We start from the raw sequence: 144,179 nt of genomic DNA on the forward strand, positions 1-144,179 counted from the left end.
AAGGTTTTGCATCTGGATATAACAAAGATGGCCTGGAAATGCAGGGAACCAAACCTGCTGCATTAAGCTATATGTGGTGGCATATGCCCGGAACCCCAGTGCCAGGGAAGCTGTAGCGGGGGGATGGTAAGTGTGATGGCAGGCTCAGCTATATCAGTTAATCAGGCCACAGCATTAGCATCAGGATACACACTTAAAAGCAGCACACAAGCAGTTGTCAAGATGACTCAGTGGGTAAAGGTGCTTGCTGCCAAACCTAATAACCAGGATTGGTTCCTGGGATCCATATGGTGAGAGAATCGACTCCTGTAAGTTGTCACCTGATGGATACACATGTTCCACACTATGTATACTGTCCCCTCCAATTAGATAAATGTAATAAAATGGGGAGGGGGGCAGCACATAAAAGGATATTCTGGGCTGGTGAGATGGTAGGAATTCCAACAGGGAGGTGTGCAAACGATGACAAAGTTCCACAATGTACCTTTCTTAAAAACTGTTCAAGCTGGGCATTGGTGTCGGACGCCTTTAACCCCAGCACTCGGGAGGTAGAGGCAGGTGGATCCCTTGAGAGTTTGAGGCCAGCTTGGTCTACAGAGTGAGTTCTAGGCCATCCAAGGCTACATACACCACACAGTAAAACCCTGTCTCCAAAAAACAAAAAAACAAATCGAAACCCAAACCAGAAAAACGTGTTCTGCTACCAGAAAGCTTCAAAGATCATTCTTGGAGGTTGGGTGTGGCATGTGTTTTTAATCCCAGTACTTGGAAGGCAGAGGTAAGCAGACCTCTGTGAGTTTGAGAACAGCCTGGTCTATACAGCAAGTTCCAGCTAAGAGCTACATAGCAGGACTCCGTCTCAAGAAATACTCTCCCATGCAAAACTGGTATTTATCTGATTATTGTTTTAAGATGGATCTTTAGATGGTAGAACACTAACAGGGGGGCCAGTGAGGTCTTAGTGGTAAAAGTGCTTGCAGAGCAATTGGACAGGCTAATTTTGATCCCCAGAAGTTGTGGTTTAGAGAGGACTGACTCCTAAAAGTTGTTCTCTCTGACCTCCTCCTGCACGTGCGCACAAGCACATATGCAGATAAAATTAAAAAAGGAAAAAAAAAAAAAAAAGAACAGGGTATCTGTTAGGAGGGAAACTGCTTGCCCACCAAAGCTGTGTGCTTCGGAGGCATCATCAATCCACACTGGTACTTTTCCTTTGGCACTTTCAGTCTCATGAATAAAACAGGCAACAGGATGGCAAACTATCTTGTCTGAGGCCAAACACCTCATAAAATATCCATCAAACCTAGGAATCAGACACTTGCCAATTGATTTCACAGCTCATTTTCTTTCCTTGATACCATTATAATGCCCCCACCCCCATTTTTTTTCTGTACTTTTGAAATAAATGCTCCATGGTGGTGGTGGTGGTGAATATGAAGTTGAAAGCCATAGTGTGGGGGTGAGGAAACTTAAAAAGCACAGGAAGTCTTATGCAGAGGAATTCACAAACCCAGCAAACAGTGTTAGGTAGAGTGTTTTAGCCAATGAGTATTTATTAAAAGCCAGTGCACCAGGCACAGTTACCCAGTAGGCTGACAAATACAAACGACGTAACCAATCCACTTATTAGCTTCTCTGATTAAACAAAATACATTTCATAGAAATGATTATAAAACGCATTTGCAGATAGAATGTTTTATACTTACAGATCTTACGGTACCCTAGATAATTATTAATAAAAAACATCCAATCCATACTGTAAGTAAAGTTAGCCAACCACCACTTACTGCTTTATTGTAGGAGAAAGAACATCCGGTTACCATGCTGAGATGGGACTTAGGGTCCAACACAGACATCTGGTTACAGAACGGCTACCGTAGTCCACTTACAATCTTAGAAACAGTACTTTCCATCGCATATTAAATCACAATTACAGCTTTTGGCCTGAAGATTAGTTTTGGTTTCAGAGTGAATCTAGTTTAGTATTTGAGCTTCCCACCTCTAAGATTCCTGGTCAGAGGAGGGGCAGAATCACTCCAATTAAGTACTAGTCATGGGGAACAAAATGGTGTAACATAAATGGAATACTTAATTCACTTTACTAGACATGCTTTCAAAACTGAATTGAGAAATTAAATCGCATAGATGAAAGAAGTCAGAACATAGAGCAGACAGAAAAAAAAAAATAGAGACAAAAACGCGGATGTTTGAAGTAAGCCTGTTCATCTGGAGATATTCGCTGCCTTGTTGGAGGCTCACGGCTAATTCTTTAAAGGACCATATTGAGTTTGTTGGTATATGGCGTACTCTTTAGGTCAGAAGGTTGGTTGGGATGGGTGTAGGGAGCGAAGAGGAGGCTGGGAAAGGCTGAAAAGCATGGAGTGCAGTGTTTACTGACCATCACCATAACCCTTGAGCTACAGGCGTCCTCTGGGACCTTGCACACCTCCCGAGATGGGTCTGTTTCTTTCAGGCAGCAGCAGAGTCAAGGTCAACTTATATTGCACAAAAGCAAAATCATTCCCTTTCCCCTCTTCCTGAGCTGGAGACCTCCAAGCGCAAACACATCTGGATTCTCAGCCTCTTGCGCCTCTGGCCAGCAGGGGGCGCATAACAGATTCTCTCGGGAAGCACCTTCTTCGAGGGAAAACATGAGGTATTATGTTGGCCCCAGCATCTTGTCACTCAGTCACCATTCTCAAGCAGCTTTTGTAAGTTGTTTTGTATCTTGAAACAACAAAAGAGAAGCCATTGTTATACAATATGTATCCTAAGAGTATATTTGCTACGGCCAGGGAAATGCTGGACATAATTCTACCAAGAATAAAAAGCTATGTAGAGGTTAAATTTAAATAAAGCTCTGGCCTGTGGCTTTAACTAGTAACATAATGTTTAACAGTTCTGTTACACATTACTATGCATAACATCCACAGAAGACCTACTTCCAGAGAGACCAACTACTTTGTGTTTGGACCTCAAGACTACAGTCTGTAGTTGGGCATTAAAATATTCTCAGGAAACACAGAATAGGTAAGTTTTAAATAATTCAGAGCAAGGGATTCTGAACAACCAATATTATAGAAGCAGTAGAGAACCCCGTGGATCAAAAACAACAGCAGCAACAACAACAAAAAAAACATATTCTTTTTCTACAGCCTGGTATTGCGTCCACCCACAAAACTCATGTTGAAACGAAACCCCAAATGCCGATGGTATTTTAAGGTGGGGCTTCACTAACAATCGCATTAGAGGTTAGCTAAGACACACCTAAGGTAGCACACTCCCTCTGTCCCATCATGGAGTCCCCATCACCAGGAAGTCCTTCACAGCCTCTAGAACTGAGAGCTTCACAAACCCCTTCCCTTTATAAATTACCCAATTTGTGGCATTCGGTGACAGCATTGAATAACAAACTAAGACACTGTTTGGAGGAAGTCTACCGTATCACGCTCAGTGTGAGCAAAAAGAAAGGGGATCCAGTATTTGTGTGTAGGTACTTAGGTATTCTCACCCTGACCATGCCATCCCATACACAGGCTAGGCTGACATATGAAAATATGACTCAAATGTATGTTCTTCCTACTATATCATTTTACCAATAATGTCCCTTCTAGTCCCAAGAAAATAATTACTTCTTTACCATAAAAAGCATTCCCGAGGAGAGGGGATGCTGGAGACATGGTTCAGCATGTAAGAGAACTTTTTACAAAAAAAAATATTTATTTATTTATTTGTATTTAATGTGTCATTGCTGTTTTGCCTGCATGCATGTCTGGGTGAGGGTTTCAGAGCCCCTGGAACAGGAGTTACAGACAGCTGTGAGCTACCACGTGGGTGCTCGGAATGGAACCCTGGTTCTCTGGAAGAGCAGCCAGTGCTCTTAACCACTGAGTCATCTCTCCAGCCCCCCATAAGGGAACTTTTTGCTCTTGCAGAGAACCCTGGTTTGGTTCCCAGCACCCATATCAGGTGGCTTACAACTGCCTCTAACTCCAATTCCAGGTGATGTGATGCCATCTTCTACCCTCAAGGGGCATTTGCACTTTTGTGGTATGCACATTCATGCATGCAAACACTGGTACACTAAAATAAAAAATTTTAAATCATTCTGAGCTGATGTGATGGCTTAGTAGGTGTCACAGCTAGCTTTACCTTCACCTTGTCACTATTTAGAGGCATCTGGGAAAAGGAAACTTCAGTTGGGAATTGCCTCTAAGGCCCAACTTAGAGGTCAACGCCATTCCTAGGCAGGTGGGCCTGGGGTACATAAGAGAAATAACTAAGACCTGAGTTCCCAGAATCCAAATGGTAGCTCACTACTGTCTGTAGTTCCAGTTTTGAGGTGTGTTTGTGTGTGTGTGTGTGTGTGTGTGTGTGTGTGTGTGTGTGTGTGTGTGTCCAACTCCCTCTTCTGGCTTGTACATGCATTGCATACATGAGGTGCAAATACGCATACAGGCACTCAAAACAATCAGATACATAAAATAATTTTTTTTAAAGTCTAAAAAAAAATTGGGGGTGGGAAGAAATGGCTCAGTGGGTCAGAGAACTTGATGTTTTTGCAGAGAACCTAGTTTCAGTTTCCAGCATCACATAGTGCCTTACAACTGTCTGTAACTTAGGTTACAGGGGGTCCGATACTCTCTCTTCTGTTCTCTTTGGGCACCAGGCCCATACATGATGCTCATATATACATGCAGGCAAAATACTCAAACATATAAGATAAAAGTCTTAAAAGAGAGAGAGAGAAAAAAAGGAAACTGAGAAAGCCCATAGGCAGCATTCCTTCCTCCATGGTCTCTGCTTCAGCTCCTGCCTTGGCTTCCCTGGATAATGGATTGTAAGCTTAAATAAGTCCATTGCTCCCCAAGATGCTATTGGTCAGTGTTTTATCATGGTGGCAGAGAAGCAAAACAGGACAGTGGATCTATACCATTTTGCCTGTGACCAGCACAAAGGCCCTGTAGTAACTCTCAACTCTAGGTTAGATATTTAGGGGACAGTTCTGGCTGTCAAGCCTGACAACCTGAGCCTGATCCCTAGAAGCCATGATGACTCCCACAAATTGTCCTGACTTCCACATGTGCTAAGTGGTATTGTGTGTGAATGTGTGTGTGAACACACACACAAATAAATGTGTAAAAAAAAGCAAACTGCCAAACAGTGGTGACGCATGCTTTTAATCCCAGTAACCAGGAGGCAGAAATAGTTAGATCTCTGAGTTTGAGGCCAGCTTGGTCTACAGAGTGAGTTCCATAACAGCTAGGGCTATACAAAGAAACTCTGTCTCGAAAAACAAAACAAAACAAACCAAAAAAAAAAAAAAAAAGTGAACATACTCAGAAAGACAAACAAACAAACAAAAACCCAAAATCCAGACAAAAGAGATAAATAAGCAACCAATAGCCAAAAACTCAGTGGCTAATAAATATATCAAATGCTGACTTTCAGGAGTATTAGAAAATATAAATGGGAGCCATGGAGATGGCTTGATGGGTAAAAACACAGGTGCAAGTTTACTGATCTCAGTTCTGTTCCTGGAATCCACCAAAGAACATCCCAAAAGTTATCCTCTGGCCCCTACATGTGTTCAGGGGCACATGTGTACATACTCCTTATACTCCCCGCACACTGAGTAATAGTAAATAGAAAATATAAAGAAAACCCATAATGGGATTCAATTTCACAGCGTCAGATGAGGAGAGAATGTGGACACATCTGAGGACAGACTTCATGGGGCTGGAAGGGGAGCATCGGGGAGTGGGGGTTACCCTTGGGTTTCCTGTGAAGGTGACTGAAGGGGCAGTGACAACCATGAACAGAAACAGGGGAGTAGAGCTGAGGAATGATCAAGAGGCTTTGATATGATCGGTCTCTGATAGCAGAAAGGAATTGCTGCAAAGAGCTGAGTCATGCCTCAGGATTTCCCCCAGCTTAACTCAGTCCGCCTGTTCATTCCCAGGCTGTGCCAGGCAACGGCTCAACTGCCTCTGGGAACATTTTGGCCCAAATCTACTTTTTACAGACTCTGCTTTGGGATGCAAGTGATCTCCTTTCATTTCTAGCAATCTCCCTCGCTGCCCAGCTGGGCTGTGTTTGAGCCCCACACAGACATGCCAACTGCGACTGGTGAACAAATTCTGTGGCATCCTGGCAGGGACTGGCACAGGAGGAGGGAGAAAGGCAAGGGAAGGGGAAAGGATTCTGTGTGCTTCTGAACCAAAGAACATCATTTACAAATCAGAATGAGGAAAACTGAAAAACAACACTGCCCCACCCTGGGAGCAGCAGGTCAAGGCTTAGGGCAAAACCAAAGGAGTTACCAGACACAAAAGGACGGAAATGTTTGAAAAGAGAAATAAACCCTGATAATCAGGTGTATCTCTAGGATGGTTATGAATGATTATCCTCTCCTCATTCATTCTCTCACCATCTTAAATCTAAGACTGAAGCTAAGGACAGAGTTGACCCAAGGAAGATACTTTGGAGACAGAAGCCTATGAGCACTAAATCAGAAGGCAAATTTATTTATTGTGAGGATTGAACCCATGAACCCACACCCTCTTGAGGGCTAAAGACACTTTCTCTCACTGAGTCAGTCCTAAGCACAGGACAACAACTCCGCTCCCTCCCCCCCCTCAGTCCCCAACCCCAGACAGGGTTTCTCTGTGTAGCCTTGGCTGTCCTGAAACTCACTTTGTCAGCCAAGCTGGCTAGAACTCAGAGATTTGCCTGCCCCCTGCCTCCTAAGAGCTAGGATTAAAGGTATGTGTCATCATCACACATAGCTTTTTTTGTTTGTTTTAGTGATTTTATTCATCATTTTATGTTTATGCTGTTTTGTTTGCATATACGTATGTGTTAGGGTGTTGGATTCCTTGGAACTTGACTAACAGACAATTGTGAGCTGTCATGTGGGTGTTGGGAATTGAACCCATGTCCTCTGTTAGAATAGTCAGTGTTCTTAACTGCTAGGCTGTCTCTGCAGCCCCTAAAGCAAGCAGGAGACTTCTAACTACAACTTAGCCAGTGGCTCAAATTCTAGGTCTCCAGGTAACAGCCTTCTACCTCTGCCATTGGGAGCAAGGCAACTTAAATATTTATTCCTAATGAGCCAAGGTAGTAACAGGGATTCTGGTTGATTTCCAAATGCAACCCTCCATAAACCCCAGTGTCACTGATCACTTATCAGTGGTCCCATGTCCAGGCAGGGACACAAATGATAGACCAACCAAATCGTTATTTTGCTGAGGCTAAGTTCTGTTTCTTTACAGAAATAAAAAGGTTCAGTGGCAATTGGAAGGAACGACCAGATTGCTCCTATACTTGGGAAAAAAACAACTTACCTTTTCTAATTTCACTATGTTAGCTGTAAGTTCTTGGCAGAGGGCTTCCACATTTAGCTGGACTTGTGATCCCAGGCCCGATGGGACTGTCTGCCTGTTAGAAAAAAGAGAAACATTAAGAGCAACCACGGCAAAGAAAGACACAGAATGTTAAGTTTGAACAGAAAACACTAGGCTAGAAGAGAAGACTGTCATTTTGCCTGTAACCCTCAACTCGAGGGTAGATGTGTAGGAGCCAGTTCTGAGTTTGGCATGAAATCACTTAAGCTAATTTTTTCCCAAGTGCCTTGTTGTGGGTTGGCTTGAATGTAAAAACACAGACAACTGCTCTCAAGAATATGGTTTGTTCAGATTCTAATATTCTAGTATCCTTGCCATCCCCACGACAGCTACATACATGTACATGAAGGACTGTTGGCCTCAGACAAGACAAATTTTCTAATGGTAGAAAGGGCCATTTACACTAGATTGAAAAGCTGGGGAGTTAATTTAAGTTGTAAAAGCTAATGGGACAAGCTTCTATAATTAAAAAGAAGTCTCTGTGTCGTTATTTGGGGCTGGCATCGGAAAAGGAAGTCTGTCTACATTAGAAAGTATAGATTCCAGACAAGTGCCATCAGTATCATCTGGGAAGCCCATTCCAGCCTTATTCCCTCAGGAGCTCTGGGATGGGTCCCATGATCTGCTTTGACAAGCCCTTTAGTGGGTTCTGATGCACACTGAGGTATGAGAATTCCTAGTGAACTGGGAGCCCAGGGTCTCCGTAGTTTACAGATCTATATTTGAACCCTGGTGTCATCATAAACTATAAGACATTAAGTATTCCTCCGACTCTCAACTTTCTAACTGTAAGATGGGAGTAATAGGAGCTGGAGAGATGGCTCAGCAGTACAGGACACGAGGCCCTGGGTTTGGTTCCCAGCACCCATATGGTGGCTCAATTTATCTGTAAATCCAATTCCAGGAAATCTGATCTCCCCTTTCTGACCTCTGTGGGTTTCAGGCATGCATGTGGTAGACATACACACATACATACATACATACATACATACATACATACATACATATATGAAGACAAAACACACACATAAAATAAATCTATTTTTTTTTTCTGAAAAAATGGAGTACTAGTTCTCTCATAAAACTGTGGTGAAACATAATGAAGGAAAATTTGAATTATATACATATGTACTCATTATATTTTTATTATTTATTTATACATATTTATTTTTTAACACAGGGCTTCTCTATAGAGTTCTGGTTGTCCTGGAACTCACTATGTAGACCAGACTGGCCTCAAACTCACAGAGATCCACTTGCTTCTGCCTCCTGAGTACTGGGATTACACCCAGCACTACACCCAGCACTACACCCAGCTCTTATTTTTAATTTTTATTTTTATTTTATATGTAGGAGTATATGCATATACACTATGGTACAGCCCATAGTGGTCAAAGAGGGTGCTGGATCCTTGGAACTAGAGTATAGACAGTTGTGAGCTGCAATGTGGGTGGTGGAAGAGAACCCAGGACCTTTGGAAGAACATCCAGTGCTCCTAACTGCTGAGCCATCTCTCCACCCTTTGTAACCATTTTAATAGGGTCTCTAGCAAGTGGTAGATAGTCTTTAAAAGTGATTTTAGTCAATGTTATCAAAATCCTTATACAAATAGATTTAAAGAAAAGAATGAATAGGTTGGATAGATCTATTAGTTAGGCATGTTGAAAGTGTTGGATGAGACTGAGTGTGGTGGCCCTTGCTTTTAATCCCAGAACTCGGGAGGCGGAGGCAGATGGATCTCTGCAAGTTTGAGGCCAGCCTGATCTACATAGTGAATTCTGGGACATTGAGGGCTATGTAGAGAGACCCTGTCTCAAATATATATATGTATGTTTGTTTGTATGTATGTATGTATGTATGTATGTATGCATGCATGTATGCGTGTGTGTGTGTGTGTGTGTGTGTGTGTGTGTGTGTGTGTGTTAGATGAAAAATCACAGATACATTTAACTAGTTAGTAACCATGAATATGGGCAAGGGTTCTGTAAATAAATTAGTTAATATAAACAATTACATATGATGGCATGTACTGACTTGCTTGAATCACTTTTTTTTGTTTTTTAAACCAATGTTTTGACTCACTGCCATTTTCTAAAGATAAATGTGAAGAGTTTAAGGCCAAGGTCACAGCCATCATCTTAGGATAATTAGCACAATATTCGGCATGTTTCTTGAGGCACTGCTGGAGACGTGACAGCAGCATGGGAATCATGCAGGGTGAAGTCACTCATTTCCAGGACCCTTCTACCTCTTTCCATCCCAGACGCACACTTAACTGAGTCCTTCACACAGAACGGATTTTCGGTGTTTGCTAAGGAGGACTCCAAACCAAAGATGGTCATTACACTAATCTGAAGAGTAAGCACTGGAAAGCCATCTTACTCAGTACTGTATGGATCCACAACGGACGTCAGGGACCCCAGCCGCTCCTCCAGAGTGTTAATTCTGTATCTCATGTAGAAGGTTGAGACGATCAATGCACAGACACTAGAGAGGGGCAATGAGAAATTTCCAAATGTTAATGGCCAGGAACTGATTTTTAAAAAACAATGACCTCAGAGCATTTTCAAAATGAACCAGACTTTATAAGGTCTAAGTTGAGCGTCTGGAGAGAAGGCTAGGCAGTTAAGACCATTTGCTGCTCTTCCAGAGGACCTGAGTTTGATTCCTGGTACCCCTAGAGAGGCTCACAGCCATCTGCATCTCCAGTTCTAGAGGATCAAATGCCTTCTGGCCTCCAAGAACACCAGGTATGTATGTGGTATACAGACATATATGCAGGCAAAACATTTAAATGAAATAAAAAGTAGAAAAATAATAACAAAAAGGAAAACAAAAGAGAAAAAACAGGTTGATACTTATTATAAAACTTTGCAGCAAGGGGACTTAAAATCCTGTCACCCAAGTCCTCAAAGTGCAAAAATGGCCATTCTTATAGGATTGTTCAAGGCCAGACCCAAGCGGGATGGCTAAGCCGAAGCTCTCATCCTTTTTGGCACTCTCTCCCTCTGGTCCAGGAGGCTGAGCAGAGAGCAGCAAACTTGGTTCCCCAGAGAATCACACATTCTTTACTTTAGTGGGGTCCAGAAGAGTATATTTATCCCCCTCTGGTATGAGAGACACTCTAGAACTGAACTGGCTCCTCTCAGCCTGAAGGGGGGAGAACCATCCAAGAAGGAAACAGAAATTGCCAAGAAAAATATGTGGGCTGTGTCAGCACCAGTGGGATTTACAAAGACTCTTGGCAATGTGAAGAGATTATTCATCTGCAAAGCCAGATCATTTGCATAAACCACTTACAGTAAACACATCTACTTACACAACTGCATAGAATATAAGAATATGGCGGAGAGTTGGACATTTCTGAGACTTGACGTTATGCAAAATCCCGACAGTTTCTGACTGGCCTGTTGAGTGGAAACCAAAATAGCAATAATTTAGCACCCCAGTATACTTCTTTCATTTAACAATATTTCAACATGGAAGAGGTACTTGAGATAGGTTCATTCCCAGATGGAATGGAAAGTATTAGTGGAAAACTCCTCCTTGGTATTTTAACCAGTAGGTTCTTTTTTTTTTCTCCCTAAGTCATTTCATCTAATAATATATTTGAGAGGCTCATTTCTGCAAAGTATTATATTGGGGGGGGGTCAATGGAACAATGTAAAACGATTATTATTATTATTATTATTATTATTATTATTATTACTATAGTTAATAAGTAAGAAGCAAGTCAGTAACGAGTTTTACCACTAACTTTTGGTTCATAATCTCAAAGTATGGAGAACAATGCGGCAACTTCCACTGTGACCCCTGGTAAAGCCCAGAAGCGGGAATTGGATAAGTAAGTGGGGATTTGACATGCAGAGACAAACAAGAGGAAGGAAGGGGGGGGACCATGAGAGGCAGTCATGATGTGAAACACTGGGCTCTTTACAAGTTACCAATCGCTTTCCCACCAGGACTCTGCTCCTCACCATGCACAGGCAGGCTCTTGGCTTTCCCATCCGGCGCTCTGTTCCCGTGGGCATCGGTCCGAGGTGGTTTTGTTTCTCCCTTGGTGACATTCAGAACTGTCTGAGACTCGGTCACATGGAAGTCTGTCAAGAAATTGAGGCCAGCTCAATTTGCTGCCCAATATATTTAAAAATCATAGGATCAGCTACAAAACCCATGACTCCTTCACCTACATAATGGCTGTGTTGTGGCTCTCTCAGCAGTGGGATGTGGTGCCTGGAGACTGAAACCCAAAGTTCACCAGAAAACAAAATGACGCAAGGACACTGGGTTGGCATCCATAGACCCACAGTATTAACGTCTCTTACTATTACAGATATAAGTGAGAAATCTCATGCTGATCTCTCTCAGCCATCCTAGCATATCAGTGTAAGAGATGTCTGTTAAATATGGACAAAGGAGATGGATTTTGCTATAGAGGCAATTCCCTTTCCTAGGAACCCTTTCCCAAGATTTCCTTTGCAACTGTTAATCTGGGAGGAGAATGGGAGGAGAAGGGTGGGCCTTGTTTTGTGTTTTGAAGACGGTGAGGGGGGGTGTTGTGTGGGGCATGAAACTTGAATCGGGACAAGATCTCCTCAGACCTCGGGAGTTCTCAGATTCTGGAGTCTGGGAGCCGGAGCTGCTGTATCCTTCCATGTCTTGCCTTCGTTGTCGAACCACTCCGTCCAGGTCTGAGAATTCATCATTGAAATCCTATGGGGAGACAGTGACGTGAGGAGATAGGCAGGCCTCTGTAAACCTTAGCCACTTTGCTTAGGCCTGACCCACAAAATATGGAAATGAAGCACGGGTTACCACACGCCTCGGGATTTTCCTAACCTGGGAGTATCTGGTTACGGAACCGAGATTCCTCTGCATGGTTAGAATTCTATTCATAAACAGCACATGGCTGGTTTGAAACAAGTATCTAGAGAAAGCACTGGACGGCTGGCGAGAGAGAAACTGCTAGTGGGAGGCTGAGAATCTCAGCAGCACTGTGCCCCGAAATATCTAACTGCTGCCAGACAGACAGCTCAAAGCCACTCGAATTATGTAGACAAAAGTATTGTAAATTATAATGAAAAAAAGATGCTAGTGGGCACAGAAAAGAAAAAAAAAAAAAACACTGCAGGCAAAGCAGCCTTTTAAGTTAGATTCTATCAGGGTCAGCTACGGAACCAGGAGAGAAGACCACGAGCAGAGGCATTTCAATTTGTATTCCACTGGCTTCCCTGAAGTGTTCAAGACCTAAGGGGATACACAGTATTTCCAGCTGGCCCTGGCAAAGGCCGAATTAGGCTGAGCTCTTAACAGTTTAGCTGCCGACTGAGGAAACACTAGTAAGCAAATGAGCAACATTTGTGTTTGACTTTGCTGTCTTTGTGTCATCTCAGCATCCATTAGACTCCTTACAATGATGGATAGGGGAAAGAAAGGTGAACATTCGATGGATTGATTTATACCTGATTTAACTGTTTGAGACAGAGTCTCCTCTATCTATCTCAGGCTATCTTAAACTCTCAATGTAACTGAGGATGACCTTTATCTTGGAACCTCCTGCCTCTACCTCTACAGGCGTGAGCCACCATGCCTGCTTTGTTTGGTGCTAGGGACAACCCATGGCTTTGTTTAGGTCATGCTAGTACTCTACCAACTGAGCTACAATTCAGTTTGAAAAGTGGAAAAACTTTAGTCTCTTCAACTTAATCGTGACTAACTGAAGGTTGATCCTGTATGGGGCAGTGTGCAAACCGCCTTACACACATGGATCCATTGGCTTTCCCCACCCATATGGTGAGGTTAGGATTTCACTGGATGAAAGAAGTGGGTCAGAGGGGAAGGAACTTCCCTGAGGAGCGACTCCAACTGGGAGAGCTCACACTGGAAACCATGTTTGCTGAATTCTAAGTCATCACATGTGTATTTTGTACTGCCCACACCCTTTCCCTCCCAGTGCTATGGATCATTATGACGGTCTATGAAGATGGAAACCCATTCTAACTTGGGAAGCATCAGTAAATGCAATCATGCAATACATAGCCATTTGTTTTTGTTTGTTATATTGATTTTAAGGTCCATCTATGTGGTAACATGTATCAGTCTTCAATTCCTTTTCAAGAGTGGGTAATACTACACTGTATACTATATTAAATACATCCCATTCATTAAAGAACATCAGAGTTTTATCCTACTTTGGGCTATTATGCAAAATACTGCTATAAACATTCCTTTTTGCTTTTGAGACAAAGTTTTGCTATATATTTCTATCGTGGTCTGTGTAGCATAGTCTGGCCTCAAACTCATAGTAATCCTCCTGTCTTAGCTCCCTACCCCCAAGTACTGGGGATTACAGGTGCATGCCATTACTCCCAGATAAACTTTCTTGTTCGAGTTTTTATGTGAACATGCTTTAATTACATTAGTTTTCAAAATGCAAAAGAAGATTCCTAGATGTTGAAACTACTTCCCCTATTCACCCCACCCCAATGATAGGGTTTCTCTGTGTAGCCCTGACTGTTCTGGAACTCACTCTGTGGACTAGGCTGGCCTCTCTACTATAGGTAGACATCATGTACACATAGAGATACCACTGGAGGTTTTCACTGTGGTCTACAAAGTCCAAGGGAACATAATAGTTCTACCTGCCACCTGAGCATAATAGCTTTGCCTAGTCATTTCTGAGTCTGCCCATCTTTCCTAAGCTGAAGTCTCTGAAGGTGAGAATTAGTTTTAATTTTCCATGGTTTCCCAGTATAGTACCCTGAACCTTTGTGAACTGAGCCTGCCTCAAAGAGATTTGTGAATCTCTTTAAAGGAGCACTGTGTCTGGAATGTAGCTTAGTGGAGAGTGCTTGGCTGGCATGCATGAGGCCCTGGGTTTGACTGCCAGCACCACACACAACAAAACTGACAAGCAAATGAAGTGAGGTCTTATATACCTCCAGCCTTACTATCATATTTCTTCTCCATGTAGAACAACCTGTAGATTACTAGAAAAAGTTAGTGGCTCCCTTTGGTCCCTCTGCTTCTGGAGAGACAAGCTGTGCTCTGCAGCTGTCCCCAACTACACTGGTCCTGAGTTCCTCCCAAGCCTTGGCTGTAGTGTGAGCACAGGGTAGCCATGGCTCCATCCTTTGCTTGTGCACTTACGTCATTATCTGGGCAGCTTACCAGAGGCAGAGATGAAGGGCGATCTGCCCGGAAACTATTTTCAGGAGAAGATGGGTTGGAATTGTTACCGACACTTGTGTTCTGAAATCATAGGAATAAAATGAAAACCCAGGTCAACTTCAGACCTTAAGGCATACCGAAGAAAGACAGCATAGAATTTGAATGTCATACGCACCTCCAAGTGTCCACACACAGATTTTAGCAGTTTGTATGTTGAATCTCTGGAAAGTAGGGAAACGAATATGTACTGGAAAATAAAGTGCAATCAAAAGTTTAGAGTTCCAAAAATACTTGTTACTTAGGTTTTGTATTTTTTTTTATAAATTTTAAAATTACATTGTGTGTGTGTGTGTGTGCGCGCGCGCGTGCGTGCCATGGTGTCCCTGTGGAAATCAGAGACAACTCTTCCTACTACGTGGGTCTTGAGGATTGAACGCAGGTCATTAGGCTTTATGGTACAGACATCCAGATGAGCCATCTTTTTGGCCCCTAGCTTTTGTATTTCCAAATGGCAAAGACCATCACTTTAACTATAACCTTATTTTTTTCACCAGAACATTCAATTTTTATTTTCTTTCTTGAATAAGACAAGTACATTCCTTCATGTGTTCCTTCCTTCCTTCCTTCCTTCCTTCCTTCCTTCCTTCCTTCCTTCCTTCCTTCCTTCCTTCCTTTCTTTTGAGGCAGGGTCTCATGTGGCCCAGACTGGCAACAAACTCATTATAAAGCCAAAGGTGATCTTGAACTCTTGATAGTACTGCCTCCACCCCACAAGTGCAGAGATTACAGGTGTGTACCACCACTCCAGTGAATTCAGCGTTTCATGCTGCCTCGCAAGCACTCTACAGATGCAACCACATCTCCATCTCCTTACATCCCTCTCCATCTCCAGCTCCTTATATCCCCTTATTATAGTAATAAAACCCCCAGATTCAATTTAAACATAATAAAAAATGGAGCAAAATGAAGGCTGCCAAAGGATGGCATGGGTGTCCCCTAAAAGCATAGATGGGAAGTTAGGGCACTAAGGCAAGGCTGGTGATACAGGCTGGGTCCTCCAAAGTCCCCTCCCCTCCCAGGTATTTTGTTTTTAAAGGTATTTTGTGATTCCTGGAGCAGGCCTGCTTTCTTTGCTCTGACATAAATTTCTGTAGGAAACTTCTCAGCAGTTCTAAAGTGTTGCTTTTTTTCATGTCACTTCCAGGCTCTTCCTTGTACTAATATGGAGATTCCCCACTCCCCCAACTGGATGCTTGTGAGTTACGGGGGGGGGGGATAAAAATTAAAGCTAGCCAGAGGACATGGAAATGGTACATCAACAAGATTTGAAAAGCTGTGGCTTTCTCTGTGTGTGTGATGTGGCTTTCTCTGGATGGTGAAGGAAGCATTGTTAGTACACAGTAGGTTCCATGCACTTGACATACTTTTTGGAGTTGTCCTACCCACAATACATGTTTAATGTTGTTTGCTTTCTCTGCTGCTCCTGTAAATTTGCTATTAAAATGCACTAAATTATGACAGCAACAATAACAACAACACCTCAGAAGAACAAGAGTAACAATGACGGAGAAGAAAGCAACAACAGATAAAGCAAGGGTGGTCCTGCGGTGCTGTACTCACCCTGTCCGTGACTGTCGCTATGATCAGGGCATTTGGCACCAGAAGGGCAGTTTTGGTTTTCTTTATCAGGGTGACTGAGAAAGCGGGGATAGAGATCTGAAACAGAACCATCCAGTTAGTGCCAGCTCAGACGTGAGACACAGCACTTCAGATCTACACTTGCCTAAAGACACCACCAGACAGCTCTGTGAATCTGGGAATGGTGGGAAGACATCACTGAGCTGTTCAGACTGGGGTTTCTAAAGCCACAGGATACAGCTGGGAAGTTCTAGACATGTAACAGAACACAGCAATTACCCTGACATGCATGCATCCGGGCTCAAGGCTCCACGGAGGCCTAGTGCTTATCGAATCTGCTGTGAACTCCGTTTTTGTGTTGAGCACTTGTAGGTGGGGAAAACATGCTGGACAGAAAGTCTTGAACCCGAATCCAAATTTAGTCCCATTACTATTTACATGACTTCAGCCTGACAAGCCATCCATGCAAAGCGTCTGCCTCCTGATTTACAAGTACAGACAGCCTTTCTTTTTTTAAAAAAGATTTATTTGTTTGTTTATTTATTTACTGATTTATTTATTTATTTATTTATTATGTATACAGGGTTCTCCCTGCATATATGCCTGCAAACCAGAAGAGGGCACTAGATCTCATTATAGATGGCTGTGAGCCACCATGGATTTCTGGGAATTGAACTCAGGACCTCTGGAAGAGCAGTCAGTGCTCTTAACCTCTGAGCCATCTCTCCAGTCCCAGTCAGTCTTTCTTTATACTCAGATTTTTTTCTGGATTAAAAGATAAGGGTCACAGGGCATTCAATGCTGAATAAAATTTTTTACCAAGTTCCTCATTTGTCTCTTGAATATCAGAATGTACAACATAAAAAAACCCATTATGCTCATTTCTGGCTCAAATGGGAAACAACAATTTTTGCTTATCAGGTGAGACTGTCATTTAGTTATGCCAATCATGTAAGGCTTAGATATCAGATCATGAAATCTGTTTGGAGAGATACATGGCTCATTCAAGGTCCTGTACATCAGAACTTAATAAATGTTGGAATCTGAACTGATCTGATCCCAAATGGTCATTTCCTCCCATATGATATGCTATAAGAATATATCAGGTGACACAGAGAACAGTGACCGCCACTGTTTGGTTTCAACTAAAAATGATCATATCACTGTAACCCCCAGTGTCACATACAGGCAGGGTGAAAAAAAAAAAAAAACAAACCAAAAAGCAACAATGACAAAAAATGATCTGAAGTCGGGCCGTGGCACACGCCTTTAATCCCAGCACTCAGGAGGCAGAGGCAGGCGGATCTCTGTGAGTTCAAGATCACCCTGGTCTACAAGAGCTAGTTCCAGGACAGCCTCCAAAGCCACAGAGAAACCCTGTCTCGAAAAACAAAACAAAACAAAAACAACACCCCCCCCCCAAAAAAAAAGCCAATTCGAGTCCATGCCTAGGTACAGAGGCTTACTTGAATGTATATTTTATAAAAAAGCCCGTGCACTCTGAAAGAGGTCAGAGGGTCAGTGGGGAACAGGAGGGTGCTAGTTCTGCCAGTTTGAGGGAATGAAAACAAACTCTTAATTTTGAGTATCTGTGTTCACATTTGGGTCTCTGAGATGGGCTATCTTCTGCTCCGAGGAGTTCTAGGAAGGAAGAATGAGGGATGGATGCTACTCAGATTCTTTTACAGAAGCTATTACTTTAAAGATTTCTACCCACAAACATTCTTAAGGTCAGGGGACAATTCTGGTTGGGATATCTTTGGAAAAAAGAGCTGCAGATCTGCTAAGATAACAATGATAGCAGAATTTTCCAATTTGGTTTCTGAGCAGGTGACACAAGCACTCAGGGACAATGGAGCCAGAAGTCAGGCTTTTCTGAGGCAGAAAAGACCCAGAAGGAATTTGACTCCTCTGTTCCATGACTATAAAATTATAACCAAATAGCTTATGAAATGAAGACGAAGTGAGCTTTCAGTGAGACTGGATGGAACGTGATACAGGCATGTTAATTTTATCGGCATCTGAAAGAACCTAACTAGTAACACGTGTTTCAGTGTAGGTGTTTAGAAATGTCCCCTCTGAGAGCAAACTGGAAGCCTTTAATCTTATTAGATCATGTTGGACTGAGGCCTTGTTGACTCATGAGGGAATTCTGCAAGACCTCTGAAGCCCAACCCTCTTCGACAGCATCTTTGGGGTGGGAAGAAACAGACAAACCACTGTCCTTGTTCTCACTCTGTCCCCTGCTAATTCTGCCTCCTCTCTCTGAGGAGTAAATGTAGGTCATACAGAAGAAGGCCAATTCATCCAAGTATTAAAAAACCAGGGACACTCCTTTCAGCCTCTTTCTGGCATTGAAGCAGAAATTTCAAACCCCTGCTAAATCACCTCAGCTTGAAGCTCACTCACTGCCTTTGTGAACTCAGATGTTCTTTAAAAAAGAAAAACCCTGTGTCCAGAATGTCTTTAGTTCCTGCGACTCTGCTTAGAGCCACAGACTGGCTCTGAATTCAGACCCATGTTTATCCCACTGAGAAGCAGGGCTGGACCCCCTCCAGACCCCACAACCAACTTCTTATAATCCTGAAATCTAGAGTTATGGTGGAATACTACTTTGCATTGTATTAATTCAGAGAATGCCTCAATTCCAAACATGCCTAAGCACAGCATTCAATAAGCATCTATAAAAAGCAACATGAAGTATGCTGCCCTCCACAGCTAACATCAGCAAATAAGGAACATCCATCATATTTGTTGAGTGGTCCTTATAGGATAACCAGTGACTATAGGGAGAATGTTTAGATACAGTATATTTATTGCAAAGAGTTCATAACTGGCTACCTCATGGCTATGAAACAGCTTATTCGTAATCTTGTGGCACAGTCACTGAAAAATCACTGAGGTCATGCAGAGCAGGAAGGCGTTCTGATCTCTGGCTGCCTGAACTGTGCCATATATGAAGCCATAGTTCACAGGCACGGATTGCCTTTTCCTTCTTTGTGGGACAGTTTCAGAGAGCAGTGCCTCAGGAAACTGTCATTTCCTTCGTCATTGACGCTGTTCTCAAGCTCTGGATGTCCTACATCTCAGCTCAAATTTGTGTTTAGCCGAGAAATAAAGGCAGCCACACCAGAGCATATTTGAGGTCATGGGGCTCTACAGACAAAGCCTTATACACTTGAGTTCCAGGTCCCTTGATTTACAAACCTGTTTTCCTTGTAACTGCTATGGCCATAGCAAAGATGGATAATTTGTAAAAGCTTTTGGGGGAGGGTAGTTGTTTGAGGCAGAGTCATATATAGTAGGTTAGGCTCGCCTGCAACTCACTTATTATAGCCCATCCTGTCATCAAACTCATGGAAGCCCTCCTGCTAGGATTATAGAGCTGAGCTACCACACCCAGCTACATCCTTTGGTTTTTAATGAATGCCTTTGAGATAGATTAGAGCTTATTTCCTAGAAACGCACAGGAACAACTTCTGTGTCTCTGATGGCATGTGGGTAAAAGGGATGCAGGGCAAAGGGTGGGAGACGTACAAGGTGATGTGTGTAAGGAAAGGATAAAGCAAGCGATGCTGGGGGTGGGGGTGGGGAGGAAGGAAGTTGGAGTCATCCGGAGCCATTTAGAGCCATAAAATTTGGAAGCACAACAAAGGAAATTGGAAATAAAGTTAGGCTCACGACGGAAATATTTAAATACAGCCAAATTTAAAGTAGTTTCTATTTAAGCATGTAATGAATACCGTGTTAACTTTTTCTTCTAAACACACCAACCTTAGTATCTTTTCCAAAGACTTTGGAATGAAAACAAATCCAGTTTTCCGACACAAAGAGCTTTCCTTGGTATAGAATTTCTTTCTGGAGAGCACAGGTAAAGCCTAAGAGACAGACAGGTGGAACAGCGCCATTTAGAATCTCACCAAACTACTATTACTATGATTTCTTTTTCAGATATTGATGTGTCTATATTTCAGTGATGAAATACACACTCACACTCCAAAGTTCCATTGCTAGCCACTATGAAAGGGCCTCTTCAGGGCCAACACCTCATGTAATGCAACTTCAAAACAGACTGTCTTGTTTTGCTGCTGTTGTTTTGTTTGTTTTACACACACACACACACACACACACACACACACACACACACACACACACACACACACACACACACACACACACACTTCTGGAGAGAGCTGAGCATGACCAGGGGTGCTCCTGTCCACCATCTTTGTGACCCTGACTGAGTATGCCCCCAGACATTCAGGTCAGCCTTTCATGCATGTGCTGTGTGAATCTGGGTTTAAGCATGTCCTTTCCTTCTTGAACTACGACCTTAAAATGAGCATGCTCAGCAGCATGCCCACCCCAAAATGATTTCCTTCTTGTAGAGTTTCCCAAGGTGTCCTTTCTTTGAGGAGGACATTGCTTTGGGAATAACTCCTGTGCTCTTCATTCACTGCAGATAATAGATTGTTTCCCAGTTTTCAATTTCTTGCTGTCCATATTTTCATGCTTACACACAGTAAGTGAATGTACTACATTTAGCTGCACTATCACTTCCTTATGAGTTTCTTTTCTTTTAAGATAAGGTGTTGCTGTGTGGTTCCAGGCTAGCCTGGAGTTCAAATTTAGACCTGGTTGGATTCAACCTTGAAACCCTCCTGCTGTAGTCTTGAGTGCTGGATTACAGGCCCACACTAGTGTGCCTAGCTCCTCAATCATCTTAGCGGAATAAAGCTGTAATAGCTAGAATGTGCTTTTCAATTCAAAACATCAGAGGCATTCTAAGAGTAGGGATGGGAGGAGGGCAAGTCTACCTCTAGAAACCAGTAACGTTTTAGAAACCTCTTCTATCTGCAATCTCGTGCATGCTAATTAAGCACCCCTGGTCCTCTCTTGCCAAGATCCTAATGACTCACTGATGAAATATATGGTCTCATCAGGGAAAGAGCACATGACCACACCACACCTTCTGCCAGTTGATCATGGCAGGAACCTAGCCTCTTGACTTAAGGAGTACACACCGAGAGAGGCTAGAGTTGAATTGTGGGTCCTGTGATGAGCCACATGCTGACCTGGCATGCTTCGAGGCTGCCTGGGTGTGACCCACTACGCTCCTCACAGCACAGGTGTGACTGTTTCTGTACACCAGGGACGATGCTTCCTTTTAGCTGCTCGTGGCAGTCTTTCCTGTCCTGGGATTATTATCCCTAATCTGAAGATGACTTATGTTCCAAGGTACTAGTGAAATGTGAGTGCAGCTGGCTTTACTGTCATGACATGACCTATAACTTTCAGGAACTTTTCCCCTGGTGACTGAGTCACTGAAATGTGCACTCTTTCTCCCAATACTTCTTAGACAACTCAAAAAAAAGTATTATTTTTATTTTAAGTGTATGCATGATTTGCCTACATGTATGTCTATGTACCATGTTCATGCCTAGCGCCCTTGGAGGCCAGAAGAGGGCACTGATGCCCTGGGACTGGAATTACAGATAGTTGTGAGCTGCCTTGTGGGTGCTAGGAACTGAACCCAGGTCCTCTAGAAGTGCTGAGCCATGTCTCTAGCTCCCTTAGACAGACTTTTAAACATGGAACTTAAACCAGTAACAGGTGGGACTTACTTTGCCTCAGTGGCTCTTCAGTTGGGACATCAAGAAATAACTTGTGAAAGTGCATGTTCGCCTTGTACTGCAGGAGGACAAAACGTAGGTATCAACATCATCACTATAGTTTTTGCAACCATCACACATTTTAAACCTAGTTTAACTGACTAATTTTCTAGTTCAATCCTTCAGTGAGACACAGGGGACACAGGGTCACATAGGTTCATGTTTCATCATAATGAACACCTTGCTGGGTGGCCAGCCAAGTACCAGAGCAGGGCAAAGGTATTCCTGATAAGACAGGAGATGGCATTCTAAGAAATCTCACCAGAGAAGGTGCTAGAGTCATACACCCAAGTGCCCTGGGGAAAGTTCAGAGCTTAGAAACTGCACTCAGATAACCCTGAACTTGAAGTCTTTGGCTCTACTTCTGCCTTGGTTTGTGGTCTTGCCCTCATCATTTAGCTCCCCTGGGCCTCAGTTTCTTTTTTCTCTAACTGACATAAAAAGAATTCCCTGCCTTAGAGGGCTACTTACATGGAGTAACACACTGGGAGAGCTCACCACTCGAGACAATATTTGGCCACTAGTACTATGTGGCCACAAAGGCACACGAGGCCATCGACAGACGAGCAGGACCTAACACTCTAGGGCAGTACAAGGCCCAAGAGTCTGGGGCACTGCAGATGGCTTCCTTGCAAATTGCACTTGTCTCCACAACAATGGAGATAATATACAGCCAGCAATTTATAACTAGTGAAATGTCTACCACAAGCCATTGTCTGTACCCAACCCCAAGTAGGTGGCATCCCATTCCAGGGTTAGGACTCAGGGATACTGAGGAACATGGCCACACAGTGACCAAGACACAGATCTAGGTCCTTTAGTGACAGGTTGCTCTGCTTCTAGAATGCTCCTGAGAAAATACGTGGTAAGACAGTGGCTCTCAACCTTCCAAATGCTGTTCACCTTTAATTCAGTTCATCATGTGGTTACCCCACCATGAAATTATTTCATTGCCATTTTATAACTTTGCTACTGTTACTAACCATAATATAAATATCTGATATTCAGGATATCTGATATGTGACCCCTATGAAAGGGTCGTTTAACCCCCAAAGGGGTCACTACCCATAGGTTGAGAAGCCCTGTGACAAGAAAGCAGGTCTTTTGATGGTGTGCTCTCCTAACCAGGGAGATCTCAACTGCAAAACTAGTCTATTGGCATAAAGAAAAGCTCTAGGTAAGGTCATTAAGATGGCAGATGGCCCCAACATGTCAGCGGTCTAATAGACAAACATCTTATGTAAAGTACACTAATACATTCTGCCTCCCACGTATTCATTTTGCATCAGAGTTCTGGAATTTCTTCCTATGATGATTCCCAATCTGGTTCTCCATCCTAGGAGACTTGAATTTGCACATTTTCAAGCCTGTGATGAAAGCTATATGTCCTATGAGTGGTTCACAGAGTTTTTCTTTTTAATGGTTACAGACAGCATTGATAAATACTTGATTTCAAATATCTCCAAACAGTTGTGCATGGTGACACACACTTGTAATGCAGGCTATTAGGGAACCCGAGGCAATAGGATCCCATGTTTAAGGCCTGCTTGGGCTATATTGGGTAGACATGTCTCAAAAAAAAAAAAAAGTAAGAAAAAAGGTTGGAGATATTCTATTATAGCACTTGGGAGACTAAAACATGAGCATCCTCATGAGTTCAAGGGCAGCCTAGGCAGTAGAGTATTGTTGGGTGGGGGTGTGGAGAAGAAAGAAAAGAGGGAAAAAAAATCAATATAGCAACTCAGCACATAATCATACTATCGACTGACCCCATAGGGGAGGGCAAAAAACAGCCTTTAAATAGGACACACCTTGGTAGGACAGCTGTGGCAATTAAAAATACTTACTTAAATTTCATGTATGTGCCAACTATTTTGTTTACTTCTTAGAAGGCACATGCCCACACATTTAGGGGAGTTATGTAGGGGAGTTAGGGAAGTGTAACAACAAACCCCAAGAAACTGGGATCGGGGTCTTGCTCAGTAGTGGAGATTGTCCTTGGCACTCAGGACTTGGGTTCAACTCCCAGAACCAAAACCCCAAATAAAACCCAAACTCCCTCAAGCTGGCCCCAGTAAAGGTGGATTTTGCACCTCTCTGGGTATATTTAGCACAGAGTTGTCACCTGTGTGTTCATAGGTCTTGCTTCTCTGTGCAGTGGGTATCTGATGAGACTGTATTATAAGGTGTGGATGTAGCACTCCCCCTGCTCTGTGAGATGTCACACTAGCGCCGGACGGTCAGGCTCGGTCCCATAGCCTTGCTCTCTTCTCCATGTGTGCCGATGGGTCAGCTATGGAATCACTCTGGACGAGCAGCGCCCATCTGTCTTTCATGTTTTCTAAATCCTGTGCCTGATTTGGCCCTGGTTAGTAGAACACCGCATTTCTGGATTCTTACTCGCCCTCGGAGCCAACACACACTGCAGTCCTCATTACCTGGCTGGAAGACGAAGACTTTTTTCTTTCAGTCTTAGGGTCAGTCTTGCTTTCGGCTTTACTCTCATTCTTATCACCCGACAGAGTGGAACCATCAAAACTGGATTTTGACCTGGGGAAATAAAAGCCACAGAGATTACACAAGGAACTGTTTATGTTACTTATTATAAATCCTCACCATTGTACCATGTCACGAAAAAGACCGACATTTGTTTTTTTCTTCCTTCTAGATATAGATCAGAACTTGCTACAGTCTGAGGGCATCCACACATCACGTGACCGTGATGATCTCAGCAGGCTGCTGTGATGAACTCCAGAAAGGGCATTGGAGATGTGAAAACAATTATACCGGTTCAAACGTGTTTTAATCAATAGAAAGAGGAGTCCTTGAGGCCCATTGGCAAACAAAATTACAGCTGAAGCTCAATCAAACAATATTTTTGTTTCACAATTCATTAATATTTAATAAGAATTAACTAAGTAGAGCATTGTGCTGAAGGCCTTAGGCACACAAGACAGTCTATACTTAGAGAGCTTGTGAGCACATGCATCAAACATGTGCCGGGCATGGCAGTGCATGTCTGCAATCCTAGCACATGGAAGGCTAAGGCATGAGGCCTTGTATAAGGTGCCCGATGGTTTCATTTCACATTTGTGTTCTGGTCCTGCTCACAACACCTGTAGGGAGTGAGACTACCTTGAGAAGATTCAGAAAGCAATACTGTGTAAGGAAATGCTCCACCCACAGAGGGTGGTGCTCCACCCACGGAGGGCAGTGCTCCACAGAGGAGCCCCTGTACTGCAGTGTCTTTCCAGATCATCAAAGGTACCATTGTCTGTCCCATTTGTCCACAGTCCACATCTCTTCAAAAGATCTGACTGTTTCTACAATTTGGTTGACAGGAATGAATGCACTGGAGGCTACCCTGGGCTACACAGAATCTTCAAAAAACAAGAGTGGGGTTTGGGAAGATGGTTTAGTGGGTAAAGAGTGAGTGCTACTCAAGCACAAGAGGACCCCAGTACCCATGTAAAAAGCCAGGCACATCTGTGTGTGTCTGTAACCTCAGCACTGGGTTGGTAGAGATTGGGGGTGGGGAGGATTTGCTGGGTTTGTTGCCACCGGCCTTGCTGAAAATGGTGAGAGACTTTGTTTAAAAGAATAGGATGAAGAGAGAGAGAGAGAACAGGATACTTGAATTCCTCCTCTGGTCTCTCAATGTGTATACACAGGCTAGTATAACCCTCCCTGCCATTTGAATACAAGGCAGGCCAGACAGACAGACACGTCCATAAAATCCAAATTTTCCCTTATCTGTTACAGGCAGAGGCCAGAACTTTGGAATTTTGGGTGCAGGTGATTTTTAGCCTGGCTCTCCACTTTGAGCAGATGTGTACATTTGTACATTATCTTCCGTCCTGTAGCTGAGAGCAATCATTTCAAGGAGCAGAGTGTGTATGAGCTCCAGAATTGATGCATGAATGTGTCTTATAACTATGCAGTTGCTTGATTGCTAATGGCTGGAACTAGTGTACAGAATGTCCATAATTTTATACAGCTTCTTAAACTGAAAGCACTTATTTGGTTCAAAGTAGATCTGGGAGGAATCTGAATGGATTCAAATGCCACAGGGGACAGACAAGATGGAAGCTGGGCAGACAGTAGACGCTGGTTTTCTCTGCTATGAGAACATAGGCTGTATGATGTTTAGGCTTCTTCTAGCAGTTTCTGATCTATAAATCCCAGGAAAAGGACTTCATAGCAACTCTCAGTAGATGGACTTGACCAGCTCTGGGCTAGCTAATGTGTTCCCTGGAAATTCTGGGATTTAGTATTAATTTTTAAACTATGAGTTTGCCAATACTTGACCTGAAAAGATAACAATTTTTACAAATGTCAAAAATAACAGTGTCATTTAGATAGGTACAACAGTGCCCAACTGCAATCCTAGTATTTGGGAGACTGAGGCAGGAAGATCATGAATTTAAGGCTACTCTGGGGAATGTAGTGAGTTAGGAGCATGCTTTAGCTACACAGCACCTCACTAAACAATAACAACAAAACAATGCTGGGTGTGGTGGTGTACACCTTTAACCCTAGCACTCGTGAGGCAGAGGCAAATGGATCTCTGTGAGTTCAAGGCTAGCCTGGTCTACAGAGTGAGACCCATCAAAACAAACAAACATCAAGAAAACAAAATGACAACAAATAAAAACCCCAAGCAGATAAAATAAGAATGGAATGTATCACTTGTGTTGGCTCAATACATGTTAATGGAATTAGAAGGCAGCAGGCAGAGGTTTTGAAGGACTATGCATGGTAGGCAAATGCAGTAAGAAGGGCAGTTCTCTCTTTGAGGGCTTGAAAGGCACGGTGGCACGGAGGCTGCTCTGTGGAGCGAACGGGCAACTTCTTTGTATAGCACTGATTTTGCTGCATTTTCTCTGCCATGTTATTCTCACTTCCTACAGCTGCCCACAAGCAAGACCAAAGCCCATCGCAAAGCGAAAGTGCACGAAAAACGATTAAGAATTTCCAGCCATCATAAGCAGAGCATCAACATGGGGCCCTCTGCACCACTGCAAACCCTCGTGGTTTGCAGTGATGCACGCACAGTTCTCATTTGAAGCCCGGGGAAGTCAGAATGAGCCCAAGTATTTGCAAGGTGACTCCCCAGACAGTCACAGTGAAAGACCTGTCAGAGTACACACACACACACACACACACACACACACACATACACACACACACACACTGTGCTCTTGTGGGGGGAGTCACATGGTGAGTGGGGGCAGGATGCTCTGCTGGGAAACAGCTATGCAAAAACCACAAACGGTGTGTAGGGAGGACAGAAATAATTGCAAATGGTACCTGAAAAAGAAAGTCTGGGTATTAGTTTAGAAAGGACATACAGGTGGAGAGCCAGGGATGAAGGGAAATGTAGAACTTGGTTAATTGTCTCCTGGCAGAGGTCAAAGATGGGAGAAGGCAGTGGTTCTAACAGTTCTAGTAATGGGGAGGAGAGAACGCTCCCTTAGTGGAGAGTTCTAAAAACCACATTTAGGCCTGGGGATGTAGCTCAGTGGGAGAACAGCTCATATGTTCAGCCTCAGGTTTGATCCTCAGTACCAAAAAAAAAAAAAAAAAAAAAAAACCAAAAACAAAATTAAAAACAACAACAACAACAACAACAACAACAACAAAACTTCTCACACTGGCCTCTGGCCACAGATGTCTCTAAGCTCTCCCTTGGCAGTTTTCGCTCCTGAGAGCCATGGAGCCTACAGCTCTGTATTAAAACTCCTCCTACCTCACAGTCAAACCAGGTCTCCTTAGCCCCAGTCACAGAACAAGGGTAGCTCAGCAGATCCCTGTGGTGTGATCTCCTCTGCTCTTTTCTGTGGCTCCCAGGAAAGGGAGAGCCAGGTGTGCCTAAGTGGAGGCTGAACAGACACTGGGTGCCCTCTGCACTGAGAGCAGACCCGCTGGCTTCCTGGGTCAGCAAATCCGTGTTCTCCCAGAAAGAGGCAGCCCTTCTGCAGAGGCTGGGGAGCAGGAGCAAAAGGTCCTGCTAGGAAGACATGAGAGTTCAGGGCAAAGATCAGGGCCAAGCTTTCCTAGGCCATGATTTACCTATGGTTGGCCACACTCTCAACCACAACCATGAAACTAAAAATAGCAGTGCTCTCCACCAGCCCAGGAAGAAAGGGTCCACTGCAGACTCACCACAGGCCAATGCTTCTCTTCTGGTCTGGGGACTCAGCCTCCACTGATGACGTAGGAGATTGGGCTGTTGGCGACTTGCTGGTCTTCCTTCTGTCCTCCACACCATTCTCAGCCTCCGAGCTGGAGAAGAGAGAGAACCGCTTCACTTTAGGCATCCAGAGGGAGGCAGAAGGAGAAATGATGAAGTGAGTTCTGGGGAGAGGAATAATCTTCATTCCTCCCTGGCAGCCTTGTCAACTCTAACAGCTGTGGTCCTTCCCAGGTTCCATTCTAAAGCCACTGTGGGAGCCTTAATGGCAGTAGCGGCAGGTGTCACCTGCTTCACTTGTAAATGTCTGACTGCCCAGGACTTGCTCAGCTCTGGGTCTGTGCCTGTGGCCCCAAGCTGCTCAGCTCTGCCCAGCCAAGGCGGGTGCTGGGCAGCAGATCACCTGGAGGCTGGGAGAGGCCCTGTGCGCAAGCGCATGGCTCACACACATGGGTGGCCTCCTGCAGGTGCTGGGAACCCCCACCCTCTTTGTTTGCACTTCTCTTATGTCACTTATCACCTTTTGTTGTACTTATGACGGTCCCACTTGGGTTGTTGTTTTAACTACGCACTTCCCTAAGCAATTTCCAGACTCTAATCTTTACAGCTACCCAGGCTAAGTAGGAATTACAACCTTCATTTTATAGGTAGGAAATCTGAGGCCCTCACTGAATATCTTGCCCACAGAGCTCAAATCTACTTTAGTTCTGTTCCTTCACAAGGTATTTGTATATACATTCCTTTTCTAATTCCATCCATCCATCCATCCATCCATCCATCCATCCATCCATCCATCCATCCCTTTCTTGCACCCCTAACTCACCTACTTATTCAGCTTATTTAATGTGGGAGTTCTAAGGTGGGCAAGAATTGCACTGATCTTTATATATATTAACCCTCTCCACACAGAGTCTAGCATAGCAGTGGGCTATGAACATACTTGATAGAAAAACTAAGCCCGACCTTGATAAAAGGGACAGGAAGAGAGAAGAAGGCAAATTAGGAGGGTTTGCTCACTGAACCACCAAATGGATGACTGCCAGAGTGGTGGCTGAAACAGGCACACCAGTTGGTGGATGAAGACTGCTGTGGGATGACTGTCAATGTGGGAAGTTGGAAAGAAGGAAAACTGGAGGAGAACAAAGGTGGTATTCAGGGCCCAGACTGTCTTTGATCTTAGCCTATGCCATAAAAATTCAGAGGACATACTTCTGAGCTTCCAAGCACTCCACTGAAGGTGAGCATAAAGTCAGGTGCAATAAAATGGCATCGCTGTGACGCATTAGCCGATTTTCATCCTAATTTATCACCTATTTGGTATTTGTGCTTGCATGTGGTCAGAAGGTTAACATGCAGGTGGGCTAAGCTCGGTGTGTGCTCACTAACCACGTTTCACAGCACACAGATACTGCAGGCCACACCCAGTGGGAATTATATCCTGGCATTGAAATAAAGACACTGTATCTGACAAGCAAAATCAACTAGTAATCCCAGAAATGGCTGGTACTCTCATTTTGTAGTTAGTAGCTCTCTTTTTTCCAAGAAGATAAATACTGAAGGACAGAGACCAACCCTCTCCTCCTTCAGTTTTTCTCAAGGTGTATTAAAAGGACTGAGTCCACACCACATTGCTTTACATGACAAGAGGTACATTGGAAGCCTTTGAACTAAGATTGGGCCAGGTGTGGAGGCACACTTTTTTAATCCCACCACTTGGGATATAGAAGTAGGCGTACCTCTTTGAGTTTGAGGCCAGCCTGATCTACATAGTAGAAAAAAATGCTTTGCTTTAAAATTTTAGAAAAGAAAACTACTTTATTAAACTTCAGGGCCAATTTAATTTGTAGTCTTGAAGAGTTGAGGACGTGTTAGGAGGCTTTGAGGCCATGCAGTGGTTTGAAAGAAAATGGCTCCCTAAGTGGTACTGTTAGGAGATGTGGCTTTGTTGGAGTAGATATGGCCTTGTTGGAGGAAGTGTGACACTGTGATGGTGGGCTTTGAGTTCTCTTATGCTCAAGCTACTCCCAGTGTCACACAGTTCACTTCCTGTTGCCTTCTGATCAAGATTTAGAATGCTCAGCTCCTACTCCAGCACCATGTCTGCCTGCATGCTGCCATTCTCCCCACCATGTAATAATGGACTAAACCTCTGAACTATAAGCCAACCCCAATTAAATCTTTTCCTTTCTAAGAGTTGCTGTGGTCATGGTGTCTCTTCACAGCAATAGAAACCCTAACTAAGACGGGTCGTCTTTGCCTGAACTCTCTATTCATGTATTTTATGTGTATGAGTGGTCTGTCTTCATGCACTTCAGAACAGGGATTCAGATCTTATTACAGATATTTGGAAGCTACCATGTGGGTGCTGGGAATTGAACTTGGGACCTCTGGGAGAGCCCTTAAGTGCTCCTAACCACTGAGCCATCTTTCCAGCCTCCATGCCTATTATTTTTAACTCCTAATACACACACACACACACACACACACACACACACACACACACACACACACACACACACACACACACACACCCCTCTACACCTTTTCAAGCTCACCAGGCAGAAATACCATTGGGAACCCTTGTTTCAGAAGGGAGATTGACTTCTTTTATGTGGGAGATGACTTCATTTCACCAGGCAGAGGCATGGCTGTCTTGTATAGAAAGAGCTGCTACTCCTAAAAACCACTCAGAAGGTGGCTCTCCTGACAATCTGGCTCGGCAGAGATAGATGCACTCTTCTCTGAGCACAGACAGCCTAGCAAGAAGCTACAGGGGAGCCAAATTGGGCTGAATTTCAGCCCCCCCTGGACCCCACCTTACTTGGGAAGGCACATTTGTACAGGGCAGGGTTCTGAGGGTCTTATCACATGGTGGTTCTGTTTCTGGGACTCTAGATTAGCACAAGAGTCTTAAGCACATATCTCTAAACATCCTATCCAAACAGTGACTTCAACGCAAGACACATTTCCACTCTCCTTGAACATGTGCCAATCTTCAGTGCCGCTTCTCCCTTTAACAGCCCTTCTGGGTGCACATTGGCTTCAAGGCCTTTTGTACCTGGTCCCCGTCATGTTCCTGCTCGTTTCTTTTTTTCCAAGGGATTTATTTTATTTTCACTTATATGTGTGTGTCTGTGAGTGGATATGTGCATGTGAGTGCAGGTGCCCCCAGAGGTCAGAGGCATTGGTTCTCTGGAGCTGCAGTTATAGGCATTGAGTCAGCCAATCAGTGCAGGTGTTAGGAACTGAATTCTGATCCTCTGCAAGAGGAGTACATGATCCTAACTTCCGAGTCATCTCTCTAGCCCCTCTTGGTGGTTTCTTAACTCTCCAGGTGCCAACTCAATGCCTTGTGCTATTCACTTTTCTCCCAAATGCCTTCCTTATTGAATTACTACTTGAAGTTCCTTAATTCAGGCACTTTCTGTTTTTTTCCATGGCACCCAGCTTAGCATTTTATTCTACTGGTCATCTGAAAATTGACTGATGTGGGGATTAATTATGCATTGTCTCAAAGAGGAAGTGAATTCCTTCCATGGGCCAATCCCGTTTCAGGGTGTTGTTTATTGAAAGGTGCTAGGGGCTTAAGGGAGTTAATTCCCAACGAGCAATCTGCCTGCAGGTGCCCCTCACCTCGGAGGCCTTGTCAGCAGAAGGCTAAAAGCCCATAGTATCCAGACAGTGGATGCTGCCCTGCTGTGCTTGAGGGAGCACTGCTTGGGAGGACACCCAATGCTTCCTTTAGGCTCTCAGGAACCAGGGAATTATTGAAAATGAAGCCAAGTGGGCTTAACTTGACCATGAACACAAAATCAGGGTTTGTTGTTGTTTCTAAACAAGAAGACAAACCTTTTCATGGACAAAGACTGAAAGAATCAGTTGGGAAATGCAATCAATGAGTAGTTCTTGGAAAGGTGTTTCTTAGGCTCAGAGCTGCCTCAGTGAGTAATACTGGAATGAGGACATATCTGAGTACTAACAGAAGGAACAGAAATCACCAAAAACACAGAACTTATTTTCAGCTGCCTTGGCACGTTATTTCTTCTCCCACCTTAGGTACCCAAGTTAAATATCAGTTATAGGCCTGAAAAGCTGCTCATAGGGACTTGAGAACAATGAGATGACTAGCTTACACAAATAAACCTGTCCTGGCCTATCAAGAGCCTGTGTTTCATACTGGCTAGGACAAGCTGACTTTAATATAACACTGCCACATACTATTACACAATCCACAAATAAAAACAGGTTGGACCACCCTTATCAAAAGGTTGATGTTTGTTGTTTCCCAGACCTCAGTAATCTGAGGATGACTTAAATTCAGATTTCACAATTTTTCAGATTTAGATTTCTTAGGTAGAGGCTAGTATCATTTCTTCTGGTGATTGTCCTGCGGGTTTAAAGGACATTCAACATTCCTTTCTCTGGTGAGCATATTGCCAATAGGCAGAAGCCACGATTAAAGTGCTTCTCAGACAAATGACATCAACTGCCTTGCTGTGGTTTAGTCTGGGGAGCTGGAATCCTTTCCAGTTATAGTGACAATTCCGTGTTGTTAGTCTAAGTGAAGGCAGTACAGTAATATGTCACTAAACTTTCTCAGTCTAGTAAAGGTTGGGGTAATTTTCCAGCCACCTCTATACCCTCTACCATCAGAAAGGATCTATGTAGGAAAAATTTCTGGAAATGGGACTCTAGAGATCAAGGCCAGGTCAAAAGCAGCCCTGCTGATGAAGACTGAGCCGCTGGACTGGAGTCCTCGCAGACCCTTGTCTGGTGTGCTGCCTGCTAGCTAGGTGGCTCCATGGAGAGCAGGTAAAGCTGCGATATTTGAGAAGCAGATTTATCCTCCAGTGATGGAGGGTTCTGGGAATTGCTGGGTGACACCCTCTGTAAAAATACAGACAGCTGGTGTAGCCACCCTAAGGAGGAAGTAGAGTAGGTGTAACAGTCCAGGCAGAAGGAAGATACTCTGAAAGAGACTTTACTGTTTTTATTGCCGACAGACTAGTGAAAAGACATTCCTGGTCCCTACAGAGCTGGAATGGCCCCAGAAATCTCATGCTGGAAGGAGAAGGCTGGAATCTGTCCCAGTCAGGGGAAGTGCTTGTCTCCTAGAAACAGATCTACATAGTCCTAACATCTTATCAGGCAGTCCTGCTGGAGAGACTGGAATGAGACAGTGGTGGGTGGGACCACAGCTTGACCAACACTGCCTGGTTATGCATACTTCTTGTCTTCTGTTTAATGCTAGACCTCCAACCAGGACCTCAAAGATGGATGAGTCTAGGTGAGGGGGAGGTATATACCAGAACTTTCTATTTGCTCTTTTTCCCAATGTAGCCACACCGAACAAATCTCTTTTCTCTGCTTTTCACCATTATGCATCTCTTTAATTGGAGTACTGAAGACAGGTGGCTGAGCCTATCTGGCTAGGGAGGCTGTGGCCCACTCTTTGACCTTAACAACTGCAGTGACATGAGGTATGAAAGTGAAGAAGCTGATAGTAGATGTAAGGATGGCTGGAAGACCATTCAGCTTCTCTGATTTAGTAAGGGCAGAATATCCAGAGGCTTCTAGAAACAGTAGATTAATTCAGGGTGTGCCTGTGAAAGATCTTCCACAGCCTATGCTCAAGCCGCCGAGAGCATAGCGCAAGAGGAAAAGACATCAGAAAGATAGTGACTGAAAGATGATAAACCTTGAAGTACAAGAAACAAGGGCAGTTAGGACTGGCACAGGGCCCAAAGACATCCTCATCCTGCCAGGGTTAGGCTTGTCCTCAAGGAGGGGACACTCTCCACCCATGAACAACAAAGATCTGGGACAGATGTGTTCAGGGCCCTTCTTTTATTTATTTCCCTTCTGACCAGTACTAGAGATGAAGCCAGGGCTTAAGCATGCTACATATGTGTTGAGTCATGTCCTCAACTCCTCTTCATTCTGAGGCAGGGGCTTGCCAAGTTACAAAGGCTGGCCTTGAATTGTGATCCTCCTGCCTCATCCTCTAGGGTGGCTGGGTTTACAGGCCCATGCTACTTGACTGAGTCTCATCATTGTTTTTATAGATCTATTTTATTTTTAATGATGTGTCTATTATGTGTGCATGCACAAGTTCAAGTGTGCATATGTTAATGCATGAATGTGCACATATGACTGCAGGTGCCCGTGGAGTTCAGAAGAAGGGGCTGGAGTTACACTCAGTTGTAGGCCACCTGAGCTGGGTACAGGAATTGAATTCAGGACCTCTGGAAGATTAGGACTTTAACTATTGCACCAGCTCTCTGGCCCTCATTCTTAAATAAGAAAGGCAAATGACATCCAGAGATAGCCAGATTTTGTGTGAGGAAACCTAAAGTCTGAAAGAAAAAAAAGGATAAGCCAAAAAGTAATGGTGCAAGGAAACCAACTCCAGAGCACAGACAAAAAAAGACTCAAAGGCTTCACAAGTGAATCCTTACAGAAAGAAGACAGAACCCTTGTGGAATATTTAATTGTATTTATAAATATTTAATTTTGTTTATGCTGCATTTGTTTAACAATGTAAGGATATGTTACATTCGGTTCACCTTGCCTGCCTAAGGCACCTGATTGGTCTAATAAAAAGTTGACCAGCCAATAGTTAGGCAGGAGATGGACAGGCGGAGCTGCCAGGTAGAGAGAATAAATAGGAGTGAGAAGAGAGAAAAAAGAACAAGAGAAAGAAGAACAAGAGGAAAGAATGAGTGAGTGAGACCTTGCTCTGGGGCGAGGAGCCAGGCAGCCACCAACCAGCCAGACATGAGAAGCAATGAAAGTAAGATATACAGGAGGAAAGAAAAGGAAAAAGCCCTGAGGCAAAAGGTAGGTAAAGAGAAACAGGTTAATTTAAGTTAAAACCAGTCTAAGCTAGGCTGAGCATTCATACACAACTAATAAGAAGTCTCCATGTCATGATTTGGAATCTGGTTGGTGGCCTAAAAGAAAAAGCCTGGTACAAAACTCTGCCCCCACCAAACAATGACAACAAAACAATAAAAAACTAACAGATTTGTGGAGTTTGTCTGTCTGTCTCTTAACTTAGTTCAAATCCTGGCCATAGATTGTAAGACACTTCAGGACCAGTTTATCTACCTTCCCGGGTCTCCCTGATGCTCACACACTCCAGCCAGCCACCCTGCTAGTTCCCAGGAGGATAAGTTGCCTGGGTTTCTCCTTCAGCTGGACACTCTCATCTTCAAGTCTTTACTAGTCACCTTCTCAGTGAAGCCATATCTTTACAAGTGCTGGAAGACAGTATCAAGACAGAAAAATAAAAAGGAGAAAAAGCAAGAAAATTAAGATGTGTAAGCCAGGTATGTCTGCATTAAATGAAAAGGATTCCAAATAGAAGACAAAATCAACAACAATAACAACCAGAAAAAAAGAAACAGAAAAAAAGTGGGTAAGGATCATAAACAAAGAAAATGGGAAGCTTAAGGGCTATGGCTTTAGCTAGGAGCTGTGTGCCAATAAAACAAAACAAAAACAGAAGAAGAGGGGGAGGGAAATCTTTATTAATATAGAGAAGTTATAAAATACAGAGTACACATTAAAAATAAGTGGGTTTCTTCTTAATCTGTGTAAGAGCTAATGCTAGACTCTGTTCTTTCAAGTGACACTCTCAGGTCTTGAGGGGTTAGCCTTTGTTGGGAATAAGTTTAATTTAGCACACTGTAAGTGACAGTGTGAGACCAAAAACAGGAACAAAAACAATAGACCTTGCACGTTAATGGGAGGCCAACTGGGAAAAATACACTGCAGCTTAAGGGTTCTGTTTGCAGTTAAGACAGTCTAAGAATAAGTTCCCATTGGTCCTATGTTTGTTTGACCCATTTGATTACATGTGGGCAGGAGACACACGGGCAGGAAATATGTCAGGATGTATGCTTGCCCCTGATTGGATGTAAGTGGGAGGTACATAGGCAGGAAATATGTCAGGATGTATGCTTGCCCCTGATTGGATGTAAGTGGGAGGTACATAGGCAGGAAATATGTCAGGATGTATGCTTGCCCCTGATTGGACCTGACAGGAAATGTGGGGGATTGTGGGGTTTGTCTTTTTAAGTTTCTGCAAAACATGACTTGTGGCCATTTCCTGGGAACCCTGGGATGATCCTGGCCAGAGTCCATCCTCCTGGTCAGTATTTAATTAAAGCATGCTTCAAATTTGGCTTAAAACTGTGGTATCGGTTTTCTTCTCTCCTGGTGGGATTAACAATAGCGGCTATGAAGAGTGCCTAGGGAGTCGGAGTGCCTTCTAATTGTGAGGAGGAGAATCAGGGAAGCGCTGGAGTGCAGCGTTGGGTGGAGGTGGAGGCAGTTTGACTTTTTAAAGCCTGGACAGGACAGGTGGCAGGAAGCTGCAGAGCTGAGAGGCAGTGAAGCCTGATTTAGCTAAACACTCAGAGGGGGATGTCTCAGACTTCATTTGATTGACTGTGGGGATAAATGAGGATAAATTAATGAGGACTAAGTAGGAGGAATGAGATGGGATGTTGAGTGCCTGCAGTTCCTCACCTGGGACTTGAGGACATGCACGTCTCTGGGGCATTATATTTCCATCAGTGGGCAATGATGGCACATGTGGAGGTCGGAGAGAAAAAACTGGAAACGTGGATGGGGGATGAATTTGAGGGCAAGAAATAGATTGCACAAGGGATGTAATCCGGAGATAATATTGAGATGAATGGGAAGAGAAGCAATGAGAGAAACATCAGGGCAAGCCAAGGCCATTCTGGCATTGCCAGAAACAGTCCTAGGATCACAAGAGGAAACAACCTGCTAAGAAGGGTTTTGTGTATCTTGTTTTAGATATGATAGACAGGTGTGGGCAACGGGCAGAAAACTGAACCTAAAAATCAAATCAAATCAAGAAAGGCTAAGAGAAACCAATAAGAAGAAGAGTACATGATGCTTCGTGGGGGGCGGGAGGTAGGGGTGGTTTGCTGGTTTGGAACACTGGGTTGAGTCTAGCACACAGCCACAGCAGTCTCTCTGCAATCGTACAGAACTCTCTCTGTTCCTACTGATGTGGGTGACGCACTGCCCCTTCCCACCCCACCTTCATTCCCGATCCTGTCTTCCCAATTACTGCATGTCTCTCAAAGCCTCAGGCAACTAACAAACTACTCCGCAGTGTTTGCTTTTCAAGATTCCCACTGTGAAGTGACTGAAAAAGCAGCTCACAATTAGCATTAGCTCTTACACAGATTAAGAAAAAGCAGACAAATGGACAGCCAGCCCCTAGGAGCACTGCACCGTCTGTGCTTTGTGGAGTTAGACAGTGAGAAACAGCCACAGCTGCAGTTCCCTCCACCCTAGGAGGCACGCAGCACTGATGCCCACAGTCGCTCTCTTTGAGCCTTCTAGGACATCAGGGCCTGATTCATTCTCCTCAGCCTCTACGTCCACGTGTCACACCACAGCTCCAGAGCTAACAATGGCCTTTCATTGAGCCCTGGATGTCACCCAAGCCTCTCCAGGGTCCTCCAGTCTCCATGTACTTTCCATTCTGGCCCTTCTTGCCATGGCCTCTTTTATAGTCCATTCCATCTCCTTGTGCATGCACTCTGCTTCCTCTCATGGCCTCAGGACAGGTCCAGTTACTTCCCTTTCCAATATCTGGATGTAAGAAATGGCAACTAATACTAGTTGATTGGACAATGAGTATAATAACCCAAGGACAAGACTCTGCACTATAAAGCAAGCTTATCCTGGAATTTTGTTTCAAATCTACATGGTAATTTCCTTTTCAAACGTGGGTGACAAGTCCCATTGGAAGAGGGCCCCATGGAGGACTGAGGTGAGAGGAGAAAAAGGCCAGTTTCTAGGTTTTCCTCTGTTTAATGAGTATTAGCAGTATGCAAAGTTCTTTTTCAAACAGAAGTGAGCAATAATTTGAAACCATATGGAAACTATTAGTAGACACCACAGCAAGAAAAACCAAAATCAAGGGGAAGGATTTCTCAGCAGTGGCATTTTGAGGCTGATCACAGTTGGAAACAACACAGGAAAATAATAAGATGCTCCATCCAGGAGGCACCCGCTGATGTGCCTGATCCCCAGCTAAGGTAGACTGATGCTGCCGATGGAGTTTTCTTGCTATTTACACCCTCTGCATGGGAAGGTCAGCTTGCATTGCTCGGTACAAAGAAAATATACTGATTATATTTCAATTGTAAACCAGAATATAATCTCCTGAAGTGCAAAGAGTTGTTTGTTTGTTTTTGAGAGGAGTCTCATGGACCTAAACAAGCTAGGTAGAGCAGGCTGGCCTTAAATTTGTGCCTCTGCCTCCCACACCTAGGTATTTTTCACATTTTTGTCTCCATCATGTTTGTTTGTTTGTTTGGTTGGTTTTTTTTTTGAGGCTGTTCCCATTTACTAGTGATTGCTGAATATCAGAATAAATCACTTTTCACATACTTATAACATATATTGGGGGACATTTATTTGATTAAGCTATGTTTAGGGAGGAATTGGCTTTTAAATAGGATAGGCACCATGCTTAAAAAAAAAAGAGTACATAAAGTGCAAGGAAAATGAGACAAAATATAATATTAACAAATAAATACTATAAACATCAGAAATATCAAACAAGATGGAAGAGTTGGTTAGATATTTCGGAAATAGCTAAAAACTGGAGCTTAAATTCTGTAAAGCAATGTGGTCATTGGGAATATTGTGGGGGAAGTAACTTAGGAAAGGAGTATGACACGCGATTAAATCAAAATAGCCACTTGGAATTAAACACAATCTTGAATGGTAAAACTCAGCAAAACCCTCTTATTGAAATACAAAACCGGGAAGTTCGGGCTTCAGGCAAAAGTCATAACAGGCAGAAAGTATGCAAGGGTGGACAAGGAAAGAGCAAGCAGCTAGTGGACCAGGAGTGCTAAGTTGCTCTTGAACTCATCATGCCCCTGCCTCAGCCTCTCCAGTGTTGGTTATAGATGAGGACCACAATGCTCTGTTCTACATAAAATTCTTTTGTTGAAATACAAATCTTCCAATGTGAAAAGTGAAGAGGTACGTACGGTCTTTGGGAGGCGACTAGTCAAGAAAGTGCAACCCTCCCAGATGGAATGACTGTCCTTCTAGAGGTGACAGTAAAGGAAAGTGGACTTGAACTAGCAGCTGGCCCTGCCACTAGAGATACAGATTTCAACTGTTATTTTGTTACAGCAGTCCAAATGCTGTAATAAGACACAGGCTTTTTTCTTCCAGGAAAAGAATGAATGAGGACCAGGTAGGAATTCAGAGAGAAAAAGGAAGGAGTCAGAAACACCAGAGAGAGCCATTAAAATACACTTTATGGACAGAACATTCCTTCAGGTTAAAATAAATGGTTTTTGAATTAAGTTTCAATCCTCTTGTTGAGACCTCATTGAAATCAAACTCATGACCACATTTGAACCGGGGCATAGAGTGGGTGATGGTGCAGAATGTGCAGTAGTAGAAAAACACGTATTTGGGCAGAAGGGAATGTTTCACCTATTAACACTGCAATAGCATTTAAAGTTTAAACAGACAAACTAAAGCCAGGACCACTGGATAGGACGAGGCAGACTATGACGGGACAAATGTTTGCTTTTGTTCTGAGGACAGCCCTCTCCCCATGGAGCCCAGCTCCCCTGCTCTGATCCTACCCTGTGGGATTGGACATTTGGACCTGAAGCACAGGAGAGGAAGGCTGTCCTCTACACTGTCGCTGGCATTTCTGGAAACGAAAGCCCTTCCTCCATCCTCTGCCCCTTATTTCCTATGTCCACTCTGTCATTCTGTCCTATGTAGGAAAATAAAGTAAATAAACACAGAGGTCAAAAGTTAGAGGGAGCTAATGACCAAAATACATGGTCACTGCAGCTGAACTGAAGGGCACCAAGTCCAAAACAGCCCCAGAGTGTTCTGGAAGCTCCCTGGGCTTTGCTTCTCTCCAACTCAAACCTGCTGTTACTATTTCCTGTCTCCTCTGACCTCCCACTTCAGGCTTCCCGTATCTGAGGAGAGCATAGGGTGTTCACCACACAGGAGTTTCCCAGAGGCAGGCTCATCACATGCCACATGACACCAGGTAATGAACACAGCACGGGAGGGGACAATGCCATGAGGAAATGTACTGTGGATAAATACTATGCATTATTAAATTCAGGATGCCGTTTCTAACAATCAGTCAGGCGTGGAAGCACCTGCTTGCTTGTAGTCCCAGCTATTTGGTAGTTTGAAGGAGGAAGATCACTTGAGCCTGAACAATGCAGTGAGACTGACTTAAAAAAAAATAATAAAAGAAACCAAAACCTAACCAGAGTCAACTTCTAGAGAAGTGACTGCCAGTTCTTCAAAACAAGATAGCTATACATCAGATAAAACAGTTTTCCATGAAAGGTTTTGTCTAACCCAAACACTCCTGAACTAGATACATTTACTTAAGGAAAAACGAAAGCAGCCCATCTACAACTCTGAGAAATAAGCAAGCACTGGGGAGGCAGAGGCAGGCGGATCTCTGTGAGTTTGAGGCCAGCCTCATCTACAAAGGGAGTTCCAGGACAGCCAGGGCTACATGGTGAGACCCTGTGTCAAAAATAAAAAACAAAGAAACAAAAACAAATAAAAAGAAAAGAAAAACAAATCAAAGACACTATAGTTGTAAGGGAAGCTTTAAAAGTGTTAATTACATTTTTTAAAAATTATATAAGAAAGTAAATCTCTCATTTGCATTTGTCTTCCCAGGAATTTATCGCCATATGCCATACACATTAATGTCAACAATAATTCCATATTTTATTAAAACAGTAATATTTAAATACTATGTTAACATAGTGTTATAAATTCTGCATGTATGAAGACATGGAAAATTACAAATGATAGCGCCTTATTGCTGTGGGAAAACAAGTGTCTGCCCATGTACCTTAAATACAACTTGTTTATATTTATTTTAATTTGTGTGTATGTGTATCTGTCTCTATGCGTGTTTGATAGGTGTATGTGGCTGCCCCCAGAATCCAGCACAAGGCATCAGATTCCCTAAAGCTAAAATTACAGCCAGTTGCTAGGGGCCCATTGTTGATGCTGGAAACCAAACTTGGGTTCTCTGCAACAGTAGTATGTACTCTTAAATGCCAAGCCATCCATCCAACCCCTAAAGACTTAGATTTAATGTGATTTACATGAGACAATTACCACCCCTTTTGGGTTTTCAAGACAAGGGTTTCTCTGAATAACAGCCATGGCTGTCCTGGAACTCACTCTGTAGACCAGGCTGACCTCAAACTCACAGAGATCTGTCTGCCTCTGCTTCCCAAGTTTTGGGATTAAAGGCATGTGACATGCTTATTCTTTATCTGCAGCAAATGTGGTCTTGGAAAACACATGTCTCTTCCAGGAGACTTCGAAGTTTGCACTGGGCTTTGCTGTCCTTAATCGTTATTTGTATCATGGCCATCAATCTGTCACACAACCCTCCTACCAGCCCTTTCAGTGAGGATGTAAGACAGGTTCTATCCATTCTCCACAGACATGGAGACAATGATGAGTCTTGAGGAAACACACAAGGTGACCTCTGAAGGCAGCCCCGTCATGCTCAAGTTTGATGACCTTTCTCTCACCACAGCCAATCAGACGCCTACCTCCTTAGTATTTTCTAGCCCAGTTCCTTCCTTTCGTCTTCTAGTTTGGTTGGCTTAGCCAGGGTTCAAAATGCCTCCTGCTTGGATTTGAGTTTATATATGACACCACCTTTCATGTTTATTGATTGGAAAATAACGTAGCCATTGGAGGGACCAGCCCCCTGTTTAGCAGCCATGACGGGATGCAGAAAAGATATACAGGCCTCTGACTCAGCACATGTCTGCTCTTGCTTGGCCTGCTCTAGTCAAATACCCTCCTCGTGACAAGGAACCAATCAGTGACATGCAGAGCATAGCAACTGCCTTGGGAGGACCTACAGGCCATAACAACCAGTTGACCAATCAACACAGGACAGGTCGTCCAAGCCCGGAAAAGCACCAATCCTGAGATTGTTGCATACCCCTAGACACTCCCCTTAAGCTGCCCAGTAAGTTCCCAGCCTCATGGTTCGCCTGGGTCCTTCTCCCGCCATCAGCCACGATGAATGGATGAAGGCCGAGTTAATGCAGTTAGCTCATTAAACAACAATAAAAGACTCTTTGCTTTTGCATCGGAACAGGTCTCTTGGTGATTTGGGGATTCAGAATCGAGATCTCTGAAAACAGCAAACAGAATCATGCTGTCTGGGGGAGAGGGGTATAGCTCAGTGAGTAGAGTGCGCACCTAGTATACATGAAGTCCTGGGTTCAAACCCCAGCACCAAAGAAAACCAGGTGTGGGGGCAAGTGCATATACTTCCAGTTTCTGGGGGTGAAACAAGCAGAAGGCCAGCCTGGGGTACATCATGAGATTCTGCCTCAGAAACAAAAAAGTTAAAACAAACTCCTCAAAACTTAGGTTCACATTATCCCTCTGCCTCCAAAGCCCTTGTAGTTCTCCATTGCCAATAGAATGAAGTTGAAGTTAGTACATCGAATAGGTCCTTTGCAAAGGACACTTGGATTTCTGGCTCTGAAGCCTAAATACCTGAGATTGGGCTGCCTGTGCTTCAGGGTCTCCTGTGGGATCTGTACTTAAAAAAAAGTATTTATTATGTATACAGTGTTCTGTCTGCATGTTTGCTTGCATGCCAGAAAAGGGCATCCGATGTCATTACAGATGGCTGTGAGCTGCCATGTAGTTGCTGGGAATTGAACTCAGGACCTCTAGAAAAGCAGTCAATGCTTTTAACCTCTGAGCCACATCTCTCTAGCCCTGTACTTTTTTTTTTTTTTTTTTTTTTTTTTAAAGATTTGGCTCTGGTTGGGGTCACACCCTAAGTGAAGTTTGTCCCAACTTCTCAACCTTTCTGGATCCTAAGACTGACCCTTCTGTCATTGTCTTTCCTCCTCATACCCTATGAGGTATGGCTGCCATGGCAATGTTATCCCTTTAGTATTTGAATTAAAAGTTACAAGTGGGCTACTGTTTGTTGTTTGTCTTTTCCTGCTTGAGCCATCCATTAGCCCCTAAAAGGGTAGTGTCCTGGTCCTGCCACATCTGTGTAAACCACAAAAGTGTAAAGTCATTTGTCTCAAGAGTTGCATGTCCCCTAAAGTCTAGGCTATCTGATTTCTATTTCTTTGTCACTCACTGTCATCAACAGCAGCAGGCAGGGATGAATTTCACTTGGAATTTCCTGGGCTTAGGAATACCAGCACAAGAAGGCCAGCAACATTTTCTCCTGGGTATGGATCTTGATCTGAGCACTAGACTAGTGAGGGCCAGTCACCAGGAGGCAACCGCTGCCCTCCAGGAAGTGATCAGACACAAGGATCCTGCAAAGGTAAGGAAGTTCATCTTCACTGAGGAAGCTTCCCCAGTCTTTCTCAATAACTGGGTGAAAGGTGGTAGAATTGGTCTGGTGACTGAAGCCAGATGATCTTACCACTCTGCTGGGAGTGGCCTTCAGGCTACAGTGTGGACTTTGTCTGAGTTGAAAGGGCAATGTTGAGAGACTGAAGGCTACAGGGAACTGAAAGAAAACAGGATGGTTTTTCTCCATTTATTCCTTCTTGGTTATGGAGAAGGCAACAGAAGAGTCTCCTCCATCATCTGTGGCCGTCTAGGGAGCCTGAGGCAGAGCCTTCACAAGGGAAACAATCATATTTCACTGTATGAAGAGGTGGGGATTTCCTGTGACCAAGCCCACAGACTGTGTCACATCTGCATGGCATGCACTTTGTTAAGTTTTCCTCCAAGTTAGAAAACAGACATCTAAGAAGGCGTTTGGGAGTTCATGAACTGTCCACCTGATTGAAGAAGCCAGGTGCCACGGATGAAAGAAATGGTGGTGATGGATTTCATTAGAAAAATCTAGACTGGCCTACTTTTTGAGATGACTAATAGTTTTACATCATAATGAGGTATTAGGCAATCATTCAAGAAGGAGGGAAAGCTATAGACTCTAAAGCTGATCCTATTTCATCTGTATCCCTGCCAACTACACCCACTTCCTATTTATTTTTAATCAAATCCCCCACGTTATCTTTTTATCTGTGGCTACTACAGCATGTAGCTGGAGAAGATGGTTTCTCAATAGCCAACCACAGAGCTGGGGAGATAGCACCATGGATAAAGTGCTTGCTGTGCAACACAAGACCAGAGTTTGGATCCCCAGAACCCAAGTAAATCATGTGTGGGTATGGCTAGCCAGTGCTCAGAAAGCAGAGAAAGGAGATCCCCAGAGCAAGCTGGAGGCCTAGATTTGCTATATCTGTGGGGGCTGGGTTAATAAAGCAGAGAACAATTGAGGAAGATTGCCAGGCCTGCGCACATAGCAGCACACACACACATATGCATGCACCCTCCACACGTACACATGCAAAACAAGTAAACAATGGCAAGTCTGAAAAAGGATTAGGAACTGCTGCTGCTATTTCTAACGGGAGTTAAATACAGATGCTTTTTTCAGGATGGTACTAATGCTGTGCAGGATGAGGTGGGAGTCCGTGAACTAGAGCATCTCTAGACACACTGCTAGGCACTGGGTACCAGTATGAAATTGGAGGGCCACATTTCCTATCTAGTCCATAGAGCTACTGTCAGGAGACAGGGATCCTACCTGCTCTGGCTATTCTGGGGAGAGAAAAAAAAACATAAATGCCACTGCCTAATCTAACATCTGGGCCAGATTCGGTTTTTTGGAGACAGAGGAAGAGATCCCAATTACATGGGTCAACATGACTTGAGTCATAACTGTAACAGATTGTATCAAGCAAGCACATGGATGATCACTAGGCTAGGCTGGAAGGTGGAGCCATACATAATGCTACAGCTCTTCATTTCCTGGAGCCCTTGTCCTATGCTGAAGGGACAGTTGTGAGAGAAACCCAAGCAGTAGTAGACATGGCAATCCATCAACACCTTATGTCCCCCCTTGCCCATGGAGTCTAAGTTTTGAAACCACCAACAGATGTTTGAAACAGCCAATACAAACTGCAGACTGTACTGGGTCCTACATGTACTATGTTTTTCCTGTGCATACATACTTGTGATATAGTTTAATTCATGAATTAGGCACAACAGAAGCTGAAATTACTACTACTAAAAATAGACCGTATCGAAACACCAGTATCATTATTCTTATAGTTTGGGACCCAGTATTAAGTCAAATAAGAGTCACTTGTACTACTATTATAATACCATCACAGAAGCTGCAAGGCTAGCTATGTGACCAACAGGTAGATGGCGTATACCACCACCTGGATACACTAGAAACTGTGTCTGGGTGGGAAGGAGTGGACAAATGTAAGACTTCATGTTATTACTCAGAACAGAATGCAGCTAAAATCTTACACATTGTTTAGTTCTGGAATTTTCCATTTAATATTTCAGATTGTAAATGAAACTTTGGAAAAGGAAGATTATCATACTGTATAGGAAAGTTACCATCTCCAAGGGGTGAGCAGTGGGTGCTTGTGCCAGAGTCTTCGAAGAGAGGGAAAGAAAACTAAGAGGGAGTATGTGGGAGGATTCTAAGAGTATAGGCTTTTCAAAGGTGGTACCTGTTTGTTTTTATCTAGTTAAGAGAACTCTAGTACAGAAAAAAATTGCAAATTGAAACAATACTTAGTAAAACCAGAACTGAAAATATAAATAAGGCTGAACCATTTTTTCCCTCTTCTCTTAGGTGTCATTTCATGTGTGCTTGGGCCATACAGTAAACGGGCTCTGAACTCAAAGGACATTTGGTGCCAGGGGGTCTGTAAAAACATACTTCTTAGTTCTAGTCACACCTCTGCATATCTCATACCAGCTAAGATCTTGGCATCATGGGGCCAAGCGGGGAAGGTGTTACTGTGTTTCTGTCATGCAGAAACCTCTTAAGGAGGCTGGGGACAATGGTAAATACATCACTACAAACCAGCATTACTGGAAAAACAATCCCCATCTTGTTGAATCAGTAACGCTGTCTTCAGGAGTGGAGTTTCTGTATTTATTATAGATACACTACAAATGTTCTAAATATGGACCTCATCTGGGTTTAATTTTCACTATGATCTCTGGTTGCCAAAGTTTAATAGAAGGTAATGTCTTGAAAATACTCTTTGAAAAAGAGGAATAAGAACAAAATGATCAGGCAGGCAGTGGTGTCAAATGCCTTTAATCCCAGCACTAGGGAGGCAGAGACAGGCGGATCTCTGTGAGTTCAAAGCCAGCCTGGTCTACAAAGCAAGTTCCATGACAGTCAGGGCTGTTATACAGAGAAACTCTATCTTCAAAAACAAAAATTAAAGAGAGGGAGAGAGGGAGAGAGGGAGAGAGAGAGGACACAATGATTTTGATACCTGCTTTGTACCATATCTTACACCAGAGCAAATTTCAAGTAAGTTTTTAGGGTGTGTTTGGGAGCAATAGAGTCACAGGAAAATAAAAATAAAAACAAAACAACAACAACAACAAAAAACCAACAAGTCTTATAACACACAAATGTGACTGAACACTGAGAAATGCATCTTAAATTGGGTTTTGTGTAAGTTTCTTTTAAAGTTCTAACTAATGTAAAAACTTACGTGAAAGAATGAGATTAGGAGACAGTGGGTTCATACACTACATTTAAATTCTGTCTGGTTTTGTTTTATTAGGTATTTGGTGGGGCGGATAATCTTATTAAAGTATTTTATACGCATGGCAAAAATAGTTCTTGGGATAGTAGGAAAAATTATACATATTTGTGTACAGAAATACACAAAATTTTTTACTTCAGCCAAATAAAAAGTATCTGCAATTGATTTGAAAACTAATATAACCCTATGACCACGGTTACTGATATTAGTTGCTGATGTTTAGCATTGGAGCATACAGGAGTACGTTTTATTAGGAGCCTGTAACAAACTGGCTAACACACTTCTAAGCTGACTCTCATCTTGGGAACACTGATAGAATAAGAGGACACAGCTTGTTTTCAAAAAACCGCCTCATATCAAGATTGTCCATCACTATGGTACGGGGCATCAACATCCGATCTGTGTGTCTCTATCATGGAGTGATCAGATGACTTAACCAGGTGAGGAGTAGAGGGGGAAGGGAAAGGCTGGGAGTTTTCCATAGGTTGTTATCAGAATGCTTGTATACAATGGTATAACTGTAGAAGACTAGGAACACACATGCAGTAGTGCCAAGGGCAACACAGTAGGAGAGGGGTGGCCATGACTCAACCCCTCACGAAGTCTCCTCAGCACCCAGAGGCGAGCCTGCAGCTTTGGCAATCTACACCCCACAGCTGTGATGTGTAGCTTGGTTGCAGGGTCAGTGGTCCTCAGCATTACAGAACTTCATCCTGTAATGCAATTATAGTCTTCAGGCTGTTACATCTCCACTAAGTTCAGCCAACCGTATCTTAGTGTTGAAAAGGATTTGATGGCTTCTGTGGAGGAGGCAGCCAAGTTTTAAAGGCAAAGAGTATGCTAAATCATACCCCATCATAACGGTTTTTTCTCTTGCTGTGATAATAGATGTTCATTTTAGGAAAACCCAAAAGATAGCAATGTGTAAAAAGTAACTGGCAACAACACAAGAAAGCACAATTTACATGGAACTCTCCTAGAGAGGAAAGATCTTAGCGACCTTGTATGTTGAGAAAGTCTGACAGCTCACACATGACTCTTTTTTTTCCCCTCCCACTCCCCACACATGACTCTTGACCTAGCTGCCTTTACTTTTCCTTATTGCCCTTATCCTCTGACACACTTTCTTGTGAACTCTGACACCTTCAGCATCCATTTGGGTGGCAGCTCATCACCTCGTGGCTTCTACCAACACATCACAGATATCACCTCCTGTCACTAAGGCTCAGATTGCTCCTTGTGGTCATCCTCCATCAACATGGTGTCTCTAATGCCTCAACTGCTTGCCCGTGATCACATATTTTACCAGTTCCCAGCCCCTTGATACAATCGCCTATGCTTTAAGCCTCAGGCAGACAGCTACCCTTGACGAGTCCAAGTGCTTCTAGTCCATGCCACCTTCTGAAGTTGGCTCACTTTCTAAGGCAGCTTGAATTACCTATGGGGTCAAGTCATGCCATCATCTGATACACCCACTAAGCACACTGAACTCCTGCTGACTAGCTCAAGCCAATCTTACACGTCATAATCCCTGGGTTCTACGAAGGGAGGAGAAACAACTCAGTCCTTACCGTGGATTGAGGTCTCCTGCCAGACAAGCACTCAGACATCTTCTCCTTCCATTCTCCATGCTTAAGTTCCAGCCATGCATCACACTTCTGAAGCCCCAACCCAAACATGGCTCCTGTCTCTAGACCCACTGGTTCTCCACCACTCTGAGGTTGGAGAGAATTGGGAAGGGACAGGGATGGAGAAGACTAATGAACCATCGGTATGAATTTACAGTTAGATGGACAAGGAGTTCTGATGTGCTAATGAAATAGCAGAGTGAGAACAGATAATAATAATAAGATACATATTTCAAAATGCTAGCAGAAAATGCATAAGGATATAGCTATCTTTTAAAGATTTACTTACTTTTTATTTGTATGAGTGTGTGCCTGCCTGTATGTCTGAGTACCACGCAGGCATGGTGCCCAAGGAGGCCAGAGAGGGTGTCAGATTCCTCGGAGCTAAAGTTACAGATGGTTATGAGCCACGACGTGGGTGCTGAGAATCACACTGAGCTGTTTCTCCAGCCCCAGAGATCACCCTGTTTGACCTGATTTTAATATTATACAAAGTATATGTATATTGAAGTATCACGTGGCATCCTGCTGATAGAGATGTTTCATGTATGTTAAAAAATAAATTTTTCTTGAAGACAGTGTATGACAGATACTCCTCCCCAATGCTAACAATGTAGGTACCTTAAAAATGTCCCTTAAATTCAATTACCCTGCAAATACACGTGTTTTCAAGACACAAAGGACACTACAAACACGAGTGCAATTACTGAGTGGAAAGCTGCAACCCCTTCACATGTTCCTAATTTCACTTCTGAAGAAAGAACTTTTTCATCTTGCTTTGTATTCGTCAGACTCAATGAATGATTATCGTCAGACTCTAAGTGGGCCAGAGCAGCTTGCAGCACTACTGAGGAGGAACTTGGCCCTCATTTGTGTCACAGGCCTAAGTGAAGTTACTCACTGAGGCATTGCCACCGTGACACCATGGCAACATGGGGTCACCGGAATGCAGCTGAACACTGATATGGAACTATAGTTGTAAAGGGTAGTCTAGCTTTGTTCCAGTGGTAGCCCCACCTTACACAGCTGTGAATTTACTTAAGGGAGGAAATTAAAGAATTAATAAAGATGTCAAATTGTGCAGGAAGGCAAGGATCCTCTTCATATTTAAAAGGCTGTCTCCAGTTTGTTCAGGCTAATAGAATTCTCTACACAAAGGCACCAAAGAGCGCTTGAGAAGTAGGGCAGTTTCTTCCAAGGACTACTCCTTACGTTGGCAAGGCTCTAACAAGCCAGGTCATTCCTCTATAAAGGAGGGCACTGAAGGCCCAAGGAGAATGGTTCTCCCTAAGTGTCCAAGTGTTGGTTGCAGAGCCAAAGCTGGAAGCAAAGCAAAGTCAAAACAGGGAAGGGATGTTGGCTCACAGGGCTTCAGGTCCTCCTCTTCCCATTCTCTCTATTCAGGACACTCCTAAGTTCACATCAAAAACAAGCAAGGGGCAAAATGGCTCGGTGGGCCAAGGTACTTGTTGCTAAGCCTGTGTGTGGTAGGATATTATTTTCAGGTGTGTGACTTTTGTTTATGCTGCATTTCTTTAACTCTGTGAAGCTGAGTTACTATGCCTGTCTAAAACACCTGATGGGTCTAATAAAGAGCTGAATGGCCAATATCGAGGCAAAAGCAAGGATAGGTGGGGCTGGCAGGCAAAGAGTATAAATAGGAGGAGAAACTAGGAAGAAGGGAGAACAAGAGAACAAGGAGACGAGGACATCAGGGGCCAGCCACCCAGCCACCCAGCCACCCAGCCACCCAGCCACCCAGGCAGCCACAGAGTAAGTAGAAAGTAAGATATACAAAAGAAAGATAAAAGTCCAGAGGAAAAAGGTAGATGGGATAATTTAAAGATAGGAAACGCTGGCTAGACACAAGTCAAGTTAAGGCCGGAGACTCAAAACTAAGAATAGTTCATGTATAGTTATTTGGGAGCTGGGTGGGCGGGTCCCTCAAAAAGGCCAAAAAGCCAAAGGGTAAAAGGTAACACTACTCCTGTATGACCTGAGCTCAAATCCCAAGGATCCGCATACTGGAAAGAGAGAACTGACTCTCACAAGTTTCCTTCTGACATACACAAGCATACTGTAGCATGTGTGCACCTACCCACATGCCCTTGAGTACGTGCTCACACACACACACTACAATAATTTTTAAAAAATGCCCTTGAACATAGAAGGATAGTTTTTTTTTTTTTTTTTTGGTTCATTTATTTCATGTGAGTGTTCTTCTTGCATGTATGTCTGGGCATCATATGCCTGCCTGGTGCCTGCGAAGGTCAGAAGTGGGTGTCAAATCCCCCAGAACTGGAGAACTAGAACTAGAACCAAATGATGTTTTGGTCAATGAAACACCACATATATACCAGTGGTCCACACACTGCAAAGGATCTAGAGGGCTGACAAGACGTCTCAGTGATTAAAGCACTTGAGTCCAAGCACAAGGACTGGAGTTCAGATCCTCAGAATCCACAGAAATGCTAAGAAAGTGTGGTGGGCAGCCTGTATTTCCCACCTCGAAGGGAAGAGACAGGATCCTTAGAGAAAGCTGGCCAGAGAGACTAGCAGTATTAGCAAGCTCTGGTTTGATAGAGACCCCCTATTAAATAAGATGGGAAGAATGATTGAGGATGATTCCAGACATCAACCTTGGGCCTCCACATACATGGGCACCCATATAAATGTGCACCCACAGGTGTGTTCATACACCTGCAAATTTGCACACACACACACACACACCACATACACATGACAATGGAATGCTATAATGAATTAAAATAATTCCTGTGACATCACAGCATTATAACATGGTATCATGATGTGCTATGTGTATTGTTTATGGTGATATTGGAACAAAGGAACTTGTTGTAGGACCAACTGTATAAAAGCACAGTAATACTATTATAGGGTACATACTGTGAAAACTTTTAAAAAATATTTACTGCTATGCTTTTTATTCTCTCCAAATTTACTCTTATAAAAAAAAAAGATTAGTCAGTATGGCAGGTTACACCCTATGTTTAACAAGTCTCTTGATTGCATCACTTTTTCTTGTGCTGAATTTAATCTTTTTGTGTCTCCTTCACTAAGGCCTGGGGTGCAACAGATTAGACCATCATGAGAACAAGTAAAAGGCCCAGGTGTGCAGCAGTCTGGTCTGAGTACACTCTCTGATGTTCACACCAAGGTGGAATCAACTAACAGTGCCATTTCTCCAAATGTGTTCCCATCATCGCACAACACAAGACTGTATGTCCATTTGAAACTCAACATTGTAGGAAAATAAGAAAACACAACACAACAAAACACTTGATTATGACCTTAAATGATAATAGAATAAAAACATTTGCTTTATTCCGTTAGGAGTATGATATGCCTGAAGTTAATGCAAAAGATCAGCAAGGCATTGGAGTGCCTTTTGTTAGATTTAACACATGCAGAAAACTTGGCAGGTCAAAGCTAAGGATTCACAAGAGGAAGGCTCAGTGCCATGAGTCAGGGTTCGAGGATCAGGTGTCCTGGGTAAGAGCTCAGGGCAGTGGATGCAACAAAAACCAATTGATAATATCTGAAAGAAGCTGGGTGTCACAGAAACACGGCACATGCGCATTTCTGCATGGAAGAGAAGTGGAAAGTCATCAAAGACTCGTCAAGGTCGTATTACAGATTATTGTATGCTACTGAAAGAATTTAAACCTTTTGAATTTTGACAACTTACTTACTATGTATTACATCTTTCTCCCACCCCCCACCCCATAGTATGTCCTTAGCATATACCAACACAGCTACAGTTTATGAAGTGCTGGGAAACATCAGCCCTAGGCTGAGTACACATCTTACGGTTCCCATTTAAAGGGAGCTGATACAATACAGGTGATGAACTTGAGGCTCAGCTGCCCAATACTTTGCCAGGGCCTTTCTTGTGGAATTGGGCTTCTCAACTTCTCTGGCTTAGGACCCCAGGACAGGCTGTGATAAAGACACAGTCACTCTCACTTTGGCCAATAGACAACTGAAACAAAGGATTGCAAGAGATGAGATCTCCTGCTGGAGGAAGGTTTCTGAGTTCCCAGGACAGCCATATGGGGGCCATGTCTCCCAGAAAGAGTAGGACCACAGCTTAGTTATGCAGAACCCTGAACTTTAAGCCTAGATCCAAAAGTGGCCTGGCGGAGAGCATTCCTAGGGTCCTTTGTCTGTCTTCCCACCTTGGCAAATTTCCCTTAATACTTGTTTTCAGTATTAATTTGCCCCACCCACCCCCGTTTTTTTTCGAGACAGGGTTTCTCTGTGTAACAGCTCTGGTTGTCCTGGAACTCACTTTGCAGACCAGGCTGGCCTGGAACTCAAAGAGATCCGCCTGCCTCTGCTTCCCTAGTGCTGGTATTAAAGGAATGCTCCACCACTGCCTGGCTTAATTTGACTTTTTAAATTTAGCTTATTGAGGTGGGGTAATTGAGCCTGGCTTGTTAGCTCTACCAATCAATAAACTCTGACCCTAATTGCAGCAGCAACCCTTTGTCTTCACACTCCCAGAAAGAAATTTTTACATGACCCAGGGTACACAGGTCTATAAAATAGGCTTACAAATGAAAGTTACTGATAATAAATCAAAAAGAAATGTGTTTTAAAACAATTTTTGTTATATGTATAATTGTACTATTTCTTAGTGATGGGTGTGCTTGATTATTGTAATATCAAGAATTACATTTTGGCCGAATATTTGATACAAGTACTACAAGCCAAGGAACATCTTCCAGAGTTGACAGACATTTTGACTTGATTATTGTCAATGCTAAGAATGCTCCTTGACATAAATTCAGCAGAAGTGTATTTGGGAACATTTCATACACTGTATTATTAATCCCAGACCAAAACTTGATGAACAATTTTTAAAAAAATATTTAAAAGTAAGTGTACATCACATATATGCAGTGCCTATAGGAGCCAGAAGAGGGCGTCAGATTCCCCTTGGAACTAGAGTTACAGAAGGCTGTAAGCTACCATGTGGGTGCTGAGAATTAAACACCAGCCAGTGCTGTTGACATCTGGGCCATCTCTCCAAGTCAGCAACTTAAACCGAAATTTTAAAAGTCAAACATTCTAATGCTATAGTTCAAAGATATACTCATGTGATACAGGGCAGGGAGTGATGCTAGGAAAATATTAAAAAGTCCGTTATCCATAATTGAACCCTTACTTTCCTGTAAGAGCAGAAAACTTTGCATGTGCAGTGTAATCACCACAGCGCTCCTAACAGAGAACGGTCTGGGATCTGGGATGCTGTTTCAGGCGGGGTTTGCTCACATTCTGTGCTGAGACGGCATGCACCCCACAAAGTGTACTTGCTCTGTGCTCAGATCCAGGGCGATGCAGAAACCGACAATAGGAACACCTTAGCTTCATTATGTGTTTGATTTTGAATTAACTGTGGTCATTTCATTCAGAAACCCATGACTGTTGCCAATTTTTTCTTGACTCCCACATTCAGTAATATACCCTGTATGTGGATTGCACCCCACAGTTTAAACAACCAGGATACAGGAGCCGGGGAGACCCAAATCCCAACCCTGGTTCTCTGGAGCCCAAGGCCCTAACCACTTTCTACACTGTCTGGATAAACCAGCAGTTTCCTGTGATATTAACCCAGTCATAGAGCCGGTTTGGTTCACTACAGATATTTTCAAACTCATTTAAACCAGAACATGTGTATGGTTACCATTTCACGTCCCCACCGCTGATGACTATACTCCAATGTACTTTTTGCCTTTTTAATATACTATAATGTTTAATTCCTACTCCAAAGCTTATAACTAGCAACTGAACTAGGGGTGTCGAATTTGATGACTTAGAGATCACACACACAATTTTAAATGTAATAAAATTTTAAAGCTCAGTGAAGCTTTATAGGCAGCTTTCACTACAAGTTACTCATTTTTACTTAAATTTGAATTTTTCAAAGATTTAATTTTATTAATGTATGAGTGTCTGCACATATATGTGCATGTATGTATATATACCACATATGTGCCTGGAGCCTGCCGAGGCCAAAAGAGGACATCAGACTCCCTGGAAAAGGAGTTACAGGTGGTTGTGAGCTACTACATGGGTGCTAGGAACTGAACCCAGGTCCTCTGGAAGAGCAGCAAATACTCTTAACATTTGAGCCATCTCTCCAGGCCCTTGAATTTGAATTTAAAGGGAAAAAAAGTATGCTCCAAATAATTACTGTTAATACCAGAGAGCTTCCTTTGAAGGCAATGTTTACACCATGCACATCCGTCCTCCTGTTCTACTAACGGATGCAGTTAGACAGATTTCCAGTCTTAGTTGTCTGTCTGTCTGTCTGTTTGTCTGTCTGTCTGTCTACTTACCTACCTACCTATCTGTGGTGGAGGGGGCGTCAAACCCAGGACCTTACACATGTGAAGTAAGCCCTCTACCATTGAACTTAAATTATAATTCCTGTCTCTTTATTAAAGTTCAGATTTAAAAAGCCAAATTGCATTCAAGTGTTTATCACAAATGTAATTCATTATTTGGGATATTTGCTGAAAAATATATCTCTACTTTTAGTCATTTGCTGAAACTCATTAATAGTAACTTGACCACAGTTGGTATAATTTTAAGGAACCTGTCTTTGGTAATTTGTCAAAAAAAAAAAATGCTGAGCTATATGTGATCTGTTCATGAAATGGTGCATGAAATTCAGAATGAAAAAAATACAAAACCAAGACAATGAGATATACAGTTAAATTACCCATTTTTGTTCAGAAAAGGGGTATACTGCACTTTTAAGAATATCCTTTTTATTATTTTAATTGTGCATGTAAGTGTATGTGTGTCTGTGTGTGGGTATACTCTTACATATGAGGGTGGCTGCAGAGGCCAGAAGCATCAGATCCCACTGGAGCTGGAGTTACAGGCTGTTGTGAACTGCCCAGAGTAGTGTGCTAGAAATCCAACCTGGGGTCCTCTGGACGAGCAGTATGTGTTGTACCTACTGAGGCATCTCTCCAGACCCAGGGTACCCTGCATGCTAACATCAGATATGCAGTTGGGTGATAAAGAGTCAATTGCCACAATGACTGCATAAGTAGTAGCTATTGGGCAAGCAAATGTATCTAAAAATAGCTGACAGAAAGTCTGATTCACACAATGAAAATGTGGCATTCCCCCTGACACAGTCAAGCTGAATGTCAGTTATAAGCTGGCCAGATTTCCTAATTAGGGAGCCACGGTCTCCACCTCCCTAGCTCACCAGCAAACCATATTAAATGTGACCATTTGCAGGTCTCTTTGAATAAACTTCTGAGAAATTTATTGAGGGAAAAATGTAATCAGTTTATAACCCTTACCCACTTAGAGTAAAGACACCCAGGAGAGTCTAGGGGGATGCACATGTGGGTTGATATATGCCAACAATTTACCGCAGCACTTGGTACAAACTAAACCTTCAGTAAACAACGAATAATTATTATGACAGCAACAGCTAAATCCTATCAGTTGACTATGTATATACAAGGTGAGCCCTAGTAAGGGAGGAATGTTTGTGGCTAGTGATAGGTAGAAGGTTGTAAAAGAAGGAACATTTGAGTTGATTTCTAGAGATAAAAGAGTAAGGAGAGAAAGAAACCCTGTGGAAAGGAGCAGGGGTGAGGGGGCCAGATGTCTCCAATTCAAGTCTTTATTCCTTCTGTATATTGTCTTCTCTGATTGTTTTGTAAGAATATTTTCAAAACTTAATTTCTCTATTATTATTTCTGGTGCTGGGCTTCACATAGGTTATGCAAGCAGTCTACTGCTAACAGTGTCCCTAGTTTTTAACTCATAGTTTAAATGTATTTACTTTTATTTTCTGTGTATGGCCTGCATGTATGTAATTGTACTGTGCATGTATCTGGTGCCTGTGGAGGCCAGAAGAGGGCATCAGACCTTCTGGGACTGTAGTTATGGATGGTTGCATGCTATCATGGAGGTTCTGGGAACCAAACCTGGGTTCTCTGCAAGAGCTGATAGGGCTCTTAACCATCTCTTCAGCCCCCTTCATATTTTAAAATGACTAATCATGACTACATATATTTATGGAGCATACACACAAACACACACACACACACACACACACACACACACACACACACACACACATGGAATGGGTAAAATCATTTTTTTAGGATGAGACAGTTGGTATTTTTCTACTTTGAAACATACATTATTTTTGTCATTTTAGTTACCCAACATATCTCACATTTATTCTTGCCACCTATCTGAAATTCTGTCTTCTTTATTATAAATTATATTCATTTTGTTTGTGCATGTGGGTACCATGGCACATGTGGAGGTCAGAGGGCAACTTTTGGGAGCCAGTCATCTCTTTCTACTATGTGGGACCTTGGAATCAAACTCAGATCATCAGCTGACTTTACACTCTGAGCTATCTTGTCAGCCCCGAAACTCTGTGGTCTGATCAACAACTCCCCATTCCTTCCCACTCCATACTCTGGCTAATTATCATTCTACTTCTATGACATCACACAGTATTTGTCATTCTGAGCTTGGCTTATTTCCCTTAGCATGTCTTCTTGGTTAATTCATGTCCCAAATGACAGGATTTCCTGCCTTTTTGAAGCCAAATAGCATCCCTATCCCACATTTTCCATTGCACATATGGACTAGATTTTCTTTGTCTCTTCATTCATTAATAGATAAAGGCTGATTCTACAGCTTAACTGTCATGAACAATTCTGGGATGAACATGGCAGTGCTACGCGTTACCTCTTAAATACAGGGCTACTATTATGACTACTTCACTCTAAGGGATGTACAGGTGGCTAATATTAGGAAAGGGGTTGAGATGGTCTATTCATGTCCAGAATTAGAAGGACCTTAAAATTTTGAACGAAGGCTGTGTGTTTTAGAGTAGGCTATGTTCAGCCACTCTGGGATATAGACTCTGGAATTAAGGACCAGGGATAAATTACCATCCAGTGTTTCTATCTAGAGAGAGAAGATGTGGGCTGGAATCTGAGCCACTGTTGTATTTATCCTGCTTAGCTCCTCATAGCTACAATGCTCTTATTTGTAAAATGGAGTTACAATGATGCCTACCTCAATCTATGTGCAAATGAGTGTCAAGTGTTGAGCATCTTCCTCTCACATAGCCAGCATTCTCAGCAATGCCACTATTATTATCTAGGAGGCACAAGGTGGTGCGATTAGGGTGCCTTCCAATACTTTGCCACAAATGTTTACCGAGACACCTGGAAGCCCATGGGAGTTAGCATAAACATCTGGTAAGCTAAAATGGCTCCAAGTGACCCTATCGCAAGTACACCCACAACGACATCCCCTCTTTAACTCTTATCCTGACAACAGAGCAAGCGTTGAAGAGCTCAAAAGAAAATGTCTAAAATCTAGATGGAAACAAAAATGACACTGGCAGGCTTAGAAAATGCTACCTTGTAGGGACAGTTAAGTTAGCAAATTTTGCCACATTTTACCAAAGATGGCAAAAGGCAAATCTTAACTACATTTAAGATTGTGTTACAAGTCAAACTTTTCATGGTACCTTGTCCACTTCATCCTACTGCTCTTTTGAGTACCAGAAGGACAGATGCAAAAGCACATTTATCTTTGAACTGACCACATAACTGTACAAGTAGCTACTGCAGTACTAGTTGGCCGAAATGAATTTGTAAAATGGATTGCCCAAAGGACAGGCTATATTGGAGCTGTGACCTTCAGTGCTGTCAGGTTTACTACTTTTTATGAAAGTATGTCCCTAACATCTAAGCTGTGAGTGAACAAAACCTGTATCACTGCTATAGGTGAGTTTTCAATCAATCCGAAGCTTAGCCTTATCTGAAGATCCAGACGCCTGGGACATGGAGATTTCAAAGCTTGACAACTGTTCAGTAGATTTGAGTCATCATTCTTTGTTTAACTGGATACTGACTGCCTTGGGTGAAACTAAGAGTTTCCAGACCCAAGCTTTCTAGCCCCACTTCTGCCACTCAATGCTCCAATCACAGACAACGTCTATATCTTGGTGAAAGGACTATTCGTACTGAGTTTTCTCTAGAGGAAATTAAGTATATATAGACATGACAGAGAATGAAGGAAACAGCTGTTATTTAGTTTTTGGTGTTTGAAACAGGATTTTTCTTTGTAGCCCAGTTGTCCTGGAACTTGCTACATAAATCAGGCTGGCTTTGAATTCATGGAGATTCTCCTGCCTCTGCCTCCAGAGTACTGAGACTGAAGGTGTGTACCAGCATGCCGGTCATTGATCTGAATTATTATTATACAGTTAGGATTTTATTTGGGGGTGAGAAAAAACATATTTTATATGAGTTTTGCTTCTGTCAACCTTTTCCCTTCACCAAAATGAATAGGAAATATACTACTTCTTGACCTTTTCGGTAAGATCAAGTGCAGGAACATTAGCTTAAGCTGCTGGACACTGTACAGCAAAGAGAGGTCAGGGTAACAGAGACCTAGGAAACAGTCTGGCCACAGCCTTGAAACCACAGATCATAATGGCTAACATCTCTTCTTCCCAAATTTTCACATAAACTCAACTGATAGAATCTAGAGCAATGGTTCTCAGCCTTCCTAACACTGCAACCCTTTAATACAGTTCCTCATGTGGTGACCCCAACCATAAAATTATTTTCATCACTACTTCATAACTATAATTTTGCTACTGTTATGAACCGTAATGTAAATATCTGTATTTTCCACAACCACTGTGAATGGGTAGTTCAACCTGCAAAGGGGTCATGACCCACAGGTTGAGAAACGCTGATCTAAAGTCTGCAGTCATGTATAAGAGTCCTCATGTGGATGGAACAAGGCTGTGATTCACAAACAAAACAACAGCAACAACAAAACACCTACATGATGGTCATGGACCGAGACTTCACTATTAGAAATTATCATTGATAGTAGTATCAATAAAACATACTAGGCTCACCAGCAACTTAATAACTTGAAATAAAAGGGGGCTTATTTAGATATTGATGGTGCCATTAGTAAATGTTGCAGTGATACGTTTTGACACATTAGGGTGATAGAGCAAATCACTAATAGTGAAAGATTTCTGTTTTTCTTTTAAAAAGAGGAACAAGAATAACAATCATTTAAAAACCACACCTCTGGATTATTCAACAAGCATTCAAAGTAGCACAAGAAAGGAAAAGAGAGTGTACTTGCAGGATGTATCCTTCTGATGGAAATATTTGTTCTCAGTGTGACGAAGAATATGCAGGTCAGGTAATGTGCAAATCCAATATGCACTTAAATGCTTTAGGAGCACAGACACAGCAGTATTTTAAGTGTTTTTGTCTTAGTTCAGCATTCCTTCACAAAACTGTAAATGCTGTGTTTGTGTGTGTGTGTGTGTGTGTGTGTGTGTGTGTGTGTGTGTGTGTGTATGGGCACAGACTTGAAGGGAAAGACAAAGTATACTTGTTTCCAACTACTTCTCCCTTATGTGGAAACAGGAGCTCTGAGAGCCAGCCACGAGCTCTAAATCAAATAAAGTACGCATTATTGTGAAAGCGATCAACACATGACATCCAATAACCAGAGTCACTTGGATCTCTCCAGCTATCATTCGGAAATAGCAGGACTGAAGCAAAGTTTAGCATGGGCGCTTGACATGGCTCCAAGATTTGGGGAGTTTCCCCAGAACTCTTGGGAATTAGAAAACATCAATTATGCTTTTGGATCCAGTAATTCTCATCACCACAGGATTGCAAGATAGACAATGCATTCTTTAATGAGGGAAGGAGAAAGGGAAAGAGCTGGAGGAGGGAGGGGGAGAGGGGAGAGATGAAGGGGAGAGAGATGTGGGGGGGGGGCGTCACTACAGAAGTTTAGAAAGCCCTTTCCATCCGAACGCAGGCTAAGCTAACAATTCGGTCTGGGCGCGTCCCCCCAAAGGTCACTTACTGGGCTGGGCCAACTTTGCCTTCTCTCTTGCCGAGCACTTTGGCGGGCTTGGCGTCCTCCACCTCTTGCTGGAGCTCAGTCATCGGGGCCGCGTCCCGGGCTCACCCCAGGACTCGGCTCCCCACTCGGGGTTCCCCGCTCCCGGCCCCCTGGCACCTTAGTGCTGCGCATCCAGGCGGCCGAGCTCCGGGGCCGCCAACCTGGACACGTTGGAGCCGGCGTGATTGGTCCGAGCCAGGCTGGAAGAGCCCAGAGGGAGGGAAGGGGAGGGTCGAAGCAAAGTGACAGCCCTTTTCCCCAACCCAGGAGGCAGAGGGAGGGCAAATGGAAACCTGTTGAACTCGTCTTTCTGGGAGATGACGCTAATTGGCCAAGCAGGTGAAACATTTGCCTAACAAGACAACGCGGTAGCCGCCTGCAGCTCTGGGTTTTATCTCTCCCCCTCCCCGCCCCGCCAACCCCTGTGGGTAATATGGGGAAGGGAAGGGGGGAGGGGGGGCAGGGCGCGCGCGCGCGCCGGGGGGGGTTATACTGGGCAGGAAGTGGACCGCACTGAGTGTTGCTGATTGCTCACACCAGTGCCCTGCGGGACAGCCCTCTGCCTAGCCGAAATTTATCCACACAGGGTGTTAACCTCACGGGGGACAACCTCTCGGTGCTAACAATGGAGCCCCTCGGTTTGTCAGGTAGGAACAAAATAAGTAGTCACCTTATGAACCCCGTCTAGTTCTTCCGTGGGTAAGAGATAGGAGAGGCAGTAAAACAACCATCGAAACCCCCTCAGCAATCTTGGCGGGTGTGGTTTGGCTGAATAATATTTCATTATCCTGTATACATCTTCCATAGCAGATGTGCTTTTATGCGTATTCGGATGGTCATTTGGGGACGCCCCACCTTCCACGGTTCTGAATGATGCTGCTAGGTACCAATGATCAAGTAAGTCCCTGCTTCCATTCCTTCAGGTGCTTATTTAAAAGTTAAGACATGCTGGACCACAAGGTGCTGTGTGTTTAAGGTTCCTCAAAGCCATGGTCGGCCCGTTTTGATGCATGAATAGGGTAAGTAATCAGGCATACCCTTACAGCTGGATTAAAGAGCGCTAAAACACTCTTTAGCGGCTCAGGTTAGGACTTCAGCAGCGTGGCTGTAATCGAGGCCCAGCTAGGGGAGGTCATAGAGGTGGGGCTTGTGGGTAAAGTACCAGGAGTAAAAAACCTGCTTTGTTTTACTTGCTAAGTTTTAATTACACCACCAAACAGCTAATTGGTTTTTCTTCCAGTTGCTGTTTTTTTTAAATTTTGTAAACTTTATTATAAACATGGCAAATAGGTAATTATTTACTTATTTACACACAAAATTAACTAGAACCAAAGTCTAACTAGAACTACTTCTTCTCTACAGTTAGAATTGACATTCGGGCTTGGCAGTGGTGGTGACCTCACAGCAGAGGTAGGTGCATCTCTGAGTTCCAGGACAACCAGGGCTACACAGAGAAACCCTGTCTCCAAAAACAAACAAACAAGTTGGCTCTGGACCCTCATGTTCGGTTTTACACTTTCAGTGTCCAATATATTTTATGCACTTCTCCACCACCAAAACCAGAAAGATGCATGGCAGAAACAGAGCTAGAAAAACACCTTTATGCTTTCTTTTATAACTCAGGGTCATTGCCTGCATTCAGTCCTTCTTCAGCTCCTAGTGTTTAGACAACCCCGTTCTCTGTTCCTGTTGATCACATGCACATCTCTTTACATATTCACATGTATTATTGACTAAATTCCACATATGAGAGAGAATGTGTGTTGTTTTTTCTTTCTTCCCGAGATTTTGTGACCTTGTGTGACAGCCCACAGAATTGACTCCATTCCATTTTGACTTAAGGTCGTAGAGTTTTACCTGTCCTTGCTCTTCCAAGGTGAAACAATGAAGATGTCTGGCCTAAGATGTGGATGCAAAAGGGTGTTTGGCCTAAGGGGTGGTCGATGCATACCCTGCCTAAACAACAGAATACTTAACTCAGAATATGGTTACTTGATGTTTGGGGTGTTGAGGAGGCTATTACTCTGCTTGTTCTATGTATATTCGTAAGGAAGTCTTTTGCCTTTCCCCATTTTGATTGGGGTATATAGGAGCTTTGAGTAATAAACTTGGGGCTGATCCTAGTATTCACTGGAAGCCCTCCTGACTCTACCTCTGTCTCTAGCCTGTTTCTTTCCTCAATTCACACTCTCCTGCTCAGGTGTGAAGCTATATTAGCTGGTGCATACAGACAGATGGCCCCTCAATATGGGGCCCAGACAACCTTGCTTAATATCATACATTCTAAATCCATCCATGTTCTTACATTTTTAAAAAAGATTTATTTATTTATTATGTATACAGTGTTCTGTCTCCATGTATGCCTGCAGGCGAGAGGAGGACACCAGATCTCATTACAGATGGCTGTGAGCCACCATGTAGTTGCTGGGAATTGAACTCAGGACCTTTGAAAGAACAAGCTGTGCTATTAACCATTGAGCCATCTCTCCAGCCCCATGTTCCCACAAGTTTTTAAAACTCCATTTTCCTTTAGAACTTACTAGTACTGCAATGCACACATGTGTGCATGCACTAAATTTTCATGATCCATTCATCTATTAATGGACAATGAGGTTGGTTCTAATTCTTTGCTACAGTGAATAAAGCAGCAATAAACATAGGGCTGCAAATGTCTCTGTAGTAGGGTATGATATGAAGTTGTCTGGACACACGCCTAGGAGTGAAATAGCTGGGTCCTGTGGTAATTCTATTTCTATTTTTATTTTGTGAAATCTCCAAACTGATCTCTACAATGGCTGTATTAACTTGCACTCCCACCAACAGTGAATAAAAGGTTCTCTTTCAATTACCATACAGTCAAGTCAAGCTCAGTGTATGCAATGTGGCATCAGTCAATCGATAAGGAAGTCTCATGTGTAGTACACAGGCAGATGATGTTGCTTAGGATGTGTTTCTTTGACCTTCCGCTGATATGAAACTCATTACTTTTCTTCCTTCAGGCCCCTGGAAACCTAAATTCTTTTCCTATATCAAAGAAGAATTCCAACTCATAGTTCTTCCAGTTATTGAAATAACTGTTAGAAAACTCTGAACTCATCTTTTTGGAGGTAGAAGCTTCAAACAGTTTAGACTGTTGGTCAAATGTTGACCTTTACTTAGCATTGGTTAGATCCATTGCACAGCTGTCACAAGCTCAAGGGTAGAGTTCAAAGGATGAGTTTGGAAACTTGAGTAGAGGTGTGGTCATGGTGTGAGATCAAATGGTTACCTAATACACAGAACGTGGCAGGGTGTATATTTATTAGTCAATATGACTGTGCATTAACTGGCTTTGCAGGCCAGTATTATTACTCACAATCAGATGATACAATTTGGAAGGTGCCTATGATTTTTCAAGATAAAACCTGGAGGCTTTATAATAATTTACTCATGCCCAGTATTCATGGTCAAAGTGCCCCAGAAACACTTATCAGTCCATCCCTGTTTTCAATTACAGTCAGTTATCTGAAGGGGAAAATGGGAAGACTTTGAGAGAGTAAGAAGAAAGCTCTGCAGTAACGCTGGAGAGCTTAATTTTAAGACTTAAAGAAAAGCTGCCTAAACAACAGAATCAAAGTTGAGAAATATTACTGGAGGCTAATCACGTTTGGATGCTTTATTATATTAAATGAGAAAGTCTGGTGAACACAACCTTTACAGTGGAAGAGTGTGTCATGGGCCATGAAATAACAAGACATTTGAAATCGATAGAAAGATTTTGAACCAGTATTTCCCAACCCAGGCAATAGTGTATACTGGGACATTTAATCACTCAAGGTTTCTGCATAGAGATGAAATAAAACCCATGTTTCCTGCCTGTGTTGAAAAGAAAAGGGCAGAGTGGCAAAAGGTCCTAGGGCCAGAGGTTCAAAACCACTAGGATATATCTGGTTCCGTGAGAACAGAAGAGGTGATGCAAAACCTTCCTCATTTCAGCATTCTTTACATTTTTAAAAATATAAACGAATTATTTATTAATTTAATGTTTTAAAGGCAGGGTCTGGAGACCTGCTCGTCTTGAACTCTCACCACATTTGGCTTGTGTGTGGTGCTGAGGATTGAACTCCAGAGGCTTATGCTTGCCAGGCTCAACTTAAGTACATCTCAGCCCTCATTTCAATCCTCCTCAAAGATGAAACAAATGATGCCACATGCTGTGGTTTAAATAAGTGTTCCCTCCAAGCCCATGTGTTAAAAAGTATGGTGCCCACTCAGGAAGGATTGTAGAGATGGTAAATCCTTAGGGATAAGGCCTCATGGGATTCAGTTAGGTCACAGGGGCCTATTCTCAAAAATATCAGGACCCTGGCTCTTCCTGCTTTCTCTCTTTTGCTTCCCAGCTACCACCAGGTGAGTAGTTCCCTCTGGCATGCTTTCCTTCCACCCTAAGCTTCCTCTCAGCAACTTCCAAAACAATGGATCATGGACCAGAATCTTCAATACTGTGAGCCAAAATGAACCTTTCCTTCTCTGTAAGTTGATTATCTCAGTTATTTTGTTATAGTAATGTTAAGCTAGTATACCACATAAGTTATAAATTAAAATCTGCTCCATATCTTGAAACACCTGCATATTATCTGAAAGGCAAATATTATTGAGCACAGCTTGTAAATGGGAAGGTGTCCAAGGTCATCCAGGTGAATTCCACACTGGCTTTGGGTCAAATCCAGGCTCTTAGGTCTAGTGAGGAGAGGTACTGAACGTAGGTCTTCTGACTCAATGCCAACTTCTTTTCTTGTCTTTTTAATGCTTACATTTCCTTTCCTTTTTTTTTTTTTTTTTGGAGAATTTCATATAATGTGTTTTGATCAAATTCATCCTCTTTCTACCCCCTCCAGCTCTTCCCCATTCCCCCTCCCACTGTTCCCTCTCAACTTCATGTGTTTGTTTGCTTTGCTTTGCTTTGATTTTTGTTTTTTAAAGACCCACTGAGTCTACTTAATATCGCCAGTGTGCATGGGTATAGGGCCCTCTACTAGACCCTGAGCCTGTAGGCCTGTACAACCTGAAGAACAACCATCCTTTCCCAAGAACCATCATTTGCTAATAACTCCTCAACTACAGGTGGAACTTCATGAGTCCTTCCCCGGTCCATGCTAGAAGTTTCTCTGGCTTGATCTTGTACAACTCTTGTGCATGCTTTCACAGCTGCTGTGGATTCAAAGTGTGCAACTGCCCTTTCATGTCCAGCAAATACTGTTTTGTTGCAGGTTTTCACTACTTTTGGCTCTTACAGTCTTTCTGACACCTCTTCCACTGTGATCCCTGAGCCCTGGGGAAAAGGGATGTAATATAGACATTCCATCCATAACTGAGTACTTTTAGTCTCTTATTTATTCTCTGTATGTTGACCAGCTATTGGCCTCTGTATTAGTTGCTATCTACTGCAAAAAGAAGCTTCTTTGGTGAGAACTGAGAGATGTACTTATATATGGGCATAAAGATAAGAACTTAGGGGGTAGTTTATTACTATGTCATCTAGAAAAATAATAGTACTAGGTTTTTTCTGAGGGGCCAGTGACCTTGACAGTTATAGGTTTATAGGTTTATGGCCTGGTTAACAGTACCAGGCATGCATTCCACCTTGTTCAATGCCAACTTCTTAATACTATTTAGGTGTAGTCACTCCAGCTTCAGTTGGAATTCTTTTTTTTGTTTGTTTGTTTTGTTTTGTTTTTGAGACAGGGTTTCTCTGTGTAGCTTTGGAGCCTATCCTGGCACTTGCTCTGTAGACCAGGCTGGCCTTGAACTCACAGAGATTAAGTGAGATTAATCCTTCCTAAATGCTGGGATTAAAAGCGTGTGCCACCAACGCTGGAATTCTTTTGCTTAAGCTTGTTTCATATATTTGTACTTTGTCTTAATTTTATTGGGGGAAATGGTTGCCTACCACACACTAAACAAAATTTAAACCTCTATCACTTTTAAAAGATGAGTCTAATCTTCATGGAGTTCAACAACAGCAACAAAAACCCACAGCACCCCCTAGAATGTAAAGACCCTGTTTTCTTGCCTTCCAATGGGGTTGCTTACAGGATTATAGAAGCTGAATAATGCAAAACACATTTTGTTGATGGCAAAGAGCCTGCTATATTGGAAAGCATGTTGAAGGAAAGCCCCATTAGGGACCACAGATGTGAATATAATATTTGTGGAGAAACAACCTGTCAAATTGCAGAGAACTGACCATAAGGTTCCCAACCCAAATTGTAATATCTACAGTGCAACCCCTACATCTATGGCTCAGGTAATGTGTGAAAGAGGGAGCAGAAAGATTGTAGGTCCCAAACAACCAGGATGTTTCCTGTGTGACAGTGTCTTCTATGCATGACAGGAAAGTTGCACCCATGAAATGACAACAGTATAATTGCCTAAACAAGACTTGCATAATGACAACTCCAGTTGATGTGTGTTTTAGTCAGCATTCTATTGATATGAAGAAACACCATGACCACAGCAACTCGTTTTTGTTTTGTTTTTGTTTTTTCAAGACAGGTTTCTTGGTGTAGTCCTGGCTGTCCTGGAACTCGCTTTATAAATTAGGCTGTCCTCAGACTCAGAGATCTGCCTGCCTCTGCCTCCTGAGTGTGGGGATTAAAGGCATGTGCCACCATGTGCAGTCGATCACAGCAACTCTTAAAAAGGAAAGCATTTAATGGGGACTGGTTTACAGGTTCAAAAGTTTGGCTCATTGTCATCACAATGGGAAGCATAGCAGCATGTAGGCGGATGTGGTGCTGGCAAAGAACCAAGACTTTTATATCTGGATTGGCAGCCAGAAGGAGGAGAGAGAGAGAGACACTGCGACTAGCCGGAGCATCGAAACCTCAAAACCCACCCCCAGTGACACACTTCTTCCAACAAGGCCACACCTACTCCAACAAGGCTGTACTTCCTAATGGTACCACTCCCTGGTGTCCAGGCATTCAAATCTATGAGCCTATGGGAGCCATTCTTATTCAAATCACCACAACAAATCAGATGGAAGAAATTTCCCATCCATAGGTGAAGAGTTGCAATTTGAGAGGGAGTGGTGGACCCAGTAGGAACTGGAGGGGCATAAGCAAGAGTGGGAATGATTTAAGTAGAATACTCATGTATGAAATTCTCAAGAAGACAAAAATTTAAATTTACAATAGCTGTATTTGGGAAGAAAGAAATGTTTGAGTTTAGAGCTACTTTTGGTGGCTGTATTTTGAAGTTTCCAGTTGTTTTGTAACTATCTGCCTGAAACTGTAGGGGTCTCAACAGTAATTTATTGTTATCTCTTGTAGTTTTATGAGTTGACTACACTCAGCTAGATGCTTGTCACTCATTTGGGCACAGTAACATGCAGCCCAGGGATGGAACCATTCAAAGACTCAACGGATGTGGACAGGCAAAATGCATTTTCATTGGAAGATCTGGCTCTTTTGGTGGGCTAGATAGTAGAGCTGAAAGCCAGAGGGACATCCTAGTTTCCCTGTATGATGCTTTACTGAGGCTAGCTGTGGCCATTGAGATCTGGGTACACTTGAGTTTTGTTTTGTTTTTAAAGTTGTTGGAGCCATCTGTTCTGCAAACCAAGGTTGAATCTACATTTTCTTTATGTGAGAGCACTGGAACATCTATATTGGATTCTATTCATCAAAGGCAAGCCACAGACTAGCCTAGATTCAAGATGTTAGTACCAGGAGTTAGGTCACTAGGGCACTGTTTTTAATATGTGAGATACAAAAGTGAACAAAAGGGTAAAAACCTATCTGCATTCTAGATGTAGAAACTAAAATTTGAAAAGTACAACCAGCCCCCAGTAGTCACGTATTCTGTCTCCTTAGATGTAACTAATTGCAGGTCAAAGTATAGATATGTCTACAGTGGGTGCGTCTACACTAAACATGTATAGAGTCTTTCCCCACTTGTATAACAACTATTTACACAGCATTTCCATGGTATTGGGGATTATAAATGACTAGACATTAAACGCCGATTTTACACCAGATTGTTTTTAAGGGACTTGAGCCTCACTGGCTTTTGATCTTAGAAACAGTCCACAGAGGATGCTGAGGGACCACTGTATCTGAGTGGCACCATTTCTTAATGCATAAGAAATACAAAGATAAGGAATCAGAAAAGAGTAGAGGGGGAGGGAAACTTGTTTTACATAAGATGATAGGGAAGTCCCATTAAGAGGTGACAGCTCAGCTGAGCTTTGAAGACAAGAAGGAGAAAGCCCATGAAGATCTGGATGCAAAGCTAGCCTGTTGGAGGAAAGGGACCGGCAGAGACCCCAAGACTAGTCACTGATCTTGGCACATGCTAGCAACAACAAAAAGGCTGCTGCTCTGTAGTGTGTCTGCTGCAGGGAGGGAGATAGCCTATGTCTCATCCCGGTAATGGGTTTTCTGTCTACTTTTTGTGAAATCAGTTCTTTCACCTCAAGAATGGAATGACTCCCAAAATAAGGACTCCATCTGATGTATTCATTACTCTATCCAAAAGTATTTGCTTCATGTTAGATGCTGTGGTGGTTTGAAAGGAAAGAATCCCCAGAGGAAGTGGCATTACTAGTAGGTGTGGCTTTGTTGGAATAGGTGAGGCCTTCTTGGAGGAAGTGTGTTATTGTGGAGGCAGGCTTTGAGGTCTCATGTGCTCAAGCCACATCCAGTGTCTCAGTTCACTTCCTGTTGCCTGCATATGGAGATGTAAAACTTTCAACTCTTTCTCTAGTACCATGTCTGCCTGCATACCACCATGTCCTACCACGATGATAATGGACTGAATTGTAAGCTGCCACCTCAATTAAATGTTTTCCTTTGTAAGAGTTGCCATGGTCATGGTGTCTCATCACAGCAATAGTAAACCTTAACTAAGACAGATGCTCAATGAATATTTGCCAAATGAATGAATCTCCCTCCCTGCAGCAGACACGCTACAGAGCAGCAGCCTTTTTGTTGTTGCTAGCCTGTGCCAAGCTCAGTGACTAGTCTGGGGGTCTCTGCCTGTCCCTTCCCTCCAACAGGCTAGCTTTGCATCCAGATCTTCATGGGCTTTCTCCTTCTTGTCTTCATTGAGTAGCTGTTTATAACTACTGATGTCCAACCATACTCCTGTAGAATTCTCACTGACCTGGGATATAAATACACTGGTATTTTTCCCCTACTTCATAGTGGGGGGAAGGGAGGAATGGAAAAAGAAATACATAATAGAAAATTTTTCCTTGCATTTGAAAAAGAAAACCATTGGCTCATGTTATATGTCACTTCTCTGCAAGTTGAATGCAAGTGTCCCTAAACAGAAGAGGGGAGACCAAGACTCCCAGATGGTCTAGCCGATTAGCCGCTATTTATAACATACAGGTACAGGCAGAGTTGAAGAGCCTAGAAACATCCACACAGCCTCTTCCTGCCTTGATTTGGGATGGTGCCATCAGTCATCGGACTGACCTTTCTCTTCCATCCTCTCCATCTTTTAGTAGGTTTCGTTTCTCTCCTGTGAGACTCTTGACAGTGTGGTCCATCATTGCCCTTGTCATATTGTCCCAAAGCAGCTAATGTTTAATTATCATTAGAGTTGTTTCTACCTATCACACTCTTTGTTACTTCTATTGCACACTTTTTATTACTTGTTCTGACTTTATTCATTCACTTTTTATACTCCTGTCTTCCTTTTTGACAAATCCTATTAATGTTTTCTAATCTCACAATTCTTTCATCTATGCACTACTATTTCTCTTGAAATACTTAATCCCAAGAATTAAGTTAGCCTAGAGGAAATGTGCAAGAAGGGTGAAAGAAGTGTTGTTGAGCAAATATGAAATTTTTGCTCTTTTGTTAGTTAGCTGCAGATTTTCTTTGCATGTTGGCTTAGTCTTAAAATTAGACTCTTCGTGTCAGGCAAATTGTGCCCAACCTCCCCTTCCTTTCCCCCTCTGTTCCTTCCTTCCCCCTGCTCCTTCCAACAGTTTTTTTTCAGGGGTTCATTTTATGGACCAGGCCATATTCTGGGTGATAGAGCTATAAAAACAAACAAGCAGCATGTTTGCTGTAAGTGAATTTGTAATCGTGTGGGAGAGCAGAGACACAGATTATTTCCTCAGCATGTATACGTAGACTGTTTTGTTTCATAACTAGGTTCTTGGAACTAAGTACTGTCAAAGTGTCAAAGAGTGGGAGAGAGAAGGGACTGGCCATTCATTCCTGTTCTGTCTGGGTCACACAGAAGCCACCTCCCCTCCCCCACATCTGCATAACTTTGTGGAACTGACAGTAGCCTGGGAGTCAGGAGAACTGGGCTCCAATCCAAGCCCCGTGCTTTGTGTTGGAATGTGACTCTATTACTGGAGCACAGAATGAAAGTATCAAGCTGTACCTAGGGCAGGGCCAGCTAGAGCAATAGCACTTCTGCTTTGACACAATCTTAGCAGTGGGGAGGGGGCCGATGACATATAAGTTTTGTGTGAACCAATTGCAAAACAGCTGAAGAATTTCCCGAGGATAGAGTAATTATTACAGTCTATTCATCTGAGAAGACAGGCCTTCTGCCTACTTTCCACAGGGCTGTGTGCTTTGCATTAGTTTCCAGATGGAATCAGCACATTTCTCTGTGTGTTAAGGTCATAGGTTAATTAAAATCAGAATTCTAATTTAATTTTTATTGTAACCAAATCCATTAGCTAAAAATTAATCTTACTCCATATCAGCGGGTGGGTAATAATCTGTCTTCCAAGACATGCATCACAAGGAGAGTCACTGGAATACTTAGTGTTATAAAATTTAAAATGATAAAGGCAGATCTGTAGTAGACAGCACAAAGCATCCCTGCTGCAAGCTGCTGGATATCCTCCTGGCTTCTCTATTGTCTTGGCTTCTCTCCTCACCCCCAGATGTTGCCCAGTGTTTATTTATTTTTGTCCTTAGGTGTTCAAGGGATTGTTTGTGGTGCCCTTTCAGTAAGTAGCTCTTCCCCGTGGAGCTAGAAGTTTCCCTTGCTTGAACTCCAGTGGGAGGAGCATGTGTGAGGCTTGTCCTGGCAGTTGGAACCCCGACTCAGGGTAGAATGAGAAGAGTCAGGCTGTCCTGAGTCTCTTCATATGATTTCTACTGCCTTGGGTGGATGACTTACTTTCTCTAAATCTCACTTTCTTCATTTTGGGGGTGGGAGAAGGGAACAGCAGAAGCACTTACTATCTAGAACCATTAAGGACTTTAAAAAGATCATTGTATTTGTGAATGGTATGCCAGACACATAGTAAGCATTCAATTGCTCTGAACTATTAACTATCATCATTGCATTATTGACCAAAAAATTGCTTGTAACAAATTGGGGATGTGGACGTCCCTTATTTCATCAGTCCTCAGTATTTAAAGTCAACCCACAGTCTATAGAGTATTAATGTCACATGCTGGAGGAAGCTACTAATGCTACATGAGATGTGACCTGTGCCATCCTCTAAGTATTCAATCTTATTCAGGCTAATTTATTCATGTCAAAAGTCAGGGCTATGTCCTCAGGTTAGAGGCATGGATAGATTTAACTTACTACATTTCAGCTATAATCTCTTGTCTTCTTGACCCTCTCCTTCACCCCAACAGAGTATCTTTCTTAACACAAAAGCTTTAGTTAGCTCTGCTCTGCTTGGGACAAGCCTGATTTAGTCCTATAGCTCTGACATACTTGCAGTACAGTTCCATTTCATCCCCTAAATAGGACTCTGTAAAATGTAGTGGGGGATGAAGCAGTGTCTTATTACATAGTCCACCCTGCCCTCAAACCTACAATCTTCTTGCTTCAGTCTTCTGAGTGCCCAGATTACAGATGTGTGTTACGACACCCACCTTTAACCTACAGTGTTGACCACACCAACTATTCCAAGTGGGCATCCAATTAACCAGGCTGCTCTCTGTCAGATGCTGTATTCCCAAAATTTCTATTAAATGACTTGAAGGTTGCCAACAAGTTGAGGTGAAAACAAGTGTGTGCAGTTATCACAATCGCTGGGCAACAGCTGAAGTTCACGCTCCACTAAGAGGAAACAAGGGCATGTCTTTAACCACTAGGCTGGTGGCTCCCGATCCAAACAGAAGTTTGGATGTCACTAATTCAGTCTTACAATTTATCTTGAGTAAGTTTTGTTACTCACTGAGGTACACTATGTGCAATTGTAAACATCCTTCATGGGATGCTTTCCTGGCCCATTTTGCTTTAGGGAGAAAGAATGTGAAGGCTGCTTCTCCTAAGTACCAGGCGCTGGCTTTCAGTTTAATAACTTAGGGCACTTATTTCTTAGAGGGTATCTGATGACTGCTAAATGTCCAGTGTTCTCTACCATGAGAAAACCATAGCATATGCCAGAAACCACAGTGACGTTAGCTCAGGATCCTTTACTTTGTCTTTTGTGCCATTTTATCTATACGAGTTCTGAAAATATTATATACATTGATCTTAGTGGTCAGTTACCTGTTTGTATAGATTGAAAAAATTCATTGAACATTTTAATATATGTTTTTTGTTTTTGTTTTTTGTTGTTGTTTTTTTCAAGACAGGGTTTCTCTGTGGCTTTTGGAGGCTGTCCTGGAACTAGCTCTTGTAGACCAGGCTGGTCTCGAACTCACAGAAATCTGCCTGCCTCTGCCTCCTGAGTGCTGGCACTAAAGGCGTGCACTAAAGGCACTAAAAGCTGGCCACCAACGACCAGCTAACATTTTAATATATGCAAGTTAAATTTCAATGTTAGCCTTTTCTTTTTTTTTAAAAAAAAAGCTCCACTGTCTTCTGTCAAAGCTAGTTTTAAAAAAAGTGCGCATAGCATTAAAGTAACAGATGAACTAAAAAAACATGTACCAAATTTTTTATCTCATTTTGTCTCTGTTCTGCAGATAAATGTCCCATTATCTCTGCTTTTAATATTTGATGATAAAACTTCAGTGGTGACAAAGCCGTTCTTGACTGGAATTTTCTCCATTGTGCTTTCTCCCATTCGTCTTTTAGTGCATACATGGTAAAGTGGTAAAGTGTATGACTCTTCGCCACGGAAACCTAGGGAATATCTGCTGCAAATGTCCCAGGACTCATAAGTCCTGGTTTATTAACAGTGTGGGTCTTTACTTCTTGACTCCTAGTTGGTTGTGCAGGTTTTTGAAGGTTAGTTGAGGGGCAGAGTCAAAGGGCTCAAGGAGAGCAAGTAGGATATTAACATACAACATGCTGCATACAGATTAGAACCTTTCGTTTTAGCAAAGAACTTACTATCATCAAAGATTCTGCATTTTACTTTGCTTCTATCCCCAGAAGTCCTTGTGTTTGAGTGGCAGGAACTTTTTGAAATGTTGATATTTTCCTGGGGTGTGTATATGGTTTTGTCAATGAGAATTCATAGAAGCCAGCTGTGTCTGCCGAGACTGACTGACTGGAGCTGCAGTGGTGTGGAGAGGTTGGAATGCCTTATCTCCTCTAGCTTTAGCACTCTGAATAGCCATTACCTGTCCACCTCTGTGTTGGAACTAACACCCTGTGACTAACAGAGTAAAAACCTTTTGGGATCTATTAACTTTGCAGACAGTGAGCTTCCACCAACCTGAAAGCTAAGAACATCATCAGATAGCATCTTTGGTCTACAGAAAAGCTTCCTCCATCTTGCTGTACCAGCCTCTCTGATGTGCCCACTGATGCATTTTAAACCTTCCTTGATTTATGACTTTCTTTGTTTTGTAAAACTATAAAACTTCATGAAACTGCTTCAAAATTGGAACATGGAATTTAGTTTACCCTAATTCTGTGTTCCTGGGCCATGGTCACTCCAAATGGTACCAGAATAAACTCTTATTCCCTTTAAGGTAGTGGTTCTCAACCTTCCTAATGCTGCAACCCTTTAATGCAGTTTCTCATGTGGTGGTGACCACCAAATACGTAATCATTTTCATTGCTACTTCATAGCTCTAATTTTTCTACTATTATGAATCATAATGTAAATATCTGATATGCAGGACAGCTGATATACAACCCCTGTGAAAGGGTCATTGAGGACACACAGGTTGAGAACTGCTGCTTTAAGGTAAGAGCTTCAGGGGTGGGTTGGGGGAGGAAGGGGGGGTGAGGGTAGGGTGTGTGTGTGTGTGTGTGTGTGTGTGTGTGTGTGTGAGTGTGTGGTGTGTGTGTGTGTGTGAGTAAGTGTTGTGTGTGTGTGTGGTGTGTGAGGGTAGGGTGTGTGTGTGTGTGTGTGTGTGAGTGTGTGTGTGTGTGTGTGTGTGTGATGTGTAGGGTGTGGGTGTAGTGTGTAGGGTGTGGGTGTGTGTGTAGTGTGTGTGTGTGTGTGTGTGTGTGTGTGTGTGTGTGTGTGTGTGTGTGTGTGTGTGTGTGTGTTGTGGTGTGAGGTGTGTGTGTGGTGTTGTGTGTGTGTGGTGTGTGTGTGTGAGTAAGGTGTGTGTGTGTGTGTAAGGTGTGTGTGTGTGTGTGTGTGGGTAAAGGTGTGTGGTGTGTGTGTGGGGTAAGGTGGTGTGTGTGTGAGGGGAGTGTGTGTGTGTGTGTGTGAGTGGTGAGGGAGGGTGTGTGTGTGTTGTGTGTGTGTGAGGGGTGGTGGTGTGTGGTGTGTGTGAGGGTGTGTGTGGGTGTGTGTGTGTGTGTGTGTGTGTGTGTGTGTGAGGGGGTAAGGTGTGTGGTGTGTGTGTGTGTGTGTAAGTGTGTGTGTGTGTGTGTGTGGGTAAGGTGTGTGTGTGTGTGTGTGTAGGGTGGGTGTGTGTGGGGGTAAGGTGTGTGTGTGTGTGTGTGTGTGTGTGTGTGTGTGTGTGTGTGTGTGTTTGATTTTGGTTTTGGTTTTGGTTTCCCCTGTAACTTACACTGGGGTTTGGAGAAGTAACCCTACCAGGAATTGAAGTGCATCTGTCCACTTTACTGGAAACTCACAGAGCCATAGTGAGTCTAGGTTGAACAATTCCATATTTCTCTTTAAAAACAGTATGGTACCTATTCCTGAATGTCCCTTCTGGGTCTCTAAACTGAATCAAATCACCACTAAATTCTGAAAATAATAGGAATATTTCCAATCCAAGCCAGGTGAAAGGCAACGAAGTTGGATAGAATGGGTCCATCAATGCATTCACTCCCAGAACTAATTTCATTTTCACTGGTTTTATTCATCACATGGCAACACAGAAAACTTCCTTTTGTTTTGTCTCTTTGCTTTCCTCATCTAAGCAATATGGGGAGTGCCTGTAATCCATCTAGTATAGTGAGAAGCGCTCAACTTTATGGAAATATTGGCATGCACAAGCCACTAAACAAACACAACAGACATTCATTTGTCCTGGGCTCTCTGTAAGCACTCATCCCCTGCCCCATGCTTCTGCTTCCAGGCTAGGATCCTGTTTGCTGTCCATGCTGTGTCTCTCACTGAGTTGGAGAGGAAGCAATTTCTAGGACTTTCAATTCATTTCTCCTTGCCTGCTTTTGATTTTGTTAAACACCAATGTTAAAGAAATCTCAAATGAACAAAGCCAAAGTCATATAAACACATCCGATTGTTTTTTTTTAATCTGTTGACAAGCTCTTAATAGTAAGGGCAATTAAATTGAATTAATCTGTATGGGTTTTAAATTTTAAAGAAGGATTAAAAAGTAGAGCATAGATGATTAAATCATGCTTTTCTTTTGAAGAACAGTTTTGGATGATCTACAAATTTTAATAGAATGAAAAATTGTCAAACACCTTTCATAAAATTGGCCTCATTTCTTTCTTGCTTGCTTTCTTTCTGAGGCAGGATTTCTCTGTGTAGCCCTGTTTATCCTGGAACTCTCTTTGTAGATCAGGCTGACCTTGAACTCAGAGAGCTCCTGCCTCTGCCTCCCAAGTACTGGGACTAAAGGCCTACACCATCACCACCTGACAAATTTGGCTTTAAAAAAATTGTTGTTGTTGTTGCCAAAAAGAAAAAAAATAAATACTGATAACAGGAGTCACTTCCAATCTAGCAAGTCCTTATGGGGGTTAAGCCTTCCAGCTGACCAAACCACATCCACAACTTAATCCAGCACTGTAAAGTGCATGGGCAGGGTCAAGATCTAGCCATGCCAAAAGCTCAGATTAGCCTGGCAAATACTGTCACTTGTAATCAGAAGTAGACACAGCCTTTGAGGATCTGGGATTATGCAATTTTAAGTTTTTCTGTAAGAAACATCATGGGCAGTGGCATGAATCCCAGCACTTGGGAGGCAGGGGCAGGTGGATCTCTGTGAGTTAGAGGCCAGTCTAGTCTACAGAGTGAGTTCCAGGACAGGCTCCAAAGCTACACAGAAAAACCCTGTCTCGAAAAACAAAAATAAAATAAAACAAAACAAAAAAATGAATCTCCAAACAGCATTCCCTAGAGCAGAGTGTTAACGATGTCCTTGGCTATTTGACCAGAGGTGAAGTGCGGCTGAGGGAAAATTAGTGGAGAAATACAGTAATCAGAACTGTGATGAAAAATGTAGGGGGTATGTGAGCACCTCACTAGAAACTCTCCAGGGGCCTTGGAAGGTAGGCCCAGGAGAAGGGTAAGCTGTGCTGGCTTGGTGAAAAACCAACAAGCAAGCAAACAGACCCTAGTGCAATACATTCTGAAAACTGGCTGATACAGGACGTAGTGCCCAAAAATATAAGAAGACTGCTGACTTGGAGAATCAGGAATTGGGGCCACAGGAAAGTCCCCCAGAGGTTGTATAAAGCCTTTCAGGAAGTACATCGTGAATGAAGAGTAGGAGTCTATAAGGCAGTCAAGGGAAAGAGGGGCGTGCTGTAAGTTTGAAAATCTGGTAATAGCATGGCTCCCTTGCTGAGAACTTGTTCTGTGCTTTGAGTGGAGGCAACCGTAGGTGATATTGAGGAGACAATCTTTCTCTCCTGGCAATGGTAGCTGCTAAATGTGTTTATCCTTTCCCGCTCTGAGAATTCTGACTCTCCTAAGGAAGAAGCCTAGTCATCTGGGTTTAACCTCCTTATTCTAACCTCCACAGCCAGATTTCCCTACATCCTGGTGCTCTTATTCTCACCGCCTTAAGAATTTGCTTGCCCTTCGCCCTCCTTTCTGAGGTACTCCAGCAGCCTTGTCACTCTGGCTTCTTCACAGGGACACTTGCCCCACACTCAGGAAACAAATGATTGCCTTAACATAGTCTCCCTTTCTTTGACTGCTATCAAGTCTCCCTTGCTCCTGGAGAAGGGAGCAGCGATGTTCACATTTTCAAAACTCAGCTCCCCTTAGAGTCTAAATTTCTCTCTTGTCTCAGTGAGCCCAGTGGATAGGAGTGAAACTTAGTCTACTGGGTTCCTGCTCTTTATGTGCCAAGGAATGCTCTTGGCTTAGCATTTGGCAGAGCAAGAGTGTAGCTCTGCTCTGGGAGAGGGGGTAGCTAGAAGGAGAGAGGCAAGCACACCTTCTTCCACTAATTGCTAAGTGGAGGAGTAGAAGGAGCTTGTTCAGGTCAACAATTGGAGGCAAAATGGGTGACTGTAGGATGAGTGTGACTGTAGCATGAGTGTGACTGTAGGATGAGTGTGACTGTAGAATGAGTGTGACTGTAGCATGAGTGTGGCTATAGGATGAGTGTGACTGTAGGATGAGTGTGACTGTAGGATGAGTGTGACTGTAGCATGAGTGTGGCTGTAGCATGAGTGTGGCTATAGGATGAGTGTGACTGTAGGATGAGTGTGGCTGTAGCATGAGTGTGACTGTAGCATGAGTGTGGATGTAGGATGAGTGTGACTGTAGGATGAGTGTGACTGTAGAATGAGTGTGACTGTAGCATGAGTGTGACTGTAGGATGAGTGTGGCTGTAGGATGAGTGTGGCTGTAGGATGAGTGTGACTGTAGCATGAGTGTGGCTATAGGATGAGTGTGACTGTAGGATGAGTGTGGCTGTAGGATGAGTGTGACTGTAGGATGAGTGTGACTGTAGAATGAGTGTGGCTGTAGGATGAGTGTGGCTGTAGGATGAGTGTGGCTGTAGGATGAGTGTGGCTGTAGGATGAGTGTGGCTGCAGGATGAGTGTGGCTGTAGCATGAGTGTGGCTGTAGGATGAGTGTGGCTGTAGGATGAGTGTGACTGCAGGATGAGTGTGGCTGTAGCATGAGTGTGGCTGTAGGATGAGTGTGGCTGTAGGATGAGTGTGACTGTAGGATGAGTGTGGCTGTAGGATGAGTGTGACTGTAGGATGAGTGTGGCTGTAGGATGAGTGTGGCTGTAGGATGAGTGTGGCTGTAGGATGAGTGTGGCTGTAGGATGAGTGTGACTGTAGGATGAGTGTGGCTGTAGGATGAGTGTGGCTGTAGGATGAGTGTGGCTGTAGCATGAGTGTGGCTGTAGGATGAGTGTGGCTGTAGGAGTGTGGATGTAGGATGAGGATGAGTGTGGCTGTAGGATGAGTGTGGCTGTAGGATGAGTGTGGCTGTAGGATGAGTGTGGCTGTAGGATGAGTGTGGCTGTAGGATGAGTGTGACTGCAGGATGAGTGTGGCTGTAGCATGAGTGTGGCTGTAGGATGAGTGTGGCTGTAGGATGAGTGTGACTGCAGGATGAGTGTGGCTGTAGCATGAGTGTGGCTGTAGCATGAGTGTGGCTGTAGGATGAGTGTGTGTAGGATGAGTGTGGCTGTAGGATGAGTGTGGCTGTAGGATGAGTGTGGCTGTAGGATGAGTGTGACTGTAGGATGAGTGTGACTGTAGGATGAGTGTGACTGTAGCATGAGTGTGGATGTAGGATGAGTGTGACTGTAGGATGAGTGTGACTGTAGAATGAGTGTGACTGTAGCATGAGTGTGACTGTAGGATGAGTGTGGCTGTAGGATGAGTGTGGCTGTAGGATGAGTGTGACTGTAGCATGAGTGTGGCTATAGGATGAGTGTGACTGTAGGATGAGTGTGGCTGTAGGATGAGTGTGACTGTAGGATGAGTGTGACTGTAGGAGTGAGGATGAGTGTGGCTGTAGGATGAGTGTGGCTGTAGGATGAGTGTGGCTGTAGGATGAGTGTGGTAGGATGAGTGTGGCTGTAGGATGAGTGTGGCTGTAGGATGAGTGTGGCTGTAGGATGAGTGTGACTGCAGGATGAGTGTGGCTGTAGCATGAGTGTGGCTGTAGGATGAGTGTGGCTGTAGGATGAGTGTGACTGCTGAGTAGGAGTGTGGCTGTAGGATGAGTGTGACTGTAGGATGAGTGTGGCTGTAGGATGAGTGTGACTGTAGGATGAGTGTGGCTGTAGGATGAGTGTGGCTGTAGGATGAGTGTGGCTGTAGGATGAGTGTGACTGTGAGTGTGGCTGTAGCATGAGTGTGGCTGTAGGATGAGTGTGGCTGTAGGAGTGAGGATGAGTGTGGCTGTAGGAGTGTGGCTGTAGGATGAGTGTGGCTGTAGGATGAGTGTGGCTGTAGGATGAGTGTGGCTGTAGGAGTGTGAGTGTGGACTGTAGGATGAGTGTGGCTGTAGGATGAGTGTGGCTGTAGCTGCAGGATGAGTGTGGCTGTAGCATGAGTGTGGCTGTAGGATGAGTGTGGCTGTAGGATGAGTGTGACTGCAGGATGAGTGTGGCTGTAGCATGAGTGTGGCTGTAGGATGAGTGTGGCTGTAGGAGTGTGGCTGTAGGATGAGTGTGGCTGTAGGATGAGTGTGGCTGTAGGATGAGTGTGGCTGTAGTGAGTGTGGCTGTAGGATGAGTGTGACTGTAGGATGAGTGTGGCTGTAGGATGAGTGTGCTGTAGGATGAGTGTGGCTGTAGGATGAGTGTGGTAGGATGAGTGTGGCTGTAGGATGAGTGTGGCTGTAGGATGAGTGTGGCTGTAGCATGAGTGTGGCTGTAGGATGAGTGTGGCTGTAGCATGAGTGAGTAGGATGTAGGATGAGTGTGGCTGTAGGATGAGTGTGGCTGTAGGATGAGTGTGGCTGTAGGATGAGTGTGGCTGTAGGATGAGTGTGGCTGTAGGATGAGTGTGGCTGTAGCATGAGTGTGGCTGTAGGATGAGTGTGGCTGTAGGATGAGTGTGACTGTGAGTGTGGCTGTATGAGTGTGGCTGTAGGAGTGAGGATGAGTGTGACTGTAGGATGAGTGTGGCTGTAGGATGAGTGTGACTGTAGGATGAGTGTGGCTGTAGGATGAGTGTGGCTGTAGGATGAGTGTGGCTGTAGGATGAGTGTGGCTGTGAGTGTGACTGAGGATGAGTGTGACTGTAGCATGAGTGTGGCTGTAGGAGTGTGGCTGTAGGAGTGTGGCTGTAGCATGAGTGTGGCTGTAGGATGAGTGTGGCTGTAGCATGAGTGTGGCTGTAGGATGAGTGTGACTGTAGGATGAGTGTGGCTGTAGGATGAGTGTGGCTGTAGGATGAGTGTGGCTGTAGGATGAGTGTGGCTGTAGGATGAGTGTGGCTGTAGGATGAGTGTGGTAGGATGAGTGTGGCTGTAGCATGAGTGTGGCTGTAGGATGAGTGTGGCTGTAGGATGAGTGTGGCTGAGTGTGGCTGTAGGAGTGTGGCTGTAGTGAGTGTGGCTGTAGGATGAGTGTGGGATGAGTGTGGCTGTAGGATGAGTGTGGCTGTAGGATGAGTGTGGCTGTAGGATGAGTGTGGTAGGATGAGTGTGACTGTAGGATGAGTGTGACTGTAGCATGAGTGTGGATGTAGGATGAGTGTGACTGTAGGATGAGTGTGACTGTAGAATGAGTGTGACTGTAGCATGAGTGTGACTGTAGGATGAGTGTGGCTGTAGGATGAGTGTGGCTGTAGGATGAGTGTGACTGTAGCATGAGTATAGGATGAGTGTGACTGTAGGATGAGTGTGGCTGTAGGATGAGTGTGACTGTAGGATGAGTGTGACTGTAGGAGTGAGGATGAGTGTGGCTGTAGCATGAGTGTGGCTGTAGGATGAGGATGAGTGTGCTGTAGGATGAGTGTGGCTGTAGGATGAGTGTGACTGTAGGATGAGTGTGGCTGTAGGATGAGTGTGGCTGTAGGATGAGTGTGGCTGTAGGATGAGTGTGACTGCAGGATGAGTGTGGCTGTAGGAGTGTGGCTGTAGGATGAGTGTGCTGTAGGATGAGTGTGGCTGTAGGATGAGTGTGACTGTAGGATGAGTGTGGCTGTAGGATGAGTGTGGCTGTAGGATGAGTGTGGCTGTAGGATGAGTGTGGCTGTAGGATGAGTGTGGCTGTAGGATGAGTGTGGCTGTAGGATGAGTGTGGCTGTAGGATGAGTGTGGCTGTAGGATGAGTGTGGCTGTAGGATGAGTGTGGCTGTAGCATGAGTGTGGCTGTAGGATGAGTGTGGCTGTAGCATGAGTGAGTGGATGTAGCTGTAGGATGAGTGTGGCTGTAGGATGAGTGTGGCTGTAGGATGAGTGTGGCTGTAGGATGAGTGTGGCTGTAGGATGAGTGTGGCTGTAGGATGAGTGTGGCTGTAGGATGAGTGTGGCTGTAGGATGAGTGTGGCTGTAGGATGAGTGTGGCTGTAGGAGTGTGGCTGTAGGATGTGGCTGTAGGATGAGTGTGGCTGTAGGATGAGTGTGGCTGTAGGATGAGTGTGGCTGTAGGATGAGTGTGGCTGTAGGAGTGAGGATGAGTGTGCTGTAGGATGAGTGTGGCTGTAGGATGAGTGTGGCTGTAGGATGAGTGTGGCTGTAGGATGAGTGTGGCTGTAGGATGAGTGTGGCTGTAGGATGAGTGTGGCTGTAGGATGAGTGTGGCTGTAGGATGAGTGTGGCTGTAGGATGAGTGTGGCTGTAGGATGAGTGTGGCTGTAGGATGAGTGTGGCTGTAGGATGAGTGTGGCTGTAGGATGAGTGTGGCTGTAGGATGAGTGTGGCTGTAGCTGTAGGATGAGTGTGGCTGAGTGTGGCTGTAGCATGAGTGTGGCTGTAGGATGAGTGTGGCTGTAGGATGAGTGTGGCTGAGTAGGAGTGTGGCTGTAGTGTGTGCTGTAGGATGAGTGTGGCTGTAGGATGAGTGTGGCTGTAGGATGAGTGTGGCTGTAGGATGAGTGTGACTGTAGGATGAGTGTGACTGTAGGATGAGTGTGGTAGCATGAGTGTGGAGTAGGATGAGTGTGACTGTAGGATGAGTGTGGCTGTAGGAGTGTGACTGTAGGATGAGTGTGGCTGTAGGATGAGTGTGGCTGTAGGATGAGTGTGGTAGCATGAGTAGGATGAGTGTGACTGCTGTAGGATGAGTGTGACTGCTGTAGGATGAGGATGAGTGTGGCTGTAGGATGAGTGTGGCTGTAGGATGAGTGTGACTGCTGTAGGATGAGTGTGGCTGTAGGATGAGTGTGGCTGTAGGATGAGTGTGGCTGTAGGATGAGTGTGGCTGTGAGTGTGGCTGTATGAGTGTGGCTGTAGGATGAGTGTGGCTGTAGGATGAGTGTGACTGTAGGATGAGTGTGGCTGTAGGATGAGTGTGGCTGTAGGATGAGTGTGGCTGTAGGATGAGTGTGGCTGTAGGATGAGTGTGGCTGTAGGATGAGTGTGGCTGTAGGATGAGTGTGGCTGTAGGATGAGTGTGGCTGTAGGATGAGTGTGGCTGTAGGATGAGTGTGGCTGTAGGATGAGTGTGGCTGTAGGATGAGTGTGGCTGTAGCATGAGTGTGGCTGTAGGATGAGTGTGGCTGTAGCATGAGTGTGGATGTAGGATGTAGGATGAGTGTGGCTGTAGGATGAGTGTGGCTGTAGGATGAGTGTGGCTGTAGGATGAGTGTGGCTGTAGGATGAGTGTGGCTGTAGGATGAGTGTGGCTGTAGGATGAGTGTGGCTGTAGGATGAGTGTGGCTGTAGGATGAGTGTGGCTGTAGGATGAGTGTGGCTGTAGGATGAGTGTGGCTGTAGGATGAGTGTGACTGTAGGATGAGTGTGGCTGTAGGATGAGTGTGGCTGTAGGATGAGTGTGGCTGTAGGATGAGTGTGGCTGTAGGATGAGTGTGGCTGTAGGATGAGTGTGGCTGTAGGATGAGTGTGGCTGTAGGATGAGTGTGGCTGTAGGATGAGTGTGGCTGTAGGATGAGTGTGGCTGTAGGATGAGTGTGACTGTAGGATGAGTGTGGCTGTAGGATGAGTGTGGCTGTAGGATGAGTGTGGCTGTAGGATGAGTGTGGCTGTAGGATGAGTGTGGCTGTAGGATGAGTGTGGCTGTAGGATGAGTGTGGCTGTAGGATGAGTGTGGCTGTAGGATGAGTGTGGCTGTAGGATGAGTGTGGCTGTAGGATGAGTGTGGCTGTAGGATGAGTGTGGCTGTAGGATGAGTGTGGCTGTAGGATGAGTGTGGCTGTAGGATGAGTGTGGCTGTAGGATGAGTGTGGCTGTAGGATGAGTGTGACTGTAGGATGAGTGTGGCTGTAGGATGAGTGTGGCTGTAGGATGAGTGTGGCTGTAGGATGAGTGTGGCTGTAGGATGAGTGTGGCTGTAGGATGAGTGTGGCTGTAGGATGAGTGTGGCTGTAGGATGAGTGTGAGGATGAGTGTGGCTGTAGGATGAGTGTGGCTGTAGGATGAGTGTGGCTGTAGGATGAGTGTGGCTGTAGGATGAGTGTGGCTGTAGGATGAGTGTGGCTGTAGGATGAGTGTGGCTGTAGGATGAGTGTGGCTGTAGGATGAGTGTGACTGTAGGATGAGTGTGGCTGTAGGATGAGTGTGGCTGTAGGATGAGTGTGGCTGTAGGATGAGTGTGGCTGTAGGATGAGTGTGGCTGTAGCATGAGTGTGGCTGTAGGATGAGTGTGGCTGTAGGATGAGTGTGGCTGTAGCTGTAGGATGAGTGTGGCTGTAGGATGAGTGTGGCTGTAGGATGAGTGTGGCTGTATGAGTGTGGCTGTAGGATGAGTGTGACTGTAGGATGAGTGTGGCTGTAGGATGAGTGTGGCTGTAGGATGAGTGTGGCTGTAGGATGAGTGTGGCTGTAGGATGAGTGTGGCTGTAGGATGAGTGTGGCTGTAGGATGAGTGTGGCTGTAGCATGAGTGTGGCTGTAGGATGAGTGTGGCTGTAGGATGAGTGTGGCTGTAGGATGAGTGTGGCTGTATGTGTGGCTGTAGGATGTGTGGCTGTAGGATGAGTGTGGCTGTAGGATGAGTGTGGCTGTAGGATGAGTGTGGCTGTAGGATGAGTGTGGCTGTAGGATGAGTGTGGCTGTAGGATGAGTGTGGCTGTAGGATGAGTGTGGCTGTAGGATGAGTGTGGCTGTAGGATGAGTGTGGCTGTAGGATGAGTGTGGCTGTAGGATGAGTGTGGCTGTAGGATGAGTGTGGCTGTAGGATGAGTGTGGCTGTAGGATGAGTGTGGCTGTAGGATGAGTGTGGCTGTAGGATGAGTGTGGCTGTAGGATGAGTGTGGCTGTAGGATGAGTGTGGCTGTAGGATGAGTGTGGCTGTAGGATGAGTGTGGCTGTAGGATGAGTGTGGCTGTATGAGTGTGGCTGTAGGATGAGTGTGGCTGTAGGATGAGTGTGACTGTAGGATGAGTGTGGCTGTAGGATGAGTGTGGCTGTAGGATGAGTGTGGCTGTAGGATGAGTGTGGCTGTAGGATGAGTGTGGCTGTAGGATGAGTGTGGCTGTAGGATGAGTGTGGCTGTAGGATGAGTGTGGCTGTAGGATGAGTGTGGCTGTAGGATGAGTGTGACTGTAGGATGAGTGTGGCTGTAGGATGAGTGTGGCTGTAGGATGAGTGTGGCTGTAGGATGAGTGTGACTGTATGAGTGTGACTGTAGGATGAGTGTGGCTGTAGGATGAGTGTGGCTGTAGGATGAGTGTGGCTGTAGGATGAGTGTGAGGATGAGTGTGGCTGTAGGATGAGTGTGGCTGTAGGATGAGTGTGGCTGTAGGATGAGTGTGGCTGTAGGATGAGTGTGGCTGTAGGATGAGTGTGGCTGTAGGATGAGTGTGGCTGTAGGATGAGTGTGGCTGTAGGATGAGTGTGGCTGTAGCATGAGTGTGGCTGTAGGATGAGTGTGGCTGTAGGATGAGTGTGGCTGTAGGATGAGTGTGGCTGTAGGATGAGTGTGGCTGTAGGATGAGTGTGGCTGTAGGATGAGTGTGGCTGTAGGATGAGTGTGGCTGTAGTGGATGAGTGTGGCTGTAGGATGAGTGTGGCTGTAGTGAGTGTGGCTGTAGGATGAGTGTGGCTGTAGGATGAGTGTGACTGCTGTAGGATGAGTGTGGCTGTAGCATGAGTGTGACTGTAGCATGAGTGTGGCTGTAGTGAGTGTGGCTGTAGGATGAGTGTGGCTGTAGGATGAGTGTGTGTACTGTAGGATGAGTGTGGCAGGATGAGTGTGGCTGTAGCATGAGTGTGGCTGTAGCATGAGTGTGGCTGTAGGATGAGTGTGACTGTAGGAAGAGTGTGGCTGTAGGATGAGTGTGACTGTAGGATGAGTGTGGCTGTAGGATGAGTGTGGCTGTAGGATGAGTGTGGCTGTAGGATGAGTGTGACTGCTGTAGGATGAGTGTGGCTGTAGCATGAGTGTGGCTGTAGCATGAGTGTGACTGTAGGATGAGTGTGACTGTAGGATGAGTGTGACTGTAGGATGAGTGTGGCTGCAGGATGAGTATGGCTGTAGCATGAGTGTGGCTGTAGCAAGAGTGTGACTGTAGGATGAGTGTGGCTGTAGGATGAGTGTGACTGTAGCATGAGTGTGGCTGTAGCATGAGTGTGGCTGTAGGATGAGTGTGGCTGTAGGATGAGTGTGGCTGTATGAGTGTGGCTGTAGGATGAGTGTGACTGTAGGATGAGTGTGGCTGTAGGATGAGTGTGACTGTAGGATGAGTGTGGCTGTAGGATGAGTGTGGCTGTAGGATGAGTGTGGCTGTAGCTGTAGGATGAGTGTGGCTGTAGGATGATGTGTGTGCTGTAGGATGAGTGTGTGTAGCTGTATGAGTGTGGCTGTAGTGAGTGTGGCTGTAGGATGAGTGTGACTGTAGCTGTAGGATGAGTGTGGTAGGATGAGTGTGGCTGTAGGATGAGTGTGACTGTAGGATGAGTGTGGCTGTAGGATGAGTGTGGCTGTAGGATGAGTGTGGCTGTATGAGTGTGGCTGTAGGATGAGTGTGGCTGTAGCATGAGTGTGGATGTAGGATGTAGGATGAGTGTGGCTGTAGGATGAGTGTGGCTGTAGGATGAGTGTGGCTGTAGGATGAGTGTGGCTGTAGGATGAGTGTGGCTGTAGGAGTGTGGCTGTAGGATGAGTGTGGCTGTAGGAGTGAGTGTGGCTGTAGGATGAGTGTGGCTGTAGGATGAGTGTGGCTGTAGGATGAGTGTGGCTGAGTGTGGCTGTAGGATGAGTGTGGTAGGATGAGTGTGGCTGTAGGATGAGTGTGGCTGTAGGATGAGGATGAGTGTGCTGTAGGATGAGTGTGGCTGTAGGATGAGTGTGGCTGTAGGATGAGTGTGACTGTAGGAGGATGAGTGTGGCTGTAGGATGAGTGAGTGTGGCTGTAGGAGTGAGGATGAGTGTGCTGTAGGATGAGTGTGGCTGTAGGATGAGTGTGGCTGTAGGATGAGTGTGACTGTAGGATGAGTGTGGCTGTAGGATGAGTGAGTGTGGCTGTAGGATGAGTGTGACTGCTGTAGGATGAGTGTGGCTGTAGGATGAGTGTGGTAGGATGAGTGTGGCTGTAGGATGAGTGTGGCTGTAGGATGAGTGTGGCTGTACTGCTGTAGGATGAGTGTGGCTGTAGCATGAGTGTGGCTGTAGCATGAGTGTGGCTGTAGGATGAGTGTGACTGTAGGATGAGTGTGGCTGTAGGATGAGTGTGGCTGTAGGATGAGTGTGGCTGTAGGATGAGTGTGGCTGTAGGATGAGTGTGGCTGTAGGATGAGTGTGGCTGTAGGATGAGTGAGTGACTGTAGTGTGAGTGAGTGTGGCTGTAGTGAGTGTGCTGTAGGAGTGAGGATGAGTGTGCTGTAGGAGTGAGGATGAGTGTGCTGTAGGATGAGTGTGGCTGTAGGATGAGTGTGGCTGTAGGATGAGTGTGGCTGTGAGTGTGGCTGTATGAGTGTGGCTGTAGGATGAGTGTGGCTGGATGAGTGTGGCAGGATGAGTGTGGCTGTAGCATGAGTGTGGCTGTAGCATGAGTGTGGCTGTAGGATGAGTGTGACTGTAGGATGAGTGTGGCTGTAGGATGAGTGTGACTGTAGGATGAGTGTGGCTGTAGGATGAGTGTGGCTGTAGGATGAGTGTGGCTGTAGGATGAGTGTGACTGTAGGATGAGTGTGGCTGTAGGATGAGTGTGGCTGTAGGATGAGTGTGGCTGAGTAGGATGAGTGTGGCTGTAGGATGAGTGTGGCTGTAGCATGAGTGTGGCTGTAGGATGAGTGTGGTAGGATGAGTGTGGCTGTAGGATGAGTGTGACTGTAGGATGAGTGTGGCTGTAGGATGAGTGTGGCTGTAGGATGAGTGTGGCTGTAGGAGTGTGGCTGTAGGATGAGTGTGGCTGTAGCATGAGTGTGGCTGTAGGATGAGTGTGGCTGTAGGATGAGTGTGGCTGTAGGATGAGTGTGGCTGTAGGATGAGTGTGGCTGTAGCATGAGTGTGGCTGTAGGATGAGTGTGGCTGTAGGAGTGTGGCTGTAGGATGAGTGTGGCTGTAGGATGAGTGTGGCTGTAGGATGAGTGTGGCTGTAGGATGAGTGTGGCTGTAGCATGAGTGTGGCTGTAGGATGAGTGTGGCTGTAGTGAGTGTGGCTGTAGGATGAGTGTGGCTGTAGGATGAGTGTGGCTGTAGGATGAGTGTGGCTGTAGGATGAGTGTGGCTGTAGCATGAGTGTGGCTGTAGGATGAGTGTGGCTGTAGCATGAGTGTGGCTGGGATGAGTGTGGCTGTAGGATGAGTGTGGCTGTAGGATGAGTGTGGCTGTAGGATGAGTGTGGCTGTAGGATGAGTGTGGCTGTAGGATGAGTGTGGCTGTAGGAGTGTTGTATGTGTGCTTGAATGAGTGTGGCTGTAGGATGAGTGTCTGCTGTATGAGTGACTGCTGCTGTAGGATGAGTGTGCCTGTAGGATGAGTGTGGTGAGTGTGGCTTAGGATGAGTGTGGCTGTAGGATGAGTGTGACTGTAGGATGAGTGTGGCTGTAGGATGAGTGTGGCTGTAGCATGAGTGTGACTGTAGGATGAGTGTGGCTGTAGGATGAGTGTGACTGCAGGGCTGCCCTGCACTTCAAAGTCATTTTTGATTATCTGGAACAGTCCCCAAACCAGAGCTCAGGGACAGTTTTCAGGCATGGTTGGTTCTCTCTCCTGCATTCCAGCACAGCTTTACCTCATTTTTTTTTTTACCTCTTTGGTTACTGTTCTGAGCCTGGTGTGTGTCCCTAAAGCCCATAGTGGACCTTCCACTTGAGTGCCAATAAATAACTTTCCCCTTGGTCTCACAGTCAATTGGCACAATGGCTCTCCCAAAGCAACTTGCTCCAATAAACAATTCTTGATTTTCCTACTTGTTGGATGACCAAGTTAATTACTTAACACTTAATTATTAAGTAATTCAAGTTAATTTAAAAATATTATTACAATGTAATTAAGTTCAATCAGTTTAATTTTTAATTTGCCAAATTAATCAAAGAACGTAAGATTATAACAATTTGAATTTCTTAAAGGTTGCCCAGTGTCCTGTGTATTTAGCCAATGGTGGTTTCTGTATTTTGAATGTAGTGATGCTATACATATTATGCATTTCAAATGAGGATCATCTTGGTGGGACCTAAGGAAGTGCTCTATAGCTTTTATAGCTCCTTGGAAAACCTGAATTAGAAGGGGAAATATTTAGATTTAGAAAGACTGATAAACACTTAAATGTTAAAGGATTCCCTTAAAAATCAAAAACAAGGGGGCTGGAGAGATGGCTTAGAAGTTAAGGGCACTGGCTGCTCCTCCAGAGGCTCAGTACCCATGAGGTGGCTCACAGCTATCTCTAGTTAGATCTGATGCCCTCTTCCAGCATAAAGGTGTACATGCTGATAGAGCTCTCATATACATAAGATAAAGAAATAAATCTTAAAAAAAAACAGAAACAAGAATATCTGGAATTATTGCCTATATGCAACCTTGTAATACTTTCTTACTTGTGTAATTATTAAATAAAGATCAGAAGGGTAAAAACAGATGGGGAGATGGATCACCATGTAAGAACACTTGAAGACCTGAGTTCCAATCCCTACACTCATAGAACAAGCTTAGTACTGTGTGTGGCAAAGGCAGGAGGATTGCTGGCGCTTGCTGGATGCCCAGCCTCATTCCAGGTTCAGTGAGAGACCCTGCCTCGAGGGAATAAAGTGGATAAGGATGGAGCAAAGTGTCCAATGTCCTCCTCAGGCCAGGCACAAACACACACCTGCACACAGATGTATAATACACCAGATCACATACATACACACAGTAAAAACAAATATATTAATATTTCTAATAATATTATCATCTACAGAGGAAACATTTTAAAGCCTATAAATTATTAAAGGTAATAAAACGATGTTGAGTAAATGGAGAGATACATGGTGTCTATAAATATGGACATTTATGCTGTAAAGATTTCAAATTTCCTTAAATTGAACAATTGGTTCAGTGTCATTTCAATTAAAACTAAATGTCAATCCTAAGACTCACAAGGGTTACTATGTTCTTCAAGTAAGTAAGTAAGTAAGTAATCCTGTTTTTCCAGATTTTCTTTTACTATAAAAATTAGTAACACAATATATGACAGACTGATTTTGCATATTAAGCAGAAGAGGAAAGGCTTATTAATAAATAATGTAAAGCAATTCAGTATCTAAATAAAAATTCTAATGCTGTTGATTAACATCAAGAATCAAGATAAATTGCAGATGTGAGAAGGACCCTAACTTAAAAGAAAATGCTAAACAAACAAATTCTTGTAAGGTCTTCATTATAGAAAACCGCAACCAATCACAACGCAGAATTGTGTAGCTCCGTTCCAGTGGATACATCTACAAAACACCCCATCATCACCTAATACTCAGGCAGCACTTTGGAAAAGGGACTGAAAGACCGTAAGAGACAGAGGGTCAGGGAGTTTGCTGTGAGACTCTGTCTCCTAGTAATGTCAGAAGCTGTACCCATAAAGTGTCACCAGCAAGACTGCCTAAACACGAACTGAGCAAGAACGATATCAATAGACATGCTAAAGTGTAAAGGGAAAGTCCAGGGGACCTCAACCCTATACAAAGAACTACAGACAACAAAGGAGTGGGAGAAGGAGTTTTCCCTAGTGAGGTGTTCCCAGTTAGTTACACAATACCAGATGGTCAGCCCTGAAAACATACATACAATAACATTATGCAGACTGAGGTTATTTTTTTAGGAATATATATGTATATACATATATGCACGAGACAGCAATTAATGAAAAAAAAGGCCTTGAATTTGAAAGAGAACAAGAAGTGGTATATGAGAGGGTATGAATGGGGGGGAAGGGAAGGGAGAAATGATATAAATATATTATAATCTGTTAGTAAAGTCTCTCAAGGACGGCCAGAAAGAAAGAGGGTCCCCATGTGCCGCCCTTAAGAAGCTCCCTTACGTCGCCCTTATGGGCGAGTCCCGAGTCCACCTGGTACCTGTCCCAGGACTATTGGGCAGGGCTAGGGTGTCTCCCTACAATAATCTCAAAAAACTACAGAAAAATAAAGTCTTGGATATAATGTGAAAAGACAAATTTGAATCAAACAAAAAATGTTACAACACCAGCAACTGACCAAAAAAAAGTTACTATCCAGAGTATTTGGTCAACAAGAAGAAAAAGATAGTGGCTCTATCAAAGAAGTGGGGGTTTAGCATGACTGACAGCCATGCTGAAGTGATGCTCCTTTTGCTATTAATGAGGAAAGCACATTAAGGCTGCACCAGGATTCCATTTCCTACCTTCCAAATTGGGAAAACGGTAAAATAAAGACAACTCAAATGCCATCGAGTACTATGCTGGCAGTAGTGTAACCAACACAGTAAGCTGGAAAACAATTAGACATTGATGGGCAAAGCACAGCACACCAAGAGACATGAGCCTAATGACTCTTCTTTAAATGAGCAAGGACACTGGAAATAACACGCTGGGATGCGGAGTGCTCATCTAAAGTGAAATCACATTACACTCTCGTCCCTTGACCCTGAGGATATCTTGTCATACTTGGAATGGAATGCCAACCTTTATCCTCTCCTTTCTGATACTGTCATGTATCTCTCTCCAGGTTCCTCAAGATTTCTGTCTTAACTAGAGTTACTGTTGCAGCAGGTTGTTTGTTGAGCTGAGAGTAAACTTTATCAACCACAGTTCATGCGAAGGATGATAGGAAACCAAACAGCCACAGCTATAGAAATTCCCAATATATATTTAGAATATAGAAGATGTGTATTCTTGTTCTTTTATATCTGAAAAATGTAACCAATGCATGCCTGAACGTTTGTTCAAGTACTTTCAATCATTTTATACACAAAACACCAGAATCTTCCAACTATATTAAAGGTTCCTCAATGCATACACTGTTTAAAAGTAGCATTCACAAAACAGCATCATAAGATGGAGAGTTGATGTTAAATATTATGTAGGCAACATAGGTCAGGATCCTTTCAGAAAGATAAGAACATCTAGATTTCAGCAGCTTCTCTTTTGGTAAGGATCTTATTTTTATTTTGAAATTACGTGTATATGTGTGTGTGGGTGTGGGTGTGGGTGTACACATGACTTCAGTGCCCCTGGACACTGGAAGAAGGCATCAGAGTCCCTGGAGCTGGAATTGTGAACCACCAGACATGGGTACTGGGAACAGGCCACTAGTCTCTTGCAAGAGCACCAAGTACTCTTAATTGCCCAAGCATGCCCCCTTCTTTTTATTCTATTTACTTACTGAAGATTGTGTTTATTATACTTACTTAAATATACATATTAATATATTTTTGTTTGCTAATACACCTTAACTTTCCTCATCATTTTTGCACACTAAAGAAGAGCTTACATGGCTGACCAATAGGCAGACTAAGCATACAACACATTTCAGAGTCCACCAAAACTCAACAAAACATGAGCATATACTGCAGGGATCTTACATTTTTTAAAAAAGATTTATTTAATTTCATTTTCTGTGTATGAGTGTTTTGCCTGCATGGATGTCTTCAGACCACAAGTGTGCAGTGCCCAAGAAGGCCAGAAGAGGATGTCCAACCCCCTGGCACTGTAGTAACAGTCATGAGCCACCATGTGAGTTCTGGGATCTGACCCAGGTCCTCTGCAAGAGCAGCCAGTGCTCTTAACTGCTGAGCCATCTCTCTCGCCTAGAGTTTTACATATTCAGTCACTCAAATAGCTACTTATGATGGGTGGAAAAATTAAGCTAACATGAAAACTTACAAAAGAATTACTGAGACTAAATTAATAAGGAGTTGAGTTTTCATTAGTAATATGCAATTACACCATATGAGAGCAGTGGCTTGGTATTAACACAGCTAAAAAGGGATGTATCCCAACTGGTTAAAGGTTATATAAGTCACCATCCAGTAAAAAACTGAACCAGAGTGCAATTGTCTGAATGTTTTAAGAACTACTACTTAGTAACATTTTAATAATAAGCCAGATTTCTGGTTTGATGGTCTAGCTCCACTTCCTGAAAACCTAACATCAAGTCAAGAATTGAGAAAATCCCAGTGTCCAGTTATTTGATATGAATACAGAAGAAGACATGAAAGATTTGGCTTAGTGGTAGCAATAGTTGTCGCTGTTTTTCTTTGATTTCTGTTTTCTCTCTGCTCATATTCCTTCTTTCCACACCCTTCCAACTCTGCCTGGCAGGATGCCTGGTCTAGGAAGTTTCTTTCCCTTGGCCCAATGTGGCTGGGGGTGGCCGGGGTAGCATGCTGAATGTCCAGGGCAAGGTTCTACTTACCCAAAAAACACGAAGCTGGGACTCTCAGGGGAGCTATGTTGGGCCTCGGCACTGGTCTTCGGGCTACTGGGAATCTCAAACTTGAACACGTTGTCACTGGAGGAGAGCCTTTTCTTCCCCATTGTACTCTTGTCCATCAGCACGTCAAGAAGTCACCTCATAAGCTCATCGCTAGAGCTCTCGAATAAAGTGAAAATTGTTGTATTCCAGCAGGCAGCCACAGCTCCTGCCTTGCAGGAAGTGCCTACCCGACTCTGATCTAGCCTAGGCAATTTTTTTTTTTTTAAATTAGTTAATGAGTAACATATCAGTATGACACAGCACGGTTCTCATCCTACTGACATTTGCTCTGAAAGAGAAACAAATGTGTTTGGGGAATTCAGCTCTCATTTTATTAATATGAACATTGCTGAATCTGTGGGCTTAGGCAGAAAAACCTATGGAAAAAATAAACAATTAAACCAAAACAGGGAGGAGCAGAGCGAGTTGCAGGTAGACATTAAAAACAGATGCCCTTGCTAACCGCCTGAGCCTGTTGGGCAGGGTGAGGAATGTGGATGTGATGGTTCCCCACACATACAGGAAATAATCTTCATCACTATGCTCAGGATGATTAAAGCTGTGCAAGCCTTGGTCCTATGTGAGCCTTAGTCCTCAGGTCTTGAGGTTTCTGGAATTCTGATGGATATGATAAGGCAAAGTCAACCAGAACGCTGGCTGTATATTCTGCTGAGTTACAGCTGTTCAAAACCTTTAACAAAACCTTAACAACAAAGACACTAAGAAGCAAGAGTTTGAAAGTTTCATCTCTGTCACTTGCTGACTGAGCAGCTCAAACGGTCTCCACCTCACTGTGCTTTGTGTCCATCTCTCTGCCTCATAGGACAATTACGTGGACGAATGTGTCATGGTGATTTGTAGCTAAGCATGGACTGATGGTATACATTGTACCCAAATCCAGGAAGTCCAGAAAGGAAATGTCTTTGTGTGTTAATATTCAACTGCTCCATGCTCATGGAATGGAAAACAGGGCCTTCCCACTGGCGTTCTACAGCAAGGCAGGTTTGTGCTAGAGGAACCTGGGCCTTTGCGATTAGCCGGTGACACTGACATAGTATAGATTTGAATGTGAAAGGGAGCACAGATTCTTGGGAAATCAAACCTTCAGCCTTGGCCTAAATTATCACTCTGCTGATAATCAGGCAGGGCCAGATTTGCTGACTGCACCACTGCGTCGAAGCACACTCTGCAAATGAGGCAAAGTGTATCTTTCAGTGGAACTTTCCTGGTCACCAGTAGGGTGGCCTATTTATCTTTGTCTGCCTGGGATTTTTCTTTTTAGGCTGAATGTCATGACTCCGAGCAATCAATCATTGCTGGGCAAACTGACTGGTGGCCACACTAGTGTCCTATGCTGATGGTGTCTTGGATCCAGATGCCCCTTGGGCCTCTTGATGTGGTGTGGGCTATGTCTCTCTTTTGTTCCCTTGTCTTGGTATTTCCATCGTGTGGGAAATCACATTGCAAAGACATGGCATAAAAGCTAAGTTATACTAAAGTGTTGCATGGTACTGATCATCAGATCTCTTAAAATAAGCGGCCACTGACAACATAGCTTTTAACCTTGTTAGGAAAAGTCTGTTCCTCAGATGTTAACAAGCAACGTAATACAGGATGTTGTTTCACTCCCACAGGTATGGATTTTAGCTGGAAGCAATGTTTAACTCAAAATGCTTCTGAGGGAGAAAATTCTGGTGTCAGTGTGGTGGGCACAGTTTTCACTAGAAAGATTTCCCTAGTACTCGTGTAACAAAATATCTACCTATTGGCAAAGCTCTCCGCTAGCCTCCAGCCTTCATAGCCTCTCTGCCTGCTCTCTGTCACTCATTCTCATAGCCTGCATTTCAGTTAAAATTCTTGGCCAGGACGATGTTCAAAGTCTTCTCAATCTCTTTGTTGTAATCACCACAGAGTAAAATTTGACTCCAAGTATTTTTTTTTATTCTTCAATCAAACAAGGTCCATAGTTCCAACAATTTGGTATTGTGCAATGATGATAGTCTTGTGTACTTGAGCCCCGTCGTTCTGAAGTCCATGTCTGAAGACATAATCTATCTTTTGGTGCTAGCTAGATTTGAGGTGGGGTCTTTATGACTGTGTAATCTCTTCCTCTCCCCCCCATTTTTTCTAGCAGTGTGGAGTTTGGACATTAAGATATATAATCAAACTGAAAATACCAAACAAACAGTTTCAAACCAGCTTCCCAGAGGCATGGAACGGAAAATCCTACTTAGAAGTAAATGTTTCCTCTGTGATTAAGCAGACTTAGAAAGACTCGTGCTCTGATTCATCTGGTGGATTTGACTGCATCTTGGTTAGTATGAATGGCATTAGTTGGTGTGCTCTAAGCTCATGTTACTGCCCTTGGAAGGTTCGAGTATGCAGTCTGTACACATAAATACTATGACGGTGGGTTTAAAGGAGTTCACAATTACCCAGATAAAGAATTGACAGGTATGTATTTGGGGAGCACTCATGCAATGATGGTAAATAACCACCCCAGTCTTCCTGCTCCTGGAGATGCAGCCTCTGCCCTTCAGGATGCTCTGATCACCACCCAAGAGAGCGAGAGCCAGTCCCTCCTCTTCCTTATAAGGGGTCACATCTGCACACTTGAAACTATGCTGTAAGGTGTGGCCATCACCCTGAGTCCACTGGCAGAACAAGATGCTACTATAATATTATGGATGAAAGATTATGATTTTTTTTTAGAAAAGATTTATTTTCAGTTATGGGAATGTTCCTGGGTCTGTGTGGTATATATAAGTGTCCACAGAGGCCAGGAGAGTGTGGAACTGGAGTTACAGGCAGTTGTGATCCACCCAGCATGAGTGCTGGGAAGCAACCTTGGGTCCTCTGCAAAATCAGCAATGTGTGCTTTTGACCGCTGGCCCATTTTCTCCAGCCTAATTGTGGTTTTTGAGCTGGCCATATTTCCACCAATTTATAATAGAATCATACATAGTACAATTAAAAAGTGTGGTTTCTTTTTCTCACTGTGGTTGCAGCTATGTGCCCTCCCATGGCTTGTGGAAGACCCAATCCCACAAGCAGAGATGAGAATCTGGGCACTCCAAGTGTCCCCATTTATGGTAATGATTCCATCAAGTAGCTTGTACTGTTCCAGGCTAACTCTGACTGCATTCCACATAAAGTCCCTTTCAGGGCCTTCAAAATCATCTGTTCTAGATTGGAGATGAGGTTAATTCATCTCTTGTGAGCCCATCTTTGAGAGGATGAAGGGAGAAGACGGAGATTGCCTTTGGCAATCTATGATTATATAACTCTCTGTAGAGGTCGTGACAATAGGGGAAGCTTTACCCCCAGAAAGATTAGAAAATTAATCTTCCAACTACAGTGAACAGTTAGAGCAAACATGAGGCAATCTTTCTTTTGTGCATTTGGTCTTTGTGACAGAAGGGAAAGAAATTTGAAAACCCAGTTTCCCATGGTAGTCCAACCACCAGCCCAGGCAAATATTTTCATTGTTTTCGACTATATTTGCTTACATTTATAAGTTAAATCATGATTGTTGTTTTTGGGCTGGTGAGATGGCTCCATGGACAAAAATACTTGAGACCAAACCTGAAGATCTGAGTTCAATCCCTGGAAACCACATGGTGGGAGCGGAGAAGCAATTCTGGCAACTTCTGACATCTATATCCAGTGTGCAGTGTACACACCCCACCTCCCAACGTAGAATACATGAACAAAGGTAAAAACTATAAAAAACTATTTCTCTTCCCCCTCCTCTTTCCTTCTTCTCTTCCTTCCTCTTGCCCCTCCACTTTCTCCTCCTTCTCCATTCAACACCTTTGCAAGACCCTCTGCTCAGAGCCTGCACCTCCTGGTCATAGCCCCATCCTCATTCCGCAATGCCAGAGATGAACTGGACCTCCCCAGCAGTCCACGGTGGCAATGTTGCCACTCCTGAGGTAGAACATCCCCTTCTTCTATGGTAGCCTGAGGGAAAGGGGTGAATGTGGGTTTAAAGCAGCTTACATCGCTGTCAGATAGATCATGGTTCCTGTTCGTGTCAGGCACAACTGTCAATTTCTTAGAACATGATCACAGGGTCATGTGATAAATAGAGGTGCCATGCTTAAAAAGATGCTGCCTGGGACCAGGGTCCAAAGTGGATCGGTCAGTCCTCCCATTCACAAGATAGGGATATCCCAGATCTTACTCTTCCATGGCAACACATGGTGCTTTTGGTTTGCCATTTGCCCATTTGGCTGGCTCACATTGACAGCAGACATCAGACCCACAAGAAGCTACCATTTCTTGGTTTCTTAGATGTGATATTGCAACTACAGAGACCTTTGAAAAGGATTAAGTGGCATTCATAGGGGAGAGGTCAGAGGTCTAGGGTTCTAGTTGGCCCCATTCTCACTCTGTTTTAGGGTGGCTGAGGCCCTGTTGGAAAGCAAGCACTGCTTATGCCACCTGCCCATAGAAAGGCTGCTTTAAAAACACCTAACTGAAGCTCCATTACTCTTTGTCCAAGCTCCTCTTTCCATGGTATAGCTGCCTACTGGTAGGGGTCAACCTCCCTGCTGGCTATGTTCAAGTTCCTTCTCTTCTCCATTGTTTGCATACCCTGAGATTTCCTTTTTAACTTTAATAAATTATCCACAATCTTCCATTTGAGCACATTCTTTGTCCTTGAGCCTCTGTTTGTACCCATTCTTAAATTCTTTTATAGATGAGATTAATAACTTCAAGGGGATCCTGAGTTTCCCAGGTATCGTCTGATGGTTCTGTTGGGACTCTCCAAGATTTCTGGGAACATTTACTGCCTCCTTTTCATTGGCAAAGAAAATGAACCTGTTCCTGCACCCCTAGTTGCTCCATGATTCCCAGTACCAAATTAATAGGCATGGCATCATGTATCTGTAACTCTAGTGCCCGGGAATGACGGGTGGGATGGAAGTGAGAAGATTTCAGGGGCTTGATGGCTAGCCAGTCTAGTCAAAGCTGTGAGCTTTGAGACACTGTCTCAAAAGAAAAGGTGCAGAGTGACAAAATAAGATCCCCAAAGCTGACCTCTGACCTAGCACACACACACACACACACACACACACACACACACACACACACACACTTGAGCTACTCATTTTTAGCATTCTGTTATTATGATTGTCTGACATATTTCTTATATAACAATGTTACGTTAATAAGCTGGTTTTCTAGAAAACAAAGCTCTAATGTGTAGTGTCAGGTGATGTAGGAAGCCGGTTCCTGCATTATCCATTACAATAATAGGTGCCTGAAGACACCAAGTTGTAAATTACTTCACAGGCGCTGGGTAATTTCCATTCCTTTGATCTCTGCCTATCCCGTGGCTCATTTTGGCCTGAGGAGCTAAAGCCATTCATAGGGTAACACGTCCCAGGCGGCTGGTCAGCCTTTATAAGGGATGGTTTTCTTGGTTCAATGTCTCCACTCTGGTAAGATGCATTAAAGCTTGTCTGCAGAAGGATCCGAGTGTCCCGTGTGTGATTTCTTGCTGGCGAGAAATACAGAGAGCGCGGGACATATGGTGCCGAAACCCGGGAACATGTGAACATCTCTGGCACCTCGGAGACCCCTCTAACGAGGCGGATTCAGAACTGCAGGGTGGTAAATTCGGAGAGGTATGATTTTTCTGGACTTTGGCTTGGGAATGTTGCTATTTTGGGAGGTTAATATAGAGGCTTCTATGCTTTTACTAGGAGCTATTTTGACTTTTCTCACTGTTGTAACAATCTTAAAGAAGTCCAGAATTACATATCAGAAACCGAATGTGGTGAGAGATGGGGCGCGCCTAACAATAAAATATAAGAAAAAAGGACCTCCCGGGATGTCTACTGACAAGGGAGTGTGTACAGCAATAAATAAGAAAAAAGGACCTCCTGGGATGTCTACTGATAGCTCTAATGACTCTAAAAGCTCAAGAGATGGGGTTTTGGAAGGAACAGCTCAGCTGGATGAGGGAGAGACAGAGAAGGAGGGAGAGAGAATAGGGAATGGCCGGTCACACCCCGGTAAATTTAGGAGAGATGAGGACTCAAAACCTAGCCTCTGCCCTGCAACGAAACTGAAAGCCTTGGAGCTAAGCAGCTCAGACTCTGAGATTTTAGACTCTAGCAAGGAAGCAGAGCTAGAGAAAGAAGCAGCACGATACCACCCCGATAGATATCGGCTGCCAAAAATGCCAGCGGGTGTGCTTCCATCAGCACCCCCACTATTTGGTACCGACTCCTTTTTACCATCAGAGGAGCGGAGAAAATTGCAGATGGCTTTCCCAGTCTTTGATAGGGGAAAAGGCCGTGCCTGCTATTCAACACTTCTTAAAGGCCTGGAATGCCTGGGGCTTTAAAGCCTCATAAACATTGACGCTCGGGCCAAGCGTATCACCTCAAAACCTAAAAGGCCAAAAGGAAATGGTAAAATGGAAAGATATCTTAACTGATCTTTGAAGAAGCCCGGATCCTATTCTCATAAGATCCAGGGGAGCGATATTGTGTTTTCTCACAGGATGAAGAAAATCCCCTGTGGATCCCAGAAAGACTCAACCCGAAGAGCCCCTTCAGACCTTCAAAAGTCGAAACTCCACCCTCCCCCCGGGAATTGAGAGCCGCTATTGTTATCCAGATTAACTCCTGCCCTTGGCGGAGAGATTGTCACTGCTTAAGGGGTGGAGGTGATTGTTTGATGCAGCCGTTTGCGGATTGCTGTTACTTTTGACTGGCATGTAAGCTCCAGGGCTCAAACCAAGAGACCGCCCAAGCGCTTATATTTTGGCTAACTATGCTTTAGCAATAGGCCGCCGGCCAAACAGCTCTTGCACACCCGGAGCCTAGGCTCATTGCACAGGGTAGAGTGTCTGGTCTGAGCAGCCCAAAGAGGGATGCTGAGCAAAGGCATCGCACAGAGTTGCCTATTATGCAGGCTTCTCTGGGAGGTACGTTGACCTGCATAAGGGTTACCTGCCCCGAGACTTCCCTTTCCCAGAAAAACGGCAGAGGACAGGTCGAGAGTACTTCGGGTCAAGCTAACAGCCTGATGGTGACTCCCGTACACAGTCTTAATGTTTGATTTTGGGAAGGTACAACCTCTGCCTCTATCCCTCAACATATGGGTGACCTATTTGCTTGTAATAATATAAAGCCTTTTCATTAATTAATAAAAAAGGGGGATATGTAGGAAGCCGGTTCCTGCATTATCCATTACAATAATAGGTGCCTGAAGACACCAAGTTGTAAATTACTTCACAGGCGCTGGGTAATTTCCATTCCTTTGATCTCTGCCTATCCCGTGGCTCATTTTGGCCTGAGGAGCTAAAGCCATTCATAGGGTAACACGTCCCAGGCGGCTGGTCAGCCTTTATAAGGGATGGTTTTCTTGTTTTAGTGTCTCCACTCTGGTAAGATGCATTAAAGCTTGTCTGCAGAAGGATCCGAGTGTCCCGTGTGTGATTTCTTGCTGGCGAGAAATACAGAGAGCGCGCGGGACAAGGTGATTTCCTGTAAATTCTCCCACTGTGGCTGATCCTGACATCATACCCTCATGACTTAGTGACAGTCAGTTCCTGTGAGTCTCCAGGAGCTGAGCAGGCTCACTCATCTTGAGACAGACACTTGGACATTCAAGCCTGGGTGCTGGGTGAAACACCTCCATCTGTCCCCAGGACACTAGATTTAAGAAGCCTGTGTCCTCTGGTTTAATTAGCATTATTGGCTGACAGGTTGCCTAGCAACTATTGTATACTCTGCCTTTGGCTATATGTAAGCTGGTAATTATTTTTGGAGATACTATGATTATTTGTGCCTCTATAGGGACATTTTTGCTGATATTATTAGAGTAAGTTATATTATAACATAACACAATTTTCAAGTTAATAGGTTGGTGGTATTATTCATAAAATAGAGGTTTATTTATTATTCTGAAAAAATACATAAATCATAGAAGTACCCCATATCCCCAAGAAAAGCTCTGTTCATATTGTAGTGTCATCAAATTTACATTTTACTCCCGAAGCATGTCAAAGAAGTTCAGTAATCCTGAAAGTATGTTCAACGTGACTAAATAAACTCATCACTTTTGAAAGCCATTATCAGAAGGGAGTAATAAAAAAATATGTCTTCTTGGCTCCTTCTCTATCAGAGGCCAAGGCTGTTGAGATAACATTAATAGTATCATTGGACAACCTCAGGACCCAGGTTTGCGTTCACCACTGGCTACGATGGTTTTGAGATAAGTCTAGGAACTTGATATTGATTGCTGGTGACCTTGTCAGAAGAGCAGCAGGTGGCAATTGACTTCAGGGTGTCAGTCCACCAGGAGGAAAATCACTGATGGGTGAATCTCAGATAGGGAAGGCCCTGGGACCACAGACTCCAGAACGACTTTTGCTATTGCTGTGCCTTTACATGTTTGCTGCTTCCATCTTTCTCTTGTATCTGGCATGGTGTGAATGGGTGTGGGGATAACAGTCTGCTTATCTCCTGGAAATACCCTGTTTTTTGGGTATTTTTACCTATGGATTATTATGAAGATGATTTCTTCTTATGCTGTATTGTCTAATTTATTAATACTCATTTTAGTTAAAATAGAGTTTTGATGATTAAAAATAAAACAAAGAAGTATCACACAGCTAGAACACATAAATTACTATTGAGGAGACAAATAGACTGTGGCTTAGGTTCATGACTAAGGAAAACAACTGAGTTCCAGTAGGCCAGCTAGTTTAAATTCTTTTAATCCTAATGTTGGGAGATGTGTTCACAGGTTTTGGAGTGCATCACAGCTGAAATAAAGTTTTGAAAATAACCTAAAGTTGGACTAAGATTTTTTGTTAAACAGTTTTGAGATGAAAAAACCCAAGAAAATAATCTAAAGTTTTAGAAAGGCACATAGTTGAGTGAGGAACTCTTTAAGATTAGGGAACAAGAACAAAGCAGCCCAATTATCATTAGCTGATGTGCCTTTCTTGCTAGGATTGGTTGATGATCAAAGGTGATAATTGATTCCTTGTACCCATTTTTGCCCTCAATCTCCTGATACAAAAAAAAAAAAAAAAAAAAAAAAACTATTGATGAGTGGGTATGCACCCTAAAGATTTAAAGTAGAGCTGTTTTTCATGTATAAAAGTTTAAGTTTGTGATTCCTTTAAGATTCCTTGTAAGATTACCTTTCAAGATGAATAATAAAGTAATTGATTCTTTCTTTATAATCACAATATGTAGCTTGCCAGTAAAAGAAATGGCTGAGAAAAATACTCCCTGCTTGCTCACACTCTGTTAATCTGTAACAAGTTACTTAGATGTAAAAGTAAATGTAAAAGTCATCTTGGGATGACTTTGTTTTAATCATGTAAGAGAGATGAAAAACATGTTTTTTTGTTTGTTTGTTTTCTTAAAGATTTTATTTATTAAGTACAGTCTTCTGCCTGCATGTGCCCTGCAGGCCAGAGGAGGGCATCAGATCTCATTCAAGGTGGTTGTGAGTCACGATGTAGTTGCCGGGAATTGAACTCAGGACCTCTGGAAGAGCAGTCAGTGCCCTTAACCTCTGAGCCATCTCTCCAGCACCCAGCACCCATTTTTTTTTAAACCTGTATTCATTATAATCATTTCCTTGAAGAATGGAATGTAACCACATTGTAATTTCTATATTGCCTGAAAGTTATTTGGGGGTATATAAGCTGCAGAAAAAAAAATAAACAGACAGAATACAGGAAGAGAATGCAAAAGAAGAATAAAGAAAAGGTCTGAAGGAAACTATCAAGAGAGTGTGTGAGTGTTCTTTCCCCTTAGCCCCTCAGATAAAAATGTCCCAGTATGGCGACTCTGTGAATTTCCCTTAGAGTCCTGAGCTGCTGGAGAGTGGTCCCTGCAGGTAACGGAAGTTGATTATGAAATTTGGGGACTAATAAAGATTTTACAAAGCATCCGGTTAAAATAGCTCTTGTTATAGATGCTTTGTCTCTGTTTGGAGGGAATGATGATCTCAGTCTCCCAGGAATAATCAGTAGCAAGGCTAGCACCGCCTCCAGGTTCCATTCATTTTTGACTCCATAACTGGATGCTTTCTACAGGACGGTGTTCTATAGAACCGATCCTTGTTATGACTCATGGGAGATTAACTCCCTTCAGCTGCAACTCATCAATGTGTGCTGTTTGTTTCTTTTGTTTCTTTTTAGTTTATTGCTGTATTTCTCCTCCTCCTTTTCCTCCTCCTGTTATTTAGCTTTTTATTTATTTGTTTTTTTAAATTGAAGGTCCCTTTCTGGTCCTGCTTTCATGAGTAGCCAGAATCAAGGGAAAGGAGTGGGCAACCAGCTGGCTCAGGGAGGGTCATTTCCACATATCATTTACACACAGAACTAAACAGACAAGCACAGAGTTACTATTGTGATTAGAAGTTGGCAGCATGGGATGGGGTGGGATGAGGAGTAGGGATGTCATTAAAAATACAGGCTCTCCCCAAATTGGGTACCTGGGAAGGGACTTGGTCTACAGCAACCTATGAGGAATCAGAAGATCAAAAAAGCATCTTGGGAAGGCATGAGCCACCACGGATCAAGGTGGGAGGATGGTCCATGGGGTTGGGGTGGAGACTTTGACAACTGTGGTGAAGGGATTGCCCTCCCCTTGCTGGGATAACCCAACTCCTCCAGTTTGGCAGGAAAGGGGCAGTTTGCAACACCCAAGAGCAGGTTTGGGGCTGCTAGATGCTCCAGGCAGGGGCTGGAGGGGCTCACCAAGGCTTGCCTCCGGGGAGATGACAGCTACCACTTAGTTTTTCTGCCAGGGTTCAGTAGGTCATGACAAACTCTTAGCAGTTTACTCATAATTCATGCTTGATTTCTGTCAGCCTTTTCTTGTTGGCATCCTTGGGGCTGACATAGATCGATTTGTTCTTAATGGGTGCACGGTCAGGAGCCTAGAAGATGAACACCAGGTCCTTCTTCTTGTTCTTGGTCTCATAGAGAGCATAGTGACAGTCCTTGTCTGCAGCATCTTGACAAAAGTGTAGGATCCTCCACAGTCTGCCCCCCATCTCCTACCAGGATCGCCTTGCCCTCCTCGTTCTTATCCTCATTCAGGCAGAAGAGCACTGCCTTCTTGTGTTTCTTCACTTCTCGTGTTGAGGACTTGTACACTTTCATGTCATTGACCCCCTTGATTACATCATCAGAGACAGTCACAGCAGAGGCCATGTTTCCAGGATCTTTCCACACAGAACTGAGCTGCCAAAGCTGCTGCTAGGATCTGACTGAACCGCTGTATTTCTCCTGCATATAGTTTAATAGTTTTAGTTCATCCGTGGGTGTAAAGTCTCAATCCCTCAGTGTTAATCTGAGTTTGTTATGAGATGAGTCCCGGCTTCCTTTTGTTGTAGTTTGTTCATGCACTTTCATCGAGTAGACACTTTCCACCTTGGATTGCTCCAATAATTTTGTTGAAAATTAATTAACTACATGTATTAGGTACTGTTTGTTCTTGGGCAAATAATTGTTTTCAACAACATCAGTAGAAATATACTCAGAGTTAGTGAGTTTCTATTACTTTTGAAGTGAATGGCAACAGAGCGATGATCCAAATGTGTGTCTGTGGAATCAAAAGCCCAGCATCGCCCCGTTGTTTCATAGTCTCCTTAGAAGGAAAGCATCACCCCTGGTTTCTTAACCCATTTACATTTTATAATATGATTTCTGTTCCCATCATCGTGCACAAGCAGTATGCGTCTTCACAATGTTGCCTGTGACCTTGGCAGTGCCTTGTCATGTATATCTGGATTTGTTCTCTTTATTGGCCTATTTCTGGGCAGTTACCACCCCCATAACCCTCCAATAAAAATCTTTACTGTTTGAAGATAGATATCTTTGAGGGATTTAAAAAGAAATTGCAGCTGGAATAATAGAGAATTAAAAAGCAACTCTGACTATCTGCTAGTAATTTGATAACACTTAAACCAGAAAACAAAGAAAAATCCCCAAACCCAAAAGCCTGACCCACAGCTCCTGCTTTAAAAAAAAAAAAAAAAAAACTGAAATAATCTTTTCATTCTCTCTATCTCCCTCTCCCTCCCCCCTGTGTGTGTGTGAGAGAGAGCCAGAGGCGTGATACTGGGAACTGAACTCAGGTCCTCTGTGGGAACAGTATGTGCTCTTAGCAGCTGAGCCACTTCTCCATCTCCTCCTTACAAGGAACTCAAGAAAGGTAACCTAAAGCCAAACCTGTCTTTATGGATTAACAGGAATTTAAGGGCAAAGCCTGCAGAGTGAACACCCTGAAGAGGGAAATACAGAGCTCTCCCGAGCGCACTGAGTCTTAGGCTGCAGCCACTTCCTTCCGCCCTGCCTCTGCATCACTCATCCGCCTTCTCTGTCAGAATTCTTCAACTTGAAGAACATAGAAACTCATCTGAGCCTGCTTGCTATGCAATGAGTATATATGCTAAATGCTCTTTTTCAGCAGTATCTGAGGATATTCAAGTCTATAGGACCATGCTCATTTTTGCTCAAGGCTCTAAAGATAAACAGGGGAAGTGCCTTAATGAGCAACCAAACTCAATGCAGAGAAAATGACCTTTCACAAAGCAAAGCAGCTGCACACCAATCTCGCCATTGTTTGCTCTCCCAGGTCTGAGACCCGTCACTTACAATTCCGTGTCCAGCTCTTCTGGTTTCACATTCTTCCTCGGGAGCAGAGTCTTCCAAGGCATGAGCTGAGCTTGCAGTGTTTGCTGGATGCTCCTCTTTGGCGACAGGACTTGCTGTGTTCCCTTCATCCCTGAAAGCCAGTTGGTCCAAGAAACTCTGGATAGTACCAGGAAGGAACTTTGAGTTTATGTTCCATCTGGACAATGACAGCCCTGTCATCCAAGTGTCTGATTTCTCTTTCACACAGTTCTCAGGACGACGGGATCAGCCACACCCAAAACTTCCACCTGTGGCTCTGAAGGTGACCACAGGAAATTTGTGCAGCCAGTGTGGAGATCAGCTATGGAGGTTCCTCCAAACTAAAAATAGAGCTCCATATGAACCAGTTATTCCACTCTTTAGCATAGACCAGAACACTCTAAGTCAGCGGACCATTGGCAGACTCACACACCTATGTTTATTGTAGTGTTATTTGCAAGAGTCAAGATATGGGAACCTAAGCTGGGCATTGGTAGTGCACGCCTTTAATCCCAGCACTCGAGAGGCAGAGGCAGGCGGATCTCTGTGAGTTTGAGGCCAGCCTGGTCTCCAGAGCGAGTGCCAGGATAGGCTCCAAAGCTACACAGAGAAACCCTGTCTCAAAAAACAAACAAAAAAAACCAAACAAACAAACAAAAAAGATATGGAACCTAGATGCCCGTGAGATGATGTGGTTTCTATACACAAGGTTCTTTATTCAGCCTCAAAGAATGAAATAATATCATTTTCAGGAAAATGGGAGGAACTGGAGATCATGCTAAGTGAAATGAGAATGACTAGAAAGACAGTTATCACATTTCCTCTCACATACGGAATCTAGATTTATATGCAAGTGAGTGTACAGAATATAAATGTACGCATACTCACGGTGAAAACCTAGGGGGACTATTTGAGAAGGAAGTGACAGGTGGGAGATGGGATTAAGGACAAGTGAGACTACATTAGTAGGTCCTACACCAGTGCTGATGTAGTCCTTTCTCACTAAGCAGTGAAGGGTTCCACCAGAATTCTCAAATTATCCTCAGTTTATTACATAAATCAAGTCTTCCCGTTGCCAAGTTGGATGCTCACTACTAAATCATATCACCCATGTTTCAACGGGAATTTCTGTAATCAGAACAGAACATGGCTTTTGCTGAATGTGTTCAGTGCCAGGTTCATCCCTCACTGTGGATATTTACCAATTAACAAAGAAAGCCTGCCTTGGGAAGAAGTGGATTCATGGGAGCTGCTCTTTTCTCTTCTCTGTAAGTTGTTCCAACTCATCAACAGGCTAACACAAAAAATGCTTATTAGTTAGAATAAAGAGAGGTTCTAATAGCCTTTCTTTTCATATGTCAAACAAAATCTCAGCTGTTGAACTCAAATGGTTGAACGTGTTTTGTGTATTAATTTAAGATCACTGCAGAATACAGGGTGCACGGGAAGATGATTTGTTTGCACAGGAAGTTCTAAGATAAAAGTGTTCAAACAGAAGAGCACAACATGTTTGAGTTTAAGGTGAGATGGAACCAGAAGTTTCCATGAACAAGACTATTAGGACCATACGTGACATGTATTCTCTGATCTCCAGTCTCTTTCCTTCCTCTTTGATGAAAACTTGCCTGAGATTCTGGAGAAGATTAGAAGTACTACTGCCAATGTTAGCTTTCCACTCTGTGAGATTGGAGAAAAACCATTTAAAGGGGAAAATGATTCATTTTGGCTAATGGCATGAGATACTTCAGTTCATGTTCAGTTAGGTCCACTGCCTCGTGCCTGAGGCTAGGCTGAATGTCATGACTAGAGGATATGGCCACAATGGCCTTAATGGCTCTATTTAAGTCAGTGGTTCTCAACCTTCCTAACACTGTGACCTGTTAGTACAGTTCCTCATGTTGCAGTCACCCCCCACCATAAAATTATTTTCATTGCTATTTTATAACTGTAATTTTGCTACTGTTATGAATTGTGGTATAGACATCTGTTTTCCTATGGTCTTAGGTGACCCCTGTGAAACGGTTGTTCAACCCCCAAAGGGGTCATAGCCTACAGGTTGAGAATTTCTGATTTAAATTAATAACATCTATGTCCCCATATAGGACTCTTTATAACTACTGCCCACTTTAACTTGGGCATGTGCTTTGCTTTGGTGAGTAGAATATGGCAGATGTGAAGTTGTGACTGTTGGAAGCTTAGTACTCAGGATGTCTGAACGCTTTTTCTATGTGGTTCTCATGGAAACATGCCTGAATTACAGGCATCCTCTCTGAGAAGACCTGGGTCATTCTAGCTTTGGTATGCCACTCATCTCCCAGCTCATGGGTCATCTCACTACAGTCACATGAGTGAGCCTGACCCAAATCTACCTGACCTGTATTTGCAATATGTATGCTTAACCTGTAGGCCCATGAAAAAAATTAAGCATGCCCAACACTAATGCTTTAAGATGATGTGTTAGACAGTCATGGATAACTGCTTCTGACCATTATTTGTACTATGAATGGGGTGAACCCAGAATAGCTTCTCCCAGGGACAATCAATGTAAATGTCAAGAGTTTTAAGCAAATGAAGTTAAATATGAGGCAGCATCTGCATCAGGCATCAAGAGTGCCCCGGAGTCTTCATGGAAGGATAGACAGATTCATTGCAGAGCCAACATATTGACAGTGAAAGGTAACATTAGGATCGGGATTATGACATCTGTGAAAGGTCTCAACTATGGTAGACCAGAACTCTCACTCACATCCGCAATATGCTGGGACCACATCCCCACCACCGTTCTATCCCTGCACTCCACTTGAGATTTCTCAGCAAGGTTCAGAACAGGGTCCAGCATCCCTCTCCTCTGTTCTCTGGGACCCAGCTCTTCTGCAGTAAAGGGATAACACACCATTAGTGTGACAAAGATAGCACCAGTGTGACACCACGCAGCTTCACTTTCTGCCTCAAGCCTGGCATGTGAGTGTCCTCAGACGTTCCAAGGTATTAGTAACCATGCAGCTCAGTATTCATTTCTGAAAAATGATGAAGAGGGAAGGATGTTGGCCAAGCTCCATGCTTTCTCTGCACTGCTTACCCTCACTGTTAAGGAAAGAAATAGAAGAAAACCCAGGGTTTATTGCTTTGAAGACAGGTAGCCCAAGGTCCTTTTGATCATCAGCAAAGACACTTTCTGCTGATTTGGAAGCATGGAGTTATGGGCCAAAACTTTTGGTAAATATTAACTCTCATTTTACTACTTTTCTTATCAGCCACAGAAGCGAAAGTTCAATTTCATGTGCTATGGATAAATCCAAAGTCACATATGTGATAGGGGGGGGGAGAGGTCATTAATGTAATAACAGATTGATTATTTAAGTCATGATGATCTTTAGAGAAAAAAATATGAAAATTTACCTCTTGCTCAACATTATAAATGTGTAACAAGGTCATTCCTCCTTAGGAAGTTCCTAAGCTCATGAAGCAATTCCAGACACATAAGGGAACTTGAAGGCCTTCTCTTGTCACCTAATCATATGGCAATCCTCTCTAGACACTTCATCATCTCAGCTTTTAGGAGAGCAAGAAAGGAATCCTAAGAGGGAAAGGATGGGGGAATATGGGAATACATTTGAAACAGTAAGTAGCATTTTAACCATGATGTATTCTAGAATAAAGTGCTCCGAACCATGTTATCAGAACACTTCACTTGTGTGGGATGTGGCTTAGGTCACTCTGACCCACTTGTCCCCAGTTTTTCATATGTAATTCATGGGCTTGGAGATGAATCAGTATTTTCCTAATCTGTGAATAATTCCTCTAACCAGTATAAAAGCTGGCCAATGCTGTATAGAATTTCTGCCCCTTAGAGAAACCTTGATGAAGTTTACATGTCATCAATCTAGGCACCTGTATTAACCCAGGCTTAGCCAATAGAGAGCATGGAAAACCTATTAACACCTGCTGGAAAAATCTTAGTTGAGACATGCAGACACAGGCAATTAAGGCTTTCTTTGGCTGTAAAGATGTCTACTGTTGCCAGAGGAGGAAATGGAGGAATCACATTTTGTTGATTGCCTATTCTGCCAGGTACCATCCAGGTACTTGATATTTTTCTTGTTTACTCCTTACAATAACCATATGGGATAGTATTATGCTATTTTGTTAATACTGACTTTAACAATTATGCCTTTCTAGCCCCACCCCATAACCAGTTTAACTTTATGAAGAGAGCACTAAAACATGGAATCTAGGGGGGGGGGCTAAGTTTTGTTCTCTTGTTTTGCTTTTGGGCTTTTTGAGACAAGGGCTCTTTATGTAGCCCTGGCTGGCCTGGAACTTGCTATGTAGACCAGGATGGCCTTGAACTCATCAAGATTGGTCAGCCTTTACCTCCTGAGTGTTGGGATTAAGGGTGCATGCCGCCATGCCCAGCAAGGCTTGCTCTACAAACTGCAAGGCTACCAGCAGTCCTATGATGAATGCCATATATTCTAGTGATGCCTTAATCCTAGCATTTCCTGTGACTGATCCCTAGTAAATAAAACAGCTCAGATTTCATGTGACCAAAAGTAAAAATTTAAGTCCACAACAACTTTTTAAATCTCCTTGAAAACATTCCTTGTGGTTTCTTTTCAAATCTTTCTTATCACAGTGTTTCCTCACCCACCTGGGTGATGGTGGAGCAAGATAGACAATGCTAACGTCTCTCATTGCCTCCATCCTCACAACATTGTTAAGTGGTATTGTCAGCTGTGCCTGCAGAACCTACCTCTAAACACGGCTGCCTTGATGCTGGATGAATAGTATTCCAGGTCTGTCTGTACTTCCTCATGAATCTGCTCTACACAAGGTCATCTTAAAAAATAAAATTAGTCTTGCTCTCTACCCCCATCCCTATGCTAAGGAATAATCCCAGGGCAGGCACTCTACACTGAGCTACACTCCGTCCATCAAGGCTTTTTCACTTTCATAGTTTAGACTTGCGGTGGTGGTGGTGGGGAGGGAATGAGGGGCTCCCCAGTGTTGCCCAGGTTAACTTTGAACCTCTGGGGCCAAGAGATCTTGCTCTTTCGGCATCCTGAGTATCTGGGTCTCAAGGTGTAACCATCATGTCTGGCTTTATTCTCCTTAAAGTTGCCTGATGGTTTCAGGAATTGCTAAAATTGAAAAGGAAATACAACCTCTGGCCCTGATGAGATCCCTGCCTTCATCTACATCTTATTTGGCTCACACCTGCTTCCATTGGTTTTCTTTCTGATCAGCAACACTCCATCCTCATCCCTAGACTGTGTACCTGCTCTGCCCTCTGCGTAGATAGCCTCACCTCCAGCTTTCCCTAACAGTCTCTCCTCAAAGGTCACCTCCTCAGAGGCCCTCCCTGACTACACTGTGAAGGGTACACAGTGTAGTCAGGGATGACCACGGTTTGTTTATTTGTAAAATCTGCTGCCCTCTGTCCTTGTCTGGTTCTTTTCTTTTTTTAATTTGTTTTGTTCAAATGTGTATCCCTAATTCAATGTATGTTGCAGTGCCTGGGTGGATAGATATTTCCAGAATTGCTATGGTCTGAATGTGTTGCCTATACAATCTAGGGTTTGGTGATGCGATTCTGTTAGGAGGTGGAGCCTTCAGGGGGTGGTTAGAGCACAATGGTTTCTCACTTGTTAAAATGGAGACGACTTCACACAGGCTTCAGTCTGTTTAAAGTCCTGCTTCATTGTGAGGAAGACCCTAACTGGACAAGGAATGCTGGTAGCTCCCAGGATAGTAAGAAAATAATCCTATTCTTCACACAGCAGCTATTTGCAGATATTTTATTATAATAGCACAAACAGAATAATTAACTAATGAAAGAAATAGGGTTTTTGGGGGGCTTCTTTTTTGGTCTCACTTTGCTTTCTCGACATTTCTGATCAATGCACATTTTGAAAACAAACACATGTAAAGAGAAATGCAGTGTCCTCAAATAGATCTCAAGCACATGGACTTAGAAACATTTTGCATGAGATTGTTTTCTGCACAAAATTTAATTTGCAAAAGATGAGAAGGAAGGACTAAATAGTTAAGGAAGCTTGTCAAATACATTTGCTCACAGGCAACAAGACTTGGGAAAGAAAAAAAAAAGGTTATCATTGTGCATGTTATTGGGGGGGGGAAGCAGAACTAGGAAGTACACATGATTAAATATAGACATTATGAAATTCTTACCCTGTTGATCCTGACTGGGAAAGGCCCCCACCTGCAGTGGCTTTCCTCCTCAACACATGTACCCTAAGTGAAGGGAAAGGAAGAGACTGAAGCAGCCTTTTCCCCTCTGGGGAAACCCTGTATGTTACAACCAAGATAAACACAAGGTGGGACTGCTGAGTTGAAGCTGAGTGAACTGTTTATAAAAGTTGGGGAGCTGGCAAGGAGCCATGTAATGAAACCAGTTATCAGGAGGGCCCATCTTTGAAGTCCTGGCACCATCTAGTGGCTAATGAATCCAGATTTCCAGACGAGTCATTTCCCCAAAAGGATCTCTCAAATGTCTCAGCTTGTTTCAGAGTTGAGCAACATTGTTTTCGTGTAGATTCTTACTGTATAGGTTTGGTGTGTGACTAGGGTATTGCCATTTTAAAACCAGCATTCTGGATGCTTCTGCTTTAACTGATTTTAAGATTCAGTGCTCTCTTTGGAAGTCAGTTGTTTGTCTGATTACTCCCCACACCCGCCTTGTTTTTCTTAAGTAGAAGTAGTAAAGAGTACTTTATATTGTAAAACCAAAGTGAATTGTGATATTTTTGATATAATCAAAACAAAGAACCTGGAGTGGGGGGTGGCAGTCAAGCTATGCTGAAGTATGGAGAATTACTGGAGTAGTGAGCCATCGGCCACCCAAGTGTGACAGGCGACTTGGCTAACCTTAGGATCCTTTTTCAATTGCTCATCTTCCATCCTACTAATCTTAACAATGAAATGAATTTTAACTTTTCATTTTTCTTTTTTAAATTTAAATTAGAAACAAGCTTGTTTTACATGTCAATCTCAGTTCCCTTTCTCTCCCCTCCTCTCCTGCCCCCATCGACGCCCTATCCCATCCCTTCCATGGGGCTTCTTCAAAGTCTGTCATATCATTTGCAGCAGGGCCTAGACCCTCCCTGTGTGTCTAGGCTGAGAGAGTATCCCTCTATGTGGAGTGGGCTCCCAAAGTCCATTTAGGGATAAATATTGATCCACTATTAGAGGCCCCATAGATTAACCAGACCTCCGAACTGACATCCATTATTCAGGGGGTCTGGGACAGTCCTATCTATGCTGGTTTCCCAGCTATCAGTTCGGGGTCCATGAGCTTCTCCTTCTTCAAGTCAGCTGTTTCTGTGGGTTTCTCCAGTCTGGTCTTGACCCCTTTGCTCATCACTCCTCCCTCTCTGCAACTGGATTCCAGAATTCAGTTCAGTGTTTAGCTGTGGGTGTCTGCTTCTGCTTCCATCAGCTACTGGATGAAGGCTCTAGGATGGCATATAAGGTAGTCACCAATCTCATTATCAGAGAAGGACATTTAAAGTAGCCTCTTGACTAGTGCTTAGATTGTTAGGTGGAGTCAACCTTGTAGATCTCTGGACATTTCCCTAGTGCCAGATTTCTCTTTAAACCTATAATGGCTCCCTCTACGATGGTATCTCTTTTCTTGCTTTCCTCTATTCTTCCCCTGACTTGATCTTCCTACTCTCTCATATGCTCCTCTCTCCTCTTCTTCTCCCCTTCTCTTTCTTCTAACTCCTTCTCCCCTCCCCAATTCTCTCAATTAGTTCAGGAGATCTTGTCCCTTTCCCTTCTCCGGGGGACCATGTATGTCGCTCTTAGGGTCCTCCTTGTTTCCTAGCTTCTCTGGTGGTGTGGATTGTAGGCTGGTAATCTTTTGCTCTATGTCTAAAAATCCATATATGGGTGAGTACATAACATGTTTGTCTTTTTGTGACTGGGTTACCTCACTCAGGATGATTTCTTCTAGTTCCATCCATTTGCCTGCAAATTTCAAGATTCCATTTTTTTTTTTTTTTTTTTTTTTTTGCTGAGTAGTACTCCATTGTGTAAATGTACCACATTTTCTCTATCCATTCTTCAGTTGAGGGGCATCTAGGTTGCTTCCAGGTTCTGGCTATTACAAATAATGCTGCTATGAACATTGTTGGACAGATGTCCGTATTGTATGAATGTTCATGTTTTGGGTATATGCCTAAGAGTGGAATTGCTGGATCTTGTGGTAGATTGATTTCCATTTTCCTGAGTAACCACCATACTGATTTTTCAAAGTGGCAGTACTTTGTACGAGTTGGCACTCCCACCAGCAGTGGAAGAATATTTCCCTTTCTCCACATCCTCTCCAGCATGAACTATCATTGGTGTTTTTGGTTTTAGCCATTCTGACAGGAGTGAGATGGTATCTCAGAGTGGTTTTGATTTGCATTTCCCTGATGGCTAAGGATATTGAGCACTTTCTTATGTGTCTTTCAGCCATTTTAGATTCCTCTATTAAGAATTGTCTATTTAGTTCTGTACCCCACTTTATAATTGGATTGTTTGGTGTTTTGGTGACTAGCTTCTTGAGTTCTTTTTATATTTTGGAGATCAGCCCTTTATCAGATGTGGGGTTGGTGGGTATCTTTTTCCATTCTGTGGACTGCCATTTTGTCTTGTTGACTGTGTCCTTTGCCTTACAGAAGCTTCTCAGTTTCAGGAGGTTCCATTTATTAATTGTCGATCTCAGTGTTTGTCCTACTGGTGTTATGTTCAGGAAGTGGTCTCCTATACCAATTTGTTCAAGGGTACCATCTACTTTCTCTTCTAAGACGTCCAGTGTCACTGGATTTATGTTGAGGTCTTTGATCCATTTGAACTTAAGTTTTGTGCATGGCAATACATATGGATCTATCTACAGTCTTCTACACACCAGCCAGCATCCTGGTATGCCAGCACCATTTGTTGAAGATGCTTTTCCCCCCATTGTATAATTTTAGCTTCTTTGTCAAAAATCAGGTGTTTGTAGGTGTGAGGGTCCATATCAGGGTTTTCAATTCCATTCCATTGGTCTACCTGTCTATTTTTGTGCCAATACCACGATGTTTTCAGGACTATAGCTCTGTAATAGAGCTTGAAGTCAGGGATGGTGATGCATCCAGAAGTTCCTCTATTGTACCAGGTTGTTTTGGCTATCCTGGGACTTTTGTTTTTCCATATAAAGTTGAGAATTGCTCTTTCAAGGTCTGTGAAGAATTGTGCTGGGATTTTGATGGGGATTGCATTGAACCTGTAGATTGCTTTTGGCAAGATTACCATTTTCACTATGTTGATCCTACCTATCCAAGAGCAGGGGAGATCTTTCCTTTTTCTGGTATCTTCTTAAATTTCTTTATTTAAACACTCAAAGTTCTTGCTATACAGGTCTTTCACTTGTTTGGTTAGCATTACCCCAAGGTATATAGTAGGGCTACTGATTTTTTTTTGATTTAATCTTGTATCCTGTCACTTTGCTGAAGGTGTTTATCAGCTGTAGGAGTTCCCTGGTAGAGTTTTTTTGGGTCACTTATGTAGACTATCATATCATCTGCAAATAGTGAAAGTTTGACTTCTTCTTTTCCAGTTTGTATCCCCTTGATCTTCTCTTGTTTTATTGCTTTAGCTAAAACTTTAAGTACAATATTGAAGATGTATGGAGAGAGGGACAGTCTTGTCTTATTCCTGATTTTAGAGGAATCACATTGAGTTTCTCTCCATTTAGTTTGATGTTGACTGTTGGTTTGCTGCATATTGCTTTTATTATGTTTAGGTTTGTTCTTGTTATCCCTGATCTCTCCAAGACCTTTGTTATGAAGGGGTTTTGGATTCTGTCAAAGGCTTTTTCAGCATCTAGTGGGATGATCATGTGATTTTTCTTTCTCAGTTTGTTTATATGGTAGATTACATTCATGTATTTTCATATGTTGAACTATCCCTGCATCCCTGGGATGAAGCCTACTTGATCATGGTGGATGATTTTTCTGATGTGTTCTTGGATTCCATTTGCCCATATTTTATCGAGTATTTTTTTGCATCAACGTTCATAAGGGATATTGGTCCATAATTCTCTTTCTTAGTTGTGTCTTTGTGTGGCTTGGGTAATAAGGTTATTGAAGCCTCATAGAAAGAGTTTGGCAATGATCCTTCTGCTTCTGTTGTGTGGAATACTTTGAGGTATTTGAGGCATAGATGTTCATCATTGAGACTTTATCTTGAAGGACTTTTCCTGGGATGAATATGAAATGCCCTTCTTCATCTCTTTTGATTGGTTTTAGTTTGAAGTCTAATGTGTTATATATTAGGATTGCTAGCCCAGCTTATTTCTTGGGATCATTTGATTGGAAAATCTTTCCCCAACCCTTTACTCTGAGGTATTGCCTATCTTTGAAGTTGAGGTGTGTTTCTTGTATGCAGCAGAAGGATGGATTTTTGTCTTCTTATCCATTCTGCTAACCTGTGTCTTTTTTATAGGCAAGTTAAGACCATTAATATTGAGAGATATTAATGGCCATTGATTGTTCATTCTTGTTTGTTTTGGATTTGGTGGTGGTGGTGAAATTATGTGTGGGTTTCCATCCCTTTTTTCTTTTGGCTGTTGGTAAAGTGGTATTATCCATTGCCTATATTTTTCTGGTTGTAGTTAACTTCCTTGGGTTGCAGTTTTCCTTCCAGAACTTTCTGTAAGGCTGGATTGGTGGATATGTATTGTTTGAATCTGGTTTTGTCATGGATTATCTTGTTTTCTGCATATATATTGATTGAAAGCTTTGCAGGGTATAGTAGTCTGGGCTGGCATCCGTGGTCTCTTAGTGTTTGTAGAATATCTATCCAGGACCTTCTGGCTTTCAGAGTTTCCATGGAGAAATCAGGTATAATTCTGATAGATTTGCCTTTATATGTTACTTGGTCTTTTTCCTTAGCTGCTCTTAATATTCTTTCTTTATTCTGTATGTTTGGGGTTTTGATTATTATGTGGCTAGGGGACTTTTTTTTGTAGTTCACTCTATTTGGTGTTTTGTAAGCTTCTTGTACTTTCCTTGGCATGTCTTTCTTTAGGTTGGGAAAGTTTTCTTTTATGATTTTGTTGAATATGTTTTCTGCACCTTTGTGGTGGGTTTCTTCACCTTCTTCTATACCTATTATTCTTAGGTTTGGTCTTTTCAAGATGTCCCATATTTCCTGGATATTTTGTGTTAGGGATTTGTTGTACTTAAGATTTTCTTTGGTGGATGAATCTATTTCTCCCAGTGTATCTATCTTCATTGCCTGAGATTCTCTCTTCCATCTCTTGTATTTTGTTGTTTATGCTTGCATCTATTGTTCCTGATTGTTTACCCAGCTTTTCTATTTCCAGCATTCCCTCAGTTTGTGTTTTCTTAATGTCTCTATTTCAGTTTTCAGGTCTTGAACTGCTTGAATTGTTTCCTTCATCTGTTTCATTGTTTTTTTTTTTCTTGGCTTTCTTTAAGAGAGTTGTTGATTTCTTGTACTTTTTGTTTTGTTTTTTTTTTCTTTCATTTCTTTAAGGGATTTTCTCATATCCTCTTTGAGATCCTCTATAATTTTAATGAAGTTGTTTTTAAGGTCATTCTCTTCTGCTTCATCTGTGTTCAGATGTTCAGGTCTTGCTGGTATTGAATCCCTAGACTGGTGGTGTCTTATTGGTTTTTCTGTTGTTGAAAGTGTTTTTGTATTGTCTTCTTTCCATCCCTTCTTCCAATGGGTGCAGGAGGAGTCTCTTCCTCTCGTGGGTACGGGTCCAAGGTTCCCTTCTGGTGGGTGGAAGCAGGTTCAGGCTCTCCTCTTCACATGGGTGGAGGCAGGACTAGTTCTGGTGTCTTGACTGTCTCTGGGTGGGCTGGACTGTTGGGATGGGATCCCCTGTGCGCAGTCTCCAGGCCTCAGGTTGCTCCTTAACTTTTCATTTTTAAGACTTAAGTTATTTGAGACTTAGAAAAAACAGAATTCTCATTTTTCATCCCGATTCCTCAAGTGACAACATTTCACTTCTCCACAGCACATCTATCAAAATTTAAAAAGTATCTCTGATACAATAACGCCATTACATAATTTACAGACTTTATTAAATGTCCCTACTGGCCCATGAATGTGCCTGATTTGTATACCTATCTGGGGTTATCATATCATTAAAGTGTGTAGTCTTGATCTCCAGTCTGTACTATTTTGAATTCATTTTATTGTTTTTCGATAGGCATGGCTCTTTCAAATCAAACTGGATAATTAATTTGTATAAAGCCTCAATTCGTTTTTCTGATGTTTCTTCCTGATTAGGTTCAGGACCCATCTTCAGTGACAACATGACTGAAACCATGCGTTTATTGTCAGCTCAGCAGATCAAGAGGTCGGTGATGTGATGGGTTCCAATCCCATCAGTTCCCATTATTTGGGCTTTGGAGGTGCTTTTGTTGTTATTTGTTCTACAAAACAGTTCTTTCAGAGGGCTCTAGGGAGGTTTTCTGTGGAAAGCTTGTGTTAGAAGAAACAACCAGATTACAGGCAAACTTACCCGGGATGACCTCAGATGACACTCCATGAGTTTCTAATGGCTCAAGGAGTTTTGAGGGTTATGTGTAGCTTTCAGGAACCCAAAGAAAAACAGTCGTCAAGATGCTCCCACAAGCTGATAATTTCTATCTTCTCTAGCAAATATTCTCCAACCTCCACTCTTATTCCTAGCAGATATTTGAAGCTAGGGCACTTGGTGTTGTAATAGGTTTTGTTAATCTGTGGGTGGAAGAACAGAGGGGAAAGCACAGGCTTTCTGACTGACTTCCAGATCCTCTGAATTGCCACCTGTAAAAATGATTAAACTGTACTTCAAAAGACTTGTTTTTATGAAGCCAAAGGTCCTACTATTTCCAATTAATTTCAATAATCAAGGATCTAAAACTTATGGCTGCTTTATAAAACTGTCAGCATTATAAACAAACATGGAACTCACAAACTGTGTGTGTGTGTGTGTGTGTGTGTGTGTGTGTGTGAGAGAGAGAGAGAGAGAGAGAGAGAGAGAGAGAGAGAGAGAGAGAGAGAATGTTTGTTCAATTTACCAGAGCTGGAAACAGGAGTAGCTGATCTGCAGTTAGAGCAGCAGGGGGTTGTGAGGAGAGGGGTTGCTGACAAGAAGGTTTGAACTTATGATCCAAATGCTGGTTACAGGGTGGGGTGAGGTGGGGTGAGGGTGCTGGGGTAGAGCAGAATTGGGGATTAGCTTTGAAAATTAATTGAGTGCTGTACTTACTGTTTTTGCTCTTTTTGCTTTAGTTGGCTACAAAGTAAGACATTGAAAGATAAAGAGATTTTTCTCATTGACTTTCATGGGAAGCCTAAGACTAGGCGCCTCCTTGTTTCCTAGTTCCTTTGGCAATTTGGATTGTAGGCTGGAAATCCTTTGCTGTATGTCTAAAATTCATATATGAGTGAGTACATACCATATTTGTCTTTTTGTGATTGGGTTACCTCGCTCAATATGGTTTCTTCTAGTTCCATCCATTTGCCTGTGAATTTCAAGATTCCTTTCTTTTTTTTCTGCTGAGTAGTACTCCATTGTGTAAATGTACCACATTTTCTCTATCCATTCTTCAGTTGAGGGGCACCTAGGTTCTGGCTATTACAAACAACGCTGCTATGAACATTGTTGAACATATGTCCTTGTTGTATGAATGTGCATTTTTTGGGTATTTGCCCAAGAGAGGAATAGCTGGATCTTGAAGTAGACTGACTCTCATTTTCCTGAGAAACTGCCATACTGATTTTCAGAGTGGTTGTACAAGTTTGCACTCCCACCAACAATGGAGGAGTGTTCCTTTATCTCCACATGTCTCCAGCATAGACTGTCATTAGTGTTTTTTGATTTTAGTCATTCTGTTAGGAGTCAGATGGTATCTCAGAGTTGTTTTGATTTGCATCTCCCTGATGGCTAAGGCTGTTGAGCACTTTCAGCCATTTTATATTCTTCTGTTGAGAATTCAAGGAGGACCCCAAGAGAAGAATGCGTGGTCCCCCAGAGAAGAGGAACGAGACTGGATCTCCTGAGCTAATTGGGAGCATTGGGGTAGGGGAGAGGGAGCTGGGAGAAAGAGAGGGGAAGAAGAGGAGGGGAGAGGAGGAAATGGGGGAGCAGGAAGGTTGAGTCGGGGGAAGAATAGAGGACAGCAGGATGAGAGATACCACAATAGAGGGAGCCATTATAGGTTCCAGGAGAGATCTGGCACTAGGGAGATTTCCAAAGATCTACAAGGATGACACCAACTGGCAATCTAAGCAATAGTGAAGAGGCTACCCTAAATGCTCTTCCTCTATAATGAGACTGATGGCTACCTTATATACCATCCTTGAGCCTTCATCCAGTGGCTAATGGAAGCAGAGGAAGACACCCACAGCTGAACACTGAATTGAACTCTGGAACCCAGTTGCAGAGAGGGAGGAGTGATGAGCAAAGAGGTCAAGACAGGACTGGTGAAACCCACAGAATCAGCTGGCCTGAACAAGGGGGAGCACATGGACCCCAGACTAATGTCTGGGGGCCCAGCATTGGACTGATTCAGACCTCTGAAGGTGGATGTCACTGAGGAGGCCTCAGCACTCTATGGGGCCTCTGGTAGTAGATCAGTACTTATCCCTGGCGTAAGAAAGGGCTTTGGGAGCCCATCCCACATGGAGGGATGCTCTCTCAGTGTAGACACATCCAGGAGGGCCTAGGCCCAGCCCAGGATGGTATGACAGACTTTGGGAATCCCCATGGAGGGCCTTACCCTCCCTGGGGAAGATGGGGGGGGATGGGGCTGGTGGGGGATGGGGTAGGAGGGGAGGGAGAGGGAGCAGGGATTGACATGTGAAGCAGGCTTGTTTATAATTTGAACTAATAAAAAAAATCACACAGGAAAAAAAAAAGACTAGGTGCCTCCAGAATTTTTTTAAGTAAAAATGAAGCTTGTAACATTTATATTTTCAGACCTACTTTTTTTTTCTTTGCAGTTCTGATTTGGATGTCTTTATAGGCTACATTCTGAGGTTCAGGCATTTAACATGTTAGCAGCAACCAGCACCTGAAAGAAAATGACATACACGGACAGGAAAGAGAACACAGTAGTCAAGTAGGGCCACAGGTCAGCATTTTATTGAAGGAAGTTCATCACATTTCGGTACACATGGAAGCCACCAATAAAAGACACCTCTCTGAAGTCATCTTAAGAGGAAACTGAAAATTGGACATTGAACACTGAAGTTACTGAAGCCAGTATTTCTAGACCAAGTTCTACCCTCAAACAATGTGGATGGCTGTACCATTTGGTGTTTCTTGGAGAAAACTTTTGTTTTTCAGGATTTTATTTATTTATTCTGTATACAACATTCTCCTTCCATGTATATCTGCACACCAGAAGAGGGCACCAGATCTCATAATGGATGGTTGTGAGCCACTATGTGGTTGCTGGGAATTGAACTCAGGACCTCTGGAAGAGCAGTCAGCGCTCTTAACCTCTGAGCCATCTCTCCAGCTCTTGGAGAAAACTTTTAAGTGGAAATGTATATCACTTTTTTTTGGAAGGGAAATAGAATTCATGGGGTCAGGCAAAATTCAGGAAAGTAGGCCATATTTGCCAAAATTAACATCTAATGGTAGCTCTTGGTGGGCTGACCTTTGCCCAGCAGGCTGTATTGGCAGACTCTTGTCTCCCTCTGTAACAGTGGTTCTCAACTTGTGGGTTATGACCTTCTGGGGACTCACATACTGAATATTTACATGATGATTCATAACAGTAGCAAAATTACAGTTATGAAGTAGCAATGAGATCATTTTATGGTTGTGGGTCACCGCGACATGAGGAACTGTATTAACAGGGCCTCGGATAGCTCTCAGTTGTTTTCTCTGACAGTTTTGAGACCGAGGTAGGATGGTGGGTACCCTGAAGTGGTGCTTCCTACCAGAGGAACCATTCAGAACAGCAGCAACCTGTCCTTAGCCCTCTGTCCCCCGAAACCAGGGGTGTTGCTACCTTCAACCTGCCAAGTTTCAGGAGGAATGATCTCAGTTTGGCTTTCTGCTGACTGACAGGGGCTCAGCTGTGATGGGGAAAATGGAACTGATCACTGGGGTGAGGATTTTAAGGTTAAACACTTGAGCCCATGTGGTTAGCCTGGTCCATGAGCTGAGAGATTAAGTTCCTCTCCACAAATAAATATTTGGAAGACATTTACTGTGTAAAATATTAGCAATGGAAAGACGACTGAAGGAGAGCTTTCAGAATTGTGAAATAACTACGTCCTCTTGTTTTTATGTGTCCATGCATACGAAGAAATTCAGAAATGCAGAAATGGCCCAACAGTTGGCAAAGAGGGAATCTGATTAGACTAGAAGTAAGGAAGGCTATGAAGAAGAGGAGCATCATGGGAACTGTGTGAGAATGTTCTAGGTAGGCAAGGTGGGGCAAGACATGCCGGATACAAGACTAGGGACCCGGAAGCTTGGTTTTCCATGAAATGCACAGAGTGCTGAGACGTCAGGGATGTTCATGACTGCAGTGATGGGCTGGGACCCTAAGTAAAGAACAGGAGAAGGATTGGGGAAGGGGGGGGGTGAAATGCCTTCCTGTGTTCTAGAGAGTTAAGTCAGAATCCATGTGGATTGTGTGTTACAGAGAAGGCAGGCAAGAGAACTGACTGGTCATGGACTTGCTGCATGTGTTACAGAGAACACAGGCAAGAGGACTGACTGGTCAGGGACATGCTGCAGAATTCAATACACTGAACCAAACTCAGATAAGCAACTTCTTAGAGTAGAGAATTCATCCTAGATTTAAATAGAATCCTAGATTTAAAAAGCAGGCTAGAGGGTGTATATGGGGTATAGCTGAGTGACAACACTTGTTCAGTGTCTATGAGTCCCTGGGTTTGATTTCTAACCCTGGGGAAAAAAAACTCAACAAAAATATGAGCAATTTCCATGTTATCTACACAGAAGTGAAGAATATAGAGTGTATGATACCATTGATAATATTTTTATGCTCACAGACTTCTGGGTAATTGGGGGGGTGTTTTGAGGAGTGCCATAAGAATACATCATATAGGAACATAAAACTGTTTTCATATTGAGACCCTTAGGGAAACCCAGTGGGGAGTCTGTCATCTCAGGATGAGAGAGGAACACACAGAAACATGGAACAATGAAGAGACTGAAGAGCCAGAGGTGAGGCAGAAAATGAGCTGTGAGAGCGGGGTGCAGAAATGGAAGCATGGAACGGAGAAGAGGGGCGATGACTTACGGTTTGTCTGAGTGCTTTTCAAACCCATCCTTTCTGGAGTCTGGATGTTGCTTCCTCCAGGTGGAGGTGGCTGGAACGATGTCTGAGGACACTTCAGCTGTGATTCCTGTATCATTTGCTACTGAGCAAGCCCAACAAGGGAAACAGTGTTGCCTCAAGTATTTCTTAAAAGAATACACACTTAAAGACGCAATTTGCCTTTTAAAAAGTACATATTTTTGTATTCAAGCATGACTTTCCAGTATCAGGAACCCAAACTGGGAGACTGGAATAATGCTGTAGGATAATATGGTCTCTACCTAATCTCGTGGGATCAAACTGATTTCACTAATTGAGAACAAATCCCCGTAGTATGACAGGAGTTTGGGCTAGAAGAAAAGGTAGAGTCACTAGGTCAACTGACTGGAGTATAAATGTATTTACGACAGAAAGTCACACATCATCCATAACTGTTACAAGAAAATACAGTTCAAAAGAAGGATTCATGTTGGGTTATTTTGTCCATCTAGAGTTTTCCTTAGGTGTTGGCAGGGACAGCTCTTAGTAGGGAAATGGGATAGTTTGAGCCCCACCCCCTTCCCCCTCCTGACCCCAGGTGCTGTGTGTCTATTTGATTTCTTGGCTTTACCATTCTCTCTCTCACCCATGTTTTTCTGTTCTATCTATCTATCTATCTATCTATCTATCTATCTATCTATCTATCATCTATCTATCTATCCATCCATTCATTATCATTTACAGGTATAGAATTAGTAAGGGCAGACTGTGTGTTACAAGCCACGAACTCTGTAAAGCAGAAGGGCATTGCTTTCTGGGTTAAGTCAGGGTGGGGACTGTAGGTTTCCTCTAGCTCATTTCACTCTCCTAATTCCTCCTAAAGGGTTCCACTGAGGGAGGTCTGGAAATCCTGGGATTGAGTCCATGCTTCCGAGTCAGGTGATTGAGGATTGGCACGTCCTGTTGGTGATAAAGACAGGTGCTCAGGGATGGTGCTGAGCTCTGCACACCGAGCTTTCAAGTGGCTTCGTAAAGGAATCTGTGTTCTGACCACCTGCTGGCTAGTACCCAGGATCAGTTCTTATCTTAGGCAGACTGCAATGTAGCCATCAGCTTGAGGAAACTCCTGCTTGCCTGCACTGTCACGCCGAGTGAGTGTGTCCAAGTGCCTGCACTTCACTTCCTCTTCTCTCTCCCATCAAGACGCAGTGCAGACCTCTGGCTGGGTCATACACCACTCTGAGGTTCCAGGAGAAAAGAAGGAGCTAAACTCTGCCCTTCGAAGTGGCATCTTCACTTGGGCTTGATGGAGTGGTTTGAGATCTTCTGGCCCTTGATGTCTCTGAGTCGCTCTTTGTCTAGGGGAACACCTTAGCCTCTCACCTCCCAAGGAGTGTGTAATGGAGAACAGCAGCATCCGTTGTCAAAAGCCGTCCTGCCGCCATTTTGCCTCTGAACGCGAGGTATGAAAGGAGTGTGGAATTATCCTCCCATAAGTGGAACAATCTGATTGTTCTGTTGTTAGAGGTATGAGTGGCTTCCACGGTGACCCTGCTGCCACCCGCCAGAGCCGATGCCTGGCATGGCCCGCAGAGCTTGCAGCAGTTCTAAAGGATGATTTGATGCAGCAGAAACCTCTTATGTTACAACCTCTCTGACCTTTCCCGGGGCTCACTCAAAAGCTGTACCTGGGCCTGCCTTTCGCTGGTCTTTGAAGTGATATATCTTCATTAGGACTTAGAAGTAAATAATTTTTTAAACCCCTAAGAAGGAAGCAATTTGTCTTGAACACAGTGGATTTGATCTTTAGAGAGAGGTGAACTGCTAGCCTTTTTCTTCAGCCTAAGCTAAAGATGATGAATATATAGCCCAGGGCTCGGAAAACCTCTACAATAGGCAGCGTTATCTGTGGGGGGATTTTAAATCAATGAGACATTGTCCTTGCCTAGGACTGCTGATTTTCACAACACAGCATTGCAGCTGCAAACCTGAGAGGGTTGGGATCAAGAATATCAAAGGAATAAATCTTGCAAATTACAAGTGTCCACGGTCTTCCAGGGAAGGATAAACTTGTGTGGATTAAATGTATTGGTGATTAATTCCTAGTCAGCAATAAATGGATCGGTGTCACATTAAGGAAAAACAACAACAACAACAACAACAACAACAACAACAACAACAACAAAGCATCCCCCCTAGCCATTAAACCAAGAGTGAGCCTAGATTTGAATTCTTTACTTCTACTCCCCATGTCTTCTGTCTTTTGTCCGTTGTATGAGTCTGAAGTTGTGCCTTTCTCGAGACTGCCTCGTGAATCCATCCATGTGTCTGTCTGTTCCTGTCTATCCCTAAGGAAGGGCTTTGCTCTGTGTTTATTGAATATCACAGAAATTATCACATGGGTGAAGGAATAAGGTACCCTTTACAGAAATCATAAATAGAGTCTCACAGACTCCAACTATCCCAGATAACAAATGCCATTATAATATCATTGCTTATCAGGCAATATCCAAATGTTAGGTTCAACATTTACAGTGGCTATTCACCCTATAAGAAGGTTACTTTCCACCTCTATATTTGCTATTTTCAGCAAATGATGATTAGAATACACATGCATTATTCTGGGCCAGGGACATGGAAGAGTAGTACATAGTTTAATATTACAGCTATGCAATAGCTTAGGGTGTAAAAGCTGACTACATGGGAAACCCAAGGCAAATAAGGTTGGTTGCTACATGTTCTCTTAAAGGCAGGTTATCTTACGATAAAGTGAGTAGGGAACCTTGGCCGACTCCATGGTAGGTCAGGGTGACCGAGGCGGGGGACAAATATGGCAGGCAGACAGAACTTAAGTGAGAAGCTTTATTAGAAAGGGGAGGGAAAGGGGATGGAAAGAGAAAAGAAGTAAAGAGACACAGAGACAGAGAGACAGAGAGACAGAGAGACAGAGACAGAGACAGAGACAGAGACAGAGCACCGAAGATAAGAGGGAGACAGGAAAAGTCCTGTCTGCTCCAGGGGAACAGCGGGAAAGAGAGAGGGCATAAGTGGCCAGGGTGGGGGAAGTCTGTCTTTTAAAGGGGTCCTTTGCACCTGGGCTGACCAAGGTACTGCCCGAGTGCATTCTGCCAGGTAACAGAGGCAGGCCAGCATAATGCCTGAGTCCTTACAGGTTAAACAAGCAGGCTGAGTACACAGTAGGAGAGCAGTGTGTGGCCTCAAGGTGTAGTACTAACTTTGACTATGAGGTCCTGCAAAAGTTCCTGTCATTTAGAATGTAAGAGTTTTTTTGTTGTTGTTGTTGGTTTTTTTTTTTTTTTTTAAATCATAATGCACTGTGGTAAGCTCTCTTAACCTGCCTGGTAAACTATAAAATAGAAGGTTTGCTCTCTGCTGCTGTATGAGGGTAGGCACAGTATTTGACACTTTTTGCATTTGGACACTTTTGTGGGGAAGTCTTACTTGGGTTTGCCTGCTAGTGGAGATGAACAGAGCTGGTTAAGATGTCCTAAACAGGGTCTTATTTATTTAAATCAACATAGGTTTGGTTGGTATGATAGGAAGGAATTTGAGACACACTAATATTTGAATTGATAAGATAGGTGTACATTTTTGTTCCTGTAGCATTCTGCTAGTTGAGCAGTGAGTCATTTGAGGCCAGAATTTGATCAAACAAACAAATAAATAAAATGCTATTAGCGTGTAGTGGTGTGAGAAAGAATGGTTTTGGCTGAGAAAGGCCTACTTTGCTTCCTGATCAGATGGAGATGTGCGTGCACACTATACAGTGGTGTACACGTGTGCCCCACACCTGTAGTTTGTGGAAAGGCAGACAGGACTGGAAGCCGAGATTAGAAAAGACAACCCACAATGCCTGCTATTCCCAGAACCTCTTCTGAGATTTACTACTTAAAATCTCTGTTAAACGTATTGAGACTCACAAAAAAAAAGAAGCTCTAATGTTGACATAAATCCATTTGACAGAGAAGAGGGAACCTGGTTGCTCTTCCTCATCTGTAGAAAGACCGATCTTCTCTTCCACATGGCAGTTTTCTCTGCAACAGAGCAAGGATGTGCATTTGAAAACCAGAGATATCATGCAGCTTCTTTCCCCCAGGCTAGGCATGCTGGGAGCCACAGTTTATAAAGCTCCAGAGCTTTGGGCCAGTTTCATTGCTTTCTATAAAGATGTTTATTCATTGAAATGATTGTAGCACACGCTAGGTGGATGTTATCTGTGTCTGTTCCCTCATCTGTTTATCTGATACAGTCATGGCTCTGGATAGGTCTTACTTAGTCACTCTGCTGCCGACTTCAGTTTCTCCTTCCCAGAAATGCTCTCTTTGCTGGGATGTGTTGGGGCTGTGGTTTTAGTTTTATTGTTGCTCATTCAGGTTGGTATGTTTCTGGTGTCCCAGACTTCCTGCCTTCTTGGCAATTAAGTTGGCTTCAGTGTGCATATAAACCTTTTGATATGTAATAATATAAATATATACTTTCTTTTTTTTTAAAATGAGAAAAAATAAAATGACAAAGGACAAAATACAGATTCAGTCATACTAGTGTAATTCAGAGACAGCCCTGTGTTTCTATGTGCACTTCAGGCTATATTATGGACATAGCCTCCTAGCACAGGCTATTTTAGAACTGGCCTTTTCTGTTCATTGTTGCAAACATGTTTTGGTGTTGTCCTCAACTTTTATCAAACTTTATCAAGGGCTTCAAATTTCATTGTCAATTGACTTCAACTATCAACACTGTTGGCGTTATAATGTCTAATTTCTCAGTGGTGTGAGCTGCCATGTGGGAGCTGAGAATTGAACCTGGGTCCTCTGGAAGAGCAGCCAATGCTGTTAACCTCTGAGCCCTCTTTCCAGTTCCCAATTTTTCAGTGTTGTAAAAAGCATCAATGAGTGCCCTTTGGGATGTCAGTGGTGACACCATGATGGTGTTTTAGAGGTAGAATCTTGTGTTTCGAGAGGTTGTCCGGTCACTTTGCAGGCTGCCTGCTCTGCTTTATGCTCCCAGACTCTCTCCCCCCCACCCCCCACCCCGCATGTGTCTTAGAATTTCTCCATGTGATTTTGATTTCTTATTTTGTCTCCTGGGTGTTCTGTGGATTTCCTATAGGTCTTGTCATGGAGAAACAAAATAATACAAAATAAGACAAAAGATGAACAAATCAGCCCTGTCAGTGGGCATTTGGATTGAGGAAAGAGGGGGAACTCCCCATTCTTTAAAACACCAGTAGGTGAGGTGGAAAGTGCCAAATCCTTCACCCTGGGGTAAAACATGGCTTCCTGGCACCCAGGATCCCTGATAGCACTCATTCCATTTTAGCGCAGGTGTGTGTGTGTTGTGTTGTGTGTGTGTGTGTGTGTGTGTGTGTGTGTGTGTGTGTGTGTGTGTGTGTGTGACTACAGTCCTCCAGTGTTCTAGAAGTCTTAAATAAGAGCAAGTAGGCATCTTCATGGGGGTTCAGTGATCCACTATGTCAGCTTTTTACTCTCCAAGGGAAAGAAACAAAACCTCTTCTTTGCAACCACAATAGTATTGCACTTATATTAGGGCGTACTAAGAATCAATGTTATTTCTGAAGTCATGACTGCTGGACTTGGGGATAAAAATGATTACTATAACCCCGTCAGGACTTTCAGAATGGAGGTGGGGAAGACTTGCCCTCCATCCATTTTTTGAGGTGAACCGTCAGGATGAAACAGAGAAAGTCTACCCCCCCCTCCCTGCTCACAGGCTTCACACTGCTTTGCTCAATAATGACCTCCCAAGTGCAAAGACAAGGACTCTACTCTGTGGACTTGTGTAAGGGAGAAAGGCCCAGCAAGAGAAAAGGCACTGAGTGTTATTTTGATCATTTAGAGAAAAAAAAAATCAAAGTTGGGCATCAAGGCTTATTCCATAGCCCCAGCTACTCTGGAGTCTCAGGTGGGAGCTCTTGGCTTTGAGACCAGTCTGGGTGACATGGTGAGCTCCCCCACTCCCATCATTAACAAGATGGGAACCTTTGCTCGTTGTTTGAATGTCTCTCTCCAAAATTTGTATGCTGAAAGTTAACTATCAAGGTATATAATAAGGTGCAGATTTCATTTGCATCTGAAGATTCATGTCTTATTCCCAGTGCTTAGGAAGCCATGGCATGGAGAGCTCAAGTGTGAGACCAGCCTGGGAGACATAATGATTCTGAGATCCTTTCTCAAAAAGTGAACGAGAGAAGGGGGGAGGAGTTTCAGAAATCATGTCATGAGACCAGAGATGTCACCAGTGGGTACAGTGCCCCTTTGTTATGAAACAGTATGGCTAAGCTGGGGACATATAGCCTAGTGAAAGAGCTCTTGTCTAGCATGCTTTATTTCTAGTTCTAAAATAACAATAGTGTAAGAGCTGTTTGCTATGTGAGGATGTAGCAAAGGGCTCTTGTCCTGAGCTTAGATTTCCTACCCTTTACAACTGTGAGGGAATGCATTTCTGCTTTTCCCATTCTTTAAAAATTAGCAAGGAATAACTGGTGACTGCAACAGAAGTGGCAAGAAGTAGTGGTACCAAGAAATGAGATATTCTTTAAACAAATCCCCAAGAGGTGGAAATGGCCTTGGAACAGGAAACAGGTAGTGGCCCTGGGATAGTTTTATGGTGCATGCTGGGAAAAGCCTGTACTGTTGTAGTGCATTCATGGCAGTTCTGGTGAGGGCTGGAAGAAACCTGTAGGGAAACCTGGAGTTTGTCTAAGTGATCATGCAGCATGCTCCTAGAATTAAGAATTAGGGGCCTGGGATGTGGCTCAGTTGGTAGAGTGCTTGTCTGTCTAACATGCTCAGAGCTCTCCACTTGATTCCCAAGGACCAAACAAATTGGAAATGGTGGTTCACATCTAGCTCCAGTACTTGGGGTGAGACAAGAAGATCAGGAGTCCAAGGTCACCCTCAGCTACATAGTGAATTTGAGGCCAGACTGGGTTACTGCCCCCCCCCAAAAAAAACCCAAAAAGGAATACAAAATGAAGGTTGTTCTCATGATGCATGCTATCTTAGAAATGAAGAGTTCAACATTGGAGACTGGAAGAAAGACCATCCCTGTTCCAAGATGGTAAAGAATTGCCAGCCCGCCCACGTAAAGGATGGAAAAGTGTGTTTAGGGGAGAGTACCAGAGTACCAGTGTGGCTGGGCAGCTATCTGATGGTGGGTGGAAGGAAGTCAGATGCTACTCAATGGGATAATGCCCTAAGGCTGGAAGTGATGGCTCAGAGGTTAAGATCACGTTTTGCTCTTCCAGAGGAGCCAGTTTGATTTCCCGGCCACCACATCATGGCTCACAAATGTCTGTAACCCCAGTTCCAATGGAATGGATGTTCTCTTCTGACCTCCACAGGCACCAAGCACTCATGTGGTACACAAACATACATGGAAGCAGAACACTCACACATAAATAGCATGAATAAATCTAAAAAAATAAAAATAAAAAAGGCATTTCAGAGATGGAGGCTGCCAAAGTCCTAACTCTCTCGAATATAGACTCTGGATTTAAGTAGATATGTGAATAAGATTTTTGGGATAAGATGAAAGCGCTTCGTGTGTGGGAGTAAACAAGTTTTGGGTGCTGGTGGTTATAGACAGACTCTATGCTTTGGACCCCCACCAAATCTGTTGAGACTTAATTACCTGGGTGTTAGTAAAGATGCCAGGCTCCAGGACGGACTTGACCCATGCCGTTGGCGCGGTCCTGGGTGTGATTAGCCCTCTAACAAAGGTGACGTGATGGTTTACCACTGCCATGTGAGGATTCAGCTAACACTGCCCCTTTGACAAGAGAACAGCTCTGAACCTGTGGGTCCCTCATCTCGCCTCTCAGCCTCCAGAATGTCATTGCCAAGTATAGGCTAAGGGCAACTGAAAATTACTCTAAAACTCTTACTGGAGGCCCATGACTTCAGAGTGCCATTCTAACTGTATAGGAGTTCACTGAGATGCACGGAGTTTGGGACTGGCATATGCGCGAGTGACTACCTTCATTCAGCTGTTTGAGGTTTTTATTTGTGAGTGTGTTACAACAATGATACTTTTATTTAAAAGAACTAGAACTATTAAGGATATTTGATAATATGGAATTATTGCTTTTTGGATAGAAGATGGTGTCATGGATTTATATATATGTATCTGTAAATACATATTCACACCTGTAAATATACACATATATTTGTATGTGCACATGCATATGTGTGTGAATGCTCCTTTCTTTCTGTGCATGTGTGTGTGCACATGAGTGAACATCAACTGAACTATCCCCTCAGGTGCTCTCTCTCTCTCTCTCTCTCTCTCTCTCTCTCTCTCTCTCTCTCTCTCTCATTCTCTGTCTTTCAGTACTGGGAATTGAACCTTGGGCCTTCACATACTAAGCAAGAGTTCTGCTACTGAACTACATAGCCTTAGCCCTCTGTTCTAATGCTGTGAAGAGACACCCAGGCAACTCTTATGAAAGAAAGCATTTGGTTGTGAGCCTAGCCTTTAACGGCTGAGCTATCTCTCCAGCCTGAAAGAAACCATTTAATTGAGGGCTTGCTTACAGTTTTAGAGGTTTGGTGTGTTATCATCATGGTGGGGTGTATGGTGTCAGGTGGCAAGCATGGTGCTGGAGCTGGAGCTGAGAGCTTTACACCCTGATCTGCAGGCAGCAGGCAGAGAGATACATATACATCGGGCCTGATGCAGTCTTTCGTAAGCCCACCCCCAGAAACTCACCTCCTCCAACAAGCCACATCTTTTCCAAGGGCCACTCCTCCTAATCCAGTGGTTCTCAACCTTCCTAATGTTGAAATTACCCGAGAACCCTTCAATATAGTTGTTTATGTTGTGGTAACCCCCAACCATAAAATTATTTCATTGCTACTTCATAACTGTAATCTTGTTACTGTTATGAACCATAATGTAAATATCTGATATTCCACCCCAAGGGGGTTGAGAAGCACTATCCTAATTCTTCCAATTCTCCTCAAACAGTTCCACTCCCTGGTGACTAAGCACTCCAACCTATGAGTCTTTGGGGCATTCTCACTCAGACAGCCACGACCTCTCACATGAATGCATCCAATGGTAAAATATTTTCTTCCTAGTTTGTGAGATGTGTACTGTGGTGGATGGAAACCTTGGTGAGAGGGTGAAAGGGATGAGAAGAGAGACTTGGGCCCCTGTGGGCAGGGCCGTGTGAGAGCCACAGTGAGTTAACAAATAACAATAGTTAAAAATTATATATTAAAAAAAACCCAGCTAGGCTGAGTGTAGAAAGCATGTAGGTAGGTGGGGTTTTCTAGAGCACACAGCATGAACTTACTTACTTGCTGTGCTGGGGACCAGCCCGAGATCTTGTACATGCTAGGCAAGGCTCTGTCACCGACATACACTCCCAACTCAGTTCTTGCATTTTAAAGTAGTTTTCTTTTCTTATTGTCCAGTATCTATTGAGCTGTTGTATTGTCCTGTTGGGATTCTAGACTGCAAACTGGCTGCCTAGGATTTCCATCCCAGAAGTGACACTATTGGCACGCCCAGGAGCCTATAAATAAGCTAATAACAATTAAAACTACTATTTCATTAAGATTCTTCCTAGGTGATTTTAATCCGCTAGTTCATACTCCGAATGTCAGTAACAGCATTTTAAACAGTGAATGGCTTTAGTAGCATTAACAGTAAATTCAAATAACAATAGTTAAAAATTATATATTAAAAAAAACCCCACCTAGGTTGAGTGTAGAAAGCATGTAGATTGGTTTGACATTGGGCCAAGACAATTTTTCATTAACAGATCTTAAGTTCAAGGTCAGAGCGCCTTTAGTGTTGCAATGCTGCCACCTGGTGGTCATTATGTCTTACTGCGGCAGTATTTGTGGCTGTGCGTCATTGACGGGAAAGAATTTTCTGCATCTCTCCCAGAACAATCGTTTGCAATCTTACCTAAGACTAAAATTTATTTTTCATAAAATACACATTGCAACAAATCACAGAGCTTTTCATCTTTTTACACCCGAATTCCCTTCGAAGAATTACGGATGATGAATGAGAGGCCGGGCACTTACCAATTAATATTGGTAGGAAGTCACGATGGACTTTTCTCTCGGTTCTAATTATTAGAATCAAGCTAACTTTGCCATCACAGCCATGTGACGGCTTGATATAATAGTTGACATCTCATTGTGAGTTATGTTTTGGGTCGGGAGGAGAAATTAGGATAAGACCTTGTAAAATCCAGGAGTGTGGAGGAGGCCAAGAGATTCTGAGTAGGGTTGAAAGGGATGAGGCACAGGAGGTCACTCAGAGGGACAGAGTTTGATTGCTCCAGGGATCTTGGCCAGTCTGCACCACACTTTGGCAATGGGTGCTCTTTTCCCATTGCTTTAGATGCTAACAATGAAAAGATCCCTTAAATGTCTTTCAAATTTAGACTATTGAGTGATGGGTTGTCATTTCAATTTCATATTACAGGCCAGGCTGTGTCCCGACTCCTCCCAGCCCCCACAGGTCAAGTCCAACTTATTCTCTTTTATTCTGGCCTGGACTCTGGAGCCATTTATATCTACAGTCTGTACCACTTCTAGATTTTACAGCACAAAAATGGAAATTGTGGCATTAAAATTGGAAAGGAAATGTGAGTGTGGAGAGCGACTCCTCCCCTTCTGGGAAATGAGGGAAAAAAGCCTGTGTGGATAAGTCACACAGTTGTGGAGAGCCAGGACAGCGCTCAGGATGGCCTAGACCATGGGTGTGTGCTCATATGTGGTTGCTTTGTGGATATCTGGTACAAGTCATTTGGCCACAGTGCTCCTTTATTGCCACACTTTTGCAATTGGCACAGTGTTGGTGATAATATCCCCAGAAGAACATTCTACTCAAATTTAACACCCTCACCATGCATAGGACTCAGAGAGGAGCAGAGCCCAGATAAGCACAAAGAATTCTTGGTTGTCTGAGATCTCCTCTCACTGTCCAATATGTGTTATTCATAACTGGCTGCTTAATTTTGCAACAGAATTAATCAGAATCGGATAGCATTCAGTCCTTCGAAGGACAGGCCATTTTGGAGAGCTTAGATGTAGAACGTGCTCACCAGCACTGGGTGCTCTGTGGCACAGCACTTATGTAATTGACAAGGTCTCCCTACCCATACTTCTGAGACTCTGTGTAGCTTTAGCTGTCTCCTAATGATGCTGAGTGATTCCATCTATCACAAAGGATCCGGATGCCTGTCAGAGAACACATCAAATTAGGCACCCTCTGAGCAATGGTTTTGCCTCTGCTGACTCTGAAGGCTGGGAACTCTGATGAAGCCGGCACATGGGTGTTCTTGTGAGTGCTCCCTTAGTGCAGTGGTTCCCAACCTTCCTAGTGCTGTGACCCCTTAATACAGTTCTTCATGTTGTGGCGACCCCCAACCATAAAATTATTTCATTGCTACTTTGTAACTCTAATTTCGCTACTCTAATTTCATAATGTAAAATCTGTGATTTCCAATGGTCCTAGGTGACCCCTGTGAAAGGTTGTGACCCACAAGTGGAGAACTGATGGGGAATGTACTTCTGTGTATGTTCATCTTATTGATTGTTGAATAAAGTACTGTTTGGCCAATGAGGCAGCAAGTTAGACAGGACTAGGAATCAAAGAGGATTCTGGGAAATGTAGTGAAGAAGTGATGATCCAGGCAGGAAGTGACATAGCAGGGAGGCTCATATTTAAGAAGGACAAGCAGGAAGTGGTCCCTTTTCCACTTTGCTCTTCCTCCATTGGCGCCATGTGAGCCACCAACAAGGGAGGATGCCAATGGAAGGCATCTGATAAGTCTTATAAAATATATAGATTTATGATAAGTAAGACTGAGCTAACAGATGAGAATCCTAGTCATTGGCCAAGCAGCATTTGTACCTAATATAAGTCTCTGTGCATTAAGTGGGGCCCTAACCTGGAAGGCAGAACTCAGGTGGCTGGTGGAGACTGCCCATGTGGCTTTTGGTGGAAAGATTTATTGTAACAGAGAACCACTACTTTAGAGGCTGATTGCATACTGCCACCTTCTTGCTGTGGGCAGGCATAGTGAATGGGCAAATAAGCTTCCTTGGTTTGGGGTGGGGGTGTCTTAGCTACTTCTCTGTTGCTGTAGTATGGTTCCAGAGGGATAAGGGTCCATCACCATCATGGGGAAGTGGCAGTCGTGGTGGCTGGAGCAGCAGGCTTCTAGAGCTTGCATTTTGAACCACAAGCATGAAGCTGAGAGGGCAAACTAGCAGTGGACAGGGCAAGGTGACATACTTCCTAAACCTATCCAAACAGTGCCAGCAACTGGGGACCACTGGTGGGGGTTGTTTATCATTTCAACCACCATGGGGGGTGACAACTGTGAGCAAATCACATGATGGACATACATAAAATGTCACAATGAAACCTATCATTTTGTCCAATGGCCATATGCTGATAATGAAAAGGAAAGAGGGCACCAAGGGCCACTTACCCTCTCCAGGAGAGCACCGTCCTCAGAGTCAAATCTTCCAGGCTCTTCTTTGTACCACCACCTTGAAGCCTGAGTCTCAATGTGTGAATTGTGGAGAGCCACACATCCTCAGTGCGCAGTGGGAACCAACAACTGACATTCACTGTGAAAATGCAGGCAGCAGAGGATGCCCCCATAAGATGAAGAATAAATGGCTCAACCTGTGCTTTATTTCTCGAGACAAATTGTCTTGAATTTGGGGGGCCTCCTACCTCTGCCTTTCTAATTCTGGGGTTGTAGGCATGTGTTGCCATATGTGGATTTGACTTTGGCTTTTAAGAGCTGACCTCAGCATAGAGTTAAGCTTCATCTCATTGCCATGTATGTATAACTGGTGGCTTGTTAATTCCTGTCTACTATCCAGCCCACTGTCCCTTGCTGCTAGTGTTGGGGACTCCCCTGATTTCAGGCAGCCTCCATGTGAATCTCAACCAGAGAGCCAACCCTAATTTTCTAAAGAGAGGCATATAACCCAACCTAGCAAACTGAATCCTAAGTCAAATGGTAAGACCCAGCTGTTGAGTTCATTTTGGTGGCCTGAGGAGACTGTCAATTCCCCTCCAGCACCAGCCTGGTTTTCATTCCTCCTGATACTTGATGCTTACCCTACCCATCTGTTTGATGTAATAACTTATCTCCCCCCCCCCACAACTTGAAACTCATATAGGTTTCAGCCAAGTGATTGAAATCGGTATCGTGAGGTTGCTTTAATGTCATGATGAGTGGCTGGGGCTGAGGACATCGGTATCAGAGAAAGAGATATTCTTCTGGAAGCAAAACAAAACAACAAGAAAAAAAAAGCAAGACTAACAGCACTGTGCTTTCAAGTAGGTCATGCTGAGTCCACACGCACGATTAAAGAAAAGTCTTCATTTCCAAATCTCCCATGTTCTGATTTAGTCACAGGAAAAGGACACCACGGATTGCTCTGTCCTCTGCACTACATAGTCGCCATACTGTGGAACCATTCAGTCAGTTTTTTACTTAAGTCACATGATGTTTAGAGCTTATTCCCTCCTGCCTATGAGGTTCCTGCACGGTCTGGCTGCTTTTCCTCAGCTGGTCCTTACCCAAGTTCACCCATGGGCATCCCTGGCTTCGCCATCATGCCAGCATTTGTTTATGTCTCTCAATACCACAGGCCTAGTAGTGTATCGAAGTCCCACTTAATATGAGAGAAAGCAAACACGACAAACCCTGTACATTACAGAGACCCTGGGACAGAACTATTATGTCATCAGTAGAAGGCTAGCTTCCAAAGCCCTCATCCTAGGCTGTATTTCTCAGAAGTCAAAACTGCAACCAGAGGACAGCTGATCTATGCCACGGTGATATTAATTCTATGTGCCGAGAGCAACTAATGGCACTGGGCAAGGACAGCTGAGGCCTCACGCAGCGTGGCTGCCGCCCCCCCCCATCCCCCATTTCATGCTGTACCTGTTTGTTTCCCTCCTCTCCCGGCAACATTGATTGATTTGGTAACGTAGAATGTTTGCTTTCCAGCTGGCAGATCTAATTGTAAATAAACAGCTGCCGGCTTCGTTCAGACAGCGACGATGTTGGCAGGTACACGAGCAGGGTGTGCGGGGATGATTTAAAGCCTGTGCAGAGGAGTGTGGAGTGGTTGGGAAAGAACAGGAGGGAGGGCGCTTAGTCCAAAGTCCACCATGGCTCCCGTACTGTGATGAGAAAGCTAACTTATTAAAGCTCTAACGTAAAGCTCCTAGTGACACTGTAAAGGTTATGGTTATGTACAAGTTACGAGAAATATGTAGGCTCTATATTATGGCAAAATTTTTTGTTCTTGAATAGAATCAGGTTGTGGTGATTTGAATAAGAATGACTCCCATAGGGTACTATATTTGAATGCTTAGTCATCAGGGAGCGGAGCTTCTTAGAAGGATTAGGAGGTGTGGCCTTGTTGGAGGATGTGTGTCACTGGGGGTGGGCTTTGGGGTTTCAGATGATCAATCCAGGCCTAGTGGCTCTCTCTCTTCCTGCTGCCTATGGATCTACATACAGTACTCTCAGGCTACTTCTCCAGGACCATGTCCGCCTGCATGTCACTATGCTCCTTGCCATGATGACAACGGACTAAACCTCCCAAACTATAAGTGAGCCCCAGTTAAATGCTTTCCTTTATAAGCTGTGGTCCATGGTGTCTCTCCACAGCAATAGAACACTGACTAAGACACAGGTATTGGACGAATCCTTCAGGGTCATGCCACCGGAAAGGGGAAGTTTGAGAATTTTGAATGGCAACAGCAGACCACAAATGGGCAGAGAGGAATTCTCCCAGGGTGGAGGCAAAACCGATGCTGGGACCTCAGCACATGTCATAGCCCTACTACATGAAGACTGGGAACAGCAACCTCGATCTCACACATGAGGATCTTGGCACAGGGGGATGGAATGTCTCTAGACGCTATGGCTACACCACTGAGGGGGATGACTGAGTCTCTCCCACAACAATCTTTGTTAACAAAACTTTACAATTTTTTTAAAACTTTATTATTGTGTATGTGTATGTGAGTCATGGTGTATGTGGAAAGGTCAGGGGACAACTTTGTGGAGTTGGTTCTCATCTTCCACCTTCACATGGGTTCTGGGACTTGAAATCGGGTCATTTGGCTTTTGTGGCAAGTGCTTATACCCACCGCCTAAAGCATCTTGCTGGACCAAAATATTAGTTTTAATGGACACACAGTAATCTTGATCACTTGGGAGGACAATGTGACTTTCAATGTAGAAATAAAATGAGCAACTGCCAGATCAGGGTAGTTGGCAGATTCTTTATCCTACACATCATTTCTTTGCATGGAGACTACTCACAATTTCTTTAGCTATTTTGGAATACTACGCTGTTAATTATAGCGATTTGAATGAGAAATGTCCCTCATAGTCTCAGTCATTTGAACACCTGGTCTCCACTTGGTACTGTTAGGGGAGGGTTAGGTAGTTCAGGCTTGTTAGAGAAGTGCATTGCTGGGGGTAGGCTGTAATTATTAAGGAGATTACTGACATGAAGGAGAGGCCTACTTGGATGCCCTCAGGGAAGGTCCTACCACCAGACTAGCTTCCAAATTGTCAAAGAACCTTAAGGCATTTCCTGCTCCTAGAAAGCAACTGGAAACAAACAAACAAACAAAGCTTCGGTTGGTAAATTTTGAAGGGGATAGGATCCATCCCAAGCTGGCTGTGGAACTTGGCAGTGCTGTCTACATGGTGCTGGCTTTAGAAGTCTTAAGGACAAAAGAGTGAAAAGGCAGTGTATTCTTCCTCTAGGGTTTTATGGAGTCTCTGAGGCCAGGTAGCATGAAGAAGGGATTCCAGGCTTGCTATTGCTATGATGAAACACCATGGTCAAAAGAACCTGGGGAAGAAAGGGTTTATTTGGCTTACACTACTTACATTACTGTTCATCACTGAAGGAAGTCATGATGTTCCTGAAGACAGGAACGCAAACAGGGCAGAAACCTGGAGGCAGGAGCTGATGCAAAGGCCATGGAGCGGAGCTTCTTACTGGCTTTCTCTTCATGGCTTGTTCAGCCCGCTTTCTTATAGAACCCAGGACTACCAGGCCAGGGGTGGTACCACCCACCATGGGTTGGGTCTTCCCCCATCAATCACTAATTTAAAAAAATGCCCTACAGGCTTGCCTACAGCCCTGTCTTATGGAGTAATTTTCTTAATTCAGGGTACTTCCTTTCAGATGACTTTAGTTTGTGTCAAGTTGACATAAAACTGTCCAAACAAAAGCCATGAGAGGGTAAGAGGCAGTGAGAGGGTATTGCATGAAGCTGTGAAGGTGAAACCTGGGTTGTAGTGGAGACACCAAAATATCAGAGAGAACCATTCCGAGAGAGAGAGAGAGAGAGAGAGAGAGAGAGAGAGAGAGAGAGAGAGTTACAAACAACAAAGCCAGAGGGCAAAGGCATCTAAGCCTTTGACACCAAACATGGGACTATAGGGTTCGGAGTTTGCCCAGCTGGGTTTCAGTCTTGTCTTTGGACAGTATTTCCTCACCAGGCCCCCAATCCTCCCTTTTGGATTGGTAATGTATTTTAAGTGTTATTTTATGCTGGAATGATGGGATTGTCTTTACTTAAAATAGGTTACAATTAAGAGATTGCTTTGACTCTGTGAAGAGACTTTGGACTTTAAAAGTGTTGAGACTGTAAATGCAGGGTCCAGGGCAGCTTGGTACACACCTGCTGTGGCAGGCTCAACAGAGACCAACCAGAAAGTAGGCCTGAAGTTTCAATTTATCCTAAGGCAATACCCGACTCCAGGAAAGACCACAAACTGGGACCACCCAGGAACCACTCAGGAAGGGACTATCCAAGGGGAAAACACCTAACATTCTAACCATTTCATATAGGATCACCAGATGTCACTTGACCCAAAACACACCCATCCCCTTTCACCAAGACATATCTAGACAAATTTCAGCCAATCAGGGGTCCTGAACCTTAAAATTCCCACCCTTCTTCTGCTATGATCAAAACCCCACCCCACTGAGCTCGAGGCTCTCTGATTGTGCCAATGTGTTAGACATACAGAGAGTCCAAGATTAAACTTCAATAAAAGCTCTTTGTTTTTACATATTGGATTCTGTCTCCTTACTGGATTTTGGGGGACTCTGAGATCTGGGCATAACAGAAGGACTATAGGGACTTTAAAAGTTGGACGAAATGTATTTTGCCTCATGATATGGCCATGAGCCCCAGGGGGGTAATATGGTGGTTAGAATGAGAAAGGTCCCTGTAGGAAGCCGGTTCCTGCATTATAATGCTGCCTGAAGACACCAAGGTGTGAATTACTTCACAGGCGCTGGGTAATCTCCATTCCTTTGATCTCTGCCTATCCCGTGGCTCATTCTAGCCTGAGGAGCTAAAGCCATTCATAGGGTAATACGTCCCAGGCGGCTGGTCAGCCTTTTATATAGGGATGGTTTTCTTGGTTCAATGTCTCTGCTTAGTCTCTGTTTAGTCTCCACTCTGGTAAAATGCATTAAAGCTTGTCTGCAGAAGGATCCGAGTGTCCTGCGTGTATTTCTTGCTGGCGAGGAATACAGAGCGGGCGCGGGACATATGGTGCCGAAACCCGGGAAGCTTAACATCTCCAGCACCTCAGAGACCCCTCTAACGAGGCGGATTCAGAACTGCAGGGTGGTAAATTCGGAGAGGTATGATTTTTCTGGACTTTGGCTTGGGAATGTTGCTATTTTGGGAGGTTAATCTATTTTGACTTTTCTCACTGTTGTAACAATCTTAAAGAAGTCCAAAATTACATATCAGAAACCGAATGTAATAAGAAAAATTCGGAGAGGTATGATTTTTCTAGACTTTGGCTTGGGAATGTTGCTATTGTGGGAGGTTAATATAGAGGCTTCTATGCTTTTACTAGGAGCTATTTTGACTTTTCTCACTGTTGTAGCAATCTTAAAGAAGTACAGAATTACATATCAGAAACCGAATGTAGTGAGAGATGGGGCGCGCCTAACAATAAAATATAAGAAAAAAGGACCTCCCGGGATGTCTAGTGACATGGGAGTGTATATAAGAAGAGAAACTACAACAAATAAGAAAAAAAGACCTCCTAGAATGTCTACTGACAAGGGAGTGTATAAAGCTTTAAATCTTGATAGCTCTGATGACTCTAAAAGCTCAAGAGATAAAGTTTTAGAGGAAACAGCTCAGCTAGATGAAAAAGAAACAAAAATAGAGGGAGAGAAAATAGGAGATAACCGGTCACACCCCGGTAAATTTAGGAGAGATGAGGAACCTAGCCTCTGCCCTGCAACGAAACTGGAAGCCTTGGAGCTGAACAGCTCAGACTCTGAGATTTTAGACTCTAACAAGGAAACAGAGCTAGAGAAAAAAACAACACGGCCAAAAATGCCAGCGGGTGTGCTTCCATCAGCACCCCCACTATTTAAAACCGACTCCTTCTTACCATCAAAGGAGCGGAAAAAATTACAAATGGCTTTCCCAGTCTTTGATAGGGGAAAAGGCCATGCCTGCTATTCAACACTTCTTAAAAGCGCGGGACAGGTCCCCAATAAGTTCAGGTGTCTGAACACGTGGTTGTAATGACAACCAGTTCAGGCCAGCCGCCTGAATTTCGCTGCCACGTTAGGGGCCCTAGATAATACACAGAGATTAATATTAGTTACAATGCTGCTGGCCAATGACTAGGATTTCTTATTTGCTAGCTTTGTCTTAAGTATCAACCATAACCATTAATCTATATATTTTATAAAGACTTATTTTACTGAGGATGTCAGTGGCATGTGTCCTCTCTGGGATCACATGGCAACTCTCTTTACTACATTTCCCAGAATCCTCCTTGACTCCTAGCCCCACCTATCTTGCTTTCCTATTGACCAACAGTGCTTTATTTATCAACCAATAAGACAAACTTATACACAAAAGGACCTCCCCCGTTATTTGGTTCCAAGTTGATAGCACTGTTTGGGGAGGTTTAGGGGGTGTAGCCTTGAGGAAACAGGGGTCACTTTGAGAGTTTTATATCCTCACTCCATGTTCAGTTTGCTCTTTGTTTCCTTCTTCCAGTTTGAAGATATGAGCTCTCAGCTTCTTGTTCATGCTTCCAGGTCTGTCATTATGCCTTCTGGTGACAATGGATTCGTATTCCTTTGGGACTGTAAACGAAAATAAACTCTTCCTTCTATTCTATACATTTCTTTGGTCATGCTTTATCACAGCGACATAAACTAATGCTTGTACTGATGGATGAAGATGAAGAAAATATGGTCTATAAACACAGGATAGCATTCTGCAACAAAAATAAAATCATGTCACAGAAACATCGGCGGAATGAGAAGATAATACATTAAAAAATAAGTCAGGAATAGAAAGTCCAAATCTGCATGTTTTGGCTTATTTGTGAAAATAAAAGAGTTAATCTCAAAGAACAGAATGGTGAGCCTAGGAAGGTCATGGTGAATGGAGATGAGGTGGTTAAAGATACAAGGTACAAACTGGAATGATCTTTAGTAATTTTGCTTTGTTTTGTTGTTTTGAGACAAGATCTCACTCATATGTCAGAGAATGGCCTTGACCTTCTGATCTTGCTGCCTCCATCTCCCTGGTACTGAGATGAAGGTGTGTGCCACTTGGTCTATGTGGGGAACAGAACCCAAGGTTTCATGGGTTTCATGAAGCACTATAAACCAGCTGAGCTATAACCCCAGATGGGGATTTTGTTTATTTATTTTACTTTCTTTTTAAAAAAGATTTATTTACTTATTATGTATACAGTGTTCTGCCTGCATGTATGCCTGCACACTGGAAGAGGACACCATATTTCATTATAGATGGTTGTGAGCCACCACGTGGTTGCTGGGAACTGAACTCAGGACCTCTGTAAGAGCAGCCAGTGCTCTTAACCTTTGAGCCATTTCTCCAGCCTTATTTTTTTTCTATTCTGAGCTTTTTGATTTCTTTACTTCTACTACTATTGATTTGTTAATACTTGTCTATTTCATTAAATAGTCCCATTAGGTTATTTGCAAAATCCCACTAAATTTTTTGCATATAAAGAATTTAAACCACATTCATTCCTTGTTTACTCTCTCTTATCTCATTACTCCCATGTATCCCCTTCCACTTTGTAGTGAAATGATTGAGGTAATGCCATTTTGCCCTGGTCCTGCTCTGATTTTATTTTGTGACTTCCTGGGGGTTCATCCCTAGATATCCCCAACTCCCCCAAATAAAAACAACAGCCACATCCACCTCGGTCACACATTTGGGACTTCCCATGACCCTGGCCACACCTGACCACAGTCTACATAACTAAACAACTCCGGGAGGTACAACCAAAAGGATTGCTATAAGTAACCAAAACAGCTGCTACATAAGGTAATTCTGACCTATGCTTGGCATTGGTGTCACTGTGGTCTGTGGTTTTTGCCTTTCAAAATGCTGTACCCCGAGCTCTAGCACCAAGACTTTTCTCAGGCAATAGCCTGCTCTTGGTTGCTGACTGAATGAAGGACTCACTCTCTTCCTAATTGGCTTAATAAGTGTGGTGGTCTGTAATTTTCTCATGTAATTCATGATACTAGTTTGGTGGCAGAAGCAGGAAGCTGGCCAGCCACATTTTCGTTCTCACCTACAAAGCATAGAAAGAGGCGAGGAAGTGGGGCAAAGCTACAGAGCCCATCTCCTGTGTTGTGCTTCATCAGATCTCCACTTTTCCAGTTTCCACAAGCTGCCAAAACAGTGTCACAAACTGGGGATCAAGTGAGCAAATACATGAGCCTAAGGGGGACATTTCTCATGCAAATCACCACACA

At 43.5% G+C, this 144,179-nt stretch overlaps 1 protein-coding gene, 1 long non-coding RNA gene and 1 pseudogene across 5 annotated transcripts; 1 reads left to right on the forward strand and 2 right to left on the reverse strand.

Annotated features, from left to right (window-relative positions):
- Positions 1-1,523: 1,523 nt before the first annotated feature.
- On the reverse strand, positions 1,524-60,614 carry Gramd2b (GRAM domain containing 2B). 2 transcript variants are annotated; one of them, XM_027400925.2, is made up of 14 exons: positions 60,346-60,614; positions 28,052-28,171; positions 24,325-24,436; positions 21,839-21,905; positions 19,989-20,092; positions 16,197-16,292; positions 14,752-14,823; positions 14,556-14,657; positions 12,008-12,119; positions 11,384-11,506; positions 10,726-10,813; positions 9,789-9,893; positions 7,347-7,440; positions 1,524-2,727 (listed from the first exon to the last, which is right to left on the reverse strand). In XM_027400925.2, the coding sequence occupies exons 1-14, from the start codon at positions 60,426-60,428 to the stop codon at positions 2,686-2,688; spliced, it is 1,320 nt and encodes a 439-aa protein (XP_027256726.1). In that variant the 5' UTR covers positions 60,429-60,614; the 3' UTR covers positions 1,524-2,685. The 2 variants fall into 2 exon arrangements, with proteins under 2 accessions (XP_027256726.1, XP_027256727.1); XM_027400926.2 differs by having other exon boundaries at positions 14,577-14,657; positions 60,346-60,609.
- A 260-nt stretch (positions 60,615-60,874) lies between these two features.
- LOC113834064 lies at positions 60,875-62,535 on the forward strand. Of its 3 annotated transcripts, none has more exons than XR_003482329.2 (3): positions 60,875-61,031; positions 61,192-61,403; positions 61,747-62,535. It is a non-coding gene; the product is annotated as an uncharacterized LOC113834064 (long non-coding RNA). The 3 variants fall into 3 exon arrangements; XR_003482328.2 differs by having other exon boundaries at positions 61,195-61,403; XR_004768337.1 differs by having other exon boundaries at positions 61,308-61,403.
- Positions 62,536-104,082: 41,547 nt separating this feature from the next.
- On the reverse strand, positions 104,083-104,545 carry LOC100756219 (annotated as a pseudogene).
- Positions 104,546-144,179: the final 39,634 nt, after the last annotated feature.

Source organism: Cricetulus griseus, chromosome 2 (assembly GCF_003668045.3).
Source record: "Cricetulus griseus strain 17A/GY chromosome 2, alternate assembly CriGri-PICRH-1.0, whole genome shotgun sequence".
NCBI classification, from domain to species: Eukaryota; Metazoa; Chordata; class Mammalia; order Rodentia; family Cricetidae; genus Cricetulus; species Cricetulus griseus.

Bases quoted from the DNA above. Each gene is read 5' to 3' on its own strand.
- Gramd2b (XM_027400925.2), bottom strand. From the start codon at position 60,428: ATGACTGAGCTCCAGCAAGAGGTGGAGGACGCCAAGCCCGCCAAAGTG. The intron at 24,437-28,051 runs GTGAGTCTGCAG...TTATTTCCCCAG, and splicing joins AAGAGAAGCATTGGCCTGTG to GTCAAAATCCAGTTTTGATG. The intron at 10,814-11,383 runs GTGAGGAGCAGA...TCCACTCAACAG, and splicing joins CAAGAGCCTGCCTGTGCATG to GCCAGTCAGAAACTGTCGGG.